Source organism: Astatotilapia calliptera, chromosome 7 (genome assembly GCF_900246225.1).
Source record: "Astatotilapia calliptera chromosome 7, fAstCal1.2, whole genome shotgun sequence".
Classification (NCBI taxonomy): domain Eukaryota; kingdom Metazoa; phylum Chordata; class Actinopteri; order Cichliformes; family Cichlidae; genus Astatotilapia; species Astatotilapia calliptera.
This window is the reverse complement of record NC_039308.1, coordinates 9344343-9488521: the sequence shown is the minus strand read 5'-3', so window position 1 is coordinate 9488521 and position 144179 is coordinate 9344343. Positions and strand designations below refer to the sequence as shown.

Here is a 144179-nt window from a genome sequence, read left to right as displayed (position 1 = left end):
TGGTGCAGGAATACTATTTAATGCTTGTCAAACTGTGGTATTTTTGACAATTTGTGTAACTAAAGACATGGAAATTTGCATTTATAATGGATTGGATTTATATAGCGCTTTTCAAGGCACCCAAAGCGCTTTACAATGCCACTATTCATTTACTCTCACATTCACACACACTGGTGGAGGCAGCTACAGTTGTAGCCACAGCTGCCCTGGGGCAGACTGACAGAAGCGAGGCTGCCATATCACGCCATCGGCCCTTCTGGCCAACACCAGTAGGCGGTAGGGTAAAGTGGCATGGGGACACAACAACCAGGACAGAGAGCCCGGGGATCGAACCGGCAACCTTCCGGTTACAGATACGCTTCCCAACCCCCTGAGCCACGGTCGCCCCATTTTTGCGACATGCACAAAGTAAAGCATCTGAAGATGCACTTTAAAATTGTTTCTTTGGAAAGTTGTCTGTTATGTGTAGACACAACACTGCTTCATCCCTTTAGCCAGGTGTCTTTTTATGCTTGAAACAAAAAAAACTTCTGAAAATGATCATGTAAAGATATAAACTTTAAAAGATCATCAGAAAGTCTGCAGAACTATTATTCAAAACCACCTCAAAAGTCTGGCTCCTTGGAAGCAAAGTAAATTAATACGATGGATGGTTCAAGACAGATAGCTTCTCTACTCCAAGCTCTACTGGCTAATATTGTGTAGGTCTTCATCAAAGTCTGGACAGGGCACCGCTCATGGAGTCCTGAGGTAGGTTTGGTTGATGCCTTTGTGGACTCCTTGTATGCTCCTTACTGTCCTGCGCAGTCCTGTTAGTCTTCAGAAACGTTTAGATAAAGATAAAATATAAAATAAACTAAGAGTAAATGTGCACCAGTGGCAGAAAGTTTTTGAGGGACACGTGTAGACAGTCACCTGTTTAACATCACGTGTCTGTTTGTCTTTACTTTGTGTGGAATCTCACAGAGAGAAACTAATGGCCAGTTATTTGTCAGTTAAACACCTCTGACCTGCCTTTGACTCAGGCAGCAGTGAAACAACATGTTGGCTGCAGTTTCTAATGTGATATTTATTCATTTACAGTTTTTTTCAATCGCTAACAAGCGCCTACCCATACTTCAGATACTTTTTCTAAACTCTTAACACAGACTCACACCTACAAAACACAATTGGCCAAATGGATAATTTTCTTCTCAAAAATACATTTTGTTAAATATATACTACCTCTTCATTTCAAAATAGAACACATCTTTCTCTGCACACACTAACTGTACAAAAACACTATAAATCTGACTCAAAATGAAATTAGTCTGTCAAAGAATAACACTTGTTTTCACTTCACAAGGTACATGCAGTCAATCAAAGTACACCAGGTTTCAAAATACTGGCTATTATTGACATTACAAAAACTGCATAGACCTTTATGATTCAGTTTTACAGGTATTTGCATGCGAAACATGCAATCCACCATTTTGACACCAGAAATGTCTTGTTTGGTAACTGTATGTCCACATGTACAGTAATGTTCACATTCAAAAGCATTCCAGTAAAAAGCAAACAAGTTTCTGTTTCTTTACTGTTTACTACAGGAGGTACAGTAGAAACACGGTATGATAGGACAGAGAAAGTTCTACAGTATTGCTTACAGTGAACAAAATATCCATGAAACACACAAGCGCATTCTGAACAAAAAAACAACAGCAAAAAGCCAAGATAAAAAGGGGGGGAGGGGGAGGGGGGCTAAAAAAAGGCAAAAAATTTGCATCTAATCTCTGCGATTTTCAGGGTTAGGCCACATGTTTTCATCAACATCACATCTGATGTTATCCAAGTCGATGCACCTGGGATAAAACCGCTTGGTATGTCGGATCCACCCTTGGCAATCGTCAACTGTGATGTCCCTGGAGCCAGCATCCATGGCTTCAAGGAGGGACATCTGGTCATATGGCTGATGGTCATAAACCTTCCACCGCCATGCAGAAAAGAACTCCTCTATGGGGTTGAGGAAAGGTGAATAGGGTGGAAGGAAGAGACTTACCAGTCTTGGGTGGACTTCAAACCATGTTGTTATTGCTTGCGAGTGATGGAAAGCCACATTGTCCCAGGTAATTACAAAGGTCCTCATGTTTTCACCCTCCTGACCCTGCTCTGGAACCAGGCGCTGGTGGAGATCATTGAGAAAGGCAAGCAAGCGCTCTGTATTATAGGGTCCAACCTGACATTTGTGAAGGATCAATCCTGCATTTGCAATTGCTGCACACATGGTAATGTTTGCCCCTCTCTGTCCTGGCACATCAACTGTGGCCCTTTTTCCAATTACATTTCGTCCACGTCGACGCCTTTTGGCCAGATTGAATCCTGCCTCATCGATGTATATGAATTCATGAGGGGCATGGTTGGCCTCCAATTCCATAACTCTCTGAAACAAAGTTTATGTAAGTCATGTTATTACTGTATACCATACTGTACTGTAACCTAGTATTGTGTAGGTTACCTACTTGCAAAGTGCAAAGCTTATAGAACTGGACATTGGATTGAATATACACTATACCTGGACATATTGTCGTCGTAGCTCCTTGACCCTCTCACTGTTCCTCTCAAAGGGAACAGTGTAGAGCTGCTTCATCCGCACTCTGTGTTTGGACAATGTCCGCGTAATGGTTGTGAGGCTGATTCTATCGATATTGTCAAATATCTCATGGTCCGCCACAATTCTAGTTTGAATTTCACGCAGTTTTATTGCATTATTTGCAGTAACCATTTCTACAATGGCAAGCTCCTGATCATTACTGAGGAGCTTTCCTCTTCCCCCAGAGGGTGGAAGATGTTGCATTCTTTAGAAAGACAAAAAATTCAACATATGCATTACTGTATGACCATATTGACATGTCAAGTGAGAATAGAAACAATCCATGTAAAATGCAATACTTACCTGTTGGTTTGTTGAAAGATGCGTATAATGGAGGCAACCGTTGACCGCCTCAAATTGGGCTGCACTCTTTCACCAGCCTCTCTTAGTGAAAGACCATGGTTGATTACATGGTCAATGATAGTGGTACGAATTTCATCACTGACTACTGTTCTTGCAGTCCTTGGAATGCCACCACCACGCATTCTTACACCTCTACCTTGCCCTCTCCTTGGGCCTGCTCTTCTCCCTGGGCCCCTTGCTCCTACTCTTCCTCGACCAGACAATACAGTGTTTGTCTTTTTTTTGTTTCCAAAAACATCACTCCTCAAGGTCTTGCCTTATAAACCCCACTGACTCTAAGCCAGAATGGAAGAAGCTGTGGTTGGCCCAATTTACCCAACATAAATCAGCTGTGTGTCAATTATTCAATTGTTTGTTTATTATCAGCTGAGATCTATTTTTGATATTGATATTGTTTTTGTACTGATATCATTGCAGAAGCAGAGGTTTTTATACTGTATCTAAGGTTTGGAATATTGTTTTTGCTATTGTGGGATGTTGTGTGTTAACATTCGTAGATACTACAGAAACAGTCCATAATTTTGTTGGGAGGTATAGCTTGTCTGTTAAGAAAATGTAAGCATTGTGGAAATGTGTTCACTGACTGCATATTGGGTGAACACGACATGAAATGTGTGAATGGTATGGCTACAACAGACCAATGCTGTGCTAATTGTGTTTAGAGTTTTGCAAATGTGACAACTGTTTGGACAAACGCTTGTTAGCGACTGAAAAAAACTGTAATATAAAACAAAAGCTGTAGGAAGGGCGGGGGGCAAGTTTAACGTTATTTAATATTACAGAGATGTAAAACCAAATTCGTATTGATTTTTTTTTTTCATAAAAAGTAAAAGTAAATACTTTTCTATTTTAAGTAAAAAATAATAATTTTTTATTAGGTAATTTTTAAAAAAAAAATCACACTGTGACAGAGACAATTTAAAAATGGAAAGCACTGCAAACTGTCAGAAGGGGAGAGCTGTGTGTTTCTTTGCTCCCACGTATACCTTCCACAACCACTGATTAAATGGAAGTTTTATCTCTCATCTCCATCCCTTCTAATAATTTCCTATCCGTTCACTGTGATTAAACATAGAAGACACGACTGATAGAAGCGACATATTTATTTATCAAGGCCAGTTTCTGCTGCAGCTATCAGCACTTTCCAACCATCTGCCGGCATATTATGATATTCATTTTCCTTCCCAGCATCTATACTCACAAAAGCTCATTGGCACCCACACCTAGACACACACATACACACACATATACTCACTAGTATCAGCTGACTACAAAGACGCAGCACATGACTTCTCTGCCCACCACTCGCTCTGACTGATAGTCTTTGTTACTTTTGTGAGCAGCCGGGGTGTGTGTTTTACTGGGGTTCAAATGTGAACAAACGATGCCACTAACAGGAACACTGGATACAATCTCTCTTGTGTGCCGTTGTTGTAAATAGTAAAAGACACAGAGAGCAGTCTGTTCATAAGGAAAGGTTAGTAGACAACCTGAGGGACCACGTCTTACAGTTTTTTCTGAATGCTTAAACCCTAACTGTGATTCCTGTAGCACAATCTCTAAAACTATTCAGACTTATAGCAAAACCACTCACTGAGTTTGCAAAACTAAAAGCACAAAAACTGCTTTGCACTCAGTTTGCAATTTTGTAACACACACTTTGCAAAACTGTAGGCACAATTCACTGCACAACACTCAATTACCAAATTTCCAACACACTCCTAGCAAAAGTATACACATGTATGGCTATCATTAACACTAATTTGCCAACTGTCTTGCACACTTTCACATGTGAGAACTTTTTTAGATAATTAGTTCACTTTGCAATCAGCCTAAGCACTATAATACAGGTAAGCTGTGTGTGCGGAGTACAATGGAGGGAGCAGAAAGAGTGAGAAGTAGAGGAGGCCGAGGAAGAGGACGTAGAGGTGAAGAAGTAGGATGAAGAGGACGACAAGGACAAGGAGGAGCGAGAGGAAGACGAGGAGGGGGGAGAGGAAGATGAGGAGGGGGAGAGGAGGATGAGGAGGGGGGAGAGGAAGGGTAGGAAGAGTAAGAAATAGAATTGCTGATGACATCAGAGCTACAATGGTGGACCGTGTAATCAACCGTGGAATGACCCTGAGGGTAGCTGGCCAACGGGTCCAGCCTAACTCGAGCCGCTACACTGTAGCAAGTACCATAAGGACATCTTGAAATGAGAATCGGTTAGTACAGTCACTTCGCACAAAGATTTGTAGCACTGCCATATGCCAATGAGAAACACACCAATACCACTGATGTAAAAATACTGAAATTGTTACTTTACAGAATTGCTAGATGACCAGATGCTGGGGGCAGAGGAAGCATGTTCACTGCAGACCAAGTAACCGATATAGTCATTATGGTGATTGCAAATAATCCTATACTTGGAAATAAACACTTGTGTTTGTTTTGATGTGTTTGAATAAACACCAGTACTTGAAGTTTGGATCCCTCTATGCTTATGGATCTATGACAGAAGTATGAGCTCAAACTGACATAGCCTACCTTGTGCACGGAGAAAGCAAAAGTCAGATGTGTTTTGTATTCATACCATCAGTGTGCAGTTGGCGCATTGTGTGCTTAGTAGATGATGGCTTGTGTGTACTGTTTGAAACGGAAACACCATTTTTACAAAGATGTGAAGAGTTAATCTAGCTGTGTTTGCTTTTGCAAGAGAACTACAATGTTTTGATTATTGGGTGACAGGTTTTCTTATTTGTGTGAAGAGTTTTGCAAAATTAGCCAATAGTTACAAAAAATGTGCTTACAGTTTTTTCTGAATGCTTAAACCCTAACTGTGATTCCTGTAGCACAATCTCTAAAACTATTCAGATTTATAGCAAAACCACTCACTGAGTTTGCAAAACTAAAAGCACAAAAACTGCTTTGCACTCAGTTTGCAATTTTGTAACACACACTTTGCAAAACTGTAGGCACAATTCACTGCACAACACTCAATTACCAAATTTCCAACACACTCCTAGCAAAAGTATACACATGTATGGCTATCATTAACACTGATTTGCCAACTGTCTGGCACACTTTCACATGTGAAAACTTTTTTAGATAATTAGTTCACTTTGCAATCAGCCTAAGCACTATAATACAGGTAAGCTCTGTGTGTGGAGTACAATGGAGGGAGCAGAAAGAGTGAGAAGTAGAGGAGGCCGAGGAAGAGGACGTGGAGGTGAAGAAGTAGGATGAAGAGGACGACAAGGACAAGGAGGAGCAAGAGGAAGACGAGGAGGGGGGAGAGGAAGATGAGGAGGGGGGAGAGGAAGGGTAGGAAGAGTAAGAAATAGAATTGCTGATGACATCAGAGCTACAATAGTGGACCATGTCATCAACCGTGGAATGACCCTGAGGGTAGCTGGCCAACGGGTCCAGCCTAACTCGAGCCGCTACACTGTAGCAAGTACCATAAGGACATCTTGAAATAAGAATCGGTTAGTACAGTCACTTCGCACAAAGATTTGTAGCACTGCCATATGCCAATGAGAAACACACCAATACCACTGATGTAAAAATACTGAAATTGTTACTTTACAGAATTGCTAGATGACCAGATGCTGGGGGCAGAGGAAGCATGTTCACTGCAGACCAAGTAACCCATATAGTCATTATGGCGATTGCAAATAATCCTATACTTGGAAATAAACACTTGTGTTTGTTTTGATGTGTTTGAATAAACACCAGTACTTGAAGTTTGGATCCCTCTATGCTTATGGATCTATGACAGAAGTATGAGCTCAAACTGACATAGCCTACCTTGTGCACAGAGAAAGCAAAAGCCAGATGTGTTTTGTATTCATACCATCAGTGTGCAGTTGGCGCATTGTGTGCTTAGTAGATGATGGCTTGTGTGTACTGTTTGATACGGAAACACCATTTTTACGAAGGTGTGAAGAGTTACAGTTTTTTCTGAATGCTTAAACCCTAACTGTGATTCCTGTAGCACAATCTCTAAAACTATTCAGACTTATAGCAAAACCACTCACTGAGTTTGCAAAACTAAAAGCACAAAAACTGCTTTGCACTCAGTTTGCAATTTTGTAACACACACTTTGCAAAACTGTAGGCACAATTCACTGCACAACACTCAATTACCAAATTTCCAACACACTCCTAGCAAAAGTATACACATGTATGGCTATCATTAACACTAATTTGCCAACTGTCTGGCACACTTTCACATGTGAGAACTTTTTTAGATAATTAGTTCACTTTGCAATCAGCCTAAGCACTATAATACAGGTAAGGTCTGTGTGCGGAGTACAATGGAGGGAGCAGAAAGAGTGAGAAGTAGAGGAGGCCGAGGAAGAGGACGTAGAGGTGAAGAAGTAGGATGAAGAGGACGACAAGGACAAGGAGGAGCGAGAGGAAGACGAGGAGGGGGGAGAGGAAGATGAGGAGGGGGGAGAGGAGGATGAGGAGGGGGGAGAGGAAGGGTAGGAAGAGTAAGAAATAGAATTGCTGATGACATCAGAGCTACAATGGTGGACCGTGTAATCAACCGTGGAATGACCCTGAGGGTAGCTGGCCAACGGGTCCAGCCTAACTCGAGCCGCTACACTGTAGCAAGTACCATAAGGACATCTTGAAATGAGAATCGGTTAGTACAGTCACTTCGCACAAAGATTTGTAGCACTGCCATATGCCAATGAGAAACACACCAATACCACTGATGTAAAAATACTGAAATTGTTACTTTACAGAATTGCTAGATGACCAGATGCTGGGGGCAGAGGAAGCATGTTCACTGCAGACCAAGTAACCCATATAGTCATTATGGCGATTGCAAATAATCCTATACTTGGAAATAAACACTTGTGTTTGTTTTGATGTGTTTGAATAAACACCAGTACTTGAAGTTTGGATCCCTCTATGCTTATGGATCTATGACAGAAGTATGAGCTCACACTGACATAGCCTACCTTGTGCACAGAGAAAGCAAAAGCCAGATGTGTTTTGTATTCATACCATCAGTGTGCAGTTGGCGCATTGTGTGCTTAGTAGATGATGGCTTGTGTGTACTGTTTGATACGGAAACACCATTTTTACGAAGGTGTGAAGAGTTAATCTAGCTGTGTTTGCTTTTGCAAGAGAACTACAATGTTTTGATGATTGGGTGACAGGTTTTCTTATTTGTGTGTAGAGTTTTGCAAAATTAGCCAATAGTTACAAAAAATGTGCTTAAGCAATCAGAAAAAACTGTAAGCAATCAGAAAAAACTGTAATTATCTCCACCTCGGGCCATCGCAGGAGAGCATCACACATAATATCACACAGTTTCCAACCAGCTAATTAACATAAACTCAAGATGTTTTTACGTCACACTCGCTACACACTCACTACTGAAACATTTCACAGGAGTCATGTGAGGCTCCACGAGACTGGGCCTCTGAGCAGTACTGGCTTCCAGACCTTTGTAGGCAGGATGCATTTCAGCACCCAGCAGCCAAAGATGTGCCTTAGAGGTCTATAAGTGGTGGTGTGATCAGGATGATGAGGATAATCCTCAGTGCAACATTCTGGGTACAAGTGCAGCACACTGCTAAATGTGTTTTGTGTTAGAAATATGTTTAGAGTTTTGGTAAATGAGAGATTCAGATTTGCAAATGGTGTGCTAACCAGATGAATAGTGTTTAAGATTTTGGCAACTGTGGGATTGATTTGATGAAAGAGTTCTCATAGTTGACAGTTTAGGTTTTACAGTGGTTTAGCAATTCAGAAAAAGTAATGTTTTATTGTTGGGTCAAGTTTACATACATTGACTTGACTTATCACGGTTTGGATTTGTTTTATTTGAGCTAACATTGACTGTCTTAGCGGATCTTGGGCATAGACTGTATCGAAAAGATGGACAATCGGAAATGCCTTAAACCAGCATTCTTTTTTCAAAAGGCCAGCAGGGGGCGACTCCTCTGGTTGCAAAACGAAATTGAACTGTCTGAGAAAACGATCCTACTCCTCACTCGATCTGTGACATCATTAAACAATTTTTCTGAGAGGTTTATGGTCTCAGTCTCCAGTTTCACACCTTGTTTAAAACAACATAATCTTCATTTTGTAAATTATGATTCCAATTAGAGTAAAAAACAAACAAACAAACAAGAAAGATAAAGACAAGAATGCTGCAGGATAAGTAAATAATGTTGATCAGAGCATTAAGTCTTTATTCACGTCTACACCGAGATGGCGAGCACAGACTTCACAATAGGACTTCATCAACCGTGAACTTTTACCCTTCTTCTTAAACTCATTTAATTTAATATATTGGCACATCCTTTCTGAGAATCACTGGATCTAATTCTGCTTGATTCGGGATGATTTAACATAACTTCTTAACACATGTCCATGTTCCCATGTCTGGGCGATGAGTCACATGGGAACATGGACATCTTCTCTTTGATGAACAGATAAGAACAGATGGCTGGGTTGCACCTGTGTCCCTCGCACACACATGCACAAACAAACAAACACCGCTGTGGCTCAGAATCATTGTGTCAATACTGCCAGCGGCATGGAACTGTTTGCCTGTTAATCTGAGAGTCTGGCCGTGACTGAAGCTGCAGGGAGGTAATAAAGGAGAGCTGTGATGAGATGATCCAAAATGTTGACAGCTGAAAAGATAGGAAATGACCCCTGCTGTGATTATAAAGGAGGCTTCAAATAGACGCTGCCGCGCACACGAACATGATTTACGACGCGTCATGGAAAACTGATATCATTCTCCTGAAACAAAACGAATCAAACAAAGCATTCATCTCATATATCTCAGTTTCTAACCCTAACCTAATCACAAATAGAATCAAGTTTTATTCTGAGCCCCTTGTTCTGGCTGTTTGTCACAGTTTGCCCTATGAAACATTTGTTCACTTGCTATTTTAACCCGACAGCACCTCTGAATTGCTCCACGACTGGAGACAGCAAAAAAATCGTCTCCTTTGTTGTTGTTGTTTCACGCCTCAGTTCAGGTGTTAACATTTAAACCAAGCACAACGCTAGATTTGACTAATTTAACTGAAAGCAGAAAACTGCACACTAAACAATAGTTGCTGTTTTTTTTAAACTGCAGTTCCTCTAATGACCAGTTGAGGTTGGTTCCATCAACGTCCATATTTTAAATTCCTCAACTTCACCTGTGGAAATAATATTCTCACAGCTGTTAATTTTTGTTAATCTTATTTGTTTTCTTTTTTTCCTCTAAGAAAGATTTAAATAGATTTAAATAATGTAGTGTGGCCACTTTGAATACAAGGACTGAAGAGCAGCTGATAGCAGGATGTCTGCCTCTGCGTAGAGCAGGGGTGTGCAACTCTACGCCTCAAGGGCCGTCGTCCTGCAGGTTTTAGATGTGTCCTTGGAGGCCATTCTCATTCCCAATGCGTAATATACCGACGATTTGTCACGTCCCGAGGAATCCCTATGATACGCGCTGGATTGTGAATGAAATCCAGTAGAATGACGCTCCCGGCGGTAACACACATTTCAGCTGTGTATTCCAGCCCTAACCTTAATCTTAACCCTAACCGTAACCGTAACCTTATCCCTAACCTTAACCACAACCTTAATCATGTTAGATAGTGTTTTCCAAAGCAATTCATGATGAGAAAGTAAAATAAATGTACATGTGTAGATTCAGTCCAAACAGTTCTCATGTTGCTTCCTTTTTCCGAACGCGTAACATACCGACTATTTGTCCCATAGCCTAATATGTTACACTTGGAGAGTGAGAACATATTGGTCCTTGAGCCAACAAGCTGATTTAAATGGCTAAATTACCTCCTCAACATGGTGATGAACTAATCATTTGATTCAGGTGTGTTGGCCCAGGGTGAGATCTAAAACCTGCAGGACACCTGCCCTTGAGGCCTGGAGTTGGACACCCCTGGTGTAGAGGCGGGATTCTCAGAATGAAAGAGACTGGTTTGAGCTATTCTTGAACCATTTTGCTCTTTTCTGTCATTTTATATCCCTTTGTGCCAATTTTGTCCTTCTTCCCACTAGATTTCCTCCGTTGTTTTAAGTATCTATGTGTTGTGTTCAGTTATTTGTGACTATGTAACTTTCTGTAATTTTTTTTTTTATGAGGAAATGTACAGTTACATATTTAAGTTTAATCAGTGGTGTGAGAAGTACGGTGGCTTCACACTGTCTCGTGCCATTTATCAATGTATTCCTTAAATTATCGAGCTCTCTGAGGACCAAATTGTACCTTCAGACAAGTTAGTGAGATGTAAAACCTGACATGACTGATATGTCTTACATGTTACTCTGCTTATTTCCTCTTTCCCTGCCTTTCTTCCTGTCTTTCTCTACAACATAAAACATATTTTTCTCATTTTATATAAACAGCTTTAATTTGACATCTTTCCCCATCTGCTGATCTTAATCACATTTTTCTACCAAAAACTTTGGAATTTTATATTTCATCTACATTTCCACATTTTTTTTTTGTTAAAAGAATTCTGTAGTCAAAAATACATTTACTCTGCACTTGCACCTCTGTTCCTTTAAACTTCAGAAACAATAGAGAAAGACAAACACAAGTGAGTATTTGATCCCAGTGTTCCACCCAGTGGGTGTGTCTGTGTGTAATCCACTGTCTGCGGACATTTCAGCTTGTGTGTGACTGTTTATATGGGGAATTGAAAATCAGAGCTTACACCTGTGAGTGTTCCCCTGTTGTGTGGACTCAGACTGTTTGTTGAACTGCAGTCACTGCTCTATTGGGTTTCCTCTCACACCCTTTATCAGACGCCGTGGACTTGATGTACTGTTGTAGTTCTAAATAAAAGTGTGTTGCTTTACACAATGTACTGTACATTTGTTTATCAAAAGCAACTGTGAAAATAAAGGTTACTACACAGCTGTCGTGGCAACTTCAACGCAGAACCTTCATTTATTCAAATTTCTTCATAATACCAAATATTTTCATCATCAAAAGGTTCATATCACTCAACAACACACACATGCAGTACAGCATTCAGTAAATACATAAACAGCAGTTAAACACAGTGAGCTGGACTCACAAAAGAACTAGAAATGTCATCTTATGTTGGCTACAACATCTAGGCTGGTCAACGAAGGGAATGATCACAACGGAGTGGTGCCAAGTACCCCAGTTGTTTGGTTTTACCAAGCAGTATAAAACTGATCAGTGCCTATTAATGTTGTAAATCTGGCTATTTTAACATTGGAACGTATTGTGATTGACTCATGTTTAGAGATTCAAGTGGATATTAGAGGAACTGCAGTTTTTGGCTTCTGTGTTGGCTTCGTTTTTTAGGCTTTGGTGTTGCCGCTTGGTTTGGGGAGACAATTAGGGGGTAAAGGGGGGGGGGGGGGACACAGTATAAGACACAAGAAGCACTAGCAACACTCAAGATGTGAAATATTCTTAATACTTTAAGATTTAAACTGGGGCGGGGGGTGCTTCAGGATAATGGGGTGTGTGGTCCATTGCTACGAGAGATTCGGTCCCTGTACGAGCATTCAGGGCACAGCAGTAAGTCGGACTCTTTCCCATAAGGTGTTGGACTATACCAGGACTGCCCTTTGTCACGAGGACCTCTATGAGCAAGCACTTGGCGACAGTGGGAAGGAAAAACTCTTTTGTTTGTTTTTTTTACAGGAAGAAACCACTGGCAGCGCCAGGCTCAAGAAGGGGCAGCCATCTGTTGTGACCGGCTTGTGATGAGATTTTTAATGAAATATTTAGATAATTAAACACAAAAAGTCCACAAATGCATGTACCTATTCAAATTTATAGCAAATTTAAATACCATTAAACTGTATACATTTGGATTTGGTGAATTAACATTGATTATATAAAAAATAAATAAATAAATAAAAACTTAATGTAGCCTGAAATCAAAGAGATTTGAATTTAGTTGAATAAAATAATCTAAGTAGAGCTTAAATTCTATAAAATAAATGATTAAATCTTCCTTAACCAGCCATACACTTACTGCCGACTGCACCACATGACCGGCATCTGGCTGTTTCCCATGAGCTAATTACTGTTGCAGATACAACTTTTGATAACTGTGAAGTTACATGCAGGCAATGTATGTGATACATGAAATAAATGCAAGCACAGAACATCTTGTCGTATTCGCAGGAGGACGATGAATAGGAAAATGAAAAGGTGTCACAGTCTGGCTGAAGCTGACTGTGTGGGAGTGAGAAGGAGGACCCAGGTGCAGACATGGAAGGAGACAGAACTGAGTTTAAAGAAAAGGCGAGCTGTTTATCAGGCTGAAAAAACATAACTACAAAAACAAAGCAGGGCGAGAACTAAAACTAAAACCTAAAATGGGAAAAACTAAATTGTGACGACTACGACAAAAGTGACATGAGCATGACTCTAAATAGGTGCATGCAAGGAACTATGAAGAGGTAACATGAACATGCCCTGAACAGAATCATGAAAGAATTTAAACCTGAAGTAACGTGGAGGGAGAAAAACAGACAACCTGACAAAGACTGAATGAAAACACACAGACTAAATACACACAGGAGGTATTCAGTCTGTGGAAACACACGGGGGAAACAGCTGACTGGAATAAACATAATGACGCCACAGGGGAAGTAAAATTAAACACGTTAATGGAAACACCAGACTCTTCAAAATAAAACATGAAACATGGAGAGACGTAGACATGACCACACGAGCAAGACAATTAGAACATAGAACACGCGGAGAGCCAAACTCACAGGCATAATTGAAAGTAAAACACTGAGACCACACAGAGGACAAGAAAAGAATCGTAAAAAAGGACTAGACTAAAACTCAAGGCAAACTAATAATAATACTAGAACTTAGCAACCTTTCAATATAACATAAGAAATCAAAAATACAAAAATAAACTCAAAATGATGGGTCACAGACCCAGATCCTGACAAAAGGATTTATAATAGATCCTTCTTAAAAGCATATAGATGTATGTGCCTTATCTCATCCCTGTTAATATTCAGACACAGAAAGCTATGTACGCTACAATCATGAATTTATTATTAGTATTAAGCAGTATGGATGTGATTTACTATACTATCATGTTTTGAGAGAGTGAGTACATTTGGGGATATTGTGTCCTTACCAGAGAGACAAAATATCTAGGGTTGTTTATGACTTATGGGGTCATAGATAAGAATATGCTCAGTCATCAGTGGTGATTTCAGGGCATTTTCAAGGATGCAAGGGAGTTCTCAAAGACAGGATAAAGTGTAAGCTGTCATATAATGCAGATCGCTGTGAGACTCCCCATGTTTGTGTTTTGACCCTCCTGTTACTCATTTTACAAGTCAGCCTTTGAGCTGGTCAGTATAGAAAGTCATTCGTGAAATGAATAATCTAAAAGGACGAAGAAGTGGAAGGATGGATATTTGGGCATCCTCATCCTGGCTGGGGTCTATAAGTCAAAGGATGAATTAACAGCAAGTCTCTGGGATGTAGAGATATATATATATTTATATATTTATTGTGTCAAAATATTCTGAAGACTTCATTTTTTGGACCTGATAATTGAAAGACACTGTCAGATGAGAGATAGACAAGCTGGCAGCTATAATTACTCCATTAAAAAAAACATTCATAATGTAAAATACATTTTAAAAAATCAATGTCATGAAAAAATATTATATTGTATATGTAGGATGTTCCAATGTGCATTAAAAATGTTTCAACTGGAAAGTGAAAGTTGCTATCCCTCCTCATTAGAAGCTATGATCTGTTCGGCTCCCCCTATCCCTAAACATGAGTTTAAGAATCCGGTAGTCTCTGATACAATTAAACTCTGGACTCAGATAAGGAAACATTATGGAAGGAAAGAAGCTTCCATACTAACTCCACTCATGAATAACGCAACATTCACCCGATCACTCTCAAACATTTCATTTCTCCAGTGGAACCTCAAGGGGCTGTATTTAATAAAGGATTTATTCATTAGTAAGGTTTTCCCACATTCCTTTTTTTTTTTTCTTGCCTGTCCCGTTTGGCTCTTTTGCCATCAGAATTGTTGTCTAAAGGCGAAGAAAGATGCCCAACAGATTTACTTTACCAAATTGACCATCCCAGCCTTGCCGTAATGATCCATTTGATTCACCTTTTATTGTTTATTTTATTTTCAATTGCTGAATACGAACGAAAGAAAGAAAGAGGGAAAGAAAAACAGCTGAGAAGAGGGACGGGGGAGAAGGGCAAAAAACAAAAACCAACAGAATAAGCAGAAAAAAAATGCATATATCGATCACCTGGATCACCTGCTGAGAAAGAAAAAAGAAAACAAGCAGAAGAGAACAAGAGTAATAGAATAAACAACATCACAATGATATATGGGAATATGACAGTAAATACTAAATATTAAACATTATTGTGCAGCACGTAAGATCGAGAGCACAGTGTGCTTTGAGGTAGGAGCCAAAAAGGGTGTAGTTTGTGGGTGTGATCACCCGTGTGTACACCTGTGAGCATGGACACACTTGTTTTTTTTTTTAAAAGGTTCCTTCATGTAATGATCTGCTAGAGGGTGTGGGGGAGCCACTGCCCCGTCCACCAGGGCAGGTATGGAGGAGATCAAAACTCCAGACATCCAGAGGCCCCCAGAACACAAGAGACCAAGGAAGACCAACAGAGGGGCAGCCGCGCCACTGTCCCAGAAAGAGCTGAGGAGAGTCCCAGATGAGGGGTCATTCAGCAGGCGCAGAGCAGAAGCCAGGGGGGTTTGCAGTGACGTGCCCGTGAGCTCCGCCGGCAGCCAGCTGTGCCTGAGTGACCGAGCCCCAGGCCGAGGGGCCGGGGGCACCCCACCTCCGAAGTGGCCCGAGCGAGCCCCAGGCTCCAGGCCCCGATAAGCGGCCGCCAAGGAGTGAGCCGGTGTATACCTGGACGCCCATCCCCGGACACAAAGTACCACCAACGCACCGATGTCTGAGGGAGTCCGCCACTGGCAGGGGAAGTGGTGGTGGGGGGAGATAGGCCTCCAAACCTTGGAGGGCCTGAGATGTCCCCAGAGAGGTGGCGTCTGATACCCAACCTGACATATAGACACAGACAAACAGGCACACACAGGTTTTTCCCACATTCCAGCAATTGCAAGAAAAATTAACTTGCATAGTAACGACTTCTTTAAATAGTTACAGATCAGAAGCTTTGTAAAGAGTCTCCATCCTTTCCAGATCGACCCCCAGACTCTACCTTAGATAACTTATTCCAGTTTGATCCACTCAAAAAAGGACTAATAACAAAAATTCACAATATATTGTCACAACTGGATGGAACTATTACGCTTGATCATCTGAAAGATGCCTGGCAGAAGGACCTTATGTAAGAATCACAATGGACAAAAGCCCAAGAAAATGTACATTCTTCTTCTGTATGTATCCGTCACGGACTCTTACAGTTTAAAGTGCTGCATAGACTCCATTTATCGAAGTTGAAACTGTCAAAAATGTTCCCCAATGTAAACTCGTCCTGTGAAAGATGTAAACAGCAACCTGCTTCACTGGCACATATGTTTTGGAATTGTCCCTGTATAACAACATATTGGAATAATGTTTTTCAAAACTTGTCTAAGATTCTGACAAAAACACTTAAGCCAGACCCAATTTGCGCTTTATTTGGAGTGAAGCCGGTTGTTGTAGATTTGTTAACCAACCAAAATAATGTAATACGTTTTGTGACGCTGCTAGCACGTTGTTTAATTTTACTAAACTGGAAGCAAAGAGTGCCTCCTATCAAATCAGCATTAATAAGATGTAATGAGACATTTGCAACTGGAAAAAATTAAATTCCTACTAAGGGGGAAGCTGGAAGAACGGTAGAAGTAGAAGGGTATTAACACAAAATAAAAGTCCTTAAATGGCACTGGGGAAATCAGTCAATACCGTAACATGGGATATGAAGGGAAATAAAAACAGAAAAAAGGAGCTGTAGTAAACTGAAAACAGGGAATAGAGTAAAACCCAGCTTTCAGATGCAGCTTTACAACAATAACCAAGAACCATGAAAAAGACCATGGCACCTCATGAATGGAGATCATTACATTTGAGTATATGCGATGGACAATAGATACATGCAATAATAATCTCACTTCAGAGAGTAATTATTTAAACTGTACAATATACAATATAGTTCTTAATGTGTGGAAGGTCATGGGCTTACCAATAAACTGAAACTGGAACTTAGTATGAAAATAAAAAATCTACTGTGGTGGTTCAGGTAAAATTACAAAAACTGTGTCATTTTTCAAAAACAAAAACTTACATTAAAAATAAAGAACGAGTTTGTTAGTTTGTCTGTTACAACAGAGTCACATATAGGAAGCAGTAAAAACACGATCTCGACCTACTAAAGTGGCAGTAAATTTTGTTGCAACCAGAGTAACTGAACGCTTGTTTTCACCCTTGCACACACACACACACGCACACACTGGTGTTTGACCAGGTGTGCCATGATCAGCTCTGACACAAACACCTTGCTCCCTTTCTCAGGCATGGATACACAAGGTGAACCGAGGCGTCTCTGCAAAATATTGCACAATAGATGATATCTGCTTTATAGATTCTGCTGGAAAAATTATTTTATGAGCATTTTTTACAATACCCACTTGTACGTTTATGAATTTCAGGATTAGTGCGACATGCAGTGGATGTGTTTCTGCATTCATATAGGCAATATAAAGGCAACAAGATTAGTAGGAACTTATTAAAGAAAATAATCCTTTATGACTCAGAACACAAACTTGTAAAAACCATTCAGGAAGCTGAGTTCAGTGATCCCGCTTATCACCACTTGTGCTTATGCTACCATCAGCTGATTTCAGTTTGTATGTGAAATACAATAGTGTAAAATAGTGCCATATTCTGCAGCACTGATGTGGACATTTTATTTTTTATTGCACAAAAAGGCAAGAGTGCAATGGTGAAGTGCAAACTGCATCCAGGACAGAAACAACTGCATTATGCTGCTAACACAACTTTGGCTCTTTACAAGCACCTGCACAGGTAGCATGCTAACACTAAGCTAGCTAAGAACCCAGAGTGGTGATAAAGCTGAGTGAATGCTGACCCCAGCCCAGCAGCCAGACCCTGAGGTAACAGGTAACAAAACTAATGAGCAGATAGTGTGCCGCTCCCGTTTCTACCTGTTCATGTTTTTAAAGTAGAATCACTGTGACGAGCGCTTTAGTCTGTTTGTGCTGGTTTTCATTTTTGCTGTAGGACTGTGGTCTGTCGGTTTATAGTGTTAAATGGTAATTATGAGACATTGTGTTTCAGGTCATTTTACAGAGAAATCTGAAAGTAATGTAGCAAGTAGTATAATGGATTACTTTCTCATGGGAGTAACTGAGTAACATACTGCATTACTTTAGGTCAGTGTTCTGGGTAATATGTGTAATACATTATTTTTATTGAGTAATGACCAAAACAGTGATCGGCACAAACATTTGATCATACAGCAGGCAACTGATTTGCAGGAATGTAATGTCTGTGCTGCTTAGCGATGGTGGTGACTCTTAAAGTGCACCCAAAGAGAATAAGCGATATTGATAATGGAATCGGAATCGCTAAATTCGTATCAATTCCTATTCCCTATATTTGACACTCAAATCTTTTAGTATGTAGAGAAGTTCTTGTTCAACTCAAAGATCACCCCTCCACCACCATGCTGACAGTTGCTATGAGACAACCTGTGTTTGGTTTTCACTGAATGCGTCTTTTATATGTCTTGCTGATAATCTGTCACTCAAGTGTATTTGATCAGCAGCAGCTGAGGGTGTACTTAGTTTTTGACACACTGCTTCTGCATTTATTCTTAATATTTGTTTTAAAAAAAATGACTCAATGTAATATGTCGTGTGGCTCACCTTAAGTTGTATATATCTAATTTTAAGACCTGCAAGAGATGACCTCCTGACATGTGCAACTGTAGAATACTGCTCTAGTAAGTAAGTAAACTTTATTTATTAAGCGCTTTTCATAGACAGGCAGTCACAAAGCCCTGTACACAGGCCATTTCTGTACACAAAAGGCTAAAATAAACAGAACGTTAGGTACCAATATAGACAATACAAAAGGTTAAATGTAAATGAAAGTTTAAGATTTCAAAATAAATTACATATCAGGACATAAATATTACTTCTTTGTAGTGTTGTACAGGGTTCAGAGGTTCAGGTATCCATGCCTTACCTTTACCACAAGCCTGTAAAGTGACCTCGGAGCCGTCATCCACTTCCACTCCTGGCTGCATTGCATGTTCTGAATGCTTGAGAGGATTATGTTTGTTTGAACATCAATCAGCTGTGTGTCATGTTAACCTTAAAGACCAAACATCCTGCTGTAATCTAGCACAACGGTTTACTGTCAGTACGCATTCACAGAACTATCCACAGCAGCAGCAACAGTTATTTAACACCTACATGATCTTTGTACCATTAGCTTTTTAACTCCATCTAAATGTTTCAGTGAGTGTCTGTTAATATGATTGTGTAGTATTTTGTAGTCTTGTGAAGTCTCTTTTTACTTTGTCCTGAATAAAAACAAAAAACACAAATTCTTACAAAAATAGAAAAGAAAAACTTGAAACAGCAGCACAGTCGTTAATGTTGCTTTTTAACCCCTCGTGCTCAAAACATGCCTTTCAGACTAGCTTTCAAAGTAAATGTAATTAATTCAACTAATTAAACGTCCAACATCCATTCAGCTGTAGTCTGCACACGGGGCCAAAAGCGGGGTGAAGGAATTTCCAACTTCTTGAAGATCTTTGACGGATGCTGGAGCACGTGAACATGGACCGGTCAAGAGTTTGAAAAGAAGCAGAGTGAAGCCTGAAGAGGCACTTTGCAGATATCCAACAAGCAGCAGGGAGACCAAACATGGCAGCCTCTTACTTCCTGCCCATCTACTCCTACCAAGCTGAATGAGAGGCTATTCAAGTGCTAAACAAAGGAAGAAAGCTTAAAGGTACAACCTGGATAAGGGGACCAGGAACCAGTGATTTGGTCTAAAAAAAAAAAAAAAACTTTATCAATAAACAGCATTACTATTATTAGTGAAGGGTTTAAAGATGTAGATCTTCTAAGGTTACATTTTAACCATGTTTGCACCATGCTAGTCATACACCACTTTGGGGTTTTTTTTTTCCATGGAAATATCAACATGCTGGAGTTGCTCTTGTTTCCCCAAGAAAATAAAAAAATCAAACTTTCTGTTGTTACGCTGGCCTCCTTTCAAAGTTTATACAGATGCTGCCAGTGTTACACCTGCTAACGTCAGACACAGGAGGAAGCACGCTGATGTCTGTGTGGCTGGTTTGCACAAGTCCAGCATGGAAGCTCTCAGGTGCTGGCAATGGGATTTTATGATTGTGTCAGCGTTTCTCTAGTTAATGTTTTACTACGTTTCGGGAAATACATTTATTGTATTAAAATACAGTAAGGACCTAATGTAATTTTAATAACAACAAATCATGCAGCAAGCCCGCTGCACATGGACGTCCTAAAACAAGGTGTTTGATCATGTAAACTGGAAATTTAAGGGTTAAATGCAGGGATGGGAAGTAATGAAGCACAAATAGTTCATGACTGTACTTAGGTAGAATTTTCAGGTATCTTTCCTTTACTTAAATATTTATTTATTTATTTACTGTATGTGTACTTTATAGTCTTTATATTTTATCGGGGTTATGTTATATTAGGGTTGTAAAGTTGGCCGGAACGAGCAGAGGTGTGGCCTTGGTATGATGGCATTTAGCTATGGCTGCAGAAGGAAGAAATGCTTTTAACTGTCAGCAGAAGTGGCAAATAGCAAACTACAAATACTTCATTACTGTACTTAAGTATAATTTTTAGTTATCTGTACTTAAGTAGTTTTTCCCCCACCCTCTCTAAATTTTAACACTACTATCTGTACTTTATACTCCTTACAAATAAATTAATGCAAAGAAAGCTGAGAGGAGCAAACGATGAAAACCAAACAAAACAGAACACAAGACTGGAAAAAAACCTCAAGATTTATTTGACAAGCACTTTTCACAAAATGCCCTGTAAACAAATTAGAGCGACTAATAATACACATCAAAAGTTTGCTACAAATAAATAAAGTTCCTACAGTCGCATTTATGTTAGTTTCTCCATCAGCTCTGAGCGATGGCTGGAGTGTTAGAAGGCTCTAACTCTATAACATACACATCACTCCTCCTGGATCCACCGCTGCCATGGTAACCTGTACTTTTGGTCCTTTTTCCAGGAGGAGCGGGGTGGACACTAATAATGCAGCTCTAGTTTTCTGTTTGTAACTTTTACTGTGCGTGAAATACAAACAAAAGACAAGGATGAAAAATGAAAAACTAGCAGTTATATTGTGATGTGAAAACGTGCTGCATCTCTCAACGAACCCATTATAAAAATAAAAACATCAAACTTCCTCTCTGACAGTCTGGGTATAACTAGGCAGAAACTCCTGTGTCACTTCACTTTAACGGTCCCAAAATACAAAAATGGAGCAGGGCTGCATGGAATAATTTGGAGGGGAGCATTTAAGCTCCATATGTCTGTGCCCAGAAAAACAACTACCGGTATGTTACACACACACACACACACACACAAAACTGCATTGTTTCTGTCTTTCCATTCTAACCTCGTGCTGTGAGTGTTACATGGCTTTACTGCAGCATGTAGTTGGAAACATTGCCTCAAACACTTTCAGTGCGATGGAGTAAAAGCAGCACTCTGGGAGCCAGGCTCAGTTATCCAACATATTGATCACTGACATCAGTGACAACCCCACCCCCCCCCTAAAAAAAAAAAAAAAAAAAAACACAAAAAGAACAGCAGAAAGGTTGCACATTTTGACCCACTTTACAGAAAATACTATTTTCCATGGGCACTTCTGTCAAGCTTAACCACATGAGGATTTAAAAGACACTTCAGACACAGAAGTCCTATGAGGAATCAGTAGACTGCACATTTTTTATACTCGGAGATAAATTTAAGTCGGGCTTTGGTTAGCCAGACAAACGAAACATACATTAGGTTTAATTTACTGCCCGTTTACCCGATATAAAACCACAGCAGCAGGCCTACATGTGAGAGGACGTCAGCACTTTGATCGTCTTTAAATATTTCAAAAAAGGAAAAAAAATAAAAAAGCACAGCCTCTGTGCACAGACGCACAACATGCCAGGTCAAATAACCAACACTGAGAGGCAGACAGATGCTTACTGTCAAAAGCACAGCAGCACAGACAACAACACAACACTGAAATTGTAAAGACTGCAGGAGCAAAACAGAGTGTGTAGTGATATCCAGCAACAACTTCCTGAAGGGAAAAGTTGTTGTTGTGTTTGTTTGTTTTTTGTTTATTTTGACAGCTGGTTCTGCATCATCGCCCACCTACGCTCACCTTCATCTGCAACGTAAAGGCACCGCTAAATACAACAGGTTTCTGGTGACAGCAGATTAGACGTATTCACAGAACAATTAGTGAAAATGTAAAAAAAAAAACAAAAAAAACCCCCCAAAAAAAAACCAGTTCTTGTTTTATAAAAAGAAAAGAAAAAAAGAAACTACAAATTATTGACACTAAAAGGGTCAAATAACCCCAAAGAATGACGATGGCTGTTTAACTTCAGATGTTTTCATCAAGTTCATATGAGGTGAGTGAGTGAGTGAGTGAGTGAGTGAGTGAGTGAGTGAGTGAGTGAGTGAGTGTGTGTGTGTGTGTGTGTGTGTGTGTGTGAGAGAGAAAAGCATTAACGGAGTTCAAACATCATCAGTTATGATATCTTAGCCCAATCGTCTTGGCCTTTTGGCTGAAGTAAAAGGGCAACTTGGTTTTTAGGACTGCTGAGGCACAACTTCCATGAACTTCTGACACAGAGCTGTGGTCGAGTCTGAAAAACAAACATCGGAGACGGTTAATCATCACTTCACCTAAGTTTCCACCCAAACAGAGCTCAAATACACCGACTGCATCCCAAGTCCCATTTATCTGTCCTTAAAGGCCACAGCGGCGTTCTTATTTCCACTCAGGAGAGCTATGAGTGAGGCAAACATGAGATCACCACTAATAAAAACCTTTAACAGGGACCTCCTTCAGATTTAGCAAACCGAGTCTAACCCTGAACCCTGAACTGGGTTTCAGGGGCCAAAACAGCTGAGGTCACCTGGAGTTAAACATTTAACTCAGCGATGAAAGAAAAAAAAAAACAAAAAAAAAAACTTGGATATAAATCAAGAGCAAAGCAAATGTTCAAATGAATGGAGCTGAAATATGAAAGCCTATCAGTGTGGACCAACACCATATCTTTCTTTACCCAACGTAAAGCCTTGAGATGATAAATCTGAAATCCTACCAAATTTTACATTTGATTGTTAAATGTTATTATTTAGCTGGAAACTGACAAGGACAAAATGCAGCAGCTGAAGAGAGAAATACGGATCAACACACCAAAGGTATAAACCTAAAATATTAATCAGCAGCAGAACGGAGGACAATTTTAAAAAGTTTCAAGAAGAAAAACTTGTCATGTTTTTATTGAACCTAGCATTGAAACTTTCACGCAGAATTTGAGATAAGTAAAAATCAACTGAGTTTATATTAACCTCATAGGACCTGGCGTCCACATACGTGGACATCACATTTTGGGTTATTTAGACCAAAATACTCAATTTTGCTCTACAAGGGCCTGATATCCACTTACAAGGACATTATACTGCTACTGTTCTATCAAAATGTTAAACAAATATCCTCATATGTGGCTCTTATTTTTCTTAAAAACAAAAATAAGGTAAAAAATAAATAAATAAATCTGGGAATTCTGTGTTTTTACATTCATCGGGCCCCAACATGCCCAAATATGAAAGAGAAATTAAAAATGCATGCCGTGGAAGAGTTTGGGTCTTAGGAGGTTAATGCACAAATTAAAAGCGCACACAAAAACAGGTGGAATAAAATGCTCCAAGTAACATATTCATAGACAAGGGGGAGGAGTTTGTTTTACTTTGTTTTAAAATAATTTCCCCCAGGGATCAATAAAGTATTCTGATTCTGATTCTGATACTTACGGATTCCATTTCGCAGCCACTTGGGTTTAGTCTGCCACCACACACCAATAAAATAGACGGGCAGTCCAGTGCCGATGATCCCAAAGCCGATGGCGCACTCGACTGGAGTCTTCCAGAAGGAGACGATGATAAGGAAGAGGCAGGCTAACACAAAGCTCACTGGTAGCAGAATGTTCACCTGCAGGGAGAAGCACAAAAACTCATAACTGAGTGTTTGCTGAGAAATAACGCCGCTGTAAGCCACTTCTGCATTGGCTCGATGTTTTAGAGTCAGCGCGAAGTGACCCAAAACTACAGTTCCTCCATGAGCCACTTGAGACAGGCTCGCAAAAGGAGTCAAAAGCTCCTAAAATACCCAAATTTGTAGCAGGAAAAAGAATATTTGCAATATGCTACAAAAAACAGTTATGACGTAAACTGTTTTACAACGTATCCACCAGGATAACTGAGCTACGGGCGTGGCACCACTTAGCCAATATGTGTGTGTCTGCATTGCCCCTATGGCAGCTACAACATTAGCACTCCACCATTTCATCCACATAAGGTGGCAGCGGAAATGCTAACAAGGAAGGCTCAAAATCCAATCCTAAACCAATGAGGGACATCATGGTGGCTAAATCCATCATTTATACTCTATGCACAGAACCTACGGCCATCTTTTATATACAGTCGTTGTGATATCTAACCTGGCCAAGCTAGATGCAATAAGACAGGATGCTCCCTATTATGTATGCTAGATAAACTCATTTAACCACTAGTGTCAACTAATGGACTCTTCCATTAGCACCCTTCAGTTGTAAAAATCATCAGCCAAGTAAAATATCGAATCACCGCCACCGCCACCCTCACAGCTCTGGTTAGCTGAGGTGATAAAATGGGATGCCAGGATGTGGCAGGTGGCACGATTCAATAAAGTCTAAATCTTTCACAGATTGTCCTTATAATCTATGGTGGCCCTGAGAGGCCAAATGCACTGCAACTTAAGAAAACACCAGTAAATAGAAAAAACACAGAAAAAGCTCACAAAACACAACAGAAGTGTAAACGGCTAATAGCAAACATGCATCTACAGTATCTTATGGATTATCCAATTAAAATTACCTGCATCTTTTGCTCCCTCACAACACATAAGCTGTGAATGCGTCTCCCAGAAAAATTTAAACTGTTGTGTTTTGAAAGCTTTTGCAGTATTTTATACGATCCTCGCTACTTCGACTTTCTAATTTAATGCGTGCAAGTGCATTTGACCTCCCAGCGCCACTGTAGTAATGGTAAATGGCCTTGCATTTAGCTAATATAGCGCTTGTTCTGTTCCTATAGCGGAAAACCCCAAAGGCGCTGGTTACACTTCATTCAGTCATTCACCTCATTCACAGCACACATTCATCGACACTGGCGATGGGGCAAGCTACATTGTAGCCACAAGCTGCCCTGGGGACACACTGATCATCGAGGCGCCCAAGGCTGGAGAACTCAATAACCGGCTGCACCGGTAATAATCCTTATTACCGGGTTATGTTTGATAGCGTCTGTGCTCAATAATCATATATGCGATTGCCGAATCGATTTTTCAGATGCATTTGGCCACGTAGCATCAATGTGAGTGGACACTGTCAATAACTGAGCTGTTCTTAGAACACTGTGCCCTATCTCTCCTACAAAAAGGAATAAATCTAACTGTGATTTCTCCACTACTCTCATTGGCTGAACAGCAGGAATGTGACAGACAAAGAAAGGAGAAAGGAAAAGAGTGGGAGAGTGAAAGAGAGATGGAGGTCAGCAGGGACAGTGCCGCTCCTGTCCCAGCCACCCGCTTTCACACAGGACTGGACCAGTACATCCATTTGCCTCTTTCACTTTTCCGCCTCTGACCATCAAACACACACTCAAATTGTAACAAGGGTCCTCTGTGATGCGGAGAGTGCAGCGGTAGCGCTCTTCCTCTTACTCACACACACACACACGTTTGTGTTTCCATCACCTCAGAGGACATCACGGAGATCGTGCAAACCTACCCAAACCATAGCTAACTTTCCAAATCTGGACCCTAATTGTGAAAGCTTTCAACCTCAAATGTAACATTCAAAGACTTTTTTTTTGCTTTTCCCACACTGACTGTATAAACACATTCAGGTCCCCACAGCATGGGTAACACGAGTACACTGCGCACACACACACACACACACACACACACACACACACACACACACACACACACACACACCCAGCCTCAGCACCAGCTGACTAGCATCCAGCTCCCCTCCTGTCTTTTAATCTGTGATCAGTATCTGTTCATCTGCACTGAATGGATCTTTGTCTGTCGCTTTACACAAAGAAGGAAGATTTCCTGCTGCCAAAGCCAACTTCAGTGGGAGTCAATGATGACAAAGACCAAGAGAAGATCCATTGTTTTGGCCTGCCTGACAGACTAGTTCTCTCCACCACCAGCCACATTTTTTGCTGAAAACCTCTTAAAAACAGTTCTCGAGGCTGACTCACCTTTATTGGTCGATCCAGCTCAGGCTTCTTATAGCGGAGCCACATCATTCCTATGATTGCCATGGCGATGCAGAGCCAGTTGAAGAAGCTGAAGAAGTTTATGACGGAGAAGATGTCGTTGGAGAAGGCGTAGAGCAGCGTCATTAAACACTGGACAGACGGAGAGAAGGGAAAACATTACCTCTCTAAGTCTGGTGACACTGCCTCCAAGTATGAGATTTTCTGCATGCAATTAAATAAAGTAACTCATTGAAGTTCAACTGAGCAGGTGTAAGTTGCTAGCATGTTGGTATGGTTTGATTCTCCGCTGTGTAAGAGAGCAGCAAAAAGTCTTTGTTTTCAGAAAAGTTCACCTTTGTCCTTTTATTCAAAATTAATTAAAAATATTCTGTAACTGTATATAATAACCTATTATGCAGTGAAGTGAAGTGAGATCCCACAAATTAAAATACTGAAAAGACACGCACACTATTATTTTAGCTATGGTTTCAGAAGATGTACTCTCTTGCGTGCCAATAAAGAAAGTTAAAAAACCAAAAACATACAGTGAATATAAGTGAGGGGAGTGGGGTCAGCAGAGTGGGGTGGATCATTGACAGCAGACTGGGCAGGTGACCCTCCCGAGAACCCACAAAGAATAACCTGAGATGAATAGAAAGACACAGATATGTGATTAATCGCTGTGAAAAGAAAGATGAAGAGGCTCCGGGTGTTTCTAATCTTGACTCTTAACACTTGCTAATTGTGTGTGTGTGCGCACGAGTTTTTTTTTTAAACATGGTTGGTGTGAGAGTGTTACCTGGATGATGTGAACAGTGAGCCGTTGACTGATCCAAAGCAGGACAGGCCTACAAACACCGGGATGATCCACGCCATGGGACCCAGGTGGTAGTTACCAAAATCCTGTAGACAACAACATCAGCAACATATATTCAGCATTCAGCAGCAAGTATTCACATCTTTGGACCCGTTATACCCCCCACCCAAATATACAGTGCTGCTAATTTCTTTAAGACAATTACAATCAAGACCGACTTCTTGGAAACTAAACATAAAATGGTCCCGGGCAGTAGTTTTCCAGGCTTCCTGAAGGTGTCTTAAAGTTTTTCTTTGGACACTGGCTGCCTTAAAATACTGCTGTAAAACAAGGTGGAGGCTCTGTCAGGGCAATGGCTTCATTTTTTCAAATTGGCAATGATCCCAAACACTATGCAGTAAGCACACCTGGATAGAAAAACACACTATCACTCATGAACTGGCCTCCCCAGAGGCCGGGCTTCAACATTATTAAAGTAGTATGCGATCATCCTGATAAAGAATGGAACAAAAGCCAGTCAGCATCTAAAGAAGAGCTTCAAATGTCCTTGAAGAAGCCTGGAGAACTATTCCCTAAGACCACTTAGAGGAATTACAAGAAAATTTCCCTTCTGCTTCACGCGTGGTTTTGGATTGGCTTTAACTCAGGAGGTAGATTAGAGCAGGTTGTATACTAATCAGAAGGTTGCTGGTTCAGTCTACTCCAGTCTGCATGTCAAATATCCTTCGGAAAGACTCCAAGCTCCTCTCCGAAGCATCTATTGGAGTATGAATGTGTGTGAATGTTAGATAGGAAGCACTTAAAGCATACCAAATACAGACTTTCAAGCTTGTTAGAACTGTACAAACTCTGTTTTTGTCTTATATCTTTTAATAAATCACCGAACCAATTTCCCATTTTCCTAGCAAAATATAAAGAAATGAGGGATGGCTCAAGACTTTTGTACATTACTGCAGCTCAAAGCACTCACCACAGCCACAGCCTCTGAGTTAAGCATCTGATCGGGGGAGAGTGTGGTGAAATAGGCCAAGTTTGTTAGGACATACACTGCTGTCACTATCGGCAGGGAGATGATGATGGCTCGAGGAAGGTTTCTGAGGAAAACGTACAACAACGGCAGGCTGATTACAACTGCGGACTTTTGACTACTCCACATGAATTTTAAAGGTAAAAATCACAATTGTGATCAACTTACTTGTAAGGTTCAATCATCTCCTCTGTAACAAAATTCAAGTAGTTCCTGGAAACAAAAGAGACAACAAATAGGTATTGAACAGTAAAAAGCAATGAAGATGCACTGAACCTTTATTTTTCTGATATTTATTATTTAAAAGAAACATTAGTAATGTACAGTATGTTCAGTGTTATTTGTAATAGCCATTCATTGGACTTATCAGATGATATGTTACTGACAAAATGCCCCAGCGTTTGATCCATTTTCACACCGTCTCCAAGCACCAGGTTTAACATTTGAATTGAGGGAAACTGGATACAGGCAGACAGTGGACAGCAAACTAATTGCACAGCTAGGCTGATGTGTTAACTCACCAGCCACCGTAAGCAAACAGGCCACTGTAGAGTGCCAGGCCAATACTTCCAAACTCATATTTGGACCCCTTGAAGGAATTCTCTGGAAGAAGTCCGGCTGTATCACCTGGAGAAGACAAAAGGATTAGGATTTATAAAAAAAAAAAAAAAAAAAAGCCCCAGTTTACCGTCTGCGCTATTGGGCCACAGGCAGGTTGACCAGTCATTCTGGCATAATACATAAAACACTGACCAGTGAATCCACAAGCCAAAGAGCCTTTGAAAGGGAAAATGTCTAATATCATGCTTAAATCCGCCCCACTATGCGGATCAGTGAAGGACTGCAGAATTACTGGAGTTAAGACCTGGCTGAGACAGTCAATAAGTAACCCAGACAGTGGCAAGGCTATGCGGGTTGACATAAGGCTCACGCAGCCTATAAAAGAGGCAGAGGTAAAAGACGAGGGAGAGGAGCAGGGGAAAGTCTGTGGTTAAGGATAGTTCAACTTTTTAACATTTGTGTCATTTCTAATTATCATAGCTCTATGAATCGCGCCTTCCATCCAATGGCATATGAGATGCTAACGCTGATATAAATGCAACTTGTTCCAGCAGACAGCATATGTATTTCTCAAATCCTGAGCCCTTATGGGGATTTATCACATTCTGATCACTGCCTCTTTTTCCAGTCCTTCAGGTTTCTGCTGGTTGTAGGGGATCTGTGTACAAATTCCTGCTCTCCACGACATGCATTCTCATTCTCAGACATGGCGACGGTTGCTAAACCAACAGCCCCCGGCAGTGTTGGTACTGGGAGGGTTAGCCCTGACCCAATGTGCAGCGTGGGAAACGCCCGATTATTGTGCAGCCTGGTCCAACGGACAGCCTCATGCATTGCTCCACCTCTGATGAAGCAGACAGATGTGTGGCCACAGTGTCAAGAGACCATGGCGCTCACTTTGAAGAAGTTTGATTATTTTGAACTGTGAATAATGCAAAAATATCTATTGCAAGAATAAAAGTATGGACTGATAATCTACATGATGGGTCCCCCTTAAGATGGATTGCTTTTAATATTTGAGACAGTTGTCGTCTGAGTTTGCCTTTAAATATTCTGCTGCATATTCCAGCATCAGTTAAACGTCACAAAGCAGCTTGCTCATGCTGGTTTGACATTTCTATGAAGAAGAATAGATTTTTTTTTTTTTTTTTTTTAAACCATGTGAGTAGCCACACATTGCACAAGTCATGTCATCCACCTCAGGCCTTATGTTGACCCGTGTCTCAACTCGACAGAATTCCTGTTAAACTCACAGCTTCTGATCAGGCTTAAAAATCAGTGCAATGGCCAATTTCATAGTAACCTTTACAGATTCCTATGATAGCGAAGTCTGACTCATCACAGCTCCTTTTGTTTTCCTTTTCTGATATGATATGACATTTTTACGGGACTTACTGACCTTTGATATTTAACGGGGGAAAAAACAAAACAAAACAAAAAACAAACAAAAAAAAAAAACAAAACAAAACACAGAAACTTAATCTTTAAGAAAAGCAACCAAATTAAGGCACATTTCTGTTAGATCATTCATGCAAGCCATTTGTGTGAATGATCCAACAGAAAAGCAACCAAATAAGCCTCTTTTCATAGCTAAATGATGCGTTTTATTTGAACTGATAACACTTAGACCTCCTATTATTAGGCATGCGTATGGTGAAACCTTTAAATCTTTGCCTAAAGTCAGAGTGGGGGACTTTCCTCACAGTTCTGTTTCTACCACTCATCACATTCCACCATATCGGTCTGGGCACGCTGACCCACCACCAGCTGGTCTCATGATACAGGCACCAGACAGTGAAAGTAACACACACACACACACACACAACCAAATATGCATGAACGACAGAGAACACACACGCAGCCGATAACTTGCCAGCAACACCTGAATGAACTAAATTCCTGCCTTTTTTCCATTCTGTGTGTAGAATCAGGGCACAAAGCACAACTCTGACAATGCACTCAAAGACACCTCTTTAGTTTTTTGATAAGCACACTTTATTTCAAGTGCATATTAGTTCTCTCAGTCACGCTCTTTACAACCACAAATATTGACAGATCATGAAATGGCAAAAATCGGTCAAGGTCTTTAGCACGCAGCTATGACAATGGTTTTAATCCACTTATTTATTGTAAGAAATATTAACCTGCTTACCTTATAATCATTTACAGTCACTTCCTCACGCAAAGAGTTCTCTACATTTCAGTGAGGCCCAGTACCAATGCATGTTGTTGGTGAGCAGATCAAATTGGCACAGATGTCGTCAGCTATAACCCCGAGTCTGATTCCAAATACAGGGCCTTTCTACTTGTCATTCCCCTGCGTTCTTTCCCTTCATTTCCTGGCTTTCTCAACAGCTCCCTGCTAATAAAGGCTTTTGTGCCTTTATTAGAAGCTGCTGTGGTGTAAGCTTTAAAGTATCTCAACTATTCTTGTTTCTTCACATCAATACAGTGAATAGGCTGGTTTTACATCAGAAAATATGTTTCTTGATGTGGTTCAGACTCACAGTTAGCGGTAGCACATGGATTAGTTATACTGTTTGAAATGAGATGAAGTATTTGTACATAGGTGGGAGGTAACCACCTGTGAATCAGGTATGGTAAACAGGCTTTCTAGCAAACACGCCTTTACTTTTTGGACACCTTGGGGCACCTTGGGGCAGGGAGAGCTGTGACCCAGCAGTGGATTTTCACACGAGGTTAGAGAACACTGGTTTGTGAGTGTAACTTTGGGTGTGAGCGGCTGTGTTGAATAATTCCTGTTACAGTCAAGTAAATGAAGACGATGGGAGGGAGAACTTGTTCTTACAGATAGATGGTCAACCTTCTCTCCGTTTGCTTCTCTTACAAACAGTGTGGGCGGCAGTCAAACTAAGAAGGCGGAGGCTTTATTGGAGCTAATCAGATTACACTGCCTTCTAATCTGACACTCCAGGCCTCATGAACAGGGCCCTATGTGTAAAGCTTCAGAGCCGTGCTTTAACAATTCCCATGCACTCACTAAATGCTTCAGAAAGCTAGAAATATTTGGAATTGTTGAATCTAAAGTGAACCCGTTAGTGCATGAGGTGCTTTCGAGGCGCACTCAACCAGTCACGAGCCAGGGAGAGCTACAACAGAAAGAGGGATTATGCTTTCCTTTGTTGATATAATGACAGGCACATGCCTAGTCTTTCTAGAAGTCTATGTAATGTCAGACGTCCCAGGTAAACAGTTATTAGAAGCAGAGTGATGATTAAAGATCTTAAAATTGATTCAGAGTAGACACCAAACCAGAAATGACACTTGGAAAAGGACTAGAATAACAAATTGGTAGAATCCGTCCTCGTGTTTCATTTACAAACCAAAACAGACACTAGATAGGTGAACTTAGCATTCAGCTTACAGGGAACGGATCAGGAAGGAAAGATGAATGAAGCCGCAGAGTAAAAGCAGGTACAGCTCATGCTTGTTATTTACTTGAGAACACTTTGATGAAGTTTTCTCACACTACTGGGGGAAGAATTACTTTCAAAAGTATTAATGTAATTAACGGTATTGTGAGAGTAGAGCACAAAGGTCAGAGGCTGCTCCCTGCAGCTGCTGATGTTACAGATTCCACAGTTTGCTATGAATTCCCCACAGTTACTGACACAAGGCTGACACAGGTTTGCTGACATGAACAAAAACAGCGGAAATTGATATTTTGGCAACTTTTATCGAATGTTGTGAGTCACTGCAACCTTTTTACCTCTGGATATTCAATATTGGATCCATACGGCACGATTTTGGTCGAGCACCTTAAACTAACAAACTGGGAAGTCACCTCAACTTTACAAAGATTTATTAACGAGTGCCGCACAGAACATCGGTGTATGAGTCGAAAATATTGGCTTTAAAAGTCTGACAAGGAGACATGCTGAACCAGACGCAGCTCTGGTTTAATCGACCGCCACTCAGGTGATCTCGGACCTATGATCTCCGACCTGTCATTTTACCCACTAAGCCTGTGCATCTGTGGCTCCAGTGCACCTCACAGCTCCAGCTGAACATGTTAAATTTATCCCAGTTTGGTTCTGATTAAGTAATCTTGCCCCATAACAGGATACCCTTGCTCACTTACTTCTGTGTGCAACAGTTAGCTGAAGTTTTACACCAACAATTTGGCAGTAGCGGCAACTAATAAGGGATCAGAACATAAACAGTGGATTTGGATTTGATATGAAAACAAAAAGCAGCAGAGACTGGCTGGTGCTGCAGTGCGCTGTTAACGTAATTTTAGATACACATTTATCACGAAAGAAACAGGCTGAAGTAAAGCCAGACTAAACCCAGTCTGCTTTCGGTGTTGTGTTTTGATGCATTTCCTTCATAATATTTTAGCTTATTTCCTTTTTTTGTTGTTGTTATTTTGAATGTGGACACTTGTGCAACTGCATCAACTTTGCAGTGCAGCTGCAGTTTTAAGTAAACCAGTACTGCCACAAAATCTGCTGAATTTCAATACATCGATGGAATATAAGGTGTTAGTGTGTTTACACTGACGTCAGTGTTTCATACAGTGAAAATACACAGGTCATGTACAGAGTCTAGAGCCAAAATAAGCCCTGTGGTCAATCTCCTTATACTCAGATGTACCAGCTCATCCTCATTCAATACACAGTGCTTGCTGTATTCCCTTTTATTGCATTTCTTTCTTACTATTTCTGTCCAGGAGAGCTACTCTGATCTAATGCTAATGATCTAATGTACCCCCGTTTTCCATTTTCCTCCGTCTCTCTCAGAGGAATACGATGGACAACAGCTTCATTGCGTGCAGGAAGAAAGCCAGCCATGAGAGCACAGTTAGGAGCCAACACGGGCAGCAGATTGGGTACAAGCCTCCAGTCGCCTGGTAGAAGCTTTAACCTCACAAAAGAAGCAGAGGGGTCTTGTGTCAGCTTTGATATGTAGACCGTGGTAGTCAGTCTTGGCTGAGAGTGCCAAACCCTTCCTCTAGAGGGCAGTTTGATCGCGTAAGCACACTTCCTGTCTGATTAAAAGCACACTTTTCAGTGGTTTATAGTGAGCTGAGCACATGTTCGTGCTTGTTCAAACAGAAGTTATTTGTGACTCAGACTTGCAACAGTCAATGAGCACACTCCCAAATGTGTCCTACATAAGAGCCATTATATGGTTTATCTGTCCTATCTTTACACAACGCTTCACCAGATCCTGTTGGTTGTAATAAAATTCAGAAGTCACTCCATGAAATCAAATATCTACAAATCATGTGTGTGAGGATTTACTCGGGATGGGAACACAGCAGCTGAAAGAGAGGCGATCCAGACACAATTTAAGAGTCACAAGCGATGAAAGACATGAAAGCTTTATACGTCTGGGCCATCACGACTTTCTTTTTAACACAATTAACCTCACAGTCACAGTCAGTTTGCCGGTTTTAATCTTAGACTGACTTTGAGGAAAAAGGTACACGACAACACTTCTTCAAATCTCTTAGTGAAGGAGACACAGATCCATTAAGTTAAGTAATCTAATTTAAGGATTTCCCCCTTGAAACTGAGATTACCTGCTTATGTAAGGGTTGATTGTGCCAGCAGGCGAGCTACTGTGTCAATGGAATACACAGCTGGAGTAAACACAGCTGAAACTTCCTGTTTTATGTCGCGTGGCACACAAACTGGTCCGTCAACTTCCTTGACGCTGATGCAATCACTCAACTCAAACTGTAAAGACTTTCTACACTGCCTAAATCATTTAAGGGAATCTAATAACAATATAAGCGGAACATTAAAATCCACAGTTCATAAAATCCACATATTTTACCATGGAGTTTATTTACTGTTTAACTTTTGTAATGTGTGTCAGGCTCTTAAAGTAACCTTTTTATGCTTTTTAATTACTTTCTGATACACTGTCACGATGGTCTATCCTCTTATTACAGTTTTTTCTGAATGCTTAAACCCTAACTGTGATTCCTGTAGCACAATCTCTAAAACTATTCAGACTTATAGCAAAACCACTCACTGAGTTTGCAAAACTAAAAGCACAAAAACTGCTTTGCACTCAGTTTGCAATTTTGTAACACACACTTTGCAAAACTGTAGGCACAATTCACTGCACAACACTCAATTACCAAATTTCCAACACACTCCCAGCAAAAGTATACACATGTATGGCTATCATTAACACTAATTTGCCAACTGTCTGGCACACTTTCACATGTCAAAACTTTCTTAGATAATTAGTTCACTTTGCAATCAGCCTAAGCACTATAATACAGGTAAGCTCTGTGTGCGGAGTACAATGGAGGGAGCAGAAAGAGTGAGAAGTAGAGGAGGCCGAGGAAGAGGACGTGGAGGTGAAGAAGTAGGATGAAGAGGACGACAAGGACAAGGAGGAGCAAGAGGAAGACGAGGAGGGGGGAGAGGAAGATGAGGAGGGGGGAGAGGAAGGGTAGGAAGAGTAAGAAATAGAATTGCTGATGACATCAGAGCTACAATAGTGGACCATGTAATCAACCGTGGAATGACCCTGAGGGTAGCTGGCCAACGGGTCCAGCCTAACTCGAGCCGCTACACTGTAGCAAGTACCATAAGGACATTTTGAAATGAGAATCGGTTAGTACAGTCACTTCGCACAAAGATTTGTAGCACTGCCATATGCCAATGAGAAACACACCAATACCATTGATGTAAAAATACTGAAATTGTTACTTTACAGAATTGCTAGATGACCAGATGCTGGGGGCAGAGGAAGCATGTTCACTGCAGACCAAGTAACCCATATAGTCATTATGGCGATTGCAAATAATCCTATACTTGGAAATAAACACTTGTGTTTGTTTTGATGTGTTTGAATAAACACCAGTACTTGAAGTTTGGATCCCTCTATGCTTATGGATCTATGACAGAAGTATGAGCTCACACTGACATAGCCTACCTTGTGCACAGAGAAAGCAAAAGCCAGATGTGTTTTGTATTCATACCATCAGTGTGCAGTTGGCGCATTGTGTGCTTAGTAGATGATGGCTTGTGTGTACTGTTTGATACGGAAACACCATTTTTACGAAGGTGTGAAGAGTTAATCTAGCTGTGTTTGCTTTTGCAAGAGAACTACAATGTTTTGATTATTGGGTGACAGGTTTTCTTATTTGTGTGAAGAGTTTTGCAAAATTAGCCAATAGTTACAAAAAATGTGCTTAAGCAATCAGAAAAAACTGTAAACATGGACAATGTTTAATAAGAGCTAATGGATCAGTATGGTGTCACAGAGAGCAGAAATCCTTAATGTGGGCATCTCAGACGGCGAGCACGGAAGCCACACCCACCTGATGTTCAAACCTCCTCCTTTTTAGGAACAGCCAGTGAAAAGGAGAGGGAGGAAAAACAGACTGAGTGGGTTCATCAAGCCTGAGTATATTAGAAAAAGAGTGCTTTGAACTATAAATCACGGAGATGCACAAGTCCAAACTGTCAGCACGTGTCATTTGCATATTTGTGGCTACCTCAGCCCGTCTTCAGCCATGTCGGTCATTTACATTTTAACTTGTTAAAGGTGTGTCTGGAGGGATGGAGGGAAACGCTTATAAAGTGGGGGTTGGGCAAATAAAGCCGGCATAAGAGCAAAGAGGTGACGTGTGCATTTGTGTATCTGTGTGCTTGTGCAAGGTACCTTGTCCAATCTTGACAAATCCGATGATGATGATGAGCGCGAGCGCTAGAAGCTTGGCTGCCGCGAAGAAGTCCTGCACTCTGGTGGCCGCCTTCACGCTGTAGCAGTTCACAAAGGTTAACAACACTGCGAAAGAAAAGGAGGCAGAGAATAAGACCACAGAGTAAAAGAGGCCACTGACACATAAAGCTTACAGGTGTGTTACGCGTATAGGAAACCAATCTTGTAACCAGTCAAATTGCACAACTTTACCCTGTAATGTGTTTCTTCTGCTCCACTTGTGGGACCTTACAGTGAGTGTGTGTGATTGTACGTTCTGCTGTCAACATGACGCGAGCAGAGGAAGAAGTTACAGGGGTGACACATTTTAAGAGAATAAAGTCTTTTCTCCTGTACCCATCTGTCTTTTAAATGCCCATGTACCGGCTGGTGCCTACCCTATCCTCCATAAGCGCACACACGCAAAGTTGCTGCAGTAGCCTGTTAGAAGTGATTAACTAAAGCAGCAGGCCTGTTCAAAGCTCCTAAATCAGGTCGGGGCCACAATAGAAAGACGAGACGGCACAATGAGGCTCTGTATTTGAGAGACCAGGACAAAGGAGAAGGAGGCCAAGTACAGTACAGGGGTAGACACACTTTGGCATCCAGACCCACAAACACACACTAATGGCTAATACTTGGGCATGTAGCGTACACGTATATTCACAAACCTGAAGGGAACAGAGACACGCTGATCTGAATTATACAGATTCCAGCAGCAGTCAAATTAAACAAAACCTGGCACTAAAATAGACTTTAGGAGCTATGAATGTGCAGCGACCCTGACCACCTCACAGACACACACACAGACACAGACACACACACACAGACACACACACACACACACCTCTAAACTTATGTTCAGGCTGCCATGAAGTCTTGAAAAGAAGAATGAAGTGATGAAACAGGTGAGAATCCTGAAATAATTGCTTTAAGACAAAATAAGGTGTAAAACAGCCCAGTGCACATAGAAAACTCTCTGCACATCCATCATAAATGTGCGGCTGTTTATTAACTTAGACATGCGACACGGAAAACTGATGATAAACTACTTGTTTTTAAACCGCACCACTAAAACTGGGGTTAAATCATCTATTGGTGTATATTTGCTTGCATTTGATTTAATAAAACCAACTTACATTAAGTTATCATATCTAAGCTTTAAGTAATTAAAATGAAGGCATTTATTTTGATTTCTTTGCTGCTTATCACGTCACAGAAAATATTATTTATGATAAACACCAGGAATTATTTCAAAGCAATTAATTGGGTTATTTTTAAGACCTATAACCTGTGAGCAACCTACATCACCCCGGCAGCTGATGTAATATCGCCGCATTTTTTCCACTACTACACGCGCGCGTGTGCGAGTGCTGATGGTATCGCACGCGCTCCATAGGATGAGGCTTTATATATTGTGTGTGAGCATAGTCGTCCATTATCTCAGGAGGTGCCCACGAGGCACAGGTGTTTTTATAGTATAGATATACAGGAAGTGCAACCACAACCGCCTGCATAGGGACTCTCTCTCTCTCACACACACACACACACACACACACACACACACACACACACACACACACACACTAAAGTTGCATCATCTCGCCCGGTGCCTGAGCTCCGATACTCACTGATGCAGAGACAGGCCACTAGCTTGGCCCCCGTCTCCGGCACCGAGCACACGGGGAACAGCGGCTTCAGGAGGTAGGTGGCGAAGACGTAGGCGACGATATACTGGGAGGACGGCCGGATGATAAGCAGCTCGATCCAGAGTTTGAGGAATGCCGGCAGGGAGCCGTACACTTCCAAGATGTAGGCATAGTCGCCGCCGGACTTGGTGATGGTGGTCCCCAGCTCCGCGTAGCAGAGGGCGCCCACTGTGGAGAAGACCCCGCACACCGCCCACACTATGAGGGACAAACCCACAGAGCCAGCCTCCCTCACTACGCCTGTCGGCGTGACGAAGATACCCGAGCCGATGATGGTGCCCACGATGATGGCCACGCCGTTCAACAGCGTGATGGTCCTCTTCAGGGCGACCCCTTCCTCCGCTCCGTCTCCTGCTGTGACGTTGCCGGGGCTGCTGAGGTCGCTTCCCGGTCCTCCATCCTGACCGAAGCCCCCCCTATCACTGCCGCTACCCGGGGACAGCATCCTCTCAGTGACCTGCTTATCCTCCTCCCTGTCCACGGACGAGTTGGAGTTTCTCTTCTTCAGCCCTGACATCGCTGGCTGAGCTGGTTCCTCTTCTGTCTGCCGCACAAAGCTTCCCGTCTCGCCCCCCTCTGTCGTCAGTTTGATGTGCCGGTCGCTCTGATGCTCAGGCCGGCCTCAGCCACGAGGAGTCCACGGCGTGTCTGTTGTGTGACTCAGAGCGGCGTGCTTTCTCTGCTCTACTCTCTGAACGAATAAAAGAATCGTGGAAATTACGACGTCTCTTACGTCAGAGCCTATCCTCCATAAAGCCCTCCTTTATTCTTTACACCCCCTAGCGTCGGAAATCTGCTACTGCTCCGCCTCACCCCCGAAGCCCACACAGCACCCGTGGCTTTCAGGGACCAGATCACAGAGAAATCATGGGACACGGCCACCCCCGGGTAACTGTTCTGCGTGAAAGTAACACAACCAGTTTAAGGAGACACTAGAAGATGTTAGTGAGGGCATTTTTTTTAACTGTATTTTCAGAAGTTTTACAGCATTTCTTCTAGATGAAGGTCTCCACCACCCAGGGGCAGATTTAGAGGGGTGGCATGTGCCATCCTGAAATGATCTCTTGCCACCCCTAGTGTCACCCTAGTTTTTCATATGACATTGTTGTTTATTAAGACAGGTTTAAGATAAGGTAGCATTAACACTTTGAAGGTAGAATGATGGTGAGTGTTATTAACACACTGTGTGCCGCATCTCCAAAACGCATGACCAGCATGTGAATAAGCTGACATAGCAACAAGCTGCAGTCACGCTGAGTCTCTGAAAGTTTGGACTTCAAACACAGCTAATTGTGCTGAGAGTGATGAAGCTAGTTATAAAATACTCCAAGGATCTTTTCCTTTTTTAAAATATTATTTCGCATTATGTTCTGTAAAAAAAAAGGGGGGGGCGTATACTTTTTCACACTGGGTCATTTTGGACCTAACATATTTGCCACTACTGTTAAATATGTGATGAATACCTCAGTCAGGCTCTAGCCTTCTTAGTCTCTGTGTTGTTGTTTAATGTCTTGTTGTTGATACTTTGCAATAGGATATGTTAATCTCAATTTTAAAGAAATTGAGATTTTTTGAAATTGGGCCTGGGCTTGTCCATAGTGGACACTTTTATTAACCATGTATCCCCACAGTGTGCACACACTACATAAAACAAGAAAGTCTAGTGCACCACAGTAGTAAAAACTCATACTTACTTTCCAGAACGCACAGAAACCAGTTGCACTGGTTTTATGGTCTTGTACTCTGAGAGAAAATAACACAAGTGGAGTTGGTCCCACTGGAATGAGGACATGTTGTGCAATTTACAGACATAGTCATAGACCTGTCTTGCTAGATTTTCACTTTGCCTGAGGATGAGAAACATCATGAGTATAGAATTTCCGTCAACAGAAGCAGTTTCTATCTCTGTAAGCATCTAGATGTAAGTGAATACCAGCGTGTTGACACGTAGTACTCAACTCTTTTTTTTCTTTCTTTTTTTTGTTAATGCCATCAGTGGCTTTTAAGTGGCTGTTTGAAGCAAGAGTGAATCAGGTCAGATGTGCATGGTCCAGAGGTCATACGATAGATTTGCCTCCATTTTCACTGTTTGCTTTCCAAACAGACCAGTTAGGACTCTGTGAATGTTTACAATTCATACACAGGTTCATTTGGGGAACACAGTGTACAACATCATTAAAAAACACAGCTGAATCATCTTCAACACCATTGTGTTCATTCAGTTTGTCACGTGGTTTGTGCTCTAAAATATGAGCGGCATATCGTGAGAAGTACACTCAACAAAAATATAAACGCAACACCTTTGTTACTGCTCCCATTCCCCATGGGATGGACGTAGAGACCTAAAATTCATTCCAGATACACAATATAACCATCCCTCCCAAACAGTGGTTACAAATCAGTCCAAATGTGTGGTAGTGGGCACATCTGCCATATTGAGATAATCCATCCCACCTCACAGGTGTGCCACATCAGGATGCTGATCTGACAACATGAGTAGTGCACAGGTGTACCTCAGACTGCCCACAACAAAAGGCCACCCTGGAATGTGCAGTTTTTTGCGCTATTGGGGGTCTGGGGACCCAGAACCGGTCAGTATCTGGTGTGACCACCATTTGCCTCATGCAGTGCAACACATCGTCGCATGGAGTCTATCAGATTGTCAATTGTGGCCTGTGGAATGTTGGTCCACTCCACTTCAATGGCTGTGCGAGGTTGTTGGATATTCGTGGGAACTGGTACACGCTGTCGTATACGCCGGTCAAGCACATCCCGAACATGCTCAATGGGTGACATGTCCGGTGAGTATGCTGGCCATGCAAGAACTGGGACATTCTCAGCTGCCATCTGCCCTGAACAATGTGAACCATGATTCATCCGTGAAGCGCACACCTCTCCAACGTGCCAGACGCCATCGAATGTGAGCATTTGCCCACACAAGTCTGTTACGGCGACGAGCTGGAGTCAGGTCAAGACCCCGATGAGGGCATGCAGTTGAGCGTCCCTGAGACGGTTTCTGACAGTTTGTGCAGAAATTGTTTGGTTGTGCAAACCAATTGTTCCAGCAGCTGTCTGGGTGGCTGGTCTCAGACGATCTTGGAGGTGAACCTGCTGGATGTGGAGGTCCTGAGCTGGTGTGGTTACACGAGGTCTGCGGTTGTGAGGCCGGTTGGATGAGAAATGAACATTCAATGCACGGGCGACAGATCTGGTTGACATTCCTGCTGTCAGCATGCCAATTGCACGCTCCCTCATTGCTTGTGGCATCTGTGGCATTTTGCTGTGAGACAAAACTGCACATTCCAGGGTGGCCTTTTGTTGTGGGCAGTCTGAGGTACACCTGTGCACTACTCATGTTGTCAGATCAGCATCCTGATGTGGCACACCTTTGAGGTGGGATGGATTATCTCAATATGGCAGATGTGCCCACTACCACACATTTGGACTGATTTGTGACCACTGTTTGGGAGGGATGGTTATATTGTGTATCTGGAATGAATTTTAGGTCTCTACGTCCATCCCATGGGGAATGGGAGCAAAAACAAAAGTGTTGCGTTTATATTTTTGTTCAGTGTAGATGGAAAACAAGCTAAGCGCCTGTTAAATTCCCCCACATATTTACTAAGAAGAAAAGGGTCATCAGTCCATCAACAAAAGGAGAAGCATCAGGGCGAGGCATGAAATTGTGCATGAAAGTTTTTTATCTTTTTACACTGAGTGCCAGTAGGGACATGATGAGTTGGAGTCTTGTTTCAAGGTTGGTTGCATAGCAGGATCAAGGAAACTGAAGTCAGTCTACGGGATAACTTTATAAGTGCTGGGAGTAGATCCAGGATGGGCAACACCGCCACTGAAATCTGACTCTGACAGCAGATGACTGTCATATATACTGAGGTTAAACAAAATACACAACTGTGTTTTTGTGATACACACAGACACACAAACAAACACAGACAGACAATTTCCTGTGTTTAGAGCAGGTAAACACGCTCAAAATTGAATGATCACATCCACCCTAAAGGTGCACTTGTATATTTGTCTCGGTCGATCTGCTCAAAGCCTGCAGAATGCCATATCATAGATGCACCTTAATCCGTGTCTGCTGTGTCTGACTCATGTAGCTACGTCTGTCTGTCTCAGTTACCCTGCAGAACAGTTACCAAGACCCCCAAGAGACCTGGGAACAAGTGTAGCAGAATTTTATGGTCATTGTAGGAGGCTGATGTTCAGCTGACAGACCTCTGAGGTGGTGGGTGCTTTAAAAAATAAAATAAACAGTATATTAAAGATGGACAAATTGATAAAAAAATGACTTAAACGTCCATTCTTTCTAACACCTTCAGGAAACAGTTTACAGTCTCAATCATTAGTTTCACATTTAACTGAGTATAAAATTATGCTTTTAAAACAGACTTGATTCTGTTCATCTGGACATAGCGTTTTCAGTGGGAGAAACAATTTGTCACTCATCCAAGTGACTTCTTCAGTCTAGAGACCGAAGATTGCCATTTCCCTTTCAGACGTGTATTTCCCACAGGTTTCCATTTACATCCTACCGACTAATATATTAGGAATAATGTCAGAATGAATTTAGAGGTTATTCATGTTGAAATTCTTCACATAGCACAGAGTTGGTTTACAGTGCTGACTCTGCATTACAATTATGAAAACACATTCCCACAACTGTCCCAGACATAAATTTCACCGCCCACTTCAAAGGAGCGAAAGGATTTTTTTGTCTGGGAACATAAAGTTGTCCCTTCAAGAGGGAGTACAGCACTGATGGGAAAAGGTTTGGGAAGCGAAGACGTGACAGAGCGCTGTGGGCGAGTGCCTGTTCGGCAGCTGTTTCCTGTTCCTTTTCAAAGGAATCTGAGGGTAGGCTGACCAATGAAATAATCAAATACACAATAAAATATACAGTCAAAGTCAGGACTGTTCAGTGCTTCCCATCATTCTCAGTGATACTTTCTTGCAAACCTGTGAGATATAGCAGTAGAAGTGGCATTTAATACACCTTCCTTGCTGTTGAAATGGTAGGTCACAGTTTTGCTGTATTAAGATTTAAATGACTTTTACATAATGCTTTTTCTTTGAACTGGGCACTTTAAACATGCATTAATCAACACTTGACTTTTACAACTGATCCTGTGAGATATGAAATTAGTCAACAGTAATCATGAGGCCTAAGAGAATAATTAACCAACTCAACAGTGGGAGCCAAATTGTTCTCAGCAGAAGGAGGTGGATGGTTTTAGTTCGAAAAATGTTGTGGAAAAGCAAATCCATGCTAAACAGAAAGGTTAGAGTTTAAGTTGTGAACATGTATACTTTGAGACTATAAACTTCTCTGAGTCTGCGAGGTGTTAGGTCAAAATTTAGCTTGTTCTTAAACATGTGCAGCAAACAGAAACTTTCAGTGGTAAAAAAAAAAAGAAAAGACACTTCCCCTCTGGTAACTCAGGTAACCAAACTAGACTTCTTGAACATATTTTCTCTAGTGTGCCCTTTAGAACATTTTTAAATAAAATTATTTGACAAACACCATTACTTAAGTTCATAGAGAAATTCTGCTAGTGCCTTGGTAACCATGCTAGCTAATATTTTTAGTTAATGTTAGCAAGCATTAGCATTAAATGTTAAACAAGAAAACTTAAGCTGAAGTTATCCTGTTTAAATGTGGTCATTCTGTCTTCAAAAAGTCAGGACAGTGATACCCATCTATTCGAAAGCTAATCCTATCCTGTCCACCAGAGAGCTGCAGTTTTTTATAGAAAAAACTATTAAATTATCTAATGGCACTCGTTAGCCTATTGTTAAAGTTAGCTATTTTCACAAATAAAAAAAAAGTAATATATATATATATATAAAGAATAAACACAAAGTATTAAAGAATGAAAGAAATATAACGAAATTGAGTTGTTTTACCTGTTTAGCTGATATCAGTATATCTACTAATAAAGACAAACTAAATCATTCATCACTGTATGGCTCAATCCCACTAAAGTAAAAAAAACAGACATCAACGTCCTTGAAGCTAAGAAAAATCTGTGGTTGCCTGATGATTTGATTAATTAATATTTTTGTGTCCATTTGCAAGTAGTTGCAGCAACCAACTGTTGTCCAGAGATTCACCTTGCAACACCCTCAACCTCTAGTCAACCACTTTAAGCTCAAGTTGACTGCACAGGTTACCTGATGGGTGGTAACCTGTCTCGAGATAATCCTTGACTGACTCAGACAAACTGCCAATGGTTTGCAAATAATTGCCAACATGGTGCAATCAACCCGAGTCAGTCTGCGCTAATGAGTCCAACTCATCTGCTTTGTGCAATGGGGGATTTGACTCAGCTGGTTGCCACCTCGGTATATTGTAGTTGTATTCCTACATAAAAGCAAAATTGCCTGAATATTGAGCACATATGTCATGTTGTTAAATTGCCATCATGCAGCAACTACGTTGCTATATGTAGAAGAATTTATTTTCAAATCTGTGAGTTTTGGCTTCACTTAAGAAGTTTGAATTTCTGTGTATGTGGACGACAAAATATTTGCAATTTTCCAGATTTATTTCAATTTATTGCCGTATTATCACAAACGGATTCGAAAAATATGCTGAAAAAACAACATTTTGGATACATGTGACATCTGGATATAAGGGACCAAAAACCACCAATGCATACTTTGAGGTGAAAATGTTACTTATTTAGTTACATATAGTAAATTATTCTACTTTAAAAAAACAAAAAAACAAAACAACCTGTCGTAGCAGATGACTGACTCTCCCTGAGCCTGGTTCTTCTGAAGGCTTCTTCCTGTTAAAAGGGCGTTTTTAATTTTCGTGGTCAACACCCTGAAATTCAAAGGGGCAAGTTTGATTGTTGGGTTTTTTTCTGTATTATTATAGGGTGTTTCCCTTAAATATAAAGCACCTTAATCGACTGTTGTTGTGATTTGGCACTATATGAATAAAACGGAAATTTTAAAATTTTTATCATTTTGTCCGGAATTGCACATTCAGTGCAGTTTCTATGTGACATAAAAGAAGTTTCAAGTTTCATTGTCATGTACAGATAACAGTGTAGCCACATTTATCCATAATGAAATTCTTTGGCTTGTGCTCCTCAGCTTTACATGAGCATATAGAGAGTGTGCATTTACAGTGGGGCAAACAAGTATTTAGTCAGCCACCGATTGTGCAAGTTCCCCCACCTAAAATGATGACAGAGGTCAGTAATTTGCACCAGAGGTACACTTCGACTGTGAGAGACAGAATGTGAAAAAAAAATCCATGAATCCACATGGTAGGATTTGTAAAGAATTTATTCGTAAATTAGGGTGGAAAATAAGTATTTGGTCACCTCAAACAAGGAAAATCTCTGGCTCTCACAGACCTGTAACGTCTTCTGTAAGAAGCTTTTCTGTCCCCCACTCGTTACCTGTATGAATGGCACCTGTTTGAACTCATCATCTGTATAAAAGACACCTGTCCACAGCCTCAAACAGTCAGACTCCAAACGCCGCCATGGCCAAGACCAAAGAGCTTTTGAAGGACACCAGGAAAAGTATTGTAGACCTGCACCAGACTGGGAAGAGTGAATCTACAATAGGCAAGCAGCTTGGTGTGAAAAAATCAACTATGGGAGCAATCATCAGAAAATAGAAGACATACAAGACCACTGATAATCTCCCTCGATCTGGGGCTCCACGCAAGATCTCATCCCGTGGGGTCAAAATGATCATGAAAAAGGTGAGCAAAGATCCCAGAACCACACGGGGGGACCTGGTGAATGACCTGCAGAGAGCTGGGACCAAAGTAACAAAGGTCACCATCAGTAACACACTACAACGGCAGGGAATCAAATCCCGCAGTGCCAGACGTGTTCCGCTGCTGAAGCCAGTGCATGTCCAGGCCCGTCTGAAGTTTGCCAGAGAGCACATGGATGATACAGCAGAGGATTGGGAGAATGTCATGTGGTCAGATGAAACCAAAGTAGAACTTTTTGGTATAAACTCAACTCGTCGCGTTTGGAGGAAGAAGAATACTGAGTTGCATCCCAAGAACACCATACCTACTGTGAAGCATGGGGGTGGAAACATCATGCTATGGGGCTGTTTTTCTGCCAAGGGGACAGGACGACTGATCCGTGTTAAGGACAGAATGAATGGGGCCATGTATCGTGAGATTTTGAGCCAAAACCTCCTTCCATCAGTGAGAACTTTGAAGATGAAACGAGGCTGGGTCTTCCAACATGACAATGATCCAAAACACACCGCCCGGGCAACAAAGGAGTGGCTCCGTAAGAAGCATTTGAAAGTCCTGGAGTGGCCTAGCCAGTCTCCAGACCTCAACCCCATAGAAAATCTGTGGCGGGAGTTGAAAGTCCGTGTTGCTCGGCGACAGCCCCAAAACATCACTGCTCTCGAGAAGATCTGCATGGAGGAATGGGCCAAAATACCAGCTACTGTGTGTGCAAACCTGGTAAAGACCTATAGTAAACGTTTGACCTCTGTTATTGCCAACAAAGGTTATGTTACAAAGTATTGAGTTGTATTTTTGTTATTGACCAAATACTTATTTTCCACCCTGATTTACGAATAAATTCTTTACAAATCCTACCATGTGGATTCATGGATTTTTTTTTTCACATTCTGTCTCTCACAGTTGAAGTGTACCTCTGGTGCAAATTACTGACCTCTGTCATCATTTTAAGTGGGGGAACTTGCACAATCGGTGGCTGACTAAATACTTGTTTGCCCCACTGTATATTGAGAAGAAAATAACAGAAAACAGCAGTGGTAGTAATGTAATATAATAATAATAATAATAATAATAATAATAACAATAAAAAGGAGAGGAAAGAGTATTAAATATTAGAGAATTTAGTTGATATTTGCATTTAAGACAAGTTGGTATTTTATAAAGTACCAAAACCCAACAAACCAGTTTAGACTGCATTCAGAACCAAACAGGAATCCCACTGACTGAAGCCCTTTGTCTCAAATATCTGAAAAACTAAACAGGCACATCAGAGAGGCTGAAGAGGACACATGAGAGTCGATGAGGAGGAAGAGCAGCTGGCCTGGAGTTCAGAGGAAGAAAGGGGCTCTGGATGCAGGTTCCTGTTTATATCTGTGCCTTTAAGTAGAGGGGATTGTGACTTGTTGACCTAAAACAATTCCCCTCGAGCAAAGATGAAGATGAGGTCTCGTCTTTGTTTCATCTCCCATCTTCACTGACGGCCATTAAACAAGTCACTATGGTGCAAACCAAACCTGCCTTTATTACAAGTTTCATTTAAAACTATCTCAGAGTGGACGGCAAAAGAGGCATTTTTAAAAGTTGATGAATATTTTAAGACGGCGTCTCACCTGTTTAATGCTTCTTCCTGTTTCTTGATTTGGGGCATTTCTTTCATTAGAGCATCCCAAAAAACACAGAACTAACCACAACGTTGAATGTACAACCCACTATGAGAAATTCAAAACTACCTTGTCGTCACATCGTGTCAAACTGGACTACAAATGCAAGATTGTGGAAGCTGGTTCTGTCCAAGTTTTCTGATATTGTCAGTTCAGCATGCCCTGTTATCCTCTACACACACACACACACATATATATATATCCTGTATATAATCGTTGTTGTATATGCTTTGAAGTCTAAAATTAGTCACATTCATTGAGCAGGTTTGAAATTTTTTGGTCATTCATCCACTTCAAAGACACGTGCACGCTTATAGTACACACACGCAAACATATTGTACAGTTCAAAGCAGAGGGGTGTCCAGTCAGTCTGTCCACATTCATACAATCGTGGGAAGCCTGCAGACCAGTAAACACAATAAACACCCCCAGAGGTCGCCTTCAATCGCCTCTCCTTAGGCTCGACTCAGGTGGAGAAGCTGAGCACACCCTCCCACGGTAGCCGTGTAGAAAAGAGGATAAACAATCCATCCCCAGGACCCCAGGCGACTGGGTGGGGGCCAGCAAACATCCCCTCTCTGTGTCATGAGGGTTTCAAAGGCAGCTTGAGGCAGTTAGAAGTGGTTTTCATATCTCAAACATGTTTCTGCCCTGGTTCCTCAGTGTTTTAGGAAAGAGGTGTGTTTTTAAGGAACAATGGGGGTTGTTTAAATTTGCTGAAAAGACTGGAGCTGTAAATACAAAGAGTCTCCAGTTTCCAGAGACGTTTCTTCCTAATGCACTGAATGAAATCACTTTTTTATTAAAGCAATTAAAAATTAGAACCAGCACTACAAAGATTGTGTGGATGAGCTGCATCAGAGATGGGGTCTAGCAGACAGTTTCCTGCTACTGCTACTTGTCAACTAAAGTAACCGGGCTCCTAATTCTAAGCCTCAAAAAATTAAAGTGGTTTATTTAAAAAAAAAAAAAAACCTTTTCAGTTTTTTGGATCATGCTGTAAACAAGCCCATTTCAGTGCTGAAGTTAGACATTTTGTAGGAAGCGACTCATTTATGGAGTCAGTCTCAAATGGGCATTTGAGGGATTGCACTTTTTGAACAATTCAGCTGAATTTCGTTTATACTGAGAGATTGCTGCTTGTGAACCTCCTGTGACTTTGACGGGCTGTTTAGTATGCAGCTGACTTAAGAAAAACAAATAAAATCATAAAATAAAATCATAAAATAAGATAATAATAATAATAATACAAAGATAGCACAGGAAGCATTTTTACATCACATGATACTTTATTATTTTACATCATTTATTAACATCAGTCTAACTACAATCATGTTTCCATCGATGTTGGGTGGTTTTCAATATCGCCACCTGAGGATCAGGAGGGTCTTCCAACATGCACTGCTGGATGGCCTAGCAGGGCCCTGCAGGGCAGGAATGTGGGCTACACACTCAACAAATAAACAGCTAAAATATGCACTGCATACAGTGTACACATCATACACCTGCTAAAACATCACAGTGAGCCACAGAAGACTAGGAAAGATGAAGTAAAGATGCAAAATATTTTTTAATAAAGTACAGTAGGACCTGTAGTATCTCCATGATTAGAAAAGCAGGCAATGATATGGATTAAAACACAAAAAATGGAAGACTTTATATTCTATTAGATTTCATTGATGCAAAAATATATATAATATTTAGCAGTCAATCAAGAAAAGCACCAAAAACAGATTTCTAGCGCCTCATACTTTGATAGATCAATCCATTTAAATAATCAGTCTGCACTGACTGTGAGCATTGTAATATGTTAATATTAACAGCACTGCAATTTTTTTTAAAAAGGCATAAGAAAGTAACAACATGAGTAAAAAGCCATGAAAAACCACAGCAGATGATGGTGCACAATTCAAATACATGAATAAAATACAGCTGTACACGATGAAGGCAGCACTGGGTCCCTTGTCTCCCGTGTTAGTACAATACACTGAACAAAGAAGAAGAAAAAAACCCCAAGCACACCACCATATCAAATTCCACTTCAACTTCACGCTAAAATCTTTTCTGCCTTCTGCGGGCCCCTCACTGTTTATCTAGCCAGTCTGCAGCCGTCACAACAATTAACATCACCCAGTGCACATCGCATCTTTTCAATACATGTCCACTGAAGTCCAGTCGCTGTGCAGCTTCGTGCTCTGCTTCGACTGGGGGGCCAACGGATGACCCGCGGGGGAGATGGAGCAGGGCGTTAAAGAATCACGTGAGCCTCGGTGACAGGAGGAGGGCAAGTTTGGATAGTTGCATTGTTACAGAGGGATCATTAAGACAGCCATGACCTCTCACCCCACTTCAGTGCAACTGTATGCCATTGGAGAAAACCTTTGCACACAGATGACGTTAGAAGTGGCCAGATATGGTGCGATGTTCCAGTTTGCAGTCCTGAAATAAGACCAATCTCAGAGCCAGACAGGTCTCTGCATGCATGTCTCCTTCTATCGTTCCATCAGTACCCTCCTCCTCTCTCAACTTTACCTCAAACTTCCTTTTAGCTTTCTGACGTTGCTGCACAGTCCAATTTCGAGCACTGCGGCTGCTGGACATGAGCCAAAGCATGACAACTGCTAAACCTTTCTAGATGATGTAACATTGCATTAAAATCGTTCCCGATTTCAAAACCTTTGTGTCCCTGCACTGGATCTGCATATCATTTTAATTTATTCTAGTTTACATCTTTAAAGGGAAACTACTATGCTTTTTTTCTTCATATTCTGTCATATAATTATGCTAAAATGATGAATCTTCATATTCAGTTTTAAATGGTGCACTGTGAGACAAAAAACAGGCTTATCGCTGCTCTAAATGGCAGATATTTTTGCCTGTACAATGTCACAGGTGACAAAGCACTCTGGCACACAGCTCTCTGTGAGTGCAGAATCCCCACCCACCTGTTGTTTATGAACAGCAGCCAATCAGAAGAAAGAAATTCATCCTGAACCATGAATTAACCAAAGCTACTCAAGTAGAGACCAAGAATAAAAATATGTCGATGGAAACAAGCATAATAGGTCCCCTCTGGATAGGTTACAGGTGAAACTCAAATAGTGGAATCCTTGTATATAAAAATAAAAACATGCTGCAACATTAGAGGTAATTTATCCTCCTGTGACCTATCCAAGTACATCCTGCAAAAGGTCTTTAGCTTTAAAACATCAATCGTAATAATAATAATAATAATAATGATGATGTGGATTCTACATTACATTTTATGCTAAATATAACTGTAACTTTAAACCCCTTCCAATCCAAAAACAGCAGACTGATTTGTTCTATCACATTAGTGCGATTAATCTTCTGTTAAAACACAACAACTGCACCACAGAGACTAATAAAGACAGCAGCTTCCTCCCAATTACAACTCGATTCATTCAAATTACCAGACAGGTGTACTATGAAGCAAGTTCAACATAGTCAGGCTTTCTTTGTGTTGGCTGGTTCAACAAAGCCTCAAACTGTGGTTAATCCAGACTGCTGGCCTGCTTTATTCAGAGGTCAATAAAACCAACAGTGATGTTACCAATAAGTCATAAGCTCAATGCTGAAGAAAACTGTTAATTCTGGGATTTTATATGCAAATACATCTTTAGGTTACCATGACAGCTGCAACTTTAAAGCTTTACACCTGTGCATGCAGGTCTGATGCCGTCCCATACTGTAATGAAGAGAGATCAGTGGAATCAGTTTAGTTTTTGGCCAAGCCAAAATGAGCTGAACTGATAACTGACTCTGCTGCAGACCAGGTTACGAGTTCACCATAAGTAGGTATAGAGCACAAACAGAGCTTCCTTTGTAACACTGAAAACTGACTCTTCACTTCTTAGTACACCTGTCTGGGAAGTAAGAGGTGAGCATCGCAGTAAATAGCAGCTGAGCCTCCACCATTTCTGAGAGTGACCACCAACCACTGTACCCGAGCTATATCTTGGGGGAACAGATACTTTCCATCCTGAGAGGGGTGAGGGTGAAGCTGCCAAAAGCAGTGAGCCACACAGAGAACATTTAAAGGCACGGCGGTTATAGTGTCTAATGGAGATCACTGTGAGCCAGAGTAACTGGGTGCACCAGTGTGACACAGGTACATGCACTCTGGGTCAATCAGGATGCGTGTATGTGCTATAGTAACCAGGCATGATTGTGCGTATTACACAGGTTCTATGTAGAAGAACCAAAGCTTAGAGTCAGCTTTCAGACTCTTTAAATTATAGGATGTCCGAATAAAACAAAGATGTATAAAGTATAATATATAAATAACTCTTTATAGGCTACGACACTAAAGGTTTAAAGTGTGTAGATGGAAAAAAACAAAACAGTAAATCTTACAACTTTAAGAATGAAAAAAGTGACATTGTGGTACAAGTGGTAAAACACTGATGATTTTAGATATGTTGAGTATTTTACTGGGGAGGCACGTTCCCCCTGACGGTTTGGTAAAATCTCCAGGGCATTGTGTTGTAAACTTACAGTAGCTCCTGCCTCCTTATAAGGATAAAAACATCACAGCGAGGAGATCAGAGCACTCTCTGCTGTAGCTGTGACCATGAAGTTTGTACCTGCAGCTCGGTGTGACTCCCTACACACAGCTGTAGCTACAAACTTTACATACAGTAACTGAAAAGACTGTAAATATAGAATAAATACCATTCTTATCAATATTCTTTTTCCCCACAGCAAGCATCCCTTATTGGCTTTTGGTCTGCAACAGTCAAACCAAATTGTAAAAGAAAATAAAAACCGCAACCAATCAGAAACAGTTTGCTTACATCCCCCCTACATTGTGCTACACTCTAAAAACCTGCTTCCAGCATCAGATGTTGATGAGCAACAACATGTTCTGACAGCATGAAGAAAGGAAAACAACAGAAGTGTGGACAGTGGTCACTGTGTGAGTTACTCTAAGAGAAGACAAAAGGGTCTAGCAGCATCAGTGGTTGTGCTTGTCGCCTTCAGTGGATGGCGCCTCCTTCAGGAAGGGATTGAAGGAGGAGCGGACGGCACGGCCCCGGAGAGGCTGCTGCACACGGAAGTTGTTCACCATGCTCTTCTGCATATCCTCCTCGGCTGAGGTGAAAAGAAGGCTCCGGAAGACAGCCAACTATAGGGCAAGAGAGTCAGCGGTAGACAGCAGAGATTTATATCAAACTTCTTCAAAAGATAATATCTTTAGTTTCTGGGTAATTTCAATGAACTGGGAATCCTGAAGCTGAAATGTTGCTGTGCTGGTTTTTATTGGTGTGGGTGAAAATAAACACACCTTCACATAAACCTCAACTGTCATCGGAAACCACTACTGAAAGTTACCTTGAAAGAACAGTTGTTCCCAAAACACAACAGCACATATCCAAAGGTTGGTGTGCAACTCAACTTAAAGTTGCACCAGTGATTCGTGCCCACCATGGGGCAGCAATAACTCTCATACAGCCATTTTCCACTAGTACCTGCTCGGGTCAGCTTGACTTATCTTAGTTTTTAGGGTTTCCCATTAGGTGGTATGTACTTTTTTAGTACCTGCTCGGCTGGAATTCCAATCGATCTGAGATGATCTGAAAATGTGACATCAAGAGACTGCATGCCACCGATTGGCTAGTCAGTGGCATCATGAATCATTAGAGCATCTCACTCACAAAAATCAAAAACCTGGCAACGAGGGAAACAGCTACACAAAGAAGCACTACTTTGGCAGCAGGTATGCCATTGCCTCAACGTCCTCCACTGTTGTGGTGTTAGTGTTGCATACAAATGACAGGACGTTTGGCCACAATGTTGTTATAACAACCTCAGACTCTATTGTAATGCCAAACATCCCAAACTGAGCCATGTTGAGTTGGCTGAGTAGGTACTAGTGGAAAAGGGTTAATAGTAGTCATGGATAGCACGTTAGCAACCAGTTCTACACATTTGGAATAGTGTTTATCCTCAATTTTGATCCCCACCCACTCAAACATGTGTTAATACAGTGTTCATTTACATCTCTGCCCTTATTTGTCTGTATTTGGTCTTAGGATGGACCACATCCTAAGATGTTAAACCTTTTAACATCTTAGGATTTTAACAGAGGAAGGTTTAACAGAGGAAGAAGGATTGAAAAAAAGAAAACAGACACCACCAATCACACTGCACATGAAACGTCGACCCATTTTTAACATTCTTTACTTTTTTGTGTTGTGATTCTTAAAAACATCGTTCTTACCTGCTCATGGCTGACTTCTATGTGCTGTTTCATAATCATCCAGGTAACAGACTCTGTCAGAGGAGGCGTGGTCAGAGAGCCGTGGTACGTCCAGTAGTCATCTGTGTTGGTGGGCAACAGACAGCCGGGGTCGAATCGGTTAAACTCTACTACACTGTTCTGCAGAAGACCAAAGAAACAAATATTCAGTTAAAGCTTGTGGACTTTGCATGATTCACACTTCAAACTGATCCTTAGTTCTGCCTGAAACAAGCCGTTTTAGCTCCTCTCCCTGTGAGTCAACATTTTTCTGCGTACGTCTCAAGTTCACAGCTTCCACTCACAGCCGTGTTGATATTAGCATCCGCAAGTGTAACAGTACAAGTATATTACAGAAAATACACAACAGCAGACTGGATGCACTCTGTGGAAAATTGTAAAATATTTAAAATCATTAAATGTTGACTATAATATAAATATATTTAAAATTTGTTTGGTATGTGTTACACAACATCTGTTATTTAGCACACACTTCTTATTATATTGTTGAACCAACATTCATATCAGACCTTATTATTGATAAGCTGTGAATTAGTAGTGATAAAAAACAAGGGGAAAATACAATCTGCAGTGAGTCACCTTCAAAAACTACAAGCAACAGTGTAAAGGAAATATAATCATATCTCAGGACAGGTCTATAATGACAGATCAACATGTTAAAATCAAGGGAAAAACTATATCACACCACCACCACCATTAGCAGCTTGAACTGTTAACACCACGCATTGTGGACCACGGATTCGTCTCATTATCACCAAATTCTGACTTGACAATCTGATGTGGGAGCAGAAATCATGATCTGTCAGGACAGTCTGTCGTCGTTTCAAGATGAAAACTGTCTAGGTGTGGTAAATGTGTGCCCAATATAGTCTTGCTTTCCTGTTCTAAGTTAATAGAGTACAGAGTGCTGATGCAACCGCCCGCTTTTGCACGCCACCCTCTACAGCTTTCCAACCACAGAACTGTAGTTTATTGAGTGTTTGTAATTTTCTGCTACACTCTCTGAACTAGACTGTTGTTCGTGGAAAAAAAGCAGACCAGAAAAAGCATCTCACCAATAATCAATAATTTCTGCACCAATAATCAATCCAAGGTTAAAAGCACTAAGCTCTTTTGCTTCCTCCCTGTTGTTTCTTGCCTGCATTCTTTTCATATAGCGAGCTGCCTACATATGCTACATTTATTAATGCACAGAGCTAGTGTAATTTACCTCATCTTCAGGTCCTTGGATGCAGTGAATACACAGCTACTGATTCAGTTTGACTTCAGTTCTTTTGACTACTTGGTGAAAAAAAAAAAATGAAATTCTCTGTGTGAAAGAAAGCCTGAACCACTAGAGGGCACCACCTCCCTATAAACTGACAGGTACAGAATTGTTGGTCTGTGATGCTCTTTGTCAAAGGTAAATACACTTTCTCATTAAAGCAGAGAAAAAACACAACAGGTATACACACATATGTGTGTGTGACTAACCTTGTGTCTGATTGCAGGCAGAGCGTCCACCAGTTTCTGCAGCCCCTCGTGTCTCTTTCCCACCTATGCAAAGATTAGACCATAATCTGGATTATCGTCACTCACAAATCAGCTGGACGGCTGTTACCATTCTCTCACATAAACACACTGCTGAACGCAAATCAAAAGTAACCCAAAACATATGATTTTGGTCATTGTTTAAGGACTTGAAAGACAGTGTGTGATGTACCTTCAGAAAAACTCCAATAACTGCCAGCCCGTTATCCTCCATCACTGCCTCCTCAAACAGACTGTACTTGTCAGAGTTCCAGTGGACCAAGTGGAGCTAAAGCGGCACACAAAGCAAAGACATGAGTTTGTCTGTATGTGACCCAAACTGTAACAGCTATAATCTTTGTTTTCCTGTTAAATCCTTCCTTCCTTCTTATATTTTTATTTGACTTAGTGTAAAAATTACATCTTTATTAATTGTATTAAAATATGACACAAAGATCCCATGAAGCTGTGACTCATAACTGCAACTTGATGCTCTGCGCGCGCACACGCACACAGTCACTGGAGTGGAGCTTCTTACATAAGTGTGCGTGAATGTAACGGAACAACATGAAAATAGATGTTCTATATACAGGACAAATGTACGAGTCTGTAAACTCAGATGCTGACAGACAAACACACACTTTGAGGTTTGAGTCCGAATTTGGCGATATAAAAAGAATTAGAGAAACACAGCTGGATGAAAGAACCACAGTTGTATGGCTTAAACAATGTAACCAGTTTTGCACAACGCTTAAACATTTGAAGAACAAACAATTCGAACAGGGTACATGAGTACATATAAAAGGACCACAAACTAAGGCAATATTTGCGCTGTTTCAACAGCACACTGTTGTTTTTTCCATTACTCCTCTCTGTTAACCTTAAGAACTAAAAACTGACTTATACTGAAGGATATTACATGTAAGATTACAAATAGTAAGCATAAAATACCTGCATGACTAATCTCAGTTTTAGCTATGGGCAGTTGGAATTGTTACAAATATGTTTTTTTTAAATACTTTTCCGTTAAATCTACGTTCTAGTTACATCGTAAGCACAAAACCCTCTGAAAACCTGCAATGTGGCCTACCCTAACCCAACACGCACTTCCCCTGGAAATACAACGACACGTCCTGCAGCTATCGTGACGGGCCTGTGCAGTACTGCCAATGTCTCTGATGCATTTGCAGATACGTTTTTCACAGTTTTTCAATCAAAAAAGAAAAAAAAATCATAATATTTATCACCTCAATGTAAGGACAAACAAATGTCAGGTAGTTGTGGGAACTATTAATGTCAGGAAACATATGAAACGGAAAAACCTGTGGGACAAATATGTTCATCACCAAAAGTTAAAAAATAAAGTAAACTGAGCAAACAAAGAATGAGGACCCAGGAGGGGAACAAAGTCCCAGGTTTAAATTTGTTTCCCCCATGGGAAGCACCACATAACAAAGAAACATGAGCACAAGATAACTGACAACATGTAAAAGTAGATTACGTCGTAGGCATGAATCTTCCAAAGTTTTATTGCAGAAGTTTAAATGAGCTGTTCCACTGTCCACCTTTTAACAAGTGTCAGAGGTACAGACCCACAGACGCTCAGACTAAGAGGACCACCGTGACGCTCAGGTGTGCAGACAACTGCTAACTCAGAGCATGACAACAGGAAAAAAAAAATTAAATTTAGACCCAAGAAAAACCTGCAAGGGTTTAGTTGAAAATCGTTATTTTACTCAGGAAAAAATGTCAGAGACTTCATCTTAGTCGCATCTTTTCTTATTGGCCACATGCCACTGCGAGGAGGCCTGTTTCTCTGTTTGTGTGTGTTGTATTAGCTATTAAACATGTGGGTTGAGCTTTAGTTATAACATTCTTGTGTACTACACTGAGAGGAATGCACTGAATGAGCAGCCTAACAACCTGAAAATAAACTGTACCTCTAATGAGCAACTCCACTTGTCTCTGAAAGGATACATTTACATTTAAACTGAGTGATTGCATTTTGTTTAAAGGAACATGAATTTTACAGGTTGGTGTCAATGTAAGAGCCTTAGGAGCATCCATTGTAGTTATAAAAAGTATTTTGCCGCTTACAAATAAACCTGGTCAGCTTTTTTTTCAGATTCTGTGAGAAATCTACATCATAACTTACGACTCCCCCATGCCGTCAGAGATGGAGGCTTTGGAACCAAGGACTGATAACAGGCAGGATAGTCCTTCTCCTCTTTAGGAACAAATTTTCCAGACCTTTAAAGACAGTTTATCACCTTTATTACGAGACATGTTCATTGAGTCATTGGTTTCAAAATGTCTTCCCTAACGCTTCGACAAGCGACCATCTCACTCCTATTGAAGCCAAATAAGGATCCATTAGAGTGTACATCATATCGTCCTATATCACTCTTAAATGTAGATTTTAAAATACTGTCAAAAACACTTGCTCTCAGGCTAGAGAAATATCTACCATTGTTAATTTCTCCAGATGAGACAGGTTTTGTGAAGGGTAGGCATGGTTTTTTCAACCTGCGCAGGTTTTTAAACATATTACACACCAAGTCAACTACAACCCCTGAAATTGCCTTATTACTCGATGCTGAGAAGGCATTTGACCGGGTGGAGTGGGATTATCTGTTTTATACTCTACATAAATTTGGATTTGGCCCTAATTTCATTTCATGGATTCAGTTACCTTACTCCTCACCTATGGCACGTGTTAGAACAAATTCGTTATTCTCTTATTTCCCACTTCTCCGTGGTACGAGACAAGGTTGTCCCTTATCCCCTCTTCTTTTTGCATTATCAATTGAACCACTGGCAATTAAACTGCGAGCTGACAGTTGCATTAAGGGCATCTTCAAAGGTGACAAGGAGCACAAAATATCCTTATATGCTGACGACCTCCTGCTGTATATGTCAGAGCCTTTATGCTCTCTTCCCCGTGCTCTTGCCATTTTTGAATGTTTTGGTAATATTTCAGGTTACAAGTTAAATCTGCATAAAAGTGAACTTCTCTGTGTCAACTCTATAGCCAGAAAGATTTCATTTTCAGATTTTCAATTTAACGTTAAATCAGGGTATGTGACCTATCTGGGGGTTAAGGTTACCCACAAAGATCTTTATGAAAGAAACTTTGTCCCGCTGCTTAAAAATACTGAGACAGATCTTCAGAGATGGAACAATTTACCACTGTCATTAACTGGCCGCATCAATTCTATCAAAATGAACATACTACCCAAGTTCCTTTATTTATTTCAATGTATCCCATGCTACTTACCCAATAAGTATTTTATAACACTGAATAAGCATATCTCTGCATTTATTTGGAATGGCAAAAGTCCACGAATTCGTAAAGATTTCATGCAGAGGACTAGGCCACTGGGTGGATTAGCCTTGCCAAACTTTCAGTCTTATTATTGGGCAGCAAATATTCGTAATATGCTGTACTGGATGAGTAATGTTACTACAGAGACTCCAGCTTGGCTCCAAATTGAGTCAATCAATTGTGGCAAAGTTTGCCTATCAGCTTTGTTGAGTTCAGCTCTCCCATTAGAACTATACACCTATAAACGTAACCCTTTGTTGTATGACTCGCTCAGAATCTGGGTGCAATGTAGGAAAAGGTTGGGGTTACACTTAATGTCAATTAAAGCACCTATCTGCTCAAATCATATGTTCCCACCCTCCATGATGGATTCTGCCTTTAAAACATGGGAAAGTAATGGCCTTAGAAATATCAAAGACCTTTTTGTAGATGGGATTTTTGCCTCATTCACGCAGCTCCTGAAGCAGTTTAATGTTCCTCGGCAAAATTTTTTCCGCTATTTACAAGTTCATCACTTTGTAAAGAGTCGATTTCCTTCATTTCCGGAACTACCTGAGGAAACTTCTTTGGATAAAATTATTAATATAAACGTTCATAAGAGAGGGGCGATTAAAGAAATCTATGCTATACTATTAGATCTTCAATCTCCTTCTCTCTTCATCCTTAAAGCACAGTGGGAGAAAGACCTTGGGATGACTATAACAGATGAGCTCTGGCAATCTTTTCTCCGGAGGGTACACTCTTCTTCGATATGTGCCAGGCATGGGCTCCTTCAATTTAAGGTCCTACACCGATTACATATCTCCAAGGAAAAGTTAGCCAAGTTCTATCCAGGAGCTGACCCTCTGTGTAACAGATGTAAAGCAGAAACAGGTTCGCTCCTTCATACCTTTTGGACATGCCCCAATCTTCATAACTATTGGGTGTCTATATTTAGCACTCTGTCAGAGATGTATAACGTTAAATATGATCCTTCTGCTCTAACGGCTATCTTTGGGGTGATACCTCAAGACATCACTTTGCCAAAATGCTATTTGAATTCTATTGCCTTTGCTTCACTTATCGCAAGGCGCCTTATACTTTTAAGCAAAGAACGAGCGGGAGAAGCGTTTCGATGGTCACCATTCGGCTAAAAGCAGTTTCACTAGCTGAAGAGATGAACATTGAACATTTCCTTTTTTTTTTTTTTTTTTTAATTTCTTTTTTTTTTTCCATTTGATTCACCTTTTATTGTTTATTTTATTTTCACTTACTGAATACGGGACAGACTTGACTGGGGGAAAGAAGGGGAGAAAGAAAGAGGGAAAGAGAAACAGCTGAGAAGAGGGACGGGGGAGAAGGGCAAAAGACAAAAACCAACAGAACGGGCAGAGAAAAAAAAAAAGCATATATCAATCACCTGGATCACCTGCTGAGAAAGAAAAAAGAAAGCAAGCAGAAGAGAACAAGAGTAATAGAATAAACAACATCACAATGATATATGGGAATATGACAGTAAATACTAAATGTTAAACATTATTGTGCAGCACATAAGATCAACAGAACACAGTGTGCTTTGAGGTAGGAGCCAAAAAGGGTGTAGTTTGTGGGTGTGATCACCCGTGTGTACACCTGTGAGCATGGACGCGCTTGTTTTTTGTTTTTTTAAAAGGTTCCTTCATGTAATAATCTGCTAGAGGGTGTGGGGGGGCCACAGCCCCGTCCTCCAGGGCATGAAGCAGGTGTGGAGGAGATCAAAACTCCAGACATCCAGAGGCCCCCAGAACACAAGAGACCAAGGAAGACCAACAGAGGGGCAGCTGCGCCACTGTCCCGGAAAGAGCTGAGGAGAGTCCCAGATGAGGGCTCACTCAGCAGCCGCGGAGCAGAAGCCAGGGGGAGTTGCAGTGACGCGCCCGTGAGCTCCGCCGGCAGCCAGCTGCGCCTGAGTGACCGAACCCCAGGCCGAGAGGCCGGGGGCACCCCACCTCCGAAGTGGCCCGAGCGAGCCCCAGGCTCCAGGCCCCGATAAGCGGCCGCCAAGGAGTGAGCCGGTGTGTACCTGGACGCCCATCCCCGGACACAAAGAACCACCAACGCACCGATGTCTGAGGGGGTCTGCCACCGGCAGGGGAAGTGGTGGTAGGGGGAGATAGGCCTCCAAACCTTGGAGGGCCTGAGATGTCCCCAGAGAGGTGGCGCCTGACACCCAACCTGACATATAGACACAGACATACAGGCACACATAGATACAAACATCCATTCCCACCCTCATGCTCTCATATGCACTTACTCCACACTCAACCAACGTGGAGACAGACATAAAGAGACGTTGTACACACGATCACACTCCCCAAGCGTACTCTACAAACCGGGTCTAGGTGCCCCCGCCCCTGGAGGGGGGAACTGCACCCAGACCCAGGTGGTGTTACCCTTTTCCCTGCGGTGGGGGGAGGCAGACCGCCCCGACTCCGCAGCAGCAGGAAGGCTCCACACTCCAGACCGCAGTCGGACGGCCAACTCCTCCTCCTAGTCCTAGCCCCCCTGCTCCAGCAGGTCGCAGAGAACGGGGGTGAGAGAAGACTCCAAACCTCCCTCCACCCGCTCATTGTAATGTTGATGCATGTGTGTTCTAAGGTGCATTTAAAACCCAGGAGGGCATGGAGCTACCTGCCAGAGAGCAGCAGGTAAGCGCATGGTCCCTCCTGCTAGCCCTCAATGTCTACGTGTATTTAAAATTGAGAGGTGGGCAACGATGCCAGGGGTGGGGTGTACACCCTGATGGTACTTTGGACTCCGTGTATCGTGCCCACCCCCAAGATCCTATATGTATGTGTAATGAGAGTGTGAGTAATGTGAATGTCTAAGTTGTGGGATAAAATTGAGGCAGAGGCAGCCAGAAGGGGACAGGGGGGGGTAGCCTCCTTTGCACCCTGGTGACATACCCCTACTCCAAGGCCCTGCATGTGTGGGTGGTTGTGGTGGAGCGGGAAGAGGGAGGCAGCTGGAGATGGGGAGGGAAGGAAGGGAGGGGCAAGTGACCCCTCCCTGGGGCCAGCTCCCCCGCTGACCCCAGTAGGCACCCCCATACTCCGCGACCCGCCAGGGAAAGGGGGCCCAGGCCCATCCAGACCGGGGCCCAGTGCAGCAGCGCCGCCCGGCCCCACAGAGCCCGGGACAGTCCACCCAACCCCACCACAGAGAAAACTGCACCCACCCCACCATCCACTCATCTTCCAGACTACATAAGACAATAAACACCCAGGCTGAGATCTTCCTCCACCTCTCCTGTATCTCCCCCTCCTGCAGAGGGAGCTCCTGAGGAGAGGAAAGCTCCTGCAAGATGTGACAATCTCCCCCACCAGTTGAAGAGCCCCCCAGGTGGCTCGACGCACCGGCGGCACCCTGCTCCAGGGCTGGGCCCCCATGCACCCACCCGCCCACAACCCCGGCAACACACCAACCAGGACCCAAGCCCCCGAGGCCCGGTCCGGGTCCCAGCCCAGAGACGGAGCGTCCCCAGAACCTCACGCCCATCCCGGACCCACCCAGGGCCAGCCAGGCTACCAGGTCAGTAACCCACGTCTGTCAGCACAGACCCTCCCCTAGCCCCGCTGCACGCAGCCACGAGGAAACAGTCACCGGAGAGCCAACAGAGCCCCTAACATGACCACTACCCCGGGTTGAGCCCCCCAAGGAAGATGCCTCCGGGGAACCCCCCGACGCCCTAAGCCTGTCCCTACCCCCACACCAATCACAACAGTGAAGGCGGGACCAAACTATGACCCCCCACCCCCACTAGGTGATGGAGCTGATCAAAGGAGCCCAGAGCAATTGATCTGATGTGGTGGCAGAGGCTGTATCAAGACTAATGTAATCTAATAGATAATTTCTATATTGGTTAGAATTAAGATTATTTTTATTTTTCCAGTTCATGAGGACTGTTTTCTTGGCTATGCATAGGGCAGTGAAAACCATATGGGCTATATTCTTTTCTGAAGTGACATTATCTAAGCTGCCCAACAAACACACTAAGGGGGAAGTTGGAATGTTACATTTCAGACACTTCGATAAGTCTTCACATATCTCGCGCCAAAACTTCTGTACTGGTGGACAGAACCAAAGAGCGTGGATATAATTGTCCGGTGAATTGGTTTGGCAGTGTGAGCAGTTGTTGGTAGACGTAAAGCCCATCTTGAACATCCGATGACCTGTATAGTGCACTCTATGTAATATTTTGTATTGAATTAATTGAAGACTGGGATTTCTAATTAGATGAAAGGTTTTTAAGCAAATCTGAGACCAGAAGTTTAGGTCTAAGTTAACTGATAAATCCGCTTCCCATTTTGCAATAGGAAGTGATATTGATTCATCTGTTTTAGAAAGCATTCTGTATATTTTGGATAGTAATTTGGGGGGTTTAAGAGTAAGAAATTGAACCACACTTGGTGGTGTTTGTAGTTCAACTTGACCTGGTTTAAATTTCTTTTTTACTATGGATTTAATTTGTTGATATTCTAAAAATCTTTTCTTGTTGATCCCATATTGTGTAACTAGTCCGTCAAATGAAATAAATTCTGTTCCTTCTAGTATATGTTCTAAATATTTGATTCCTTTATCACTCCAATCTGAAAAGTTTATCATATTATTGTTTTGTAATATGTCAGGGTTGTTCCAGATAGGTGTACGTTTGCATGGGATTAATGAAGACACCGTCAATTTTAGAAACTCCCACCATGCTGTCAGAGAAGAGCTGATGTTGATGCTTTTAAAGCATTCATGTAGTTGGATGTTTGAGCTGATAAATGGTAGGTCTGAGATCTCTAGATTATTGCAGAGTGCTTGTTCTACATCTAGCCAACATCTAGCCTACATCAGCCTCTAAGAGGGTATGTTTTAGCCATCCTGAGATAAACTGAAGCCTGTTGGCTAAGAAGTAGTGCTGAAAGTTAGGCAGTTCTAGTCCTCCTTTATCCTTGGTCTTTTGTAGTGTTTTTAAGCTTATACGTGGGGGTTTATTTTTCCAAAGGAATTTGGACATACATGAATCTAGAGATCTGAACCAATCTTGTGGCGGTTTAGTTGGGATCATTGAGAATAAATAATTTATTTTTGGTAAGACCATCATTTTTATAGCGGCAACCCTTCCCATGAGTGATATGGGTAGACATTTCCATCTAGCCAGATCATCTTCTACCTTCTTTAAAAGTGGGATATGGTTTAATTTAGTTAGATCTGCAAGCTTGGGAGAAACATTAATACCTAAACATTGAACATTTCCAAGGAGGTCCGTCTTGGTGCTTTCGTTTTATGAAACGGTGCCATTTTTCCATCCGGACCAGGACTACGGTAGCGCAGCAACTTCCAGCGGATTATAAGGAAAAGCTGGCCATCTTCCGCTCCTACTGCAGCAAATGCATCACCGACAAAAACATCAAGCCCAGCCACATCACTAACATGGACGAGGTCCCGCTCACTTTTGACATCCCGGTGAGTCACACTGTGGAGAAGAAGGGGACCAGCACGGTAGCGATACGCACAACGGGGTATGAAAAGTCTTCTTTTGCTGTTGTGCTTGGCTGCCATGCTAATGGACAGAAACTGCCGCCTATGGTGATTTTTAAGCGAAAGACTTTGCCTAAAGAGAAGTTTCCAGCAGGAATCATCATTAAGGCAAATGAAAAGGGCTGGATGGATGAGGAAATGATGAAAGACTGGCTGAGGGAGGTGTATGTAAGGAGACCAGGTGGTTTTTTCCACGCATCACCATCGCTCTTAATCTGTGACTCTATGCGTGCCCATCTCACAGCCGATGTGAAAAAACTAGTGAAACAAATGAACTGTGAGCTTGCTGTCATTCCGGGAGGCCTGACAAAGGAGCTCCAACCGCTGGACATCGGTGTGAACTGCCCGTTCAAAGTAAGGCTGCGAGCGGCCTGGGAGCGATGGATGACCGATGTAGACCACAGTTTCACCAAGAGTGGAAGGCAGCGAGTTACGACACAATTTGCCAATGGATTGTAGATGCTTGGGCTAACATGTCTGCTGGCACTGTTGTTCGAGCTTTCGCAAAAGCTGGCATCATTTCCAAGGAGCCGCACGGCACGGAAAGTGACTCTGACAGTGAAGAAAGTGAACCTGGCATGTTTGATGGAGATTTAGCGCAGCTGTTCAATTCAGACACAGAGGATGAGGACTTCGATGGGTTTGATTGATGATAAAAATGTGAGTACCAAACTTTGTTTTGCTCCTGCTTTATTTTTAAATATGCATACTTGTATGCTTGTGTGTTGTTGATGATGACGATTACTGGTAATAGAAATGTGAGTAAGGTACCGAACTCAGGTTTGCTCCCGCTTTATTTTTAAATACGCATACGGTACTTGTATGCGCCCTATAATCCAGTGCGCCTTATGTGTGTGTTAAATACAGTAATGGCACACATAACTGAGACTGCGCCTTTTAGTACAGTGCGTCTTATGGTCGTGAAAATACGGTAGTCTTTTTTAATCAACAAAACTGTTTTTTTTTTAAATATCTTGCTGCATTTTCTATAAGTTCATACTCAAGTTTAAAACAACAACTACACTAAAGCTATTCTGTTATACCTATATGCAAAAAAAAATATTTCATAGTTCCGAAATACTGATCAATCTAATAAACTTAAACCTACACCATCCTCCCTATTCTGGTATTTTAAAGAGTACTTAGCGTAAATATTAAGCAACCTAACTAATAGGGTTCCAACTCCCAGCAACAACAAAAATAAATAAATAAAAAATAGGGAACCACCCCCCACCCTCCACCTCATGATGCTTAATCGACGTAATCAACCTTAATTTGATGCAGTGTGAAAGAAAATGCACAGAAATCAATTATTTTTCAAGAAATATTAAATAGATTCAACATCTTTCTTCAACAAAATTGCAGACTGCACAGATGGTACCTTCCCAAAGGAAAAAGTACTATAGCTTACTAGGGTATATATATATTAGACTTAATAGTCACTATATACAGTAATTGACTTCTATTCATTTTACATCAAATTAAAACTTTGGGTGTCAGACAATTATTTATTAAAAGCTAGACATTTTAAATGAGAATAAGAAAGAAAAGTATGACTTTGTGTCCCCCTTTTCCCTGTTAATGCCCTATCGCCCCCCCTGGCTAAACTTTGATCCGCCCCTGCACAGTTACCAGCTGTCAGCTACGTAGAAAAGGATCCTCGAGTAGAAAGTAATATTAAATACATTCTAACAACAGCTTATCAAGCTTAAACGTGCTGCTGTTGTTCAGCCGCTGGTTTCCTCTTTCTGGTGCAAAGTGGGCCAAAAACAAAGAAGAGAGATGGAGTCCCGACAGAAAAGCCGATCAGCTGATCATTAAGCAGTTTCATGATTGAAGTAGCAGCAAGAGGAGGCAGTCGCTTGTTAAGCTTAACACAGGAATGCTTTACAAACATTCAGAGATGGACTTACACACTTGCTTTACTTCTCTCGGGGATAACTTTGTCGGAGATGAAATGCCGGGTTGCTAGCGAAGCTCCACATGCTATCCAGACCACCGACAGGTCCCGCATGCCACAGCCGCTCTATCACGTGATGCATACTGCTCCGACGTGCTAACGTTCTGAGGTGAGTTACAGCGTGTTGCAAGTTTTGTGAGGTGCTTTCGTGATATTTAATGGATCGGATTACATTTTTTATTTTTCTCCAATATCCGATCCAGTAATTTAGGTCAGTATCGGACCGATACCGATACGTAATATCGGATCGGTCCATCTCTATGTTCTATATTGAATAAAGTAGGGGTTTATAAGATTTTAAAATCCCTCTATTCTGTTTTTAGTTACATTTTAAACAGCGTTACAACCTTTTTGGAGTTGGGGTTGTAATATTACTTGAGTTGAGTTCAGGCAAGCATCAATACAATAGTGGGTTCAGTGAGGGGTTATGTAAAGATCCAGTGATGCAGAAAGTAATTGCAAATGACTGACAGCGAATTACCCCCCCTCCCCCTCCCCTCTCTCTCAATTACCTGCTTCTTAAGTAATACCTATGTGAGTTTCCATTCAGCGGCTCGTTAAACAATAGCATACAGTGTGCAGTGCTTCTGCACTTAGCATGCTACATTAATCCAGCTGCTGCAAGGTCAGGGCTTTTTAAGCGCCAACAGAGTGTGTGCATAGGGGAACACTGCTGTTACAGGTATGAACACGCTCATGTACTTGGTGGTGTTTTGATCTCAGGTGATGCTAATATTGTGGCTTTTGTTAAAAAAATAAAATCTTGTAAATCCAAAATCTGTAAAAAAAACAACAACAACAACAACAACAAAACAAACAAAAAACAATCTTATTAAAAAGCATCTAACATCTGAATTTACTGCACTGATGCTGAAGTCCATTCAGTCAGTCACTAATAGATGTGCAACAGACTTTTAATAAGAGAGAACTAAAACAATGCCTTTCAGGCTGAAGTTTTAATGGTAAAGAAGTGGAATAATCTCCACTGGCTCAGTCTCTTCCCCGATGTCAACCAGACGGAGCTGAACATCACTAAAAGCAGAAAGACCCACAAACAACCACTAAAAGCAGCCACAGTGAAGGTTAGCAAAACACCACTAAGGAGGAAAGCCAGTCTTTGGTGACGTCCATGAAAAATAAGCACTTCTGTTATTGTTGTGCGAGTTTATCCTATTAAAATTAAAACCCAGAAAATAAGGAACTGTGCATAAAATAGCTGCATTTTGACATATTATTATTATTGCATATAAATATTAATGTTCAACTTCTTAAATTAAAACCTTAAGAGTTTCCAGGTGAGCCTGTCTTAGTTGTGTAACTGCAACTTGTATATGGTCAGCATAAATTACAAATCCCACAACACATAATCTTGTGCATACTTTCCAAGTAATATATAAATGTTACGAGCTCTTACATTGACCAGCGACATAATCAAACAACATTAGTGAAAATTAGTGCACATCAGAAGGGGACTTGGATAAATTCATGGTAAAAATGATGGCTGTGAACATTTACGTGACCCCATGTTTTCCATGTGTTTGTGTTGGTGTATGGAGGTGGCAGCACTGCTGTACCTCAGCGGGGAACAGCTTCTTGTCCACGGTGTGCTCTGAGCCCCAGGCGTTGGTCTCACCCCAGTGGAAGTGGAACTGGCAAAGCCTAAATTTGTCTTCCATGGGGCCCCCTTGTAGCGCTGCAACCATAAAGTTCAAGGACATGAAAAATCAGTGCATCAAACATGGATTCGTCCAGAGGAAATAGCTTATGTTTCAAGGAATTTTTAATTACTTGTTTCCTCCTTCAAAGGGTGGAAATTATCAGACAAAGACTGACTGTTCAGAAACAGGTTGTTCAGGGAGTAATACTGACATCAAACATCCAGGAAACATTAAAATGAGAACGAGGCTATGAAAGAATAATGTTTTATTGTCCTCACAGTATCTGTACACTGACAAGGCCTCTCGTTCTCCAAATACAGCAGCATAAAGGTTTCTGTTGTCAAAAAAATAAAGGCTAAAGTTCTTCACAAAGTGAAGTTTATAAACCTGTTATTGTTCTCGCAGACTAAGCTTTAAAGCTTTTAATACAAAGACTGGCAGCATGTGACACCCTATAAAGTGTATTGTTGTAATCTCACCAAAACATGATTTATATTTAGAATCTTAATGGGTAGTAAAGTTAGTGTTTTGGCACACCCCAGTAATTATACCAAAATGACACTTTAAGGACAGGGTACGTTGCACTTTTAAGGGTCAGCACAAACATACAAGTCACATGACAGCCCACATGGCACCTTTAAGAGCAGTATTGCTTACTGGATTTTCCTACATATTGAGTGCTCTTTAAGGGGGAGTGCAGGAAAAGATAATCCCCTTGTGTAGACCAAAACATACATTCCTACAGCTGAGATTTCCCTTAAATTCTTCCCGATTTAAATGGAAGCTACAGACCTGCTGCCATCTGAGCAGGCAACAAAGAGGAACTTACATGGTACAAACTGTAATCTTACTTTCTAGGTTTCTAGGGAGTAATTACCTGAATAACTTAATGTGTACTGTTTGGAGTATTTTAACTAAATATATACATGCAGATTACAAAAGAGTACTTACTGGACTTGTCTGTAGTGTCATCGTACTCGACCAGAAACGAGTAACCGTTGTTCCAGATTTGTTGGCAAGTATGCGGGTCGTATTTGGTAACCAGAGGCTTCAGCTTTGAATCAAAGATGCTCTTGCGTACGACAATATCAATTGGCGACTGACGATCCCCTCCTGGTACCACGAGGGGTCCCTGCCACATGGGATGCACTGAAGGAGATGAGAAGGAGGAAGAGGAAAATGTAAAAAAAACAAAACACAAGTTAGTGATATTGAAGATTATCGTTTTCCAGTCAGAGTTAAAAATTCTTGACAAAGGGAACAGCAGAAAAGATTACCCAAAAAAACCCTTAAACCTACTTTTCATGTTGCACTCCGCTGCTTCCTGCATTTTTGTAAAATCCATTATTTAAAAAATAATAATAATTAAAAATGCTTCATAAAAAGAAGATTCAAATGGTGACAGTATTAGAAAGACAGGTACAATCCTTCTTCCCCGAGCTCTTAAAAGGAACTGACTGAAAAGTCAGCAAGTAAGCAATCTCACTTCCTTTTAGTCCGCTTACTTTTTTTTCCCTAAAGGAAATTACTAAATAAGAGAGAAGTGGGCCGGCTGTACAGAAAGTGACACGCGGAATGTCTTGGCACGCCCTCAGCTCGCCTCCACAGCAGGAGAACCTGACCAGGACCTCTGGCCAGTCAAACTGCACGCTCAGTCCAACATCTGTCAACAGACCTGACTTCTAATTACTCAAAGCTCTGCTTATTCTCTCTGCCTCCCTATTTAGGTGTTGTGCCTCTGCTATTGAAATACATCCAAAACTATTTTAAAAAGTCTTTTCCTTAGAAAAAGAAAAGGACACACACAGTTTAAAAGACTATTTCACTCATTTATCTGAACCTAGATCAACAAGAAAAAGAACATGCGCAGTTCATAGGGCACAAAGGCAGTTCAGTCTTTTATTTTCCTTATCATTCATTCTCTCCAGAGCATAAGGTTTCCACTGAGAGCCAAGCTCAACAGGTCCGACTGGGACATGACCTTCATCTTCATGGGATTTCAGTGGCTCCTCCTAGGAGAGTCGGCTGCCTGTCTCAGTTATTGCATGAACAATAACTGCTTCCAAAGCCATGCATGCTCTTGCACTGCAATTATCAACTGTGGAGTTTATATGGCCTTGAATCCATAAAAGGGACTCACTTCAGGAGCATATCACAAATCATTTATCCTAATTTAAATCAGGGTGGAGGTACCGAGCAATTGCTCGAGTTTTCCTGGCACAGGACAAGATGTTTATATCTTGCCTTGCAGACATCAGCGAATCTGCCAAGCTCGCATTTCATTTCCCATAGACGCATCATAATAAAAGCTTCACAAATGCAGGGGAAAAAAAGTCATACCATCCAATGTGCAAGACTGGTAACTGTGATATGATAGTGTCGCTACACATCCTGGACACAGGGACCTGAATCTTTTCAAAGACTTTCACAACAGTCTTGAGTAACCAGCCTAATAACATGTTCTGAGCCAATTAGTGTATTGCACCTCACTGGGGGACCATCACAGCTGAGCTCCAGTCACTCCTGCTACCAAACAGAAGAGTGTGCTTGGAGTCATTCTTCTTAATTAGCAAACAATCTCTGATATAAGCGAGCTCGTAAAAATAATAATCTGAAAGTTTTTAACAGGTTCTGGCAAATTAAACTTACAAATAAGGAATTAAAAAAGAATTAGAAACGAATGATCTGAGTAATATATTACATAAATGTCAAATAAAATGGACTCCTCGCCGACTAAATGATTACTATGTATAATGGTTCTGAAAGAAGGAATGGTTTCAGCAAAAACAGTAACAAAATACTGTTTTCTCTGTATACTCCAAAGACCTCAGTAACTCCAAACCTCTGCAGAGAAAAACTTTGTGCCCTGAGCTGAGGCTTGCAGGTAGAATCTCTTTATGTTCAGGCTTGAGGTCTGGACTGAGTAAACCATCTGAACCCACTGAGGTGAAAATTTTACCCAACAGGCACTACTGAGGGAACAGAGTGCACCATTGTTCTGAAGCTGGCAAGATATCAGTATGCCTCCCTGCTACTTTTGTTAAGAGTGTACGAAGAGCGAATGTGTCTTTACACAGATATCAAACTGAAGACCAAGCAACTAGCAAAAAAGAAGAAAAAAAATCCCACTGACGAGTTCAAAACAACCCAGTCTTTTGGTAATGCTTTGTACAGACACAGACGGACACAACAAGCTGGTAAAAGTTAAATATAAACTCTAGTTTATTACAATGGTTGAACATAAAAGCTTTGCTGGAATGGACAGTTTTTCTACTCCCAAACAGCCAACTACTCATTTAAGTCTGACCAACAACATTATTTTTCTTCCAATAAGAAAGCTGAGAGGAGCTGAGACTGATTTATTTTTATTTTAGGAACAAAAGACTCCACTTCAAGAGATTCGGCAAATAACCACAGCTTTCCACAAAAAAAATCCACACAGAAAATTGTGTAAAACAAACAATAAGTAAGAGTGTAGCACACCTGGCACATTTTTTAATATACATCCTTGAGCTTCAGCTGGACGTCAGTCAAAATTATAGTAAAAACTTTACCTTTTAATAGGTTTTTCCCTTTGACTATTTTTAAAGCTACTAGTAGAACTTGTTATCACTTTTTATTACTTCACCAGTTTTTTTTATTTTGCCTTTTTACTAAGTGGAACATAATGGCCTTGCCATGTTGGTCCATTTGATTGACCTTTATTATTATTATTATTATTATTATTATGCATTTATTTTATTTTCAGTTGTTACAGATGGGACAGACATGACTGGGAGAATGAAGGAAGGAAGGAAGGAAGGAAGGAAGGAAGGAAGGAAGGAAGGAAGGAAGGAGGGAGGGAAAAAAGACAGAGGGGAAGAGGGACAGTGAGAAAGGGCACTTAAAAAAACCTGTTGAGAGAAGAAAAAACAGAAGAGAAAACAAGCAAAGGGGAGAGCAACATAATAAACACAACACCATCGCAATAATCTAGCTAACAGTAAATAACAGCAGCCAACTGCGCCAGAGTGGACAGAAACCCAGGTCCAGGGGCCAGAGGCCTGAGGGCCCCCCACCCCCCTGAACTGGCCCAACCAAGCCACGGGCACCAACCCCTGTCATCTATCTTAATTGCCCCTTGGGGATAAATAAAGTTGTTTTGACTTGACAAGCAGCCACTGGGTAACCCGAGCGCCCAGCCCTGGATACCAAGAACCACCAATGCACCGACATCTGAGGGCATCAGCCACTGGCAGGGAGTGTGGTGAGGGGAGATAGGCCTCCATACCTTGGAGGGCCTCAGGATGGCCCAGCTTTAAAGTAGGTATGTCTATTAATCTGAAATTATTCATATTCCTGTCAGATTTTGATCGATGTTTTTAAAGAAATTTTTGAGATGTCAAATTTAATTTTGCACAGTCAAATAAGAAAAGGTGGCATACAGCTATGAGAAGTACATTCACGTGAATTTGATAGATTTAATACTTTTAAGTATTTTGACAAATTTAAAAATAAAGCATGTTCATGTCCATACTGATTCATAGCCTCTCTTAGTAAATGCCCAGAAAACCTTTTATTTGTGACTATAGCACAGGTCACCTACTAACTATAAAAAGTAAGACAGCTGAAATAAATAACAAACAGGAGAAATATATACAAAACAGAAAATAGAGTGGAGACTGCGAGTCAGGCCAACATCAGAAATTACAATAAATAATTCTAAATATTGTAGAAAGCCTACCCAGAAGAGTTTAAGCTGCTATAGCTTCCAAAGGTGGGCTGACATCATATTAAACCTTATGAATTAATAATGAGATGTCATTCAAGTTTATATGCATGTTAAGGCAATCGAGCAATTACTTTCGCCAATATACTGCATTTTTCAATGTTGACTCTTGTACTTGGCTGGAGACAGCAAACAAGGCAATACTGACATTACCAGGGCGTGTTAGTGAAATTATTAAAACTGCTCAGACAAGCTTGAGTGGTTCAGAAAGTCTGTGGTCTCATGAAAATAAAAGGTGGTGACTCATTAGTTGTGAAACATGCGAATGTTTCATGTCACACATCTGCCAGGAGCACAAGTACATACTGTAATGTAACACGTGACAATTTTTTTAATTTTTATGTGCTCTCAATAAGGATATGCACAGTGGAAACGGCGATTAAGGCGAAATTTCTTTAGTATGACATAAAGTGCATACAAGTAGAAGGTATATAGGTCAAAGGGCGTCAAAGGGCCCCGGTGTGGGGCACACCGATCAGCGGTTATCAATAGGTGTTTGGAAAACCTGGAGTCTAACACTGCCGAGTCACCAGAGAGGCGACTGATCGAAATCCAGGGATGATCAAAGTCCAGCTCCAGGTTTGCACAGCTCCCCGCGCTGCTGTGGCATGAAAACAAAAGTGACCAACAAACGATGCTGTGTGTCAGCCGCAATGAATGAAACAAGCCGACCACTGCCGAGCTGACACACACACACACACACACACACACACACACACACACACACACACACACACACACACACACACACACACACAGTGAGGGCTGCAGAGATAATCTGTGTGACAATGACCAGCTGACCGCCGGCTGGCAGGCAGGATGCCCAGCTAACGTTACCACACATGCCTTATAAATAAAAGTACTCACTCTGAGACAGCACATATTTGCTTGAGCACGCAGTCAGGTTACATCCTCTGACAGGCGTTATCCGGTGACTCCTGGCTTGTCTGGCGAGCTGTCGGTGAATCTGTGAAGCCAGAGGTCTAACCAGAGCCGAGAAAGTCATAATTTTAACCGAGTTACCTGCTTCCCTGCAAACGAGTCGAGTCGTTAGCTTTTACACTCTCCTAAAGTTAGCTAGCCTGCCGAAAACAATATATCGGCTGGCTTCCCTCCTCCTCCCGTGCCCTCCTACCGTTTTTCTGAAGTCGGGGGAAACAACACACATTCAAATTGTGACCGCAGAAAGCAAACAAGACTCTACTAGGCTTTACAGTGAAGCAATAGCACCAGAACAACACGGTTAAACACACTTGTTCTCGGCGCACACCTTCGATAACCGATAACAGGGTTGTCGTTTGCGCTAGAGAGGTCGGCTGGGGAGGGGTGTAGAGCGGACCAATCAGCGACGTCCTTCGATGGGCGTTAACGTGCACGATGACGTCGAGAGGAAGTACAGCCCCCTTTGAGTAAATAACATTACGTGAGGAAATTTTTCTGGGATAAAATTACTTATATCTTTGAGCTTCCCTTTGAAAATTTATTGTTTTGGTTTCTTAAGATTCTGGAAAAGTGTAATTTTTTTCAGCCTCCGAGTTTTATATCCACAAAACAATTCAATATAATTCACTTTCTTTCTTACTGCTATTATCGTTTCAGTACGAAAAACCTTCATCGGGTAGTTGTTTGATGAAGTTTTATATTATAATATTTATATTTATATAAATGTAAAACTATACTAAACTACACATCAAGTCTATATTAACAAGAACAATCAACAAAGAAGCTCTTTGAATTTTTAAGTTGCGCTGTTTTGTATGGTGGCTTGTTTCTGACACCAATTGTAAATAGATAAATGTTTCTTTTTTCCATCCATAAGAAAAAAATTTTGAGTTATTATTTTAACATTTGGATTTAAAATCTAAGATTTTGAGTTTTTATCCTAAATTGTGAGTGATTATTTCAACATTTTAAGATAATAACCTTTGGGGGAATATGTTCAAACCTGGCACAAACATTCATGAGGTGGGAGTCAAGTCAAAGGTCACTGACCAAGCATGATTTAGGTCATTACTTAAGGATTAATGCACCAGTTATTAAAAAAAAAAAAAAAACCCCAAAAAAAACCATTTAATGCATGATTAATTGAATAAAATTAAGTGATGAAGTTTTACTTCTAAAAGGTCAAAGATCAAGTGCGGGCAGACAGGTTTCCGCATGTGAATGTTAATACTAACAGGGGAAGCTGCTATGTTTACACATCCATGAGGCTTACAAGGACCTTCCGTGCCACCACCTCAGCGATTGCGACTGTATTCATGGTTCCTGCACACAAACCCCACTTAAAATGCACCAAACCACACAGCACGAACATCAGTGTGCCTGAATGGTGTTGTTTTGAGCTTTCCTTGCAACAACTCTGTGATTGGGGATTAGAGATGTCCTCTCACTGACATCATACAGAGCCAAGAGTGGAAAAAGATGTTTGAAACTGAGCATTTAGAGCAGTGTAAGGTCTGAGCTTTCAGCTCATATAGAATACTTGTACATTTTATTGACTTTATTTTCTGTCTCTTGAATCATGGAGCAGTGAACCTTTAGGCTTCCTGTACACATATAAATGTCCAATCTCTCTATTTGTTAGCCATAGTTCTCTTTAAAGTCTAGTTTAAAATAATTTATCCCTATCAACAAATCATACTATATAAGCAACACATATTATTATTTAGTATTTCTTTTTTATCCTACATTTTCATATTCTTATCTTAATTTTCTACTGGAAACAGTGACATTTAACCTAATCACGCTACATTTTCTTAAAACTGTTTATAGTAAAGTCTAGTCTCTGTTTTGCATCACAGGAATTTGGCTCATGCATATCTCATTCTTTAAAGACACTGTGAGTATTTAGCGCATATCCTGGAATGAGGGAAGGGTAAAAAGCTACAATCTGTTTATTTAATTTCTTTTATTCCAAATGGCAGTTTGCATTTTTTTCTATAAATGGCCTGTATCTGTATAGCGCTTTACTTCACACACACATTCACACACTGGTGATGGCAAGCTACATTGTAGTCACAGCCACCCTGGGGCGCATTGACAGAGGCGAGGCTGCCGGACCCTGGCGCCACCGGGCCCTCTGACCACCATTAGAATAGAATGTGAGATCCATATTAGAATTATGGATCTCATATTATCACAGCCAAAGTTTCAGTTGATGATGTCAGAATATGTGCCGGACATCCCTGCAAGTGTTTCCTTCACTTGGGTCTGTATGAAGCCATTGAGAGGTTATATCGCTAATACAACCAACTCAGGCAACATGGTTATCATAGTTAACTAAGATTCAGTTCAATTCAATTTTATTTATATAGCACCAAATCACAAGCTGCCTCAAGGTGTTATACAAATCAAACTGAACTGAATTTTATTGCCCTAAAACTAAAAACTAGATGTAAAGAAGTACAACTAGATGCGAAAAATGCAAAGTAAAACCTGGACTTTTGAAAAAAAAACCAAAAAAACCCAAAACCCTAAATAAATTATGTTATGAACTCAGTAAACTAAAGAAAAATACAAAATATCCTTAATAAAGAAGAAATTTCCTCAGTTTTAGCATTTGTTTAGTTTGGTAATTTCGTATCAAACTTGTCAGAGACTTTCATGGATGTGTTTATTGACACATAGAGAGTCAGCTGCTTTAAAAAGTTGTCTAAATCCTGCTTGTCATACAAACTCCCATCTGTTTTCATACACTTGTCCAGTTCAGGGAGTCCACTCCTGGTCGATGCCAGAGTCTCAAAAAACTGGCCTCTCATTTCCTGAAATCCCTCCCGACATCTTCTGTGCTGTTGTGTTGGTTTAATGATCTTTCTAAACCCTACACATATGAAGTGTTCAACCACAGAAAACCTCCTGGTCTATTTCAGATATACTTTCCCCAATCAGGGTTTCCATTACCAGAAGGCAACAGATTCACATGGACACAAAGACCTGACAAAACAGGAAGCATCTGCAATTTTTGAGTTTATTATCTTCATCAAATTGGTCCAAAGGGCTCTCATAGCTTTTCAATAAGTCAGATCACAATAAAACATGAAATTATGGACATCAACACAAGGGTTAGACGGGAGAAGACAGCAGGTCATGAAGTGCCCGTGGCTCTCACGTTATTTAAGTGCAGGACACTGCTGCCAGACAACCTAGTTTAACCTCTGCAGCATCAAACAGGACAAACTGCTGCTCTGTTTTTTAACCGTTTCTAGACTCAAACAGAGCCAAGAAAAATAAAACTGTAACATGTTTAACATTGAATTACTACTGCCTTTAAAAAGTGTACAGTTCAGTCATTGCCATTTCCCCAGGGAGGTGTGTTGTCTCGTCTCCGTGGCTGTTCGAGTAACTTGTTCTCTAAGAGCTGGACACCTCACTGCGATGAAGTGATGGAGGGCATGTTTACCTTCTTGGAGCCTAAACATGTCAGTTCTAGAAAAGAGGTAGCTAACAAACACCCCTTGGCACAAACTTGCCATCAGTGCCTCTGTGCTTTACTGACCTGCTGACAGACGTCAACAGCACCTACAGGCCAGCCCCTGTCCACACCCACCCAGACTGATTCAGCACAACCTGCCCCCCTAACCCCTCTGTCCCCATCTTCACAAAAACTGAGATCAATATTACAACCCAAGAAAATGTTTTGGTTTTTTAAATCTTATTCCTTTGAAACTTGACATCAAAGCACAAAAACACCCTGACTTGTGTAGCATGAGAAATACAGTACGTTTATAAAAAAATACAAAAAAAATGCACTTTTTGTTTATTTAACCAACAAGAGAAGTAGAAGTGACATAACAGGAAGTCTATGTATTTTTTTTCGTCAAAACTTTTTCTCCCCCCCCCCCGTAGGATATATTGTAGGATCTATTTACAGCATCATGTCAGAGAGTGGAGGGAGTACCAAAGCACAAACACATTTGGGGGGGGAAACTGTTGAAAGAGAAGCCCGGGTTGTAAACGGTTCTTCATGAAGGAGGTGTTTTATTTAAACCTACTGTCTGTCTCGAGTCAAAATTACGAGCAGTCAAAGAGTTTGCAGTCCCTCAGGAGAAAGGGAGGGGAGTTAGTCCAGAGCGATTATGTCATCGTCGTCATTGTTGTCGCCTGCCGATTGGTCTGTCCGTGGGCGCTTGGTGGAGGTCTCGCCAGTTTCGGCGTCTGAGTGCTTCCTCTTTGTGCCACCCGTCGCTGCTGCTGCTGCTGAGCTGGAAGCCGCCCCATCCTCCTCATCAGAGTCGACTATCATGATGTCGTCATCCTCTGACGGAGCTGAGATCGAAGAAGAAGAAACGATACAGGTTTATTTGCACAACAGAGAACAAACAACGATTGCCCTTTTAGACCGTAGTGCTCAAAAACAAGATAAATAGTAGAAAAAAGTAAAAAAGAAAACCAAGCCATTTATTTTGGTTGTTCAGCTAAAATATGTCCACTTATATTCACTAATTACTGCAGCGGTTACCCTAAAGTCTGGAGCAGGACACAGCTCTCACATTATGCAGTGCTGCAAGTGGATAGTGCTCCAATAGGGCCTAGTTTTTGCTGCACTGGCTTAGCTCGCTGTGTTAAGGAGAAAACCCATTTTCAATAAGACTAATGCAGAGGCTGGGATTGCCCCAGCGCTCTCTCCACTGGCCTGTCTCAACAAAGCCTGGAACGCCCCAAAAAACTATTGAAACAAACAAACAAAAAAAACTTTCCATTCGATGGAGCTGATAAGAGGGACACTTAAGTGCTCATTTTTATTTATACTATCATTTCTTTCTTTCTTGTTAAAATAAGCTTATATAGTCATTTTTAGAATGTGTGTTTGTGTGCGTGATTATTTTAAAGTAAAACTAATCCATCACAGATTTACAGTACAGTAGTGACACTGACCCTTGGTTGGTCTTTTTGCCAAACCTCCACAACTGCCAGCTTATTCAGGACTGATCTGTTGAGCACACCTATCGGCTTGAGAGCTCAACTTCTGACACAGAACTAAGTCTCTTCTAACTGCTTGTGTCAAAGTGTATATATAATTACAAAAGGACAGCAGAAATGTAACATGAATGTGAGGTGAGCTTTTAGAGCACAAAAATAGTGTACATGTAGGCAAAGATGTGCTCTAGACGAAGAAACTCAAGAGTTGTTTGGCCATCACAGTGATGGGCATGCTGAATGTGTGTTTTCAGGAAAACACCCTCATGCCAACTGTGAGTCATGGTGGTGGAAATGTTACTGTTTGGGGTTGCTTAGCAGCCTTGCTGCGAGACAAACACCCAGAAGTCAGTGGACCACCAAGGACCAACTCAAAAAGAGGAAACCAAAGCTTATGCAATGAATAAGTTGAAGCTGAGAATCTCATCAAAATGTTGAAAAGCATACAGATAATGACAGCGCAATGGAAAACCCCGAAGGATCCCCAAACTGAGGCAATTTTGAATAAACTGGTCAAATTTCCCACCGTCAGATTCCGATTTTCCTTCAAAGAACTTTTGGCTTCTCCAAATGTCACACTATTAATATTTGTCTTGATTTGGACTAACATATTTCTGAAATCTGTATCTGTAGGCTTTTCTGTAGGAGGATAAACGTACTGAAAACGTCCACAGCAGTTCCAGAGGGCGTCACTTTATTATCATTTTTACAAGACTGTATGTTAACGCCTCCAGTCATGGCATTAGCATCGTGACCACTACGATGCTGACCTTTAGAGGATGTTGACGGCTGGGCGGAGTCCTTGTTGCCGTTGGTGATGCTATTAACCTCCTCTTGGTTAGTCTGAGGGGGTGGAGCCTTATCTGGGGCCTCACCTACTACCTCGAATTCCACATCCCGCTCTAGGTCCTCACTGCCAATAAGGAGAGATGCACACACTTTTCAGCTTTGGTCCCTTAGAGAGGCTGACTGTAAACTGTGAATTTCATTCATGCGTTCATGCACACAGGTACATACACGTGCAGGACATTAATGAGGAGTGTGTAGTCTTGGAGGAAGTCGTCAGCTTGGAGCCGGCTGCCGTTACGGATCCCAAAATCAGAAAGAAATTTGTTGTTGTTGCCTGTGAAGAGAAAGAATAAGTATAAATGTAAGGAGAATGCATTCTTGAACCTATAAAGACCGTAAATAACACAATTTCATAATTTAACTACCAACTACTAACTAACTGTTAGTAGTTAAATTAATTCCTACTATAAAAAAGTTATTATACTCCTTTCAAACACTGTATCAGTTTTATCATTAAAGCTGTTACAAATTAAAACGGAGATCCAGCCGACTAACTGAGGCGTTTCTGTTTTTGCCCTGGAATGACTTTTACCTACAGACATCCTGACAAATGCTATTAGAGCACCCTCTTCTGTCCATATGGACACTTTCCACTTGCACTAAATGAAAAACAACTCCCATCTATATCTCTATAGGCAGATATTATCTTTAGCATCATTGTCTGGTACGTTTTATTTTGCACTCCTGTCTTGTGGGTAAATGATCTTACTCTTGCCTGTCCCTCTTCTTTTGGTCTGTCCATCCAGTCTTTCCTTTTTACCATCTCTCTCTAGATCTCCTTTGAGATGTGATTACAACCATCATTTTCATCTTTTCTTCTCTGCCTTGCCTTTTCCCCTATCCTCTAAAAGCCCCCGGTCAAAGCTTAAAGTCTTACATCCCCCCCGCCCCCTTCTTCCTTACCCTCCGTCTCTCCTTCCTCTGAGGAAATGAGGATGGTTCCCTTTCCATCTTCTATCTGAACGTCTGGAGCCACCATACCAAACCTCTCCTTCACAATCTGCACAGAAAGACAAGGAACACAAAGTAAAAAGTAAGTAAAACAACATCCTGTCATGAAAAAAATGACATTTTTGTGACGCTTTACAATCCCATGTAAAACTAAATACATCCTTACTGCTTTCATAGGAATTACAGTATAGTAGCAGCCAGGCGCTGATAATCATATGCACTTGATTAACTGATTATTAAAAGCAGTGTTTACTGAGCAGTAATACACTCTCACTAGCACATTTATGAGCTTCAGTTCAGGAAGAAAAATGTGAGTCTTGCTCAACAGTTGATCGTTTTAAGATATCACAAAGACATGTCACATTCCATATGTCATATTTCTATGGGCCAGTGAATTACAATGGAGGCAGTGAATTAAGGTACTGGAGCTCTTTAGTTAGAGGCTTTTCCCCATTACCTACAAATGCACTTAACCTGCTAGATGTAATTGAACTGACTCTAACCAGATTTCTGGGACCAAAAACTTTAAGCACCGGGAAAGATTCATCAGTGGGACAAGGTGTAATCTGTCACGGCAAGATTTTACGATTCTACAAAAGCATAAACTGACACAGTCGATACTGGAAACTGGTGCAGTCTGAACAAGGCAAAGGAAAGGTGTCTGACAGGATAAGCGATGCTCAGGAATTTTACCAATTAATGACATCGTCTTCGATATTGGACGTGTTGTAACATTACCTTGTCTTGCAGAGTGAGCACCATGGTTTTGTGCACGTTGAGTTTGACCGTGACTTCAGGTTTGCTGGCGCAGACGTAGCAGTTAGCGCTGGGCGGGTCTAGCACGCAGGGGACCAGCAGCTTCTTCCTGAGATTGGGGCACTTGTTCAGGAAGATCTGATGCAAGAAAAAATAAGATGGACATAAAAAGAGGCTTATTATAGGAGCCGTATTCTAGTTATGACAAACTCTGGTGTAGTGGCTCTTAACATAAAAAACTAGGCTGCTCTTTGTCGCTTGTGTATGAAAGTTGCACAGGACAATAACAAAAATATGCAGGCATAAAGTCAGAACAAATATTTGACAATATTTTTCAACATTACACTTAAATATACTCCCCCATTCTAGGTTGCTTTAGCAAATCACACCTTTTAGGAGGGTGAACATACTGGTCTATTACCACCTGTGGGTTGGACAAAATGCTAAGGCATTTTCATCTAACAGTGTGCATTAAATTTGGCATCTGAAGCCAAAGGCAGTAGGTACACAAGTGTCAAGAGTCATATATGATCCACTGCTAAAACAGATAACAGCAAACTGACCGTGCGACAGGATTCCAGTTCCCCAGATAAAATCTTGAGCCCCTCCAGCACGATGAGTCCAGCGATGACAGCATTGGTTGTGGCAATAGCTGGGATGATGTTACCTGCCATTGCTGAAGAGAAATTAACAAACACATTTAGAATAGAATAGAATAGAATTGAATAGAATTCAACTTTATTGTCATTGCACATGCACAGGTGCAAAACGCATTTAGATTTTTGGTACTGATTTGTGAATAAAAACTCTGACATGACTGTTTTGTAGCCTTTGTGCGTGACTTACACTTGACATCAAAGCGACTTTTCATGTTCATACTGAAGATGTGCATACGCAGGTTGGCTGCTGCAGTAACAAAGTCCATGGCTGGAGGGTCATCCTGACAGGAAGAGGAGAGGGAGACAGGTAGAGCAGGGTGATAGGACCAAAAATATTTATCACGATATACATTTGAAAATTTGCGATAACGATATAACTGACGATATAATTGACACTACACAAAATACTTTACAACTCCACAACGTTATTAGTGCAAAAAAAAAAAAATCAATGTATTTTCACTTAAACAAGCAGCTGTTTTTTATGTGCATTAAAGTTATATAAAAATTTAACAGTGCAAATCCAAATTTCTTGCAGACAGTTTAACCAAAAAGGCATTTCCAGTGGAAATTGGCCAACATATCCTCAGCATAACCATGTATAATATCACAAAACTGCTACAAAGCAGATAACAAATAACAAAAAAGGTTATATATACACAATACGGTAATATTATGTTGAAGCTCATTACGTATCACTCCGCGAGGCTCCTACCTACGATAGTCGTAGTGCTCCGACAATCCATCAAGCGGTGCGGGTTCGTAGCTCAGCAAAGTCGTACTAAAACATTTGACAGATTTTCGAGCGCCGTGTACCACATAAACTCATTTCGAGGTCAGTAAACACAACCAGAATTCATACATAAGGCACACGGGATTATAAGGGGCACTGTCGATTTTCAGAAAAATCAAAGGATTGATTTTAAGTGTGCCGTATTTTCCATAAACCACGGTAATAACGACGGTCCGCTAGCATGTGCTACCAAAAATAGTGCTTTGTTGTGTATCTGACGGACGAAAGCTAAACCAGTTCCACACCACTGAAGTTGCAGCATTTTTACAAAACAATTCTGGTTCATCCGTTTCATTCAACGATCCACTTTCACCCTTCTCATTCTCCTTCGCCGCTGTGCTTTTTCTGGCATGTGCGTATGAAAACAAACAACATTATACCGGTATTACCGTGAACGGTATGATATGACCCAGCATTAGAGGCAGGTATTCATCATCTGTGTGCAGCATTTCATTACATCTGGAGCAACTTTCTACTGGAGTAACATTGTATCTGCTGGCTGTCAGTTTGCAAAGCCATTCAGATGAATGTACAAAGTACAATTACTATACTAACATACCAAATGAAACCTGCCCAACAAGTGAAGCTCAGCGACCAGGGTTGACTATTATAATGTGTACTTATTCTGGCAGCCAGCAGAGTGCAGCACTACACTCACAACGCATACTCCACTGAGTGAATGGGCTGTTTTATGTCCACCAATTTTCATTCATTGTCTTAATACATCTTTATTGTTTCTGCAATACAGTCATACTGTGTCATTTATTTAAAGCACTGGCTACATTGTATGTTTGAGCATTTTAAAAAATATTACACTCAATTATGCTCATAGGTCCCGTTAAGCTCATTTCCAACACCATATTTTTGGACTGTAGAGTAGCTTTGCATGAATAATCATCTACTTCATTGACTAAAACAATTTTAGCTCCTCTTCCTTCAAGCCAACTTACTTCTGACTGGCTCACACTACACAAAAATAGATTTGAACAGTAGGTTTGTTGGGCTTTTGTGTGTACTGCCAGAACTATTTTCCTGGGATTACGGATAGCCACTCTCATTGACATGATACAGAGTAGAAAAAACAAAGACTGAGTATCCAGAGCAGTCTGACCTCATTTTCAAAGCTGTGGGCATGTTTCATACAAGCATCCACCATTTTTATATGGAAAAATCAAGTGAAAAACTAATTCACAAGAACGTCTTGTCTTTACCTTATCCCAGACCAGCTCAGCACCCTCGCCCTTTTCCTGCAGCTGTGAGCGGAGCGTCTCCACGCTGTGCTGGAACAGCTGGCAGTAACCCCAAACATCCAGAACCTGCTGGTCCTTCAGACCTGAAGCTGGAGTCCCCTCCTTAGGACACTCTAAAGCCAAGAGAAAGGCACACAATATTGTGGTTAATGAAGCCTTTAAAGCAGTGACCCTTTTTATAATTAATATAAATCTGACATCTCGCAGTTATGTTCCTTGTGTAAGCGAACTGTAAACATAAGTAAATTCCTCCACAGGCTGCACGCTGTGCAAACAGCTGTTCTTTATTACATGTGTCATGTGCTTTTGTTATGTTTGTGAGGACACAAAAAATATTTGCTTCGTTTAAACTTACAGCTAATGTGCAGCTCAGTATCTTCCCAACAAAAAGAAGCTGGACATGTTCAGAAGTAAAACTTATACACAAGTAATAAACTCACAATTTAAAATATTTCGAGTTCTTTTCTCGGTCTTCCTGACTCAAACAAGTTGAAATATGGCCCCTAAACACACATGCGCGAGCACAGGTAACGCCAGGTGATGCTGAAAGCCTGGATGGGCTTAAGCTCCGCGTGCATAAAGGACATACCACTGTTCTCTAGCTGGTGCCAGTCTAAAGGTGTAGGAGCTTTCCTCTTCTTCCATAACTTGTCCATGGTCAGAAGGTACATGATGTCATCTTTGAACAGCTGGAAAAAAAAGGAGCAATCATAAACAACTACTCTACGTCCGTGGTGATGCTATGCTAAATGACTAAACTCTAGGATTCTCAACATTTTCTGCAGCCCACATAAGGACAGAATGATCGCTTCTTCAACGGTTGTGTTCTTGACGAATAATCTGCTAGTTTTTAAAGGAGAGGGGAAAAAAACTTGAAATTTAACTAGTCTAAAAGAAAACAAACAAATATTTGCCAAGCAAACTGTGTACTTCGGGTGTAATATGAAACCATTAATTCCTTTCCTCATTAATCTAACGTTCAAATACGTCGAATAGCAAGGGCAACCACCAGTCTACTCAACATCTCGTGCCCATCCCATTTATACTCGCTTGCTTATTTATTACCTTATTGAAGAGTTTGACAGAATCATATCCGGTGGATCGAGCCCATTCCTTGGTGGAAACACGCTTGATGTCCCCATCCTTATCTGAAGCGGTGGCACGAGCCGCCGTCTCTTCGGGATTCCCTTTTAACCGAATTCACAGCTTTTACACAGCAATTAATTTTAACCTACGTTAATATTCATCCTGCTGTGTGACCAAACAATCAAAAAGGATCCCCGCAAAAACCAAAACAGGGAATTCAAAATTGTGAATCCACATTAATGCCACTCTCTCTCTCACTTACATGCAGCCTCTGGGTCCGCTGTGTCCGGCGACACCTCTTGATCTGCATCTTCTTCTCCAAACAGTTGACTGTAGTGGCAACATACAAACAACAGAAGATGACATCATCACACAGCCTATTATCCGCTGATGATTCTGAAAGATCATCTGATGGTTTAGAAATGGTCATATCTAGATTAGTGATTAACAACTGACGAGGTCCCATCTAATCGTAAGACCTCATAGCACTGAGTCACTCCAACAGTGCACTTTGTTCTCAGACTGCTGATTTACTTTTGGTCCCTCAGATATTTGTGTGGGAGGCAGAGCCTCCAGCTTTCTGTCTCCATCCCCTTACTCCCAGATGGTCACAGCAGAAGGCTGCCCCTCCTTGAGCCTGATTCCACTGGAGGATACTTCCTGTTAAAATTTAGTTTTTCCTTCACACTGTTGCCAGCTGCTTGCTTATAGTGGGTCGTCTGATTATTGGGTTTTCTCTGTATTATTGTAGGCTCTTTATCTTACAGTATAAAGCACCTTATGGGCAACTGTTGTTGTGATTTGGTGCTATATAAATGAAACTGAATGTAGTAATTTTCATACACGTGCAGGAACAGTTTAATCAAGATCACACTCTACTCTACGTCCAGTCTTAACTGGAAAAAAGAAGATAAAACCGCGTGTGTCAAAAACTGCACGCAGAAAGTGATCAGATCATGCAGAAAATATCCGATTGTTCAGTCTGACGTCACTAGCCGTGTCTGGGTCTAAACTCCGCTGCAGCTCCATATATCAAACGATCACTGTGGCATTACTGAGAGTTGAAAAACTGTCTAAAGTCTTTCATCTTTAACATCCAGGCATCCATGAAAACGGAATTTATGACATTTAACGGAGTTAGAAGTTAGCAGGGAGTTAGCTCGCTAGCTTCTATCTAAATACAATATAGTATGTCCTGACTGCGGGGTTTTGGAAACAAATTAAAACGTACAGCTCTGCTATCACTTCCAGCATAAATGAAGACAGAAAACTAAACAGCAGTGACGTTTGTAGGGTTACTGAAGTTTGGCTAGCTGGTATATAATGATGTGCTATGTGACCGCTAGCGACACAGCTATGTTAGCATAATATAAACAAGCTAACTTTTTTTCCACTCGATAAAAGTTAACGTGAATGTTCTCGGTGGTCAGGAACAAATGTAATCGCATGGCAGGATGCTGTAAAAGGACCAAACTTCAGCCAGGAGAACAACTGAGATAATCCATCCACAATACGAGGTTAGTCATTCATGCTGCTGCATGGGCTGGGCTGTAGTTACATCCTAAGGTTTTAAAAACTGAGCTTAAATAAATGATTAGCGGTAATAAAAGCCGAGGGAGGTCAACAGGGATCACTGACTGTTTTAGGAGCTTTTTGAGATAAAATAGAAGAAAATACAAAACATTAAACATGTTAACAACACAAAAGCCATATTAAACGCAGACTACTTTAGACCCGGAAGTAGGATTCGTCGCGTCATCACTGAACAACCGGATTTAGAGGTAGTGAGGCACAGTGGGATCACATTTCATGATGTGTTTTTCACCTAACCTGTCCTCTTCCTGCAAGATCAAGCCTGGCAAAAGCCACTAATATTTGCTAAACTAATACGCAGACTGCAATCAAATGTAACTTGAAGCCCAAGAATGCATGCGTAAAAAGAACACGGCTTACTTGAAGAGATATTTGGCCCAGACGATGCAGTGAATGGGCTCAGATGGTGTGTTTCTTATGGTGCATCCTGGGAAGGTCTTCTGTGCTGGTTTCGGCTGGCACTCGTAGCACTCTGTCATTCCCTGGGTAAGAAGCAGCAGAGAAGAGACATGTTCACCGCCCTTGCTCAAAAATCTGCAGCACAGATCAAAATCAAGGCCCTTGATGAATTTTAGTCTGACCCCCATTTCCCTTTGGGTTCTTGGCTACCTTACACACAATGTAAAAAGAGCTTAAAGACATGCAGCCAAATTGTTGGTTCTCTGTGTGAAAAAATATCAGTGCTACCTTCTTGATGACCGTGACCTGTCCCAGGTATCCAGCAGTGCCACTCTCTATCAGAGGGATATCAGCTGCCAAACACATCCTGTTGACATGGTTACGGGCAGCTGGGGAGGCAACACGTGGTTTTATTTACCTCATTTGAAAGCGTTAGCAGTAAAAGAAGATATTTCGGTAATGCTGTAAGACGAGGGTACCTCTGTTATCCAGGGCGTTCATCACAAGCATGAATTTTCTGAAGAACTCCACGTTGTATTCAGGGCTGTTAAGGAAAAAACAAACCACGGTCAGTCCCACATCAGTACATTCTTGAAGGAGCTAACCTCAGACTGACCAAACTGTGAAAAAAAAAAGAGAAAGAAACGTGCTTCATGATGCTGTCGTGGTATGCAGTGATGTTGGCACTGGGGCAGAACTGCAAGGCGCTCTCTTTGGCCACCTACAAGACAACAAGAGTAAGGGACGGATGTATAAAGTGCACAGAGGACGTTTAAAATAGCAGCTCAGACAGAACTCTGCAGCCTGCAGGACCAGAGGTGAGTTACATACCTGTGCTTTAGACTTGCCTACATGCTTCTTCTGAAAGAGGAACTGACGGTTCAGGTTGCTGACATCAATTGTGTCCAAGTCAATCTGCCAAAATCAACAGGGTTGTAAAGTCAGTCGAGTCCAATCCAACAATCAAACACTTTTCTATTTGTTTGAACAGAAACGCCTGCTAGGTCACAACAAACAGGGGTAAGTCAGTGCGACAATCAGAGGACTGCACGAGCATTTTAAACACCAAGAGAAACAAGTAATTCTCTGCTGAACGTCTTTCTTTTCATATAACTATTTTACTGCATTTTAATTGTTCTAGATTTGCATTAATGTGTTTTCTATGTGCTGCGTTTGGATACAAAGTTAGAGAGGCAAGACTGAGATAGTTTGGACATATGCAGGAATAGATAGATATGGATATATTGGACAAAGGATGCTGAATATTGAGCTGCCAGGCAGGTGAGAGGAAGACTGCAGAGAAGGTTTTGCACAAGGTTGGTGTGAGAGAAGGGGATGATAGGGAGAGGGTGAGACAGAGTGTTCTGTGTGTATAGCACTGCTGCTAATTCAGTCGGTGACAAATAAAAGTTTCACAATGTTATCTCAATTCTAGCCAAGAGGTTAATTAAATTATTTAAACAGTAGCTGGTTAACTGCTACAGGATTACAGGCACAAGCAGCAAAAAAACCTCACACAGGGTGTTTGCAGGTACCACTGAGATGATGACAGTAAAGTAAAAGATAACCAGAAGACTTTACGACCTGTCGTTGACCCTTTTTAAGAGGGAGAGGCTGTAGTAGCCTTAACTAATGAAGTCTGTGGTGGATGCCAGATGACAAAAAAAATGAAACTGTTTATGTAAAGAGCGAGGACAGACAGGATGGATTCTACTTTCATAAATAAAATACTGCAGCGCCGGTTATTTTGGCTGCAGACATTAAATGCACGCAGTCTCATGTTTGACTCTGGGAGACTGATACCAGCAGGATAAGAGAGAAGGCGAGCACAGGCTCAAACAATGTCATCAAGAGTTTACTGAGACAAACTAGACACTCCTGACTTTTCTAGCTTATCATGTCAATGTCATTCTCAAATGTCCCCCAAATACAGGACACTACACTCAAGAGAGGGGTAAGCAAATCTGAAATCAATCTGCAGGTTCTTATTTGGTTGTATCAATTATAATGTTACCAAAAATATAATAATTAAATAAAGAAATACAATAGCGTAACCAGTGCAAACTGCTTCTAACAAGAACAGAATAAGGAATAGGAGCAAACTTGAGACATCACTCTCTAGTTTGAAAACCAGAAGCCTCACAGACCCTCAATGGTGACAAAGTTCAACGCAGACCTTGTCACTGTGAAAAGGAAATGTCTGCGTTCCCACTACATTTACCCAGCTTCCTGAAGAGAATGGCACTTGCCGAGGTCATGTAGGACCCTCAAAACACCAAAACCTACTTTTGGGTACTCTCTTATTCACAAAGGGTTGCCACAGTGGGTCAATGCACATCATTTGATCAGATCTATTGCTTGTCAGGCAAATGTGTAAACCACTACTCTATGGACAGTGACAAAAGAAACAGAGGTCAGAGGGTGCCCTGACACATATAAGATCTGTAATAGGCACAGTAATGCAGTAGTTAGAAATGTCCCCTCACAGCATGCAGACTTCTGGCTGAGGTGACTGTGTGTTAAGTTTGCATGCTCTTGCTGTTCACTCTGGCTTCACAGTGAAAAGATATGCACATTATGTTAATTTATTATTCTAAACTGACCATTGATTTGAGGTTGGTAAAGAGTTTTAAGTGTATAGATTATGATGCCCAAAGAACGTATGGTTAAGTGCCCGAAGTGTTAATTAATAACAACTTAATAATATAATAACTGGTAGTTGATATAGAAGTAAGCTCTAATTGTTATACATAATAAATCTCAACAGTTCCAAAGTGCTCTTGCCATTTCCATTTTCAGTAACACATTTCTTAAATCAATGTGGTGGTTGTGTTATATCTTAGGTACAACAGTGTGATGACAATACAGTGTGCTTGGTGTTTTTTCCTCCTACCAGTGTTGTGAAATTTAAAGCCTCTATTTATTAATGTCAGATTGGCCATTTATGCATTCTGCAGTTAAAAAAATGAAATGGTACAGACACAAAGGGGGGGGGGGGGTCCTTGGCTCTAAACCACACAGTACGTAAGGGAGAATTTAATACACAATTTAACAGCACTTTCTGAGCACCCGTGAACTCCTCACGCTCAGCCCCCAACCAGCACGCACATACATTCTATGAATAAAGAAACTGAGCGTTTTGCGTTGATAGATACAGTGAGGATGTTTTTTCCCTATAATACACCGTCCATGGCTAAGCACGGAGATGTCTAAGCACCTCCATGGTGGCACACAGCCCGCGGTGTCCTTACAAAGAAGTTGACTGGCTAACTTAGCAGTGATAATGGCGCCAAATATCCCGGCTACATCGCTACGATCTTGTTCGACTTTTTTTCCACCCTCACAGATAGATATCCTTGCCGGTCCATTTGACGCTGTTCACGCGGTGTTAACAAACCACCAGCGAGATAGTAATACAGCTCATCTTTGAATGCCACGTCTCAGCAATTAGCCTGAGCCCACACGTCTCCTCTTGACACACTCATTGCAGCACAAAGAACCAGTTAGCATGCTAGCCGGCTAGCTACCAAAGACACAGCCACACAAACAAACAGCGTGAACGGGACGGACCACTTCGATGTTTTTGAAGCCGGTGAGTACAAGGTTCTTCAGCAGCTCGCAGCCGATCCCTCCTGCTCCCACTACCAGGACCTTGCAGGTGGAGATGGAATCAGCCAGCTCTTTTCGGAGGGAACCCACAAGTTGGACCATGTTGATGGCTAAAGACAGAACCTGCAGCTCCCGGAGGCTAGCTGTTAGCTTCTTCTTCTACACAACCCAAGACCCACCCACTTCCGGGTCACACACTTTTTCTTTTGTGAGAAAAAGTAGTAGTTTGTCATTTTAGCGCCCTCTTCCAAATGCCACTAGTATTTACGATATAAAAGATAAGGCTTTTATAATAGGGATTCGCAATTCCAGGCTTCAACGGCTGGTGTCCTGCAGGTTTTAGATGTGTCCTTGATCCAACACAGTTGATTCAAATGGCTAAATTACCCCCTCAACATGTCTTGAAGTTCTCCAGAGGCCTGGTAATGAACTACTCATTAATTCAGGTGTGTTGACCCAGGGTGATATCTAAAACCTGCAGGACACCGGCCCTTGAGGCCTTGGAGTTGCCCACCCCTATTGTATAAGATATATATAAGATAAAGCTCCTTGAATAGCATTGTCTAAATCTAATTTCTTGTCATTTCATTAGTATTTATACTTAACAGCAATTCTCTTCTCTTTCCCCTCACCCCCCAACCACTCACTGCAGGTGGCTGCCCCTTGCTGAGACTAGTTGTGCCAGTGGTTTTTTCCTATTCAAAGGGAGTTTTTTCCTCTCTACTGTTGCCAAATACTTATTCATAGGGGGTTGTTTGATTGTTAGAGGGTTTTTTCTAGTATTGTAGGGTCTTTACTTTACAATATAAAACACTCTGAAATGACTGAAATGACAGTCCTGTGGACTGTGATGTCATATTTGTTACAAATTCTGTCAAAAATGACATTTTTCGCGTCATTGGGACTTTACACCTAGATACATTGGGGTTATATAAAAGTCACTTTGCCAAAAAAAAAAACTGATTGGGGATCTACCTTAAGACTAAAACGTTCTTTCTGGCTCAGAACGACTTATGATGTATTTATCCAGGTTAAACGGCTCGTTGACAGTAAAAGTGTGTTGTTGTTTTTTTTAAAGAGAAATCTGGCCAAGAGGGTAGCAGAAATTGAGAATAAGTCATTTTATTATTTTAAAAAATAACTCCTTCTTAAATCCTGTAGGCTATAAGATAATTACCCAAAATAAATAAGGATATTGAACATTTAAAAAATGTAAAACATCAGGAATAACCTTTTGGGGGCAGATGATCATTTTTATATTAAAGTCTTTTTGGAAATCTCTCTGTGCATACATTCAAAGCTGGTCTGTGAAGAGAAGTGGGATACGTTCACTTCAGCTTCACGTTGCACACATCACATTTGGCTTTGCTTGCTTGAAAAAAAAAAATCAGAACATTTTCATTAAAAAATAGTCTTTGTCAATCATTTGCCTTCTGAGGCGTAAATAAACACACGTAAGAGGGATCGATAGGGCGGTGTACCCGTACCGTACACGTTTTATTTGCTCCTGCGTGCCACTCTGACCAGACACTCTTGGCGCAGACCTTGAGAGAATTAAACGTGGTTCCCGCAGCACTCAGCAGCCCAGGACGTGTGGATGCACTTTTACTTCAGAGATGGTAAACACAGGGTTTCCTCTGGTGTGACCTCGCGTGTTTTCTTCCCGGCTGGCCCGCCTCTGCCTCCGCCTCCAGCTGCAGCGCACAGACTGAGCTCCGTCCAGAGCGCCACAGCTGCCCGAAGGAAAAGATGGGATCCGCAGGACACTTGAGCTTAGTGCTGCTGCTTGCATTTCTGCTGGGGCTTCATCACTCCTCAGGTTTCTGGATCGTCAACGTTGTCTTTCCTCCCCCAGCCAAACCTAAAGTACCCAGCAACAGCACTCCTCCACTTATTATCGGTAAGTACAGGGTCTGTCTGTTTGTTAATATGTATGGAAGATTAAAATATACTGCTGTGATATATACCCGAGATTTATTGTTGATTTAGCTGGACATCTATGCGGAAACATGTAGCACGAAGGTCCAGTACAGTCGGGGGGTGGGGGTGTTTTTAGGTCACACACAGCACTCTGTACATTTGACCCTGCAGGCAATATCAGTGTTTTCTCATCAGGAAAGCTTTAGGGACACAATTTAGTGACTGTGCTTTGGATAAACCTCCACGCTCAAACTGAAAGACTATTAAACCTGTTCTTTTCCTACATATAATTTAAAATAAATCGTCCTCTCTATCTCAAGAAATTTCTTTTAAAGTTCAGCTTGCCTTTTTATGAAATCTCAAACATCCAGAGAGAGACATTTTCGCCTCAGAATTTGAAGAAGTGGTATTTTTATTGTCTTTGATATGATGATGTTTAAACACTGGACTGACCAGATCGCAGAAGAACTGCTGTGTACGCGGTGCAAATAGTGTAGCTGGGTAACGGTAAATCATGCAGCTTCTCCTGTGGGTCAGGGGTCAGTTTCGCAAATTCAGAAACAGATCCAAATATTTGCATTTCACAAAACTGTCTGCTATGTCAAATACACCTTATTTGCTGAATTCTGGGTAAATTAAGGCTAAAAGAAAACATGTGACCACATCAAGGTAATCATCGTAAATCACCCACCCCGGGATAAAGTGTTTTGGTAGGTTTTGTGCTATTAGAAATTAGATGATGTTATCCCTTTTAGGCTTACACTGTACCATTTCCCTCTTTCTGCTGCTTGTGATTCACAGTTAGCAGTCAAAAAGTCATCGTCCAGTCAGGGATTTGTGCAGTCTACTGCACAGGAGCTCCAAGTAAAGGACAGGCAAACAAAATGAGGAGATTTTGACTAAAAGGAGATAAAGAAAATGCTTTGAGTTCTACATTGATTGCTTTAAGTGAACCAATCGACTGACATTTATTTAAACTCAAAAAACAATGTGACTAAACAGCACTAACAGTTTTACCCATGACTTCAATATGATTTTGTGAAAAAAGTAAGTGAAATAAGTGGAAGAGATGGGTGTAGAAATGTCCTTACCTATAAAAAAAAGGCAGATTACTGTCGGCTCGTTTCAAGAAAGACTGGTAGGTGTCAACCGACAGCTTTGACAAGACCTTAAAAGTGTTCAGCGAGAGTAGAAGTACCAAAGAGTCAACATGAAACACCTGCAGAAATCTCTGCAACTTCCTGAAATATATCTTTAACACTGAAAAAGAATGGTGGTTATGGAAGGACAAAGAAAGGAAGCAACCACTCAAAATGAAAAACAAAAACAAACAAACAAAAAAAAGCGTTGCTGAAATTTTAAAGTTTGCAAAATGCCACCTCGATGTTTCACATCACCTATTTAGCAGTCGTCTTGTGTGCAAAGATGCTAAGTCTGAAGGAATAAAGGCAACACATCATCACAACTCTAAGGCATGGTGGAGGGAGCATCCTGGCATGGGCCCTGTACTTTGAAGCAAGTTCAACATTACCAGGTCACCTTTCTTTCTCTGGTTTCAGCATTAGCAATCAGGCTAAGCCGTCGATCAAAGGTGATTATGAGCTTGATAAGTTAACCCAGGATTTATCTATCGAAGCACGAGTGTGTTCGCATGAAAGGGGCGATATCTGGGAGCAGAGCAACTGATTCAGGTAAAACTATGTTATTATAAGAGGTTAACCACATAAAAGCAGTGATGTGAGCGACTGCAACATGAAAGGAATCAGACAGTAAATTACAGCACTGAAAACACCTAAAGTGTGTGTTTGTGCTATAAGTGCTCTTTCATTAAGTCATAAAAGAACAGATGTATTATAATTGTTATTACTCATATTTAGATAAGCAAAAGATAGTTTTAGTTTTTATCATTTTCAGCTGCAGCCCTGGTGATGTTTAAAGGTCTGAGAGCAACCAAAGAATAAATCTCAGACCTTCCCAACCGCAGACGTTTCCTTCTTAAAGTGAAAATGAGATCATTAATATAACAACATTAGATAAATTGGATTCCACTGTTTGTTTTTGTTTTGTTTTCTAAATTGTAGTGTGGTTTTTATTTCCAACTTAAATTATATAACTCTTTAATGTGGCAGGAAATTAGCTTATCAACATCTGGTCTCAGGATCCTCCAGAGCAAAGCAGCTGTGCACATTTTTTAATTGCAAAACAGGAGACAGAATATTGACAGGATATCAAGGAGAAACAGAAAAACACAATAAGACAGAGTGTAGGTAGGGGTTATTATAGCTTTGTATTTTCTAATTAGTTTTAATTTAAATTTTATTTTGACCTGTTGTTTTGAATTCTGACTGAATTCTATATATATGAAATTTAACAAAATTGAAAAATAAAATACAAAAAAAAGTACAGGATAGTGTATACTGTATACATTCCCAAATTTAGTTGCAGATTTTAATTCAGTCTCTCTCCAGTTCCTCAGTGTTCCCAGTCTTTAATCTCAACCCCCCCAGTCTTTAATCTCAACCCCCCCAGTCTTTAATCTCAACCCCCCCAGTCTTTAATCTCAACCCCCCCAGTCTTTAATCTCAACCTCCCCAGTCTTTAATAGCTCCAGAAGCATCTTCCAAATGTCAAAAAATTCTGATGATCTTTTCCGAAAAGTATAGTTTTTATTTTTATTTCCTATGACCAGTGATCTATAGCAGTGGTTCCCAGCTCTCTGAGCTGGTGACTCTTCATCATGCAAAAAGTCACTTTGCAAACTCTTATCACAGCTTTAATTAATGAATAATCTCTTTGATTTCTTTCAGTTCAATTAAATGATTCCTCAGTTTCATGTTTCATATTTCATACAATATGAAACTGAAGAAGTCAGAGAGCTTCTGATTCCTTCTGATGACACGCAATCTGTAAAAAAAAATATGATTAGGATCATTGATTTATGACAGCTGTCTGGGAAGTCCATCAGTTCATCAGTTCTTTGTTGCATGGTTGTTAATAGACCTCTCTGCATTGAATCATACCTGTTATTAATCTCTGTCTCTCTTCCACAGCATGTCTTAATCCTGTTTTCCTTCCCTCACCCCAACCGGTCACAGCAGATGGCTCCGCCCCTCCCTGAGCCTGGTTCTGCCAGAGGTTTCTTCCTGTTAAAAGGGAGTTTTTCCTTCCCACTGTCGCCAAAGTGCTTGCTCATAGGGGGCCATTTGATTGTTGGATTTTTCTCTGTATGTATTATTGTAGGGTCTACCTTATCTCACAAAGTGCCTTGAGACGGCTGTTGTTGTGATTTGGCACTATATAAATAAAATTGAATTGAATTGAATTGAATTGGAAGTTTGCTGAACTTCGGCAGCAGTTTGCAGTGCTGTGTATTGGTCCCACTTTTTCCTGCAGTACAATTAACATTTGACACACTGTTGTGTTTGCATGTGCCCTCCTGCTCAGTACCGGGGAACCTGGGGAACCGTCTGGAAGCCAAAATAGACAAGCCGTCGCTGGTCCACTGGCTGTGCTACAAGAAAACTGAGAAATGGTTCCCACTGTGGATCGACCTCAACATGTTCATACCCATAGGTGTGGACTGCTGGATCGATAACATCAGGTGAGACCTGCTGTCTGCTCTCACATCCACGTTTAAGCAGTTTAACAACACCTTTGATCTACAACTTTGCCTTACTGTAGGTGACAGCTGAGGAACAGACTTTTATGTTATACTTACGCTTGTCAGTTTTGTTTATCTTTAGTCAGGTTTTTCATCACTGAATACATGTTTTGCAGAATTTGAAAACTTAGCCATGTGTTTCCACATTTGTGCGTCCTGCAGACTCGCTTACAACAGGACAACTCGGCGGTCATCCAACTCACCCGGGGTGCAGGTGCGAGTGCCTGGATTTGGGCAGACCTATTCCATTGAATATCTTGACTATAACAGACTGGCTGGTGAGAAAAATACATCTGTGTTGGTAAACTGGTAAATTTGGGGGACTAGTTTCTGACATCTTTTAATGTATTTCTACACTGAGTAACAGAGAAATGTTTAATGGTCATGAAGGCAAAAATATAAAGGAACATGTAGCCCAGTGCTTTATTTCCATACTAGATTTGGACTCTTAAACTGACCGAGTCTGCTACTGTTCTCTGAAGGTTACTTTTACACCATGGTGGAACATCTGGTCAACGTGGGCTACATCCGAAACGAGACCGTCCGCGGAGCACCGTATGATTGGAGAGTAGCTCCTAGTAAGTCTGTATTATTTTTATGTTAAGAGAGAAAGCACGGTGCTTTGCATGTGTTTGCTTACGAGTATACAAAAGAAGTTTCCTGAGCAGCTCAGCTTGTGCTGTTTTTTCTTTTTTTTTTACTAATTATGCCACGCAGGGGGGGTCAATGATAAAAATCTACATTACTAAAGAACATTAACTTATGCTTTTATTTAATCATGTATTAAAGTCATGTTACTTTTTTTAATACAATAGGAGCAATTTTCAGATGTGCTTCCTAGTATAGTACAGATAATTGTGGTAATTACTTTGACTTTTAATGTCTCCCAACTTCTGAGAAGAAAAGTCTTCACTAGCCACTTTAACAACTATATACTTCACTATGTTCTTCTGCAAGTTGCTGACTTTAGTGCTGGAAAGGTGCGTTTGTTATGTCGGTGGGAGAAGCAGGATTGAACCAAGCGATAAAGTTGTCGGTCGAGAATACTAATATATGCTGATGCTACAGTATTGTACACCCCATAATTTGGTAGCGTGTAGCAAATATAACTTCAAGTATTTGTTTTCTGTGTGACTTTGTTAGATTCTTACATTGCTGTAGAGGAAGTTTGGCGCATTCTTCACATTATAACAACTCTTCTTGAAGTTTTTGGGCAATTGTTTTTGATGTCCTGCCACATTTTAATCAGGTTGAAGTCAGACAAATGGTTTCACATTTGACTCTAGAATACTTCTATATATAGAGTTCATGGTTGACCCAACTACTGAAAGGTACCCAGGTGCTATGGCTGCAAAACAAGTCCAAATCATCACCTCTCCACTACCACTGGATTCAGTTGAAAACATTTAATATGAGGGATTTGTGCTGATATGTTGTATTTGGTTTATGCTACATGTGATGCTGTGCATTATGGTCCACATGTCCACTTTGGTCTTATTTTTCTAAAGGACATTGTTCCTGAGGTCTTTGCTCAGATGCAACTTTGCAAACCTAAGAAGAGGCTTTCTGTTGGCAATCAAGCCAAACTTGAACAGCCTTTTTTTAACATGCTGACTGAGACCTGTAGAGTCTGAGATGTAGCTCCTGGGGTAAATTTGCTGGTATGTAGATATCATGAATGTTTTCGTCTTCTCACTGTACAATGATGGACTTCAGACTGTATGGGAATGGCCTTATTGATTATTGCTGATATATTTCCTCCTTATGGGCGATCGTGGCTTAAGAGTTGGCAGTTCGCCTTGTAATCGGAAGGTTGCCGGTTCGAGCCCCAGCTTGGGCAGTCTCAGTCGTTGCGTCCTTGGGCAAGACACTTCACCCGTTGCCTACTGGTGGTGGTCAGAGGGCCCGGTGGCGCCAGTGTCCGGCAGCCTCGCCTCTGTCAGTGCGCCCCAGGGTGGCTGTGGCTACAATGTAGCTTGCCATCACCAGTGTGTGAATGGGTGGATGACTGGATATGTAAAGCGCTTTGGGGTCCTTGGGGACTAGTAAAGCGCTATATAAATACAGGCCATTTGTCATTGTGTTAACACATATCTGAATGCTGCAGACCATCAAACTGCCAAAATCTCAATAATCAAATGCTCTGATTAGCAGCGCCTGGCTGCTACTTATCCTATTAATTCCACTGGAAGTAAAAGGAGTGTATTTTGTTTTTCACACACTGCTTCTGCATGTTGGTTTAGCTTTTTAAAAATATATATTGACACAGTGTAGCATATCACAGGTTGCTTTTCATCTGAGGTTGCAGTTACCTCATTTTAATACCTGCTAAGGACCACGTGATTTTTATTTACCAGCTGGTTCTTAGAGCTAACCCTAGAGAGAGGAGTGGATTTTCTTTTAGGACACCAAAACTCTAAAACAAACTCACTAGTTTTTATTCACACACTGACTGTGAGTACATTTGGTGTTGCATGTCCTGATTGTGGCAGCAGGTTCTCAAGTTATTTTGACCAGATGCAACCAAATTTTAATTACACTACATAATGACGTTTGATGTGCACCTCTTAAGGTTCTTGCTGTGAGCCTGTAACGTTTTTATTTCCCTTCGTCCCCCCACAGATGAGAATGCAGAGTACTTAGCAAAGCTGCAAAACCTGGTTGAGGAGATGTACAACCAGTATCAGGAGCCTGTCTACCTGGTGGGACACAGCATGGGATGCCACTATGTCCTCTACTTCCTCAACCAGCAGCCTCAAGCCTGGAAGGACAAATACATCAGAGGCTTCATTTCTCTAGGAGCGCCATGGGGGGGTGCAGTAAAAGTACTCAAGGTCCTGGCTTCAGGTAATGATAAGAACGCACAGAACAGAATACAGATGGAGGGGCTAGAAAGCGGTGTGAACCTGAAACTCTTTACAGGAGAAAATGATGGCCTCTCGATGATTTCGAACCTAAAGATTCGGGAGGAGCAGAGGATGGTAACCACCAATGCGTGGATGCTTCCTCTAGAGGGCATCTGGCCAAGTGACCACGTATTCATCTCCACGCCGAACTTTAACTACACTACAAAGGACTACCAACGGTTTTTCAAAGACATTGATAATGAGGAAGGCTGGTAAGAAACAGTTTGGTTGGTTTGGTTGGTTTTAGAAAGTCTTGATTGCCAAAAGTTAAAAAAGCAGACCAGAAATTGTATAGTACCAGTGGTCATCTGTATTTACTGCTTTACCTCTCCTTTGAGAGCAGAAAGTGTGAAATTTCTGGGCTCTTTGTCTTCTACTTCTATTTCTATCTAAATGGTAGCATCTTGCTTTTTCTTGAACTATACCTTTTTAGCATATAGATCAAATACTTCTCTTTTTGGTGTATTTTTTCTAATAGCAAACAATGATCATGCCCTCTTGTTGGCTCCAGGTATATGTTGGAGGACACCAAGAACCTCACTAGTGATCTCCACCCTCCTGGCGTCGAGGTATGGTGTATGTATGGCATGGGCCTTCCAACTGCCGTAACAAACATCTACGACGAGGTCTTTCCCAACGGGGACCCAGTGGACTTTGTTTATGCCGATGGAGACGGCACGGTGGACACGTTCAGCATGAGTTTATGCAAACGCTGGGTGGGGAAGCAGGAGAAGCCCGTCCATATCACAGAGTTCAGAGGGCTGTTCCATCTGGATATGGTGTTTCACGAAAAGGTGCTCAACCAAATCCAGGACATCCTGGAGGGCAAATCGGACACACCCACAGAGGTTGATGTCAGAACTGACACTGAATACAGGCGTTCAGGAGTTTGAAGCCATTTACAGTGCTAGAGTCTCACATAAGTGACTTTTGAGCCAGATCAAACATCAAGCTTAAAACAAATACCAGTACCGTCTCTTATCTCAAGCAGGTACAACAGCTCAAAACCAATCTGGACTTGGGGAGAATCTATCACTGACCCCCCCCCCCCAGCAAATAGTCCTGACCACTTTATCTTAACTAAACGCTGCTGACTCAACAATGTGGGTTTTAACCCTGACCTGATTATTACTAAACTGAGGTCATGTGTTTAGTTACCTTACGTCTGAAACTTGGTGGCAATTATGGAAATATAATAATCACAGTAATTAAAAATGTAGTAAGAAATTTTTATGATGGTTTTAGTTTTCTTGTTTTCATCTGTGTCCTCCTGTTACATCATCATTATCATTTTATTATTTTCATGCATAAAGACCCAATAAATATGAGACATTTTGTTGTGTGAGATTATTGGATTATTCCCTCAGAAACTTTGTTTTTGATAAGTTATGAGCAATGATCATGAATATTTTTTGAAGTGCTGTTGTGTAAACAGCCGTCTGAATGGTTCACCTTAAAATTACAGCATTTAAGGTCACAAAAGTCCACCTGTGTGGGTCACTTGTTTGGTTCCAGTACAAAAGTCAAGCCTTTATCTCATCTGTTGTTCGACAGCATCTGCTGCTGTGGACTCTTGACTCGCTGAAGTTGCGTTACAGCCAGGTGTAGTGCCAAAATAGTTGCCCCCGTCAGAAAGTGCCTTCCCATCCTCAAGAGAGCGCAGAGGAGCAGGAGCCACGGCGCGTTCATGACTGAAAGAAGAGTTCGCGACTCCTCTTTCAAAATAAAGTCTGTCCTGCAATCAAGTGTTTTAAGAAATAATCTGGATAATTGTGGTCAATATAATTTAATTTCCTTTATGTTAACTGCAGAATTTTAAACTGTAAGGAACACATAATGGCTAATCTTTAGACAAAGCTAAGATTCATAGACATATATATTATTATTCTTTTTTTTCAGGAGTCATTGTGCAACAATTATGTACATGCAGGACAAATAAAAGCTTCCTATGCTGGCGGATATTTTACACTGATGTCACACTGAATCTGTAAAATAATAGTTTAGAGTTAAAAAAAGATTTCAAAGGAACTCTAAATAACTTGATGCCAGCATCACACTGTTTTTCCCTGCAGAGGGACATTTATTTGTCTTGTCACATGTTTCACATGTTCTTTTTGTTTGTTTGCTTGTTTGTTTGTTTTAAAAAAAACAGTTTATACTGTATACTGCACTTATTACTTTACTCAAGACCCCACATTATCATATTACTTCAGAGTAGTTTACTCTCAGACTGCTGGTTTACTTTACTTGTGGTTCCTACAATAATTAAAAGTAGAATGTATCAGGGCGAGGACACTTGTGACAAAGACTCCACTTGTGTGGAATGTTTGTGTCACAAACTCCAGCTTGACATATGGGCAGGTGTAAAAGTCATGCAGTGTTTATTTGCCATTTATTATGTGTTAAAAATAATAGAGTTAACAAAAGAAAAATGTGGGGGAGGAGGACCAGGTGGTTGAGGCAAATCAAAGAAATTAATAGTGCCTACAGCTTCTCTAAAGGTCAAGTCAACCAATGCTCAAACAAAAAGGCCCATCTACACAAGGGGTCAGTCAAAACCATTCAAGTGTTAAGAAATCAGTTTCACCCCGGTTCTTTTTATTCCTCGGGCATCCAGAGACGGCACCGGAACTCAGTAGTCATTTTCACAAAACCTTTATTCATCTTTATTCATCTTCATTTAAGCATGCATCTCCTAGAAGGGAAGACGTGCAAGAGTAAGAGTAATCTCCTCACCTAAGCTACACCAAATTCCTCTACACAACAGAGAAAACAGAGTTAACATATTACAAACACTGGTAACTGGTAGACCCCACCCAGGTCTCCCCTGGGGAATTTCCACTCAACATTAACTTCTCTTTGTCTTACTTTCACAGTTCAAAATGGGGAAGGGCCTCCTAGAAATCTACTCCTAAATTCATTACACACTCAGGCCTTTATTGCATCCAGGGCAGTGTCAGTGTCTCTACAATAATTCTACATCCTACCTAACACATTTTTAAACTCTCAAATAAGCTACGCATATCTTCACAAGAGAGGTATCAACCGCACACCCTAGTGTTTCTAATAACTGTTCCTCTGTTACATATCTACAGGGTACCCCCAAGCTTACCTGTCCAACCTCCTAACACAACCATTCTATTCACACACAAAATCTACTAAGTCACAGAGAGTCAGAAGCAGCCTCAGCTGGCCAGGGAGCTGCCCTTTTGTAATTGGCTTACTACGCCCAGATCAGCTAATAGATGTATGCCAATTAAGTTTGAATGGGCCAATAGTTGGAAGCTCTACACATGGAAGACGAGAGAAACAACAGCGCCACTTATTGTGGCATAAAACATAAAACATAGGCTTTCAAAACCTCAGCTAATTTGAATAACTGACAGGTACAACCACGTGATCTAAGAGGTTGGAGTTGGACTGACTTGTTAAGGAGAAAGATCTTTATTTTCATGAGTAAGTTTTTTTTTATGTATTTGCTAAATAAAACACATTATGGTAGAAAAGAGAGGATGGATTATATGGATTATATGGATAGAAAGAGGGGACACTTTTTGGTAGCGTATAGTTTAAGGTAAATAATCATCCAAACGGTACAATTAATATATCCATCCATCCATCCATCCATCCATCTTCATCCGCTTTGTCCGGGGCAGGGTCGCGGGGGCAGCAGCCTAAGCAAAGAGGCCCAGACCTCCCTCTCCCCAGCCACCTCCTCCAGCTTATCCGGGGGAATACCAAGGCGTTCCCAGGCCAGCCGAGAGATATAATCTCTCCAGCGTGTCCTGGGTCTGCCCCGGGGCCTCCTCCCGCTGGGACATGCCTGGAACACCTCACCCAGGAGGCGCCCAGGGGGCATCCTTGTCAGATGCCCGAACCACCTCAGCTGGCTCCTTTCGATGTGGAGCAGCAGCTGCTCTACATCGAAAGGAGCCAGCTGAACGAGATCGCTTGTATCCGCGATCTCGTTCTTTCGGTCACTACCCACAGCTCGTGGCCATAGGTGAGGGTAGGGACGTAGATCGACCGGTAAATTGAGAGCTTCGCTTTTACACTCAGCTCCCTCTTCACCACGACGGACCGGTGCAGCATCCGCATTACTGCAGCTGCAGCCCCAATCCGTCTGTCGATCTCCGGCTCCCTTCTCCCATCACTCGCGAACAAGACCCCGAGATACTTGAACTCCTCCACTTGGGGCAGGAACTCATCCCCGACCCGGAGTGGGCACTCCACCCTTTTCCGGCTGAGAACCATGGCCTCAGATTTGGAGGTGCTGATCCTCATTCCCGCTGCTTCACACTCGGCTGCGAACCGTTCCAGTGCGAGCTGGAGGCCCTCACCCGATGAAGCCAACAGAACCACATCATCTGCAAAAATCAGAGATGAGATTCTGAGGCCACCAAAGTGAAAGCCCTCCGCCACTTGGCTGCGCCTAGAAATCCTGTCCATAAAAATTATGAACAGAACCGGAGACAAAGGGCAGCCCTGGCGGAGCCCATCACCCACCGGGAACGAGTCCGACTTATTGCCGGCAATGCGAACCAAGCTCTTGCAACGGTTGTATAGGGATAGAATGGCCCGTAGCAATGGGCCAGACACCCCATATTCCCGCAACACCTCCCACAGGACACCCCGAGGGACACGGTCGAATGCCTTCTCCAAGTCCACAAAACACATGTAGACTGGTTGGGCAAACTCCCATGCACCCTCAAGTATCCTGGAGAGGATAAAGAGCTGGTCCAGTGTTCCGCGACCAGGACGAAAACCGCATTACAATACAATCCCCTCCTTGAATCGCTACCTTATCGTGGTGGAGGGGTTTGTGTGTCACAGGGATCCCAGGGGCTATGTTGTCTGGGGGCTTTTGCCCCCTGGTAGGGTCTCCCATGGCAAATTGGCCCTGGGTGAGGGACCAGACAAAGAGCGATTCATAAGACCCTTATGAAAAGGACACCGAGGGAACAGTTTACCCTGCCCGGGATAGGGTTACCGGGGCCCCGCCCTGGAGCCAGGCCCGGGGAGGGTGCCCGAGGGCGAGCGTCTGGTGGCCGGGCCTTAGTCCATGGGGCCCGGCCGGGCACAGCCCGAAGAGGAGACATGGGCCCATCCTCCCGCAGGCCCACCACCCGCAGGAGGCGCCATAGGGGTCGGGTGCATTGTGTGCCGGGTGGCGGCCAGGAGCGGAGGCCCTGGCGGACTGACCCCCGGCTGCCAAGACAAGACAATTAATATATTGATATTAATATTATTATTTCCTCTACTTGTAGGCCTATCAGAAATAAGAAGCTTGCAGAACAGTGGAAGCTTTTACTTTGAAAGAGGTGACTCCTCCTACCCCTCCTGTGGATGGCAGGAGGGGCACTTTCTTAAAGGCGTAACTGTTTTTCGCAAAACACCGTGTGCTCTTAAAATCCGGAACTCGTGATCGTCCACAGTGGTAGTTTACTCGCAGCAGTGGGCTTTAACGGCAAACCGCAGCCGGCTCCACACATCGCGGAGGTATTATGCTCTTCAGGCTATGATATATCAGGAGTCATGGCGGGTTGGCACCGGGTAACTGCCTTCTGTGTCGGGCTTTTATTAATGCTGTTGTCGGCACCCAGCTCCGAGAAACCGGCGGGGAAATGTCTCGGCGAAAAGCCTCGTCCATCCCCAAAACCCCCGGTCGTCCTCAGTAAGTGTTTCCTTCATCAATTTATTCCTTAGTTTGTCTTCTGTTGCCAAATAGTTGCACAACTTGCTGTCGTCCGTCAGTTAGCTAATCGGCAGCTGGCGATTTCGAAAGGAGACCAAACTCCAGTTAAAGGGGGTCAAATTTAAGTTCTCCTGATGTTTATCAGCCATCATGTTAACTTAAAAATAATTCTGTATTTATCATATTACTACTTGGCAAGTCTTCAATTCGGCTTCAACATATTACACATAAGTCAATTCATTTTGAACTTTTGTAAATGTTTGGCCTGTTGTTGTGCTTGTCATCAGCTGCCAAAACAGAGAAATCCTCGTGTGTGCATCTCGGTGTTCAAGACTCTCTTATGATCAGATAATATGACGTTTCATTATTTTAGCTGTGCTGTATCAAAATAAACTCTAAAACACGTTCCCACAATAAATGCAGAGTTAAAATTTGCTTTCAAGCGAGACGTCCTTAAATTGTTGGCTTCTTGAACGAGGGTTGGTTCGATTTACATAAGAAATAAGAAATAGGCTATCTTCATCTATCTGAAAACAAAAAAAGACATATAGCTGTACTGCTGTGGACAAGACTGACTGATTAACGTTATTTGAGGAAAGATTTAAACCTGCCAGCTGCGTCTGTGCCTGTGTTAAAGGGTAATCGTTTACAGCTCAGCCATCAGGTCATATGACAGAACGCGACTCTTCAGCTCAACAGCCAATCAGCTCCTCCAGACGCTGAGGGAGTCTCCCCTCATACCTTTCTGGGCCATGTAACCTTTAGGAGTGACTTTAAAATAAATAAGAATAAAAAATGAAATGGGTTTTACCTCAAAATCTCATTTTTCATTTCATGTTTTCTACTTGTTTGGCTGTACTGTAGACTTTTCTTTTTTTTTTATACAGCTTACAGAATGAAAAGCACAGGTGTAGTGACTTGTTTTATTCAGCTGAAACCTTCCCTGACTTCTGAATGTAAGCATAGCTTGTTAAGAGTTATAATTACACCTGTACACATTACAAGTACTATGTCCGGCATTAAAAATGCCATAGCTGACAGACAGGTAGGAGTATATTAGAAAGAAAAAAAGAGCGTAGTGGAAAAAGGAGAAAGATGAGGATAAGGGACAAAGCGCCAACTGCTGCATTTTTTATTTAAAAACACAAACGGCACTTGAAAGAGAGAAGGGGAAAAATAAAAATAGATATGATCGTGTGAGTGTCACGAAACACATTTTATGAGGAAGAGAAAAAAACCACAATGCCAGAGGCAGAGAGGCCCAGGAGACCCGGACCATTTGTCCCACCCTCCTCGCCCTGATGCCAAGGGGCAAGAGCCCCACACTATCGGAGGTAACTGGGAGTTGACTCCTCCAGAGGCCGCCCATTCCGTCATGAGCTGATGACGATCCCAAGGACGAGTGATTTTCAAGACACATCTGTATCTGCAGCCTCTGGCGCCCCAGTAGTTCTTGTTCGGATTTTTGTCAGAAGGGAATTTTTGCTTCCTTCTTGATACATATTACAGTTTCACACAATCACTCAGCTTTGCTGTTTCTGATTCAGATTCTGTGCTAATTTGAAGTAGTCCCAGTTTCTGTGTGGTTTACAAAATCACTTAATGCAAGCACCATATTGGTTTTTTAGGGACTTCTCCTGACAGATCATGTGTCCTACACGACAGCTGCTGACATCTGGCTGAAGCCATGAATTGTTTTTGTTTTTTTGGGGTTTTTTTTGCAACTCTGTGTTTAGATTTTATATTTCCTCATTTATTTAACCAGTGGGTCATCCGCCTTGGTCAGTTGTGGCTTGCTTCACACAAACTGCAGTTTTCCCCCTTAACGTCCACCCGTGTGGAACCTGTGTGCAGAAACTGAGCGTCCCTTTGACAGAAGTCTTTAAAGGATTTATTTGTATTCTACTTCATGGACTAAAATAAAAGTACAGTTCACATGGTGTCCACCTATAGTTTTGATTAAAGTGTCACTGGGGAAGTTCTGGGAAGGTTTTTGGAGTATGGGAACAGTAATACAAACTCCTCAACTGCTTCAGACCAAAGGCTGAATTGCAGCTGAATGTCTAAAGCATGTTTTTAAAATGATTGTACAGTCAGATGTGCTGCATGCATGATGAGACTGACTACTCTGCTGGATCCATGGCTTCTTAACCGATACATAATGGCAGATTAAATTTCTGCAGTTCATCCACTCCTCCGCTGGCTTCTTGGGATTTAGAGTAATTTCCACAGCTTCTATATGGTTACATAAGTGCATGTTAATAGTCTAAAGGCTAAGTGCTGATCAATGTCCCTGATAAGTGAATCATTGCTAATGTTGCTCATTGCAGTTCCAGGAGATCTGGGAAACCAGCTGGAGGCGATGCTGGACAAACCCACTGTGGTCCATTACATCTGCTACAAGAAGACTGACACATACTTCACACTGTGGCTCAACCTGGAGCTGCTGGTGCCTGTAGCCATAGACTGCTGGATAGACAACATTAGGTGGGTGTCGGTGCCTGAATTTGTCACGTGAAGAAGAGAAAAGTGCTGTTTGTCAGTCGCTGAATTAATTACCATTAACCAAGTTGCCCCTTTTTACATTACTAGCTTTTATTGTTGTTTGTCTTCATTGATTGTAAAAAATATAAAATCTTAATGTGCTGTTTTTTGGTGGAGAAATGCTGAGGTGCCAATACCTGGATAAGATAGTCCTCCCCTTTATCAACAAGGTCTAGAGGATAACAAAGTGCAATCTGCTCAAAGACATCAGGAATTGAGTAAACCTGTACTTTAGTACAGTCATAAGAATGATAAAGTAAAACATCTGGAGAGAGACGTGTAAGACAAATTCTTACTTTAGTCCTACTTTGGACTCGGATTGACTAATCTGGGTTGACTAAATCGATCATGGAAATTTTAACCTGACTTTCTTTGCGCTGCAATTTATTTTCACAAAGTATGAGCTTTTATTTTGAAATCAAAGCAATGGGAATAGATCGGTTCTCACATGACTGAATGATTTTTCTGCAAGCAGCACATTTGTACTGCAGCTTGACCAGGTTACCAGGTTTTCAAGGGGTGACTGTATCCCATTATTGTGGCTCTGTGGCTTCAGATCATGCCAATACCACTTTGCATCTCAATGTTGTTAGTGATCTTCACTTACTGTCATTTCAGTTTTGTTGGAAAAGTCCTTATTTACCCACATTTCTACAAAGGGATGGAAACTGCTGAAGGAGTCAGTCCTACACACATAACAGAATTATTAACTGGAAATATCCCAACGTAAAATGTTAGTTTGGGTTACAGCAGGGTACCTCCACTTGTTGCCTCTATAGTACAATGTAATGGCAGATTTCACTCGAATAAGGAACATGACCAAATGCGTTTAAAGCTTGGCATGTTCTCAGATGCTCATTTCTGCTTTTCATACCAAACATCTTTACTTTCATCTGCGTTGTATATCTACAAACCGCACATGTGGAAGTTGTTGTCACACATAAATAACAAGAAGGTGGAATAACGGAGACCTAAAACGAGAAGTGTTTCTGTTGCCTTGTAAAGGGCGCGCGCGCGTGTGTGTCTTTGGTTGACCACAGATGCAGAACTGAGATAAATTGAATATTGCAAACTTGTGTGTGCAGGCTGATCTACAACCAGACCACACACACCACCTCTTCCCCACCAGGTGTGGACATCCGCGTCCCTGGGTTCGGGAAGACCTTCTCAGTGGAGTACCTGGATCCAAGCAAACGCAGTGTGGGTGGGTTAAATGGCCACATTTTTAACTGACGTCCTCTCACTGTGACCAGATTTTGTTGCTGATCAAATTTACCCTGATACCATATTTAATGCTTAATGTTTTCTCATGTGTGTGTGTTGCAGGAATGTATTTCTTCAGTATAGTGCAGGCACTGGTAGACTGGGGTTACACCAGAGATGATGATGTGAGAGGAGCACCCTATGATTGGAGGAAAGCGCCCAGTAAGCTACCACACTTGAAAAACCAGGCGGAAACATGGCCAGAAGTGGTGCATATTTAAATAAAATAAAAAATCACAAAACTGTCGAGGGTAACAGGTGTATTTCATATATTTACCAGAACTGCTTTGCTCCAGTTCCCCTTTCAAAAGTTGATTCTTCTAGACCAGAAACCTCTTGAGTTTTGGTTTCCAGCAGTTGTGAAGATAATGATGGGGATTAAAATTATTAGTTGTATATTTTCTGCCCTCAAACGGGGTCAAATTTCCTTTTACATCCATGCCCAAAGTGCTTGAAGTGAGCGTGTCATGCAAACCGACGTCCACTGTTTATTTTTGAGCAGGTGTCTTTAAAAAAGATCCCTCATTTCTAACTTTCCTCCATAGACCACTTTGTGGTTGTTGCCCATTGTGATATAAGAACAGGCCAAGCATTCACCTCGGCTCGACTGGCGCTCTCGAATTTCCAAATTGGAAACTGCAGTCTGCCTTCTTATATTCTCAGTCTAACTGTACCAGAATGGAGTGAAGCCACCACCAGCTCATTTGTATTTCAGTCCACAGTCTGTTAGAAACAACGCAGTTCAGGCGTGATGACCTGTGGTATCTTGGACATGTGATATTTCAACTAGCTTATTACACAAGCATTAAAGATCTATATGCAGCCAGCTGTTTTGCAGCAGCACATGAGTGACTCCTCAATATTTGGTTGGCCGGGACTTTCCTTAGTTTTCTAATGAACTACTCTTATGAGGTGATTGCATAACTCTTAACATGCATCTCTTTACTGGAACAGAAGGACATATAAAGCACAGTAGCCAGTATTTTGAAGAACATGTTCGTGCTATAAAGCAGCTGACACATTTGTCATGCACTGCATTTCTGCTTTCATGCCCTGAGCATAAAAAGGAAGGTTTAAGTCTTCCATGATGGCTTTGTCTCTTGAAAAAGTAGACTTGTGTAGAAATGGATGTGAGAAAATTGATTAAACCGTGAGGGCTGACTGGGTTTTCTTGAGTGTTCTTCTCATACTAAAGATTTGCCATCTAGTTTTATTTGTTTGACAGTCGTGAATGTCATAACGTTTTGTGTGTGTCATCATCTGCTCTCATGTCTTCGTCAGATGAGAATAAAGATTATTTCTTGGCGCTGCAAAAGATGATTGAAGAGATGGTGGAGAAGGCTGGAGAGCCCGTGGTGCTCATCGCGCACAGCATGGGCAACCTGTACACTCTGTACTTCCTCAACCAGCAGCCACAGGCTTGGAAAGATCGGTACATCAAGGCTTTCGTCTCTCTCGGAGCGCCGTGGGCCGGCGTAGTGAAGACCTTACGTGTGGTCATCTCTGGTAAGAGACGAACCAGCATTACAAAAAAAGTACTGATATACATGTTGTTGACTGCCCGGCATAGTCACAAACTCTGTGCCTCGGCACCAGAATACTGTGAACAGAACATTTTTGGATCAGACATGCTTTTAAAAAAAAAAAAAAGTCTCATAATTGGCTTATTTGTGCATAAAATTAAAACAGTTAATGTAATGTAGAGAGGTTGTTCAACCAGCTCACAGTTTGCCACTAAAGATGAAACATTTACTGATGGGAATATTCAGACATATTAGATATACTTGGCTCTATGTTTAGATATGTTACTGTAACAACTGTCCTGCTAATTGAGCTACAGCTACTAGCCCTGACATTAGCTTCCTCATTCATAGTTAGTTCTATGCAAAATATATCGTATGTATAATTAATGCTGAACTGTAGCATCTTAATCGCAATTATCAGACATTTGCTGCTTTAATTGGCCAAAGATTCAGACTGAGAATCCCAGCTGAGCACCAAATTGAGGGCCCTCAAAACTACATCAGCAAAATGTAGTTTGACTGGTTTCTTTCTAATTGCAGATGCAGTCTTCACATTAAAAATGTGTGGAACGTGAAGATGAAAAACATCTTTGCATGCTAATCTAGAAGTTTTTTGCATTTTTGGAAATGCAATGATCAGCTAGAAAAATATTAGTTAAGTCCATCTTTGTGTAATCTTCATACACTAAAACATTTTTTGTCAAATAAATGTCTGGTTTTACAAAGGATATTAGGCTGCAACTGAATTTTACAGGCCAGTGTATTGGTTTATTAATGTCAGACCAAATCTATAATCCACACCGGAGTTTACAGGAATTTAAAATTCTCTACGACAGCAGTCTTCCACTTTTTGCTCCCTGCTAGCCTACTCGAGAAATGTTCACCAAACTAAAACTGAAACTGACAACAAATATTTGAAATAAAATATCTTCTGCAAGAGCATCCTGACCAAGAGACTGAGGACTGCGGCATATATCAGGTGTTTGCCAGGACATGCTTCCCTTTTCTAAGTCACCACTCAACGAAAGCTTTAGCTATCTTTCAATTCTCCATCCTTTTATTTCTGTTCCACTTTCTAGGTGATAATGACCGCATCCCAGTGATCAGCCCGCTCAGGATTCGCTCCCAGCAACGTTCTGCTGTCTCCACCAACTGGCTGTTTCCCTTTGTCCGCTCCTGGCCCAAAGATAAGGTGTGTGTTTGTTTAAATGGGAATTAATTTTTCCTTCTATGTCAACATAAACTTATTCCTGACACGTTAGAGCAGCCTTACAGCAATGGTTGGTGATGTAGTTTTAGACAGAATATGATCATCAGAGGTGACCAAATCAAGTGTTTCCACCTCCAGGTCTTTGTCCAGACACCTACCGCCAACTACACTGTGCAGGACTACCATCGCCTCTACTCTGACATCAATTTTGAGGACGGCTGGATGATGCAGCAGGACACAGAATCGCTGGTGGCTGACTTCACACCCCCCGGCGTGCCTGTCCACTGTCTGTACGGTGTAGGCATTTCCACTCCTGAAGCATTTCAGTACTCAGAAAAGTTCCCAGACGTGGAGCCCACAGTGTTGACCGGTGAGGGGGACGGGACGGTGAACCTGTACAGTGCCCTCCAGTGCAAACGCTGGATAGGAAAGCAGAAGCAGCCTGTGACGTTGGTTGAACTTCCACAAAATGAGCACGTTGACATGCTGCTCAATGTGACAACTGTGGACTATATTAAGAAAGTGGTGTTTTCTCCGTGATGCTGGCTGGCAGGCAGACTGCTCTGTTTGCCTTACACTGACACGCGGAGCAAGACGGGAACTGACGTCTCACCTGTCTGAACAATGATTGCCAAATATTCCCCATTTATGCCACAATGCTCAAGGAAAGTATTACGGTTCTTTAGGACAAATGTAGGTTGATATATATATATTTTTTGGATTTTTATAGCTGTTACTCTAAAGTCTACATGCAAAGAGTTAAACTCTTTGCATGTAGACTTGCATGTGCTTTAATAAAATGGTTGATGTTTTGATCTTCAATGAGATTTCTGAACTCTGACTGTATTGTGGTAAAATTGTAACTAGTTAAAGCAAATACTGAATTTACAGCCTTTTCATTCCAGCTGATTTTTTTATTTATTTTTTTTAAATATAAATCCTGCCTTTTTTCAAAATTTCATCTTAGCTGTATATCGCTGGTTGTTAGGATTCATGTTACAAAAAGCGCGTGCTGAAGGATTAGACCCATACACATCTGATTTCTAGGTTTCAAAGATGGTTGAATTTGATATCTTCTTGGACTAAAGACTTCTCCTTTCCCTGATTTAAGCCTTCAAACTGTTCCTGAGGGAAGATGACACACTATTGGTCATAAGATGGAGTTTATATCTACCAAATGGAATTTAATGTTTTTAACTGATTAGTGATTTAATTTGTGAAACCTAGGAGTTTTATCAGTGAAACTTATCGATTGGGTCTCATGAGGACAACTTAATTGGCTTACAAAACTCATAAAGTGGCCAAAGCAACATAAAAGCTACCCTAAGGCTCAGATTTACCAATCAAAAAACTCTTTGTGAGGCTGCATGTAAGGCAGAAAGTCAACTGAAGAATCAGTGCAGTCTAGACACCGGCCCGTAGGACACATGCTGCTCTTGCCATCCTGCTAGTATGGGGTTATCTTATCATTTAAAGGTGGCATTTCTGCTGAATACTAGAAGTATTTCTGGTTTAAACTTTAAATTTATATGTATCAGATCAGTGGGTACCTCAAGGCACTTCACACTGGAAAGTCAGCAGAATAGAAGTCCAATAATCAAACAATCCTTGATGAGCAAGCATTGGATGACAGTGGAGAGGAAGAAATCCCTGTTTAACAGGAAGAAGGCTCCAGGTTAGGTTTGCAAAAGCCATGATTTGGCTTAGAATAAAACTTTTTTTTTTTTTTTTGGGTCTTACCTTCGTTTACTCAAACACTAGAGGTGTCTCACACACATGACACTGACTTCATAACTGATTGTTTACATTTGTGGGTTTAAACTTTACTCTGTGCAGACCTATCAAAGGGTCTGTTTTGGGTTTCTCTCAGAGGGTGAGCCCAACCTGGGCTGGCTAGTCAGGGGAAGAGGGACCCCTTCTGTGTCTGCTACTGAATACACTGAATGCCATCATTTAAAGAGCTGATGCTTTTTTGAAATGCTAAGATGGTTTGTTCAGGACAAAGATTTTAATAAATCCTAAGACTTTTGTATATATCAGGACCGAATGATTCAATAAATTAGTTCTTGACACCAGATTTCATGCTCTGAAGCTTAATTACAGCCACCGGGGGATGACTCAAGACCATGAGATGGGTTTTTCTTTTGTGGATGTGAAAAGTTCAAAATTGGACAGTGTGTTCTGACGTGACTGTATTGTGCCATGCTGCCCCTCACCGGGCCAGACCAAGATGATCTACTTATTCACGTGCTGCCTTCTATTCATTAAATTCTTTCAAATATTTGCAGTGAATCCCTCTTGTATACCTTACTCTAAAGCTCTGTTTTATTTTCTCCATGTATGGATGTTGTTTAGGAAGATTAGGACTATGTGAATTATATGATCAAGTCAGGCACACACAACATTTGCTCTAACCACAGGAAGCCCCAATATTTCTGTTTGCCAGGGGGAGCTAATCAAAAATGTTGAACAAAAACAGGGAACTAAAATTAAAAAAAAAAAAGGCTCAACTTTAAGAGAACTTCACTTTGACTTCATTCAATATGTGAAATCTAGATTTTGACATTTAAACTTCTTGAATATGAGTGAAACCAGTCGCTGAATTCCTTCCACTGTTCTGGTAAAACGTACAGCTGTGACACTTGAGGTTTCTATGCTGACCAAATCCACAACTTCCTTTCAGCGATTCAGTCATGCATATGCCATAATTCTTCAGCGCTCTCACCACTGTCCCATACGTAATGGAAAAATACAAAAGAAGTAACGTCTTTATTTAAATACATAAAAATTTCAATACTTTTGCAGTTAGCTGTGATTGTGTTCGTTGGGGCGTTTCAGGAGTTTTTAAAAGGACATTTAAAATGTTAGCAATTCAGTGAACACTGGAGTCAGAGCTGAGGTAACGAGTCTCCCTCATATCTGTGCAAAGACAACATCAGCTTTACTCCATTAGTAACTTCATGTTTTAGGATTCCAGAGCAAAGCGGAAAGTCTTGTTTCCCGTCCTGCAGCGAAGCTCCGAGCAGTCCAGCCTCAACACAAATGGTCCGTCTTCGTGGTCGTCTACTAGACTCTACAACATATTCAAAAAATAAAACAAATTCAGTTACATCTACTGCAGCTGGGCTAAAGAACCTGTGCTCTAATTTTTGTTAAAACAGAGTTTGATAACTCCAAAATGAAGGAAACTCTGGGTCTTCTGCTCCAGAAAGAGGGTTAACTTTAACTTAAATTCAGTCAGTTAAACTCAGGATTCTGTTAACCAAACCTGCTCGCTGTCGGGTTTCCTTCAACCCGAGTTTCTCTGAGCTCCCCTCTCATCAAACCTGAAGCAGCTGACTAAAGCGTAACACCTTTTCATTTGTATGTTGATATTAAAGCACATACCAGAACAACTTATTTCACACATGACCAAGGACACACAGATCTTTGGACACGTTTGGATTAATTTTCCAAAACTCTAAAACTCTGTGGCATTACGGCAGCTCAAACAATTACAATACATAACTGAAATTTTCCCTGTTTAAATGAAGCATATTTAAAATACAGGATTACACTATATCCAAATTTATCTTATCAATAAGTAACTGTGAATCCTCCTTTTATCCGAGCTTCACTGATAACTTGTGAAAAGCCAGACTGCTGACCAATCCTTGTTTAGCAGATCCTTTACAGTGAAAGACAACGAGCTGACAATAAAGTAACAAAAATGAAGAGAAGCTGATTTTATGTAATTACTGCTTGGCCACTACAGGTTTTCATATCCCTGTCTGGGTTTAAAGTGCCATTTCTCACAGACAGGAAATGAAAACGGTATATCAGCACTGATGTGTGACCCACTATTATCATAGTTTTAAGAATAATTCAAAAACATTTCAGTCAGACTGTTGCTTATCTGAGATATACTGAGTTTATTAATCACACCTGGACTCGGCTTGCTATGACAAGCAGACTGGGCCCTTAAAATCAACTAAAGAACTACAAAAAAAATCTAACAAATTAGGAGGAACAAAGAAATCATATAAAGATAATACAAACAGATGTCAGTGCTGGGATTTAGGATTTAGGAAAAATCACAAGTTGTCCGAGTACCTGCAGCTCCTGCATGCACTCCTCCATCTGCACTGTCTGGTCTCCCACACACCAGGCCAGACTCACGTGGAAGGATGGATCCTATGAAACACATTAAGGAACATTATAGGCTCTTTCAGGGCTTTTTTTCTAAAGATGAGATGATAAAATTATTTTTCTTTTTGTAAATTTGCTGTTTGTTCTCTGATGTGTCATATTAAAGTCTCTGCTTGGTATCTGTGTTTAACACCACGCCTGCCCTTCGATCAGAATGAAGAGGCCGGTGCAACATAGAAGAACATCGCGCTCACTAATCAGAACCCTGCATTTAATGTGGCATTACTCTACTGCATACAAAATCATCACACAATAGTGGGTAAAGCTGCAGATTTGTTTGTGTGTGTGTTTAACTGACCTTGTAGAAAGTCTCCAGGCGAAACTCTGTCATCGTCCTGTCAACAGCTCGGATCAGATCCAACATCTGAGCATGCCCAGTTGACACTTCCATCCCCAGGAATGTCCTGCAGGCAAAACACACACACACAGAAACTGGAGCAGCATACTTTTTGGCAGCAGATCTGAACAGTCTGTGCAACAATGACAATATGTGTAAAGTATGAGGACAGTTATGCATCCAGTTTGATGATATACTAAATGTTATGTTTTCCCCTAGCTGGCTGATCTGGGGTGGGTTTTATTTCCTTGTTGAGGAACGCAGCTGTGAGCTGCAGCAAGAGTGCCGCTAACTAAGTCACATATTTTGACTTTCAGCTGTCCAGGATCGATGTCTGTCCACCTTCAAGTTTAGAAGGAAAGCTTCTTTAAACATTTGCTTTCGCAATCTAATCTTTGTTAGTTGCACAGTCAGCTCTTTACTTCTAATGTTCACAGACATCTAAACGTTGATCCTAAAATCTACACGATCTCACAATCAACACCGAACCACGTGGAAGCGCTTCTGTGCAATTTTGTGGCTTTGTCTCAAACAAAGCTCAGCATGCATGTTTTATCAGTACACATGTCAGTGAGCTGGTGTGGATGTGCTGAAGCTGTGTAACGGTCCAAATACTTACAGTCTGACTTCTGTTCGAATTAAAAACTCAACTGTACCTCGTTTTCTCTGCATTAGAGTACACGCGCAGTCTCTCTGCCGAGCACACGAACCTGGCGATGAGCAATACAACCAGAATAAGTGTGTCACCAGAGTTATAGATGTCTGCATTTTTCTGCACACTGTTTCCTTTATTTTTTCCTCTTTTTACCATCTGGTCTTGTGATTTTAGATTTTTAAATGTTAAAACTCTTTTGCATCTTATAAAATAATGCCACCTTACTTACCAGTACATTAGTGTTGTCACAATACCAGTGTTTCTGACTTTGAAAGCTTGACATTTAAAGCTGGGAAAATGCAATAAAACTTCTGATTTTTATTAAAATTAAGTATATTATAGCTGTGCCATGACAACAAGGTTCATTTTATCATATTAGCACCAACATAACAAACTGCTATTAGACTAAAAATTTGTCAGTCACAAATCATTAACCCATGAGTGGGCTTATTTAATACAGCTGATAATCCTATATTTGACACATAGATTGACCTAGATTTATAAAATCAACAATTTCTTACTCAATCTGAACCAAAATGAGTGACTGAGTCCATAAACTCAGCAGGGAAGTGTTTACAGAATTCTGTTTTTCCATACACTTCTATAGGACCTGAGTCTTTTCCCCCCACAGTTATCGCCATCTAGTGGCCTAAAGATTGAATGCAGGATTTTAGGCACTCTGCACTGGCTTCACTTCTCCTACACAGAAGTGTGGCCATGTTTATTTATTTATTTATTTATTTTAACCACCTGTGATCAAATTCACACAGAAGCTTCTTGGGGATGAAGCCAACACAGAGATGCCAAAAGCTGCAGCTCCCTCCAATGGCCACTTGAGGGTGGCTACAAAAGCAAGCCAACACCCACTGGGTTGTCCCGCGTTAAAATACCCAACTTCAGAGATCAAATCTAGATGTTTACAGCCTGGTACACAAAATGTTTTTGACTCTATAAATTATATTTTCAACTTATTTAATAAGTCATTCATCTGGGTTTTGTTAAGGTTTAAAAGTTAAGAGTTTTCCGAAAACTAAACTGGAGGCTTTAAGAAAAAGCAGAGCTGTACTCTACATTAAAAAAAATATAGCTCTCTTTTTGACATCACTGAAGTAAATAATTAATCCATATCATTATAATAAATTTAAAAAAAACAACATAAAACAACCTTTTGCAGCCTGTAAGACTTGACTTGAGGCTCTGTGTGAACGGCTGGATCCAGTGGTGTCTGAGCACCACTGTCTGGGACAGGCTGAGGTGGAACTCATCCTGCACAGTCAAAACCACACCCCGGGCACATGCTGCCGAGAGAATCCCATCCAACAGCTCCCCAAACTCCTCTTCAGGATGATCTGAGGAGACAGAGAGCAAAGCAGGCACAAGGTGAGAAATCAAGACGTGAGCTTCGTTGACCGGTCGCTTGCTGTACACAGTGACTGCCTTACATGGGAAATAAACGTAGCTAGCCCAGTTTCCTCTTTCATGCTTGAAGGAGCGGATGCGTCCACCATGAAGAGAGCTGTCTTCAGTCTGTGAGTCCACCTCATCTGGAAACATGGTCAAGACACAGCCAGGGAGAGGCAGTCTGCAGAAAGCACAGCCAGGATGGAGTAATTCTTTTTACCCAGCACGCTTTAATATAATTTATATTTTCCTCAGCTGTGACGTAAAGAATTCTGGGCGTCCTGGGAAACGCAGGATTTCTCACTCAACGGTCACTTTTGTTATTGCTTGATTGAACAATTATTTGCTCCAATTTATGTTATTCTATCTGAAAATTTTGTATCAGCCTTGTAAAGATGGAGTTATGTTTTCTCACCTTTTGTTTTGTCTGCGTGAAAAATCCAAAGATAGACACCTGAAAATCTTGCTTGACAAAGAAATGCATCAAATCCTCACAAGTAAAAAGTGGGAAAATAGCAGTTACGTAATTACTTTAAAAAGTTCATAGTATTCAATTATGAAATCTTTTTGGGTTTTGTTCACTGTTTATGATTTATATGGGTATTACTGACCTTCACAGTTTATGTAGTTAGGTCAGTTTGGTGCCAATGACGAGAACTTCCGTTTTTATGACTATTCAATTTGAGAAAGTTGCAGGGAAACCAGGTTATGATCTCATGGGGCAAACAAAGAGGCAGATGGATAGGACAGGTTTGAAATAACATTTATTTATTTATTTATTATTTAGTTTACTTCACATTTTATAGATTGCCCGTTGCCCATACTGTTTTATTCTGTTATATATTTATTTATAGTTTGGGCAGGTTTGGTCTTCCGTAGTTTAGCTATATCACCAACGCTAACACCCGAGAGAGGGTTACACAGCCATGAGACACACCTTGATTTGCGGCTCTCTTCCTCAGTTTTGGGTTTTTTCCTCGTTGGCAAACCATCATCTTCCTCTTGGCACTTTCGGCAGGTAGTTTCACTCTGATTTTTCGCTCCTTCAGCTTCACCGCCAGCCTCACCGTCCTCCTCCGAGCTGCTGCTGCTGCTGTAGCCAACCAACATTTTAAACTACCTGATATTCCGCCACATTATTTAAAATAAGAGATCAACTCACGGGAGCTCATATAACTTTTTAAACCATGCACATAAGAAAGGTGCCTGCCTTCCAGCGCCTTCTGCGCTTCACTTCCGATATAAACAACCTGTTGTAACCATAAATTAGGTTCCGGTGTAACATAACGCCTGCTGTAAATCAGTTCCCCTTTCGATGGTTTGTGGATAAAGAAAATGTGTATCAGCTGTGTATCTTATGTGTATTAATGCAGTGTGAGCTATTCGGAACAAAATATACCAAGTTTAATAGAGCCATTTAGAAAATGTTTTTTTTTTCTTTTTTTTTCTCTACTCTTTAAAGTATAGATACGGAACAGGGATACTTTCTTTTTTTGCCAAATCTTACATTAAAGCCTTCACACACTGGGCTCTATACTTGTGTGTGTCCCGTGCGCGCGGGCAGAGGCTCAGTAGCTAGTCGATACCAGGCTAGCAACTTCTTACAAAATGCACATCTTTCCGTGAGCCGCGAGGATGCCCTAGGAGTCGGACGCACGTTTACGTGAAATGATGCTGTTTGCGGGGCTGATGGTGAAATCGCGGGAGAATTTCCGCGTGTTTTAATGAGCCGCAAATCACATTTTTTTCGCCCCCCCGAAGCCACAGCGCTTGAACAAGAGAGCATCCGAGCACCTTTTTGCGGATGTGAGGAAGGGACCCAGCGCTTTTATGGGGAACAGCTAGCCTACGATCACACAGAGAATACTCAGCAGCCTTGACTGGACACTCCGGGTATGTAAATATGGCATTTTCCCATCGTTGTTTACATGAAGGGCTCGTATAACTAGCGTGTTGCTGTTGCTGCTACCTGGCTCTTATTTTGCTGTGACTAGCCTGCTAATCTCCATCGTAAGCTCCTGTGGATGCGTTAGCAAGTGGCTAGGCTAGGTAGCTAAGCTAACCTGGTTACAGTGATCTTCGCCTGGAGACGAGAAACATTATGATGCGCAGACGCTGCTTTCCACTTTTTACCGTGAGTCGGTGGGCATTTAGTTTCGTACATAGAGAGGGGAGGGGACTTCACCGCCACTATTATACCATTTAAATAAAAGCCGGCTCTAATCTTTGCGATCTAAGTCTGTATGTTAATGAGTTCACTTGCTGCTGCTTTCATAGACGTTGCATATCTTCAAACACCCTCACTGTTTACAGCCTAATTGCGCTGGCCTCACCTTGACCAGTATCATTGATCTCGTTGTCATTGCCATGAATATATGCTTTTTGAAGAATGAATGTAAGTGAAGGTCTAATGATGACTGCAATGAGAGAAAGTGCCCACATGTGTAGTTACCCGCACAGTCTGTCATTCACCTGTTTTAAACCTAATGGACATATCTAATGATTGCTGTAAATTTTTAGCTTCATATGGCAAATAATTTAAAATTTTCACACTTTGAAATCTGAGGCAATGTTTGAACACAAATGGCTAAAAACTATTGAAGATAAAAGCCTGATATTTTTCCAGCTTTTCTTACCATAAAAGAGAATCAGGAACTGTAATTTGGGACAGTGGTATAAAAAATGTCTCGCTTGTTAAATATGAAAACCAATTCAAGCAGACCTGTAAAGTCTCATATTTGAGCCCTTCTCCTCCTCCTCCTCCCTTTGATTTGCCTTGATCTCACCCTCCTCTGTCACAACAACCCTCTGCATGTTTTCCTTCACTAAATCCATGAAGCTCCCTTAAGGTCTTCCTTTTCTCCTGCCTGCAGCTCCATCATCAATGCCCGGTATATCCTCTATCCCTCCTCTGCACATGTCCATACCATCTCAGCCTTGCCCCTCTAACTTCTCTCTCCAAACTGCTCAACCCTATCTGCCCCTCTGATGTACTCATTTCTGGTGTAGGTCTGGCTTTAAATTTTTGGTTAAACATATAAAGACTGAACAGATTGTTCAGTCTGGGTGTAGGGCTGGAATCATTAGCTTAAAAACATTATTATCATTACTGAATGCCAGTTGCAGTGTTTGTTATAACCCACTTTAATTCTGTTTTTATACAGATACCACCTGAAGGCAAAGACTAAAGTGAAAGTAGTTGATTTACCTTTACTACTTCACACACCTGGTCATCTTTTCCCCTTGGCACCTGGCTGTTTTCTCACCTGCATCTCCACCAAGCAGCCTTTGCATTCCGGTGCCAGCTGCAGACATGGAGTGAGTTTATGTTTCATTTCTCCTTCACAAACACAGAAGCTTTTAGCTTGTACTTTGAAATACCTGTTGCTCTCCCTCTCTTCCTGCAGTTGGGCCACACCAGCTGCCAAGCTCAATCCTTACACTCGAGCCCGCATGACAGAAGCCTGGCAGCAGCATGCAGTTGCACCACCTCAGGTTGTCCACACCATCCCTCCGGGTGCTGAGAACGCATTGGGCTGTGCTGTGTATGGTATCGTACTACAGCCAGACACTACGTCGCTACAGCAGCATGGACAGCAGAGCCAGCATGGACAGCAACACAGTGGGAGTCAGCAGCATGTAGGTGGGCAGCACAGTCAGCAGCAGCAGCACCCTGCCCAGGCCCAGCAGACGTCCCTTCAGGTTGGGACAGAGGGAGGACACAAGTGTGGGGCTTGTGGACATGATATCTCCCACCTGGCAAACCCACATGAACATCAGTGCATGGTGACTCAGGACAGGTCATTCCAGTGCACTCAGTGCATGAAGATTTTCCACCAGGCAACAGACTTGCTGGAGCACCAGTGTGTTCAGGTGGAGCAGAAGCCGTTTGTGTGCGGGGTGTGTAAGATGGGCTTCTCCCTGCTCACTTCTCTCGCCCAGCACCACACATCGCACAACAGCACCAACCCAATGAAATGTTCAATATGCGAGAAGACCTACCGGCCTGGCTCTTCTGGCAGCGCTACACCCAACTCCTCGAGCAGCTCCCAGCAGCCCAGCAGTGATGGGGCGTCAGCCAGCAGCAGCTCGTCCATTCTGCCGTTCCCCTCGGCCCGAGACCGGCCCTACAAATGTTCCGTGTGCCAGAAAGGCTTCAAACACCTCTCAGAACTGACACGGCACGAGAGGGTTCACACGGGGGAAAAGCCCTTCAAATGTGACACGTGCGACAAAGCCTTCAGCCAGTCGTCACACCTGCAGCACCACCAGCGAACACACAGCAATGAACGTCCATTCAAGTGTGCTGTCTGTGAAAAGAGCTTCAAGCACCGCTCCCACTTGGTGCGCCACATGTACGTGCACTCGGGTGAGCACTTGTTCAAATGCAACTTATGTGAACTGCACTTCAAAGAGTCTTCAGAGCTCCTTCACCACCCTTGCCACCCGCAGGGTTCTCGGCCGTTTCGCTGTGCCACCTGCGGTAAGGGTTTCAAGCGGCCATCTGACCTTCGCCAGCACGAGCGCACACACTCAGAGGAGCGTCCGTTCCACTGTGACGAGTGTCAGATGAGTTTCAAGCAGCAGTATGCACTGGTGCGCCACAGCCGCACTCATAAAGACCCCACAGACCGCCCATTCAAATGCAATCTGTGCGACAAGGGCTTCATGCAGCCCTCTCACCTCCTCTACCACCAGCACGTCCACGGCATGGACAACTTGTTCAAGTGTGCCTCATGCCAGAAGGAGTTCAGCCAGTCAGGAGAGCTGCTCAGGCACAAGTGCGGGGAGTCGTCCAACAACTCGCCTGACAAGCCATACAAGTGTGACGTTTGCGGCAAAGGCTACAAGAAGAGTTCCACGTTACAGCGTCATCAAAACTCGCACTGCCAGGAGAAGCCCCTCAAGTGCTCGCTCTGCGACCGCCGCTTCCTGTCCTCTTCAGAGTTTGTGCAGCATCGCTGCGACCCATCGCGGGAAAAGCCACTGAAGTGCCCTGACTGTGAGAAACGTTTCAAGTACTCGTCGGACCTGAACCGACACCGGCGCGTGCATACAGGCGAAAAACCGTACAAGTGCGGTCATTGCAATAAGGGCTTCAAACAACGCGAGCACTTGACCAAACACCAGAGCACGCACTCCAGAGAGGGTCAGTTCAAGTGTGTTTGGTGCGGAGAGCGTTTCAGTGACTTGGGCTCCTTGCAGGACCACACAGTGCAGCACACAGCTGATGGAGGGGGCTACCCTGTGCCCCAGTGCATATAAACCCTTGACTTCTTAGTTTGAACTTTTGTCTGTCCCTTCTGGGCTATTTATTCAGCCTAACATTAACCACACTTTCAGGAGAGTCCTGAATTGTTCTATTCATTCCAACAGTGCTACATCAGGGTTTTGTTGCTCTGCTAATCTGCCCAGTTAATGTTACTCCAAGTCTTGTCATTCCATAAAAACTGAACATTTTTTTGTCTCTTCTTAAATCTGGTCCTTATTTTAATAAACCCAACCCTTACCACAACCACGTAACTCCCAGGAACAAGTGCCATATTGCAGGTTGATCTAGCAGATCCACCCTAATTTCCTCCCCTCAGAAATGAGCAGCAGAAGCATCCCTGTTATGTCAGTAAAAAGTAAGACAGGATTTGTTGTTTTTAAAACAGTTTGGTAGGATGTTTAAGAGAGTATTGAGTAAATCATTCAGGCTGAGTCGCAACTTTTAGTATCCACTAAAGTGGAGTCCTCTTGTTTTTCTTCTTCCCCCCCCTCTTGCTACTATAGCCCTTTTCAAACATGGGATGCAAAGCATTCCATTAAGGTGATAGCAGATTGTCATTCAGGCATAGGTCATATTTACGTTATTGGCGCCCATGGTCTCATTCAGACATGCATCAGACCTACTATGGTACTCATGCAAAATCTTTTCATACCTCAAGAAAAAAAGCTTGAGTATCATCAGCATTGACTCCAGACTTTAGATTATTTTCTCTGTGTGCGCTGCAGCAGAGAGATGTTTCTTCTGAAATTGGAAAAGCAGAAGAGCATCACAGAGGAATTATTTAACTATAATTCTAGAAACTAGAATTTGACTTAAAGAGATCAAATGTTTTGCACACAATGAACTGAGGAATTCAGGAAGTCACGTGTGTAATCTCAGTTAACGTGTCCACTTGTCCTGTATCAAAACTGATACTTAAGAGTTTACGAGGTCTGATCTTGTAGGATTGCCATTGCGACTTTTACATAAAAGTGACCCGAGTGCTCATTTACATGAAGTTTACTCATTTCGATGGTGTCAGTTTAATGGAAAAAAACTGCATGTCTGCAATGGGTTTGTGATGACTGCTCTTGGCCTCCCTTCAGTTTCTCCCCCTCTCATTATTACCTACATCTTTCCTCTGCTTCCTGCTCTTCCTGACTCAGCCTGTCACTGTTTAGTATCAGAAGTTTGCAAAGTGTGACTTTCCATACCGCCCTCCAAGACACGCATGCACTCACTTTAATATCTTTGGGTAAAGAGTGGTCTGAAATGCTTTGGGTATCCTTAACCTCCATTTTTATTTTTACTCTTCTTATTAAAGAAGTGGCCAGTGAAGGCCTCATTTTACACCAATTAGCAATAACATAGCAGCCAAAGGTGTTGACCCAGTGTGTTGGAACAAATTCTATCCACAGAGGCACCACAGGCCCCCAAAGATCTGCTGCCAATGTCAGAGCTTTTTTTGGCTCCACGAGAGGCTCTAATGCAATATTAGGCTGGTGGTTTTAATGTTATGGCTGATCGGTGTATGTGAAGTGAAACGGCATTGGGGATTTGGGAATGCGTTGTCCTACGGTTAAATAATTCTATGTGTGAACAGTATAAAGCTACACCCTGTGGTGTGTAGACTAATCAGCCAGCCCACATTTAAGTCTGCAAAAGCTTCAGCTGTTCTAATCCTTCAATACAGAAAAATATATTTCACACTAATGTACTATTCCTGCAGAGGTCAGTGCTGTCGTGCATTTAAAAGTGTCAAAGTCTCTCATCCTCATCCTGTATATAACTCTGGATGTGTGGGTGTGCTTAGCCAGATGAGTCGGAAATGTCTTTCTTATGAAAATAGGTATTGAAGAGCTGTTTTTGTATTCTTGCTACTTTTTACCACGTGAAATGTTATGAAAAATGCTTTTTTTTTTCTTTCTTTTTTTTTTTTGTATTTCGTTTTCATTTTTGTAGTCCATGTAGTGACTGTGCCAGTGCGTCGCGAGGAGTCTCAAAGAGAAACCCGCACATGAGTCTGAATGCGTGAATGTAAACGGTGTTCTGTCAAACAGGGAAATTCAGACTGAAGTGAATTGTAGTAGAATTATTTCAACCAACCTGCCTTTTTCTATTTCTTTGTTATTACTGTTGTTATTACTAACTGTACTGGTCTTTGTGAGAGCTGTTTCTGCGGGACTGTCCTGCAGCATGTGTTGAATAATTTCCACGGTTTGAAAGACCTGTTAAATCTGTTTGTCCTGCTACGTATGACGTCGTGTCTGTCAGGGTGGGTTTATTACCAGAGAGATTGGCTCCTTCCTCTCCTCTGAAAGCTATGAGATTGTAGTTGTGCTTAAGGGTCCTGGAACACCAGTTAGTTTACATGTTGGGTGTGAACGCCGTGAATGCTCGATTCATGGTTTGAGTGCAGTATTGAAAAGAACCGAGTACACACTGAGGAGACAGAAGTAACTTTATTTTTTTAAATTCTAGCTTGCAGTTCTTTTCTTTTTGTTTTCGCCTTAAAAGTGGGGCCGCGGTGCCTCTCTGCCTCATCTACTCCTTTCTGTTTCTATCCACCATCATCATTATTATTATTATTATTATTATTATCATTAATTATTTTTTTACTTTTATGAATCTGGTATTGAACGATGTTCAGAACAAGGTGGATTTGAGGTTTAAAAAACAAAAGTACTGTAAGTTGTTTGTTTGTTTGTTTGTTTTTTAATTAATGTTATTTGAATTGATATGAATATCTGTATTCCTGGAGGGAGAGACCAGGGCCTTGGGGTAGGTGTGCCACAGCTTTGGAAATGCAGAATTACTATGACACACACACACACACATCAGGAATCATTGGGGCTGGGTTCATATTTTGCCAAGAAACGCAAGTGTGCAAGGACTAGTTGATCGGTGCTGACACATCATTAGATGTGTATAATAGAAAATAGTCGCTCAAGTTGCAGAATAATGACCTCACTTATGTGTATTAATAATAATAACAACAACATACAAATGTATGTTCCAAGCCAAAGATTAACCTAATGCCAGCCAAGCAGCACTGTTACAGTGATTAGTACTCCTGACCTTGGCTGCCTGGATGCATTATTTTATTTCTTTTTTGTTCATTTTTTTATGTCGTAGAGTACTGTTTGGGTCGGACCAAAAGTTACAGCGAGGAAATCTTCAAAATCAAGTGGGGTGGGTGGGTTTTTAAAAATTTGTCGTATCTGATGAGCAAACAGAGGAAAACATTTTGTACAAGCACAAATGATTACTCCCTACCCTCCTGCAGTGAAAGGCCAGTAAAGGCACCAGTTAACCCACCCGTTGTTTACTGTTTCCTTTTCAGTTCCAATAAATAACCCCGTCAGACCCTGGTGTCTCTTGCTCTCTGCATGCTTGCCGTGTTAGTTCCTGTGTTTCTGTCTTTGGGAACCAGTGTCACCAAGCCCTTCCTCCACACAGCGCCATTCCCTCAGATATCATTTCTTCTTTTTTTCCCTTTTTTTTTTGTCCAACCCCTCCCTCCCAAATTGTACTGTAGTTCATGTGAATGATGTTGAAAACAAACCTTTGAAAAGAAAAAAACTTTGTGGCGACATACAGTACGTGTACATTCATGCTAAGATTATCTGTATGTATGTAGCATTCAATTACAAACGGCACTAACAAATAAAACTTTTTTTCCATTTATAAATCTATAAGATTAATGAAGTTATTTGGTAAATGGCCTGTATTTGTATAGTACTTTACTTAGTCCCTAAGGACCCCAAAGCGGTTTACACTACATTCAGTCATTCACCCATTCACACACACATTCCACACACTGGTGATGGCAAGCTACATTGTAGCCACAGCCCAAAGCCCATCGGTATTTTGGAACTAAAGCCTTCCTGGAATTCGCACGTTCACCTCGTTAGATACCGAGAAGCCCTTCGACCGTGTCAAAACCTGTATACGTCCATCTGAAAACAGTTTTTCTTGGTTAAAATAAAAATCTGAAATCCAGTGTGTCAGATTATTAGACCATTTCATTTCAATTACCATTCAGACATTACAAATGTTATACAATTCTCAGTTTAGTTCAGCACATACAGCTTCAATCATGGGGAAAACTGCTGACTCGACAGCTGTCCAGATGACGATCATCGATTTGCTGAAACAGCTGGCTGTTTGCAGAGTGCTGTACGGAAGCATATTAACGGTATTATGTACCTTCTACCCTATTATGGTAGGAGACACTCCTGAACCAGAGACGTCAGAGGCGTCTTACCTGGGCCAGGGAGAACAACATCTGGATGTGGACCTCCTCTTAGATGAAGGAACAGAGCGGTAGTGAAGTCCCATGTGAATGTCCTGCACTGTGTGATCATTTGTGGTGCAGTGTGGTGTTGTTGGTGGTTGATCAACTCCAAAGTCAATAGAGTGTCTACCAGGACTTTTTAGAGAAATTCAGTAAAATCTTCTTAAGAGCTTTATGGAGACAGCAATTTCCTTTCAGCTTCTACTCATAATGCCAAAACTGCTACCAAATAGTTTGGTGACCATGTTATTACTGTGCTTGATTGACCAGCCAGTTTACCATCACCTGAACGCCACAGAAACTCCGTGAAGTATTGTCCAGAAGAAAATGAGAAACACCCAACCCAAAAACACAGATGAGCTGAAGGCTCATATCAAAGTAACCTGTAACACCTCAGCAGAGATTGCCTCCATGCCACACTGCACTGATGCAATAATTCATGGTAAAGGAACCCCAACCAAGTACTAAGTGACCACGCTTTAGAATTGGAACATTTCTCTATCAGGAATCCTTTTTTTGATTAATACTGAATTTCTGATTGTCAATCAATAATAATTAAAATTAAAACAAAAGAAGCCTTGATATGTCTCATGAATATTGAATTCATCCATGAAAATATATGAAATTTACCAGACGTTTTCGGCTTCAGATGTAAAATACTATTTAATATTACGTTTGAAATAGCTGATTTTTTTTTCAATCATGTTCTAATCTGTTTCTTTCTTACATGAAAGAAACACAGAAAGCATAGCAGGGTTGTTGTTATTATTACTCATTAATTAACAAAAAATGGAGAATATTATTGTAGAACTATTACAAAATACTATAGTGAGATATGTATATTCTTTAAGAAAATCCATGCTACCAAGTTCAAATTTAAGGCCAGAGTTGAACTCAAAAGGTAAAATAGAAACAATGAATTGTATTTCATACTTGAGACAACTCCAATTCATATGAGACAAATTTCGTTAAAACAGAGTGAACAGCAAGGGTGGCAATCTGAAAACTGAAGGTTGCTTTTGTAGAACCTCCAGGGGACCTTCAAGAATGTTCCCAGATGTTTCCCTAAAGGTTATTTAAAAAAACAAAACAAAAACAAACAAACTTAAGGGAACCTCCAGGAAAAGCTTCCTAAAGGTTTTCCTCTAGAATGTTTTCACATTTTGGAGAACATTCTAATTGAGCAAGGTTGCGCTTTGCTGGGTGAAAGTGTGAAGATTTTACAATTTTTCCAAGTGCGCTCGAGAGCATATCTAGTTTTAGGAAAGTGACAGGAGCAACTAAAATCTAACGAGTTCTGCCTTAGAGAGGTAGTTTTTGCACCTTGCTTACAAACAGACGAGACAACACCTGTTACATACCGGAGCCAGCTTTGTTTTTGTTTTTGTTTTACTTACTTTTGCACTCCGTTTTTAAATAGTTGAGAAATCCGTCACATCCTTTTCACCAGGGGGCGCTGTGGCCCGGCTATCCACTGGAAGGTCTCGTTCCTCATTTTCACCCCGGCAGCCAGCGGCTTTCACATCCGGGCGGCTCTCTTGCGCCTCTTCAATCGCAATCCGCTTCCCTTCCCTGCGCTCTCGACTAGGGGAGGTCCGCAGGTGCAGAAGAATCCCCTTGAATCGTGGGGTCTCCGTGAGCGTGTGGCACCGGGCCTCCGAGACGCTGCTTACCCCGCACAGCCGATCGCACATGACGCTGTCTCCGCCGATGGTGGTGCACGGCGCCGAGCGCTCCCCGTCGGTGCGACATCCTCGCGCTCAAGTAGCATCGCAGGCTACCGTTAGCTAACATCATCGATCTCTCCGCTACTCCACCCCCTCCTCTCCCCGAGATCGATCCCCGCTGTCGATCCATCACATCGGTTTTCGGTTGATAGCGAACACCGGCCCACGGTGGGCACCCCTCATTCCCGGACCAGCGCAGGAAGGCCGCCTGTTTCTCCTCGGATTTGGGGCCCGCAAAGAGCAACGTTAGCCTCGGAGTTTAGACCCGTAATTTTTAGACCACCGACTTCCTTTCCAGCCCCCTCTGTGGCCTTTCAGGGGTTCGGTTCTTCTCTACCTCAGTGCCCCGATGCTTCCCCGTCCCTGTGTGTAACCTCAGCTGCTAATCACTCCAAGATCCACCACCCCCTCCCCGTCTCTGCTGCTTCTGTTAACCCCACCAAGGAGTGCTGCTCGGCGGGCAGTGACTGCGGCTTTTCCCGGCGGACATCCCTGGTTTTCTCATCATTCCTGCCTCCACTTTTCTGACTCTGGTTGCTTATCTCTGCACGATAGCTGGCTGGCCAGCTCCGCTTTACACCCACACACGTTATCCCCATTCATACAACTCCGCCACCCCACCCCCCCATTTTAGTCTGCCATCCACATCCCAGCAGATCTCCGTGACAGGCGCCCCACGGCACCCGAGCCACGGGTCTCGCCATGCCGGGTCCGGTGGCCGGTAGCAAAGCCCGTGTGTACGCAGACGTCAACACGCTGAAGACCCGCGAGTACTGGGACTACGAGGCCCACGTACCCAACTGGAAGTGAGGACATTTCTGATTACTGCAGCGTGCATGATAATCGTATGATGAGGGATTTCTGTGGAGGGGAAATATGGCAGATGGGCGTCTATTATTATACATTTAGCTGTGAGGGTGTGATGGCACCATGTCTCCCGACCTTCAAGCCTGCTGTTCTTCACTGTTTGACACTTTCCTCCTCCTTACCTCCATCTCTTTCACCTATCCAGCCTGACTTGTATAACATTTTGGCTTGGTATCAGAACCAGAAGTCAGCGGGTAGAACATTTAGAATCAGCTTATAGACTGGCTTAATTGTATGTATCTGGAAAAAAATTCCTCTCTCCTCATATTCCTGTTTTTCTGGCTGTCCCTATAGCAACCAGGAGGACTACCAGCTGGTTCGAAAGCTGGGCAGAGGGAAGTACAGCGAAGTGTTCGAGGCTATCAACATCACCAACAATGAGAAGGTGGTGGTCAAAATCCTGAAGGTGAGCAGATTGATTGGGACAGCACTGCCATCATGGGCATTTTTATTACATTTTAAAGAATAACTATTATTTAATAATATTTTATTGCCAAATATATCTGCAATAGAGCCTTATACTTACCATACCACCAGTTGTGAAAAGCTATTAGATAAATACACAGACTGTATATAAAAGGTGGGAGAATTCTGTGTAATTGTGTATGCATTTGTCTATGCTAAAGATCCTGAGTTCGATCCCAACAGGAAATAAAAATCTCTCGGGCATTGCATTAAGTCAGATATGTGGATCTACCTGCTGTAGTGAGCCCTTGTGAATATGGGAGTAGCTAAAAGTAGCTTTTAGTACTTAAATACTACAATTTCAACAAAACTCAGGGATAAACTTGTTATAGCACATTTAAATCCATATCAGAGCATTCCATTAAAATGCTCCTAAACCAACAGCACAAATGAGGGTGAGAGAGCTGTTGGCTACAGCTCTTTGCATTGAGGTGCATTTCACCCCTATATAGTTGTTATGAAAATGGATTTTAGCTCTTGAGAACAAAACAGTCTCCTGTAGCACAAAGCAAACATCCTTATTTTTGCTGTAAAGTTTGGTAATTTAACATGGAAGCCTTTTGGGATCGATTTACTTCTGGAACAGGCCTCAAGTGGCCATTTAAGGAACTGCAGTTTTTGGCCGTGGAGATTTCTGCTTCAATTACTGTGAATTTTAAGAAAACCTCAAAGCAGAGTTTGACCAGCTGATGATGTATGACTGCATACATAATTGTTAAATTAATGAATAATGAAGACATAGTTTTTTTTAGTCTTGAGTATTTCCTGAATAATTAGTCTTTTGCTAGGCTAGGCAGGTTATTCCAAACATCCCTTTGCCTGAGTACATTTTCCACCTCCTCCTGGAAGATCTTGAGGCGCTCCCGGACCAGATGAGATGTCTAGTTTCTCCAGCGAGTTTTAGGTCAGTTGTGCGTGCCCTGAAAACCACCAAAGGAAGGCACCTACCACGCTTGGGGGGGGGGGAACTCTTCCCCCATCATTTTGCAGTAGAGAAACCTGGCCTCAGTCGTGGTATTGCTGACTCTCATCCCAGCTGCTTAAATGAACCCAAAGACATAATTCTTAAAATTCTGGCAGCGTGAAAGGATTATTTTTTGTCTTAAACCCTGCTAATGCGCTGAGACCGTGTAAGCTGAAAATAGATGCACCTTAGCTTTCCAGTTTTCCTGCATTTGTCAAGTTTAGATTACATGTTTGTTGAATTAGTGATTAAAAAAACTCCAACATCAGAGTCCAAAGTTTTTTCCTGACAAACATTTTGCCAGATGGAAAAAAACAAACAAACTTGGGCCGCTCTGCCCGATCGCCTAAACAGCTAGCGGGCCAGTGATGGCAGCTCTGGGTCACTCAATCACTGCTGATCTGGAGCTAATTGCAGCCCTGCAGTTAAGCCAGCGAGCAAAGCCCCCTGCTGCCTTTGGAAAATCCCAGATGAAGATTAACGAAGTTGGTTCCAGCAGGATGATGACGTGTGGTTACTGTGCTGCAGAGAACTGCCAAACATTTGCATCACATCAGTAATAAATATAACTAATAATAAAGGCAAATATGGGAAATAACCAAACTCCTTAAATTAGGTGCTGACACAAAGCTCCATTTGTAAGACGTAGGTGGTGCGAACACTACAACCGGCTTGGATTGACTGGCTCTATTACTGCTGCCTCACTACTGGTGGATTAAGCTAATTGAGTACACAACATTCACATATCCAAGTCATTTGAGCCCTTCTTAAAAACAGCCACAGCATAAATATCTAGATTTTTAGCTGTAGACCCTGCGTTTGATTCATTTTTGTCTTGTCACAGTTAGTAGTCACTATTTAACATGGTTACTAAACAACTATATGACTAAGTGCAAGAGGTCTAACCACTAAAAAAAATTGAGTGATGCCTGTGACAGATGAGGATTAGCTGACAGTCACTTAAATGGAAACCTCAGACTGAGTGAAGCTAAGAGATGCTGAAGAATGCAGCAGCAGCGACAGTGCAAGCAGAGTCAGCAGATATGAGGCGGGAGTGAGAAGAAGCAGCAGGGCAGCAAACCTTTCAGATTTGACATCTTTTCCTCTGCTGTTTTTCATTTATTCTGAGACTGCTCTGTTAAATCTTTTTATTAAATCTGGCTGTTTTGTTTTTCATGCTTGTTTTAGCCTGTCAAGAAGAAGAAGATCAAGCGAGAGATCAAAATCCTGGAGAACTTGCGAGGAGGGACCAATATCATCCGTCTGGTGGACACAGTGAAAGACCCAGTGGTAGGCTTGCTAATAGCATGTTTATGTTTTTATGAAGTGTCAAAATGAATCGAGATGTAAAACTAGGGCTAGAGTATGAGCAGCCACAATGTCAGCCAGAGATGCAGCTACTAGATTAAAGCTCCGTCTTTCTGCCTTCTTTGTTTCCCCGTCATTCTCTCAAGAAAACAAACTGTCCCAAGCTCACAGCATTGTGAATAATTACATTTATATTAGGTCTTTGATTTAATGTCAGCCAAATAAGGGATGCGCCATTCTCACTGTTACTTTCCCCCAGATTAAAATGAGTAAACCGGGTTGACTGGAACCATTTCTTTTAAGCTACAAGTTGGTGTCAGTTTAGAGGCTGCAGTGTTTACCTTGAATACTTCCAAGGCAGCCATGTTGTTCTTCCCATTGTATGTTTGGAAAATTGCTGCACTTCTTGGTGAATTGCATTTGCTGACTGTCGGTGAGTGGAGAAGTGTGAACCTAATGGTACAAAAAGATTTTGTAGTATGTTTCAGCTCCATAGGTATTCACACTGTTGTTTTATTATTATTACAGCCAGTTCCCTCTTGTTTTGTTTTCTTTTGGGGTGGCGTTGAGCCAGAAGGAAGCAAATGCTAGCTGCTGTGGTTAGAAATATGCAACTGTAGGTTTTCTGGTTGCATCACACAGAAATGCATGTAAAGGATGATTTGCTTCGCCTCATAAGTGCACTAGCACCACTGACGAGGTGAAGACGTTCAGTTTGGTGACGAAAATGATCTAAAGCGAGGCTGTTGTGGCGTTTCATTTGCCTCTGAAGACGGATGGTTGAGCTGGGAGTGACTTTACTCTCAAACTGTATTCCAGTAGTGAAGTTGGAAAATCAAGGAAAACATGATTTGCTTTGCTCCTTAGTGAGGTCGAGCTCTTTGTGCGTCAGTAGAAATACAACACGGGGCTCTTTTTGTGCTTAAAAAGGTGCTGCAGCACATTCACGGATAGTGCCTGATCAATGCTCTGCGTACGGCTCATTTAGCGAGTCACAAATGTGCTGCTCTGACTCGAAATCCTACTTCAGGAGCATTGCAGTTGAAAACTGGGAAGTTACACTTCAGCTGGAACTCTATCATGCTAAATTCTGTACATCAGTCTAATGAAAACTTATGAGTTATAAAACAAAATAATTAAATAACCTCCATGCAGTCGTCATAAAGGGCCATCGTCATAGCAAGCTTGTTTGCCTGCTGCTGTAAAGTTGGATATTTTAACACGGCCAGCTGTGTGAAATCATTGCTTCTCTTTTGTTTTTGCCTCAAGTGGCCATTTGAGGAACTGCAACTTTTCTTTTTAGCACCTGGATCGCTGGTTTATTGTGCCATTGTGTGCTCACCTGAGCATTTGTTTGTTCGCATGACAAATACTGCAGGAAGCCCCTTACGACATCGTTGTCTTTAGCAAATGATAGACTCTGTGTCGGCACGAGAAACAAAGTAATCTTATAATTCCAGTTTTGCTGTAATTACCGTGTGATTGTTTTGGCTCTCAGCTTCCCATCGGACCTAAAATTTGTGGCGTTTTAATTTTTGTTTTGTAGTCAACAGAAGTTACAGGAGTTTTATCATTTGACCACTTATTTGTTTCTATATTCTGTGTTTTCAATCTGAAATCCACCGCGACGACCAGACTGGATATCTCCTTTTTACAATTTTTCTGAGCTGGGACACATCAACCGACCAGGAAGGAAGGATATTTTTAGGCAGTGGAAATGCTCTGACTAAGCCAGGAGGCCTTGTTCCAGTGCAGCGGTGGGAACCCTGCGGGGTCCTTTGTCTGTTTGTTCCTGTGAACTTCATTGGGTTAGAAAATGATCATTGTATGCACAGCTTTTTGACTGCACGGCTGAGTATCAGGGATGATTCAAATGGTTGTATCGTTCGTCCCGTTTGGGTTGAAATCACATGGTGGGGGCTGCCAAATCACTGGTTTATCAGGTGATTGAATCAGAAATAAGCATATTCCTGATTTATATATTTCTCTCTCTGTGGTGTTAATTGTTTGTTTTTCCTCCTGATTTCTCTCCACACCCTTCTCATGCTCTCTGTGGTGGCTGTATAGTCCAGAACGCCAGCACTCGTCTTTGAATGCATCAATAACACAGACTTCAAGGTACAATCCTCGCCTCTTTCCTTCATTGCTCGGTGCCAAGTCTCTCATAGCTGCAATCAGTAAGGCTGAAAGAGCAGCAAACCTCAGTGCTTATTTGTGTTATTTTTCTCCCCCTGCAGGAGTTGTACCAGAAGTTGACAGATTACGATATCCGTTTCTATATGTATGAACTACTGAAGGTGAGACATCTCAGCTTTAGCAAACATCGTAGTTTTGTTTTGGATGCTTACATTATTCTACTTTACAGAAACAAAATAATTTCACAAAAACCAAAAACTACCAGTGTCAGTATTGTTAGCCCCCTCGTCTCCTGACCAGTTCTGATGGTATTCTGGCACGGCCCTTGGGCTTCAGTTCACCCCGCAGATTTCAAGTCAGGACTTTGTGCAGGCCAGTCAGTAACGGTCACTTTGGTCTTCTAGAATTCGTTTTTCATCAGGAGCTACATATGTTTTGGGTTGCTGTTGTGTAGGAAGACAAAGCGATGACCCAGACCCAGTTTCACTCCTGACTGCTTGAGGTTTTCTTTGAAAATCTTCACAGATCCTTCTTCCTTTTCTTGATTACTTCCACCTCGACGAGATTCCCGGTTCCAGACTCGCCAACCTCCGCTGTGGGGACGGTGCTTTTCCTCCAAATATAAGCAGTGTCTCTCTGCAGTATATATAAACTTTCTTTAGGTCATTAAAGTTTTAAACTGTTTACAAATTTGATGATTAACCTAATTTTACAAGCTTTGAGTATTACCAATTTAAAGGACGTCATTTCGCAGCAGTGTGTTTTGTTATGGCTTAATGAAAAGGTCTGTTTTTCAGGGGGCTAATAATATTGTCTATAATATTTCTGTTATATAAATAATTAATGCTGTCTAAAGAAAACTAGTGAGTTTAGAAATGCTATCTTGAAAATCTGTTCTGTTTACCAAAAAAAGAAGCACTTTAATACCTTTTTATGTTGGTGTGTATGTGTGTGTGTGTCAGGCTCTGGACTACTGTCACAGTATGGGAATCATGCATCGTGATGTCAAACCTCACAATGTGATGATCGACCACCAGTTGAGAAAGGTAGGCAGTGCTCTGTGTAGTCTTATTTTGTTCTCCCCTCACACCCCCACACTCACCCTCCCTCACTGGTTATTTTCACCACGGCTTTTCATTCCCATCTTTTGTTATCTCTCTTTTTTTTTCTTTTTTTTCCCATTTTGAAAAGCAGTTGTTATTGCATTAGCGTGGGCTTTCAAATACGCAGCGTCCCTGCGCGAGTGCATTAGGCATGAGAACCTTAAAATAAACACAGATGTAATTTCCATCTACGTAAATGTCAGGCTCACTGCACACTGTTGGTGCATTTTCATTAGCTATTAGAATCAGATAATTAAAGCGTTTATGATCATCAGTCTGCAGATGCCTCAGGTCACTTTTTATAGGTTATGATGTTACTTAAAAAAAACAAGACCTTTCCAACTCTCTCGGTTACTTCTGACAGCATGTAGTCCTACGTGTAGGTGAAGGACTATGGATCTATTTTCTGTCGAGAGTCGCTTGCTCCCGAGTGCCTTTCTCCAGAGCGAGAAAGGCACTCCGTCTCTCTCGTCTCTCTTCCACTTCCAGCGTGAGGAGTGAGCAACACTAACAGAAAGGAAATCCACTAATCAGCACAGCACAAACACCACAACAAATCAAAAACTGGTCTGCTTTAACTGCTCACAGCTTTAGTGACTTAAGGTTAGGCAGCTCGCTGCCACACTGGTTATAGATTATTTTAAATACATGAAGATAGATACTTTGATCCCACAGGGGAAATAATTGTTTAAAAGCAGCAGGATAAATAATAAAAACAGTACAATTTTCAATAATTAAATAATGTAGTTAAAGTAAAAGTGCCACAGGAGCATAGTGACGGCCTTAAAATGAGAGAGTGCGAAAGCTTTATAGATGGAACAGGGATAAAATGTGGTTAAACTAAAGAAGAGTAAAAAGTAAGACTGAGATTGTGCAAAGTGTAATAAAAATATGTACATGGTAAAGAAAGAAGCAGTCTAAAGTCTGCCTGGACAAATTTTGTGGGCATGCTACAGTCAAGTCTTAAAATGAGTCCTGTGGGAAAAACTAAGTGCGCCTCACTGCTTCTATATGAATTATGAGGATAAGTAACAGAATCCACCTGAGTGGTCATCAGCAAATGGGAGCGCTTCTATTAAAACAGACATTTTTTGCAGTGTGCTGGTCTGGAGCATTCGGGTGTATAAATGCACCTGCAACCCACAGGCTACATCTCAGTCTACAGGCCTCAGTCAGCATATTAAAGGTTAAAGTTCATGACAGCGCAATTAGACAAACATTGAATCAGGTGTGGCTTGTTTGGAAGTGTTACCAGGAGAGAGTACGGTGGCCCTGAGAGGTCAAACAGACTGCAACATAAGAAGACACCAGCAAATAGAAAAATTGTAAAAGCTCACAAACCTCTGGGGACCAAATAACGTTACAGAACAGTGGCGGAAGTGGCATGCTAACAGTAAACAGCTAATGGCAAACATGTATGTACAGTATTATATGAATATGTGATTCAAAGGGTTAGGGTTAGCATCTTTTCTCATTCACAGCACGGTTGAACCTTCTGCTTTGAGTCTTTTTTGTTTCTGTCACTTCTGCCGCTGGACCGTCAAGTTATTGTGTCCCAAGAAACACTTTCTGTTGTGCTAAATTCAACTTTTGTTGTGTTTCGTGTGCTTTCGCAGTGTTTGTCTATTTTCTGGTGGTTTCTTAAGTCGCGGTATATTTGACGTCTCAGGGCCACTGTAGGAAAGGATGTTCTCTATAAAACAAGAACATCGCAGCATGGTTTAGGTCTGTAAAGTTGAATGTGAACAGATGAGATCGAAGTGAAAATGCTTGGTCACAACATACAGCAGCACATTTGGTGAAAACCAAAGACAGCAAGCATATCAGGACAAATACCGCATATGCACTTTGGCAACAGTGGGAGGGAAAAATGTGAAGCGATTTGTCAATTTGGCCCAAATTGGAATAGAATAATGATCTCGAGCACAGCAGGATTGCTGAAAAAGAAACGAATCCAGGTGCTGCAGTGGTCCAGTCAAAGTCCAGACCTCAACCTGATTAAAATGCTGTGTCAGCACCTTAAGAGAGCCATGCATAAACAAATACCTGCAAATGCATTGAACCAACACTGAACGGAAGAAAAGGCCAAAATTCCTCCAAAGCGAGACTGATGAAGTCATCAAAATATTAAAAGTCCTGTATGCTCAGAGCAAAGCCATATTTAACTCTGACACATTTGGCATTAACAAGCCTTCACCGGGAAGTTAAATACATTTAATGCCCCAGAAAGCCCGCTTTCTAATAATGTATTCACAATAGGAATCATTGACTAGTTTGATATTTTTCATTTTAAAGCCAGTAATATTTATATATCAGATAAGAAATTACATGTTTTATTTGTTTACATCATGGTTTTTTTTGTGCTTTGTGTGAAAGCAGTAGCAGATCCTGTTTCCTGATTGAAAACAATTCGGTTTTTAATGTTGCAACTTATGTAGGTCGAACTGCGATCTTGAGTTTACTCAGAAACAGCAGCGTCGCGGGAATAAAATCTGATGACAGAAGGGGAAAAAAATGGGTTGCTGCAGAAGTGACAGAAATCAAATTCATCAAAAAATGTTGCCAACAGTTAGCATAACAAAAATATCCAAAGGATGTCATCCTCTGTCAGTAAGACGTCTCAAAGGCACACAGGCATTTCCAGCGGTGCCACAAGGAAATGAGCAGCAATGTGAAGCTGAAATGCAGAAATCTGCGTGCAGCAGACGAAAAGCCGACTTCCCCTTGAAACGTGGAGATGTTCGGAACAAGCAGAGTGTGGACTTGCAGCCAAAAAGCCTTTTCTCTGAACTGGCAACAAAGTGCTCAAACTCAGCTACACACACAAAGCTCGAGAGCAGAAAAATGGCAGCAGGGAGTCAAAATTTGAAGTATTTGGTTTGAACAGACCACATTTTGTTCAGTGAGCTGGAGGGCACTTCAAGGACGAGTTTCTGCAGGGAACAGTGAAGCTCAGTGGAGGCTATGCTGGGCAGAATAAGTTCTCTGTGGAAAGAAATTCAGACTGCAGGTTTATCTTTATTACAAGAAAAGAAAAACAGACTGTAAGATGTCCAGTAGGGGGCAGCAGGCTGATATAGATGTGACTTCACCCAATTTACCCTTAAATTGCATTAACAGGATGTGTCTCTGCTGTGTGTGTTTTTTAGCTACGTCTTATAGATTGGGGTTTGGCAGAGTTTTACCACCCATCCCAGGAGTACAACGTCAGAGTGGCCTCACGATACTTCAAAGGCCCAGAACTCCTCGTGGACTACCAGGTAACACGCACACTGTTTTCTCACATGCAGATAATTGAGATGTCTGTTTTGTCCTCATCTGCAGTGCTGTTTGATGATTGTGTGTTCCAGATGTATGATTACAGTCTAGACATGTGGAGCCTGGGCTGCATGCTGGCCAGTATGATCTTTCAGAAAGAGCCCTTCTTCCACGGACAAGACAACTACGATCAGGTGCCTGTCACACGAATTTTTATACGAGATGAGACAAAAGAGTAAACATTAAAAACTGATTCCATGCACACTTGCGTTAAAAAACTCAGAGGGTCTGCCTCGGCTCATGGCACAAACACACAGCTGTTTGTGGTGTCCTTTTCTCAGCTAAAGGTACTTTTTGTAATTACTTTTTGTAAAATGTAATTAAACCTTTCACCACCAGGGGTCCTCATTTTACCAGAAGGTTTCAGTGCAGTTGCTCATTCTAACTTAACTTCTGTTGGGAACCTTTGTAGAGCCTACAATGTAACCTGTTTAATAGACGATGTAGTGAGATAGTGTCCTGATGTTTTCATATGTGGCACTAACTTATAAACCAATAAATGGCAGGGTTTGTCGCTGAAGCATAATTTGGCATAATAAATGCAGTAATTGGTCTGAGTTTCCCACAGTTTGGTAGCATAGACTATATATTAAAAGATGGAGGTAACCACTGTCTTAAAGCTTGTGTGTTACATTTTTTAATGTTTTGGAAGGTGTTAAAAGTCTGCTCTGACATGTATGATCTTCCACTGTTGTTTTTTCCAGCTGGTGCGGATTGCCAAAGTCCTGGGGACAGACGAGCTTTTCGGCTACCTGCGTAAATACCACATTGAGCTAGACCCACGCTTCAAGGACCTCCTAGGACAGTAAGTTCACTCGGCCTCAAGAAAAATTACATGAAAATCTAGAGAAAGACAATCGATCAACTCATAAAAGACAATAAAATTAAATAAAACAACAAGGGAAATAAAATGAAAGCAAAACATTAAACAAATAAAATGTATTTGTCTATAAGGATGCTACACTTGATCCAAATGCCAAGAGGAATAAATGTCTTGTTAATAAAGATTTAAATGTGTGTACCATCTGAGCTGTACGGATATGGAGAGATGGATTATTCCATAGACCTGGTGCTAAGAGCAACTGGGTAGGTGACCTCAGAGTACTTACAGGTGTATGAATGTGATGTTCAAAGCTTTAAAAGTAAGCAATAAAATCTTAAAATCAATTCAAAAACGGAAAGGGAACCAATTAAGAGATGTTTGTGCTTTTTAATACCAGTAGAGAGGCAAGCTTCCGCATTCTGGACTAACTGCAACCAAAGATGACTGTTCGATACCAAAGGGAATTACAGTAGTGCAGGTGGGAAGTGATTGAAAATATCAATAACCTTTTCCAGGTCATTTTGCAAGAGATAAGGTTTTACTTTGGCAGTGACTCTGATTTGATAAAAGTAAATTATAGAGGCAGTCCTTATTTGTTGATCCATTTTAAAAAAAAACTTATCAAAAATCATGCCCAGGTTTGTTTGTTTTTTTATTACAGCAGCATGACAGTAACGAGCCGAATGACTCGGCGTGTCAGAAGAGTTGATTGAGGGGTGAAATTTACCAAAGCAAATAACCTCGGGCTTTCTTTCATTAAGATATAAGAAATTTATCATCACACAGAACTTAATGTTGCTAAGAAAGCTGAACTGATGCTCCCATGCATCTGCTTGTCAATTGAATGAGGATATATGCCTGGATGTTATTAGCAAAGCGGTGGAAAGAAAAATTATGTTTTCTAAAGGTCAAACTTAGAGGCAACATATACAATGAAAAAAGAAGTGGGCCCAGGATGCACCCTTGAGGCACTCCATAAGTGAAAGGTGCTGTTGTAGAAGAAGAATCTCCCACATGTACAGAGAAACTTCTATTCTTTATGATTTGAACCAAGTCAGAAGCATGCCTCCAAAAATGGAAACATGTTTGTCGTCATTTGCCTGCAGGCAGAGCAGGAAGCGCTGGGAACAGTTTGTGCAGACGGAGAATCAGCACTTGGTGAGCCCCGAAGCTCTGGACCTGCTGGACAAGCTGCTACGATACGATCACCAACAGAGACTGACCGCCACAGAGGCCATGGAGCACCCCTACTTCTGTAGGTTTTTTGGGTTTAATGACTAAATCAAAAGGAAATCTATTATTCTCAGAGATATTCTGGTTTTTAAACATGGTTCCCTTTCCCCTCGCTCCTGCAGACCCTGTAGTGAAGGAGCAGTCTTTGTCGAATTCTGACAGCAACATGGTTTCCAGTGGCAACACTACAGCGCGATGAAACACAGGTAACGGCTTAAAGAACATCATCAGAGCTCATCCGTGAGGAGTTGAAAGCACACACAGAAGTCCAAACAATAATCAGATGAAGTTTTCATGTGTGCTCAGATTTTAAGTTTAATTTTTCGCTGTAGAAAGAAGTTTTTTCCCACGCAGAGTGTACAGCGGATGTTAATGTTGTCACTTATTACGGAATCAAACTCAAAGTATTGTTAGTATTTCCGAGCTTTAAACGCTGCATGGTTGTACTGTTTACCACACTCCATATTATCCATTGTTGATCTACACACGTGTTCGTTGTTGCCATGGACGTTGCACGCTGTCGTTGTCGTGTCATTGTCATGAGACAAACAAAATCACAGTTTAGGAACGCAACGTGCTTACAGGAAAGTAACAGTAATCTAATTACTTTTTTGCAATAGTAATCCCTTTATAAACTCACTGTGCTTTTACCGCCATATCCAAAATTAGCTGAAAAAGGTGGATGCACACATTAAACGTGGCCAAAATCTTCAGTAATGAGGTAACAAGGAGTTTGCACAAGGATAATCCCCAGGAGCGAAAGGCTCAGGTTGGCTCTGTGTGATGTCAGTGTCTGAAAAAGGTGGACTAAAGCAACTCGTTTGGGGTGGAGGATGGCCTGAGGGCATGTAGTAGGCCTCAGAATCAGATAAATATGTAACTAATTAGGAATCGGTATTGTCTTACAAAGTGTTTCAGTCAAAAATTCAGATTCTCCTAATTGTCAGGTTTCATCCAGGTGTCTGCAAGACTGAATTTAAGTGTAAAAAGTCAAAGTTGATTATCAATAATGAGCATATCGTGATTTAATTTGGCATGCGGTGAGCTAATGGCATCCTCATAAAGCCTGCCAATCGTGAAGCTCCGTGAAGGTGCCTCATTTCCTTGTTGCTCAGAAACAGAAAGTGGAAGGCGACCGGTATTGGCGCTACAGCTGCCCGTCACGAATGAGCTAACTGCAGCGTGCTGTCAGTGTGGTTTTACAAACGATGAAATCCTCGTGTTACGGCTTTATTATCAGCACAACACCAGTGTTTATGTTTGTTATACATCGATAACTCCCTGATGATGTCTGTCTTCTGCTTTAAAGAAGCCTGGAAGCAAAACGTCCGTGAGTTGCTGCTTTAATTGATTCGACTCCTCTCACTCGTTCTTTGTCTCTCTTCACAGAAGCGGAAAAAGAAGTTTGTTACCTCAACTTTGTACCCGGTTGTGACAGTGACTTTGACAAGTGTACAGTGACAATGGATCAAAGTAACTCTGACCAGTTACACACTCACAGATACACACATCAGTGCAAGCACACCTCTACATGTACAAACACAGATGCAGACGTGTATACATAAACCCTCCTCCTCTGTATCAGTCTGTGATTGGCTTGTCCTGGTTCCCTGTCCAGCAGACCTGACCAGTGAGCTTGAAGCTGCTCCACCCCCTCCACCCATTGTCCCCCTCAGCTGGTCTCTGTCCTCACAGCTCAGTTTCATGTTGGCCAGTGAAGACAAACTACAATTCAGTCCCTCCTCCTCCTCTTTCTGTCCAGCCCTCCTTTATAGCGCCCCCCTCTTTGTTTGCATCAGCATGGAGAATGAACAGGAGCGTGAACCTGTACAGGTCCTGCCCCCGACCCTAACTCGTTTGTCTCCTTCCTGTTTTTTCCTCCCCACCCTCTTCCCCCTTCAGACAGACAGGCATCTTAGCACTACTCCAGATCTGAAAGTGGCATGGTGGACTCTCTCTAGATAGAATGATGATGATGATGACGATGATAATAATATTAATATTAATGAAAATTAAATGATTTTTATTTAGATGAACTGCACGCGTTGTGAGTGATTTTTACTGCTCATTTGTTTTGATATGGCGTGACATTTATTATGATTATTTTATATTTTGGTTAATAAAGGAAAATGGGTTGAGTTAAAGGGTTCCAGTTTACCTAAAATACACAAGATGGCCTTTAACCAAAGATATTTGGGTATTAAAACAACATGTGAGCAAAAACTGTGTAGTGCATTTAGTTTTGATGGATAAAAGCCAATATTAAGGTATTTTAAAGTTACTTTAGCTCGGGATGATGAACTCATTTTGCACTGTGGGTCATACAAAGCCCTCTTTGATGTCAAATAATTGCCAATTGATTAGATTTAATGAAATTTAGTGTTTTTCATTTGACAAAATTACACGGAAAATATACATGCAATCAAATTACTTCCGTGTCAGCATTTTGGGCCAACTTTCAGGTAACGCCCAGACTCTCTGTCCAGCCGCCGCCTCCAGCTCTTCTCAGGAGATACCGAGCGTGTCCTGGGTGCGTTAAAGGAAATGGAAAACCTGCACTCAGTGTTGTAAGAGGACACAGACTAAAAGTCGGTGAGCTAATCAACAGAAGTGATGAGGACGTTTGTGCAGTTAGTAACACAAACTTTTAGATGATAGAAA

General features: G+C 41.6%; 8 protein-coding genes across 12 annotated transcripts; 4 read left to right on the top strand and 4 right to left on the bottom strand.

Moving 5' to 3' along the window:
* Positions 1-22717: 22717 nt before the first annotated feature.
* slc7a5 (solute carrier family 7 member 5) lies at positions 22718-39133 on the bottom strand. Its single transcript, XM_026172940.1, has 10 exons — positions 38315-39133; positions 36645-36770; positions 28952-29057; positions 28599-28643; positions 28374-28497; positions 27386-27489; positions 27132-27228; positions 26587-26736; positions 24088-24265; positions 22718-22913 (listed from the first exon to the last, which is right to left on the bottom strand). The coding sequence occupies exons 1-10, from the start codon at positions 38907-38909 to the stop codon at positions 22858-22860; spliced, it is 1581 nt and encodes a 526-aa protein (XP_026028725.1). The 5' UTR covers positions 38910-39133; the 3' UTR covers positions 22718-22857.
* Positions 39134-49080: 9947 nt separating this feature from the next.
* Positions 49081-74223, bottom strand: ca5a (carbonic anhydrase Va). Of its 4 annotated transcripts, none has more exons than XM_026172942.1 (8): positions 73998-74223; positions 73730-73893; positions 69046-69243; positions 68011-68129; positions 55801-55896; positions 55572-55634; positions 54060-54218; positions 49081-52964 (listed from the first exon to the last, which is right to left on the bottom strand). In XM_026172942.1, the coding sequence occupies exons 2-8, from the start codon at positions 73866-73868 to the stop codon at positions 52794-52796; spliced, it is 945 nt and encodes a 314-aa protein (XP_026028727.1). In that variant the 5' UTR covers positions 73869-73893; positions 73998-74223; the 3' UTR covers positions 49081-52793. The 4 variants fall into 4 exon arrangements, with proteins under 4 accessions (XP_026028727.1, XP_026028728.1, XP_026028729.1 ...); XM_026172943.1 differs by having other exon boundaries at positions 73730-73845; positions 74133-74212; XM_026172944.1 differs by having other exon boundaries at positions 73730-73845; positions 73998-74060.
* A 2588-nt stretch (positions 74224-76811) lies between these two features.
* On the bottom strand, positions 76812-90916 carry uba2 (ubiquitin-like modifier activating enzyme 2). Its single transcript, XM_026172939.1, has 17 exons — positions 90685-90916; positions 87946-88029; positions 87765-87835; positions 87594-87658; positions 87403-87503; positions 87076-87197; positions 85385-85452; positions 85102-85223; positions 84626-84725; positions 83998-84149; positions 82181-82274; positions 81898-82010; positions 81317-81472; positions 80531-80627; positions 79796-79901; positions 79549-79691; positions 76812-78127 (listed from the first exon to the last, which is right to left on the bottom strand). Exons 1-17 carry the CDS (start codon positions 90823-90825, stop codon positions 77922-77924), a joined length of 1941 nt encoding a protein of 646 aa, XP_026028724.1. The 5' UTR covers positions 90826-90916; the 3' UTR covers positions 76812-77921.
* Positions 90917-92109: 1193 nt separating this feature from the next.
* On the top strand, positions 92110-100555 carry lcat (lecithin-cholesterol acyltransferase). Its single transcript, XM_026172938.1, has 7 exons — positions 92110-92623; positions 96088-96244; positions 96467-96582; positions 96787-96882; positions 98927-99151; positions 99227-99422; positions 99722-100555. Exons 1-7 carry the CDS (start codon positions 92473-92475, stop codon positions 100101-100103), a joined length of 1323 nt encoding a protein of 440 aa, XP_026028723.1. The 5' UTR covers positions 92110-92472; the 3' UTR covers positions 100104-100555.
* Positions 100556-104562: 4007 nt separating this feature from the next.
* Positions 104563-113728, top strand: pla2g15 (phospholipase A2, group XV). The gene is made up of 7 exons (XM_026172935.1): positions 104563-104884; positions 107236-107392; positions 108535-108653; positions 108776-108874; positions 109994-110218; positions 111315-111427; positions 111584-113728. The coding sequence occupies exons 1-7, from the start codon at positions 104746-104748 to the stop codon at positions 111983-111985; spliced, it is 1254 nt and encodes a 417-aa protein (XP_026028720.1). The 5' UTR covers positions 104563-104745; the 3' UTR covers positions 111986-113728.
* A 467-nt stretch (positions 113729-114195) lies between these two features.
* usb1 (U6 snRNA biogenesis 1) lies at positions 114196-119279 on the bottom strand. Its single transcript, XM_026172937.1, has 7 exons — positions 118964-119279; positions 118068-118207; positions 117791-117974; positions 116627-116680; positions 115932-116037; positions 115538-115618; positions 114196-114518 (listed from the first exon to the last, which is right to left on the bottom strand). The coding sequence occupies exons 1-7, from the start codon at positions 119134-119136 to the stop codon at positions 114411-114413; spliced, it is 846 nt and encodes a 281-aa protein (XP_026028722.1). The 5' UTR covers positions 119137-119279; the 3' UTR covers positions 114196-114410.
* Positions 119280-119398: 119 nt separating this feature from the next.
* Positions 119399-126968, top strand: znf319b (zinc finger protein 319b). 2 transcript variants are annotated; one of them, XM_026172933.1, is made up of 3 exons: positions 119399-119919; positions 121191-121344; positions 121434-126968. In XM_026172933.1, the coding sequence occupies exons 2-3, from the start codon at positions 121340-121342 to the stop codon at positions 123289-123291; spliced, it is 1863 nt and encodes a 620-aa protein (XP_026028718.1). In that variant the 5' UTR covers positions 119399-119919; positions 121191-121339; the 3' UTR covers positions 123292-126968. The 2 variants fall into 2 exon arrangements, with proteins under 2 accessions (XP_026028718.1, XP_026028719.1); XM_026172934.1 differs by lacking the exon at positions 119399-119919 and adding an exon at positions 119926-120160.
* A 2147-nt stretch (positions 126969-129115) lies between these two features.
* csnk2a2b (casein kinase 2, alpha prime polypeptide b) lies at positions 129116-143532 on the top strand. The gene is made up of 12 exons (XM_026172936.1): positions 129116-130107; positions 130463-130574; positions 132786-132887; positions 134973-135023; positions 135143-135202; positions 136004-136087; positions 139294-139404; positions 139495-139596; positions 140167-140267; positions 141392-141540; positions 141641-141724; positions 142908-143532. The coding sequence occupies exons 1-11, from the start codon at positions 130004-130006 to the stop codon at positions 141715-141717; spliced, it is 1053 nt and encodes a 350-aa protein (XP_026028721.1). The 5' UTR covers positions 129116-130003; the 3' UTR covers positions 141718-141724; positions 142908-143532.
* The last annotated feature ends 647 nt before the right edge of the window (positions 143533-144179 follow it).

Coding starts and splice junctions, on each gene's coding strand:
- slc7a5 (XM_026172940.1), bottom strand. CDS start 38,909: ATGTCAGGGCTGAAGAAGAGAAACTCCAACTCGTCCGTGGACAGGGAG. Junction 29,058..36,644: donor ATTTGTCAAGATTGGACAAG/GTACCTTGCACA, acceptor TGTCTTCTCCAG/GTGATACAGCCGGACTTCTT. Junction 26,737..27,131: donor TCCCCTCACTTATATTCACT/GTATGTTTTTGG, acceptor CCGTCTGTCCAG/TGTTTAATGACGCTGCTCTA.
- ca5a (XM_026172942.1), bottom strand. CDS start 73,868: ATGACTTTCTCGGCTCTGGTTAGACCTCTGGCTTCACAGATTCACCGA. Junction 69,244..73,729: donor CAAATATGTGCTGTCTCAGA/GTGAGTACTTTT, acceptor CATCTCCTTCAG/TGCATCCCATGTGGCAGGGA. Junction 55,635..55,800: donor TTATTGGAGTTTTTCTGAAG/GTACATCACACA, acceptor ATCTTTGCATAG/GTGGGAAAGAGACACGAGGG.
- uba2 (XM_026172939.1), bottom strand. CDS start 90,825: ATGGTCCAACTTGTGGGTTCCCTCCGAAAAGAGCTGGCTGATTCCATC. Junction 82,275..83,997: donor CTGAGCTGGTCTGGGATAAG/GTAAAGACAAGA, acceptor TCTTCCTGTCAG/GATGACCCTCCAGCCATGGA. Junction 82,011..82,180: donor AAGTCGCTTTGATGTCAAGT/GTAAGTCACGCA, acceptor ATTTCTCTTCAG/CAATGGCAGGTAACATCATC.
- lcat (XM_026172938.1), top strand. CDS start 92,473: ATGGGATCCGCAGGACACTTGAGCTTAGTGCTGCTGCTTGCATTTCTG. Junction 96,883..98,926: donor TGATTGGAGAGTAGCTCCTA/GTAAGTCTGTAT, acceptor GTCCCCCCACAG/ATGAGAATGCAGAGTACTTA. Junction 99,423..99,721: donor ATTGATAATGAGGAAGGCTG/GTAAGAAACAGT, acceptor TGTTGGCTCCAG/GTATATGTTGGAGGACACCA.
- pla2g15 (XM_026172935.1), top strand. CDS start 104,746: ATGGCGGGTTGGCACCGGGTAACTGCCTTCTGTGTCGGGCTTTTATTA. Junction 110,219..111,314: donor CTTACGTGTGGTCATCTCTG/GTAAGAGACGAA, acceptor TCCACTTTCTAG/GTGATAATGACCGCATCCCA. Junction 111,428..111,583: donor GCTCCTGGCCCAAAGATAAG/GTGTGTGTTTGT, acceptor TTCCACCTCCAG/GTCTTTGTCCAGACACCTAC.
- usb1 (XM_026172937.1), bottom strand. CDS start 119,136: ATGTTGGTTGGCTACAGCAGCAGCAGCAGCTCGGAGGAGGACGGTGAG. Junction 116,038..116,626: donor TCTAATGCAGAGAAAACGAG/GTACAGTTGAGT, acceptor TTTTGCCTGCAG/GACATTCCTGGGGATGGAAG. Junction 115,619..115,931: donor GCCTGGAGACTTTCTACAAG/GTCAGTTAAACA, acceptor TGTGTTTCATAG/GATCCATCCTTCCACGTGAG.
- csnk2a2b (XM_026172936.1), top strand. CDS start 130,004: ATGCCGGGTCCGGTGGCCGGTAGCAAAGCCCGTGTGTACGCAGACGTC. Junction 139,597..140,166: donor GACAAGACAACTACGATCAG/GTGCCTGTCACA, acceptor TGTTTTTTCCAG/CTGGTGCGGATTGCCAAAGT. Junction 140,268..141,391: donor TTCAAGGACCTCCTAGGACA/GTAAGTTCACTC, acceptor ATTTGCCTGCAG/GCAGAGCAGGAAGCGCTGGG.